This window comes from Rana temporaria, chromosome 3, assembly GCF_905171775.1.
Source record: "Rana temporaria chromosome 3, aRanTem1.1, whole genome shotgun sequence".
Lineage (NCBI taxonomy): Eukaryota > Metazoa > Chordata > Amphibia > Anura > Ranidae > Rana > Rana temporaria.
The window spans coordinates 470,927,796-471,071,974 of NC_053491.1; the positions used below are offsets into that span (position 1 = coordinate 470,927,796).

Here is a 144,179-nt window from a genome sequence, read left to right on the forward strand (position 1 = left end):
CGCGACGGAGCGGCTATAAACGAATAGCCGCGCCATCGTCCCGGATCGCTCCCCGAGGGAACCCGACCGCCGCATGTAGCGGGGGGGGGGTCCCGATCGGACCCCCCACCCGCTAGAAGGCAAGGACGTACATGTACGCCCATTTGCCTGTATGTGCCATTCTGTGGACGTACATATACATGCGGCGGTCGGAAAGTGGTTAAAAAGAAATTTGATTAATAAAAAGAACTAATAATAATTCGAGATTTTCCTAGCTTGTGACGGAAAATATTAATTATATGAAGACAGGAGGCGAGTATCTTATGCATTATCTTTCTTTAATAATGCCCATAGCAGAAATACAGTAAACATTTATTGTAACTTAAAAAATTCAAAGAACTACCCTTCCCAGCAGTCCCTGGGCCAGTGTAGCCCCTCCCAGACCGTAGCCTATATAAGGGACTGTCTGAGGTAACCTATTCCTCTTTCTTCATGCGAATTAGTGTAAACAGGAACCGAAAGTCCAATTAGACATCTCCGCGGCTGCCGGGAACCTTCCGACCGGAACACAACATCCGAATCTGGAGGAAACGAAAGGACAAGGCCAACGCGGACCAACTTCATCCGGACCAACTTCATCCCAACGGGGACTATAGGAAACCCAAACCATTCGGAGCCGACCGGTCAGTTGTCCTCAGGAACATGGACCAACGGATTCAGTCAACGGCATCCCGACTCCGGATCTGGAACGCAGTAGGAACCTCCATCTGCGGTGAACTAAACCCATGGATCGAAACGGACAGCAATCCCAACGGGGATAGTGAAAACGAACTCCCGGGGCGTACCAGCCTCCGACTTGCAGGGTGCGTGGTTCATCAGTCTAGAACGAGAGAGAGACAACCTCGTGACAGGGTTGGGTTGGGAGGGAAGATACTCGCCTCCTGTCTTCATATAATTAATATTTTCCGTCACAAGCTAGGAAAATCTCGAATTATACATCAGACAGGAGGCTCATATCTTATGCAAGTTCAAAGCTATAACAATGCATATGACCAATAACAATCAAAATAATCCACAACACTGACATAGATATGTGTACCTCCTGTTCAAAGCGGGATTGGCGGAAAAGCGGTCGCTGACAACAGTCCGCCGCTATAGTAAGTCACAGAGGAAACCGGGAAGAGAGGATTAACGTAGGAAACGAGGAGTTGAAAGACTTGCGAAGATCGCAGCGAGGCTGTCAAGGACATATAAGTCTGTAGACAGCGGACCACATACAGTTGTGGATGTGCGGGGAAGAACGGGTAGAAAACCGATCGAAGTACCGTCTGGTCCAACGCACGACGGAAAAAGACTTGAGTCTCTGAGGCGAGGAATGACGCCTGGATATGTCCAAAGCCTTGATGTCTGACCCACGATGATGGAAATCGGACACAAGAAGACAGTAAGCTCGAAAGACAGGAACCTCAAAACAGAGTGTCAACGTCCCCCAGCCCGAGAACATGATCATGACCTTGGAAAAATCCCAAGTGTGCTGGTACATTGGGCGATTTAAACTTAACGCCTTCAAAATTGACACACCAACGGATCCAAAGAGTCCGCCAGATAATTGGCTATTACAGACCCTGGCGCTTGAACGGGGTCGACCCGTCGTTGATCACACCAAGTAACCCAGAGTCCCCAGGTAGATCGAGCTGCCGATCTAGTCCCGGGGCCCAGTCCAAGGCAGGGAATCCCTAGCTGTTCCCGAAAGGTCGTAGTCTGCGACCGGAACCCCGATACTAACCATGTGAGGAGAGGTAGGATGTGCTTCGTGAGTAGAGGGTGCAGATCCCCGTTCGGACCAGCGAGGAGGTGGGGGGAATGAGGAAACAACCTGGGGAGTTCCACCGTCATCCTCAGAAGGAGGGGAAACCATGGCTGCGTCGGCCACCACGGAGTGAACCGCACGACTGATGCCCTCCGGCTCGCTAAGTGGAGGACCCTGAGGGTCACCGGGAACAGGGGAACGCGTAATGTGTCCCCTGTGACCACGTTTGGTGGAGGGCGTCCACATGGTGCGCCTCCGGATCCGGCCTCCGGTTGTAAGAGCGCGGAAACTGGTGGTTGATACGGGGAACGAACAGGTCCATAGAGAAGGATCCGCGAAGTGAGCGAGGATCAGGGACCCTGACCGGTGCGGTCGCCAATCGTTGGAATCGGTCAGGTAACGAGAATCCAATCTGCCACCCTATAGGGATAGTCTGTGGCATATCCCGCAATCGGGACGATGTTGCATTCCAGGCAGAAGTGCCCGAAGCCCTACTAGATCCGCTAGGATTCTGGATCAGGGGCCCACCAAGCGATCGACGTACCGGACTGCGGGTACGTTGTCCGAACGCAATAGCACACAGCAGATGGACGTGCGTGGCAACAGACTTCCGATGGCAAAAAAGGCCGTCAGGGGTGTACGTGTTGATGTGCAGCCGAGGGTTCTCTGCGGACCACGTCCTACCGGAGGACGAGGGACTGCACCGAGCACCCCAGCCGAGGCGGCTGGTATCCGACCCTATGACGAAATCCGGTGAGGAGTTGAAAATGTCTCGCCATTCCGTTTGACGGCATGACGTAACCACTACCGTAGGTCCACCATGGCTTCACTTAGTTTGTATAGCGAAGCCCCTAGCGAAGATGTAGAGTCTCGAGTCTCTGGAGGGTTCGACAGTGAAGAGGGGCTGGAGAGTGGCCTGGATTGACACCGGGAACAGGCCGACTAAGCGAGTCAGTCCGCGTAAGGACACCCGCTGCTGCCCAGCATGATACTATGTCTTTGCGGATGGCGGCTAATTGGGTATGGGTAGCCGAAGGATCGCTCGGTTGGTGTCCACCAAGACCCCCAAAAACTCTATCTCCTGAAATGGGGAGATAATAGGTGTTCATGATCTATGAGGAGTCCCAGATCGCGAAGCGATCCGACCATCCAGGAGGCGTGTTCGCTCGCTAGGCGAGGGGAACCAGCCATTAGAAGTAGGTCGTTCAAGTAGATGTTCAACCTCACCCTTGTTCCACAGGGCAGTAAGTTGGTGAGATTTCTCAAGCTCCCACCGGACGAAAAACCGCCTTTCTTCTTCCTGATCGGGAAGATGTTGTTGAGGAAGTTCAAAGAGAGCGGGTCCATCTCTACTATCGGCTGTTTGGTCCAAGGTCTAGCAACCTGTTGTCCATTAGGACGGTGTTTAGGTTTGAAAAACCGAATGGGATGGTGAACCAGGTATACGCCTGGTAATATAACTCCATTTGTCCTACCGTCTTAAAGATATCATCAATTAGCGTGATCCCATTGTGCTAGGTCAACCGGCTTACAGAGGCGGTAGCCTGCTCACTAAGGCGTAGGGTTAGGTGATAGGTCCAGAGATCTAAGACCCAGTACTGTGAGGTCCCAAAGGCCCTCTCTATTCCCTTCCTGGAATACTGAATGATTATGGGATCCACCTCTGGAGTGAGCACCACCGTATTTGGTAATGGAAGGGTGAGTATTCCACCCTCAACTTGTCCGGTTAGCGTACCGATCGATCTCCGGGTCCAGCATTCGATCTATTGGATCACCTCAGGTAGAGGTGCCCAGTCACCGGAGTGTGGGTGGCCAATCACCTCCTGATCGAAAAATGGTACTCCACAAGAGTCCAATAAGGTTTTACCCTGGGACCTAGGGTTGGCGTCGTCATGGAGCGCCATGTGCCCACTGCTCACATAATCATCATCATTATCATCATCATTTTCATCCTCAGACTCAAAGGTGTTAGCCGCCTCGTACTCCGCAGACGACTCTGGAAGAGTCCACGAGGAGTCTGGCTCAGTCCGTCTAGCGGATCGCTGCCTCTGCATGTGCATCTCCCCGAGGCTCGGGGGTCGATTGGAGTCTGGGAAGGCAGTGGGTCGGCAGGCCCGGGAGGGTACTGCCTGGGGCATGTTATTTACTTCCCCTGCCGGGGAGTCCGTGGGTCGGCAGTCCTGGGAAGGTACTGCCTGGGGCATGTTATGTACTTCCCCTGCCGGGGAGTCAGAGGGTCGGCAGTCCTGGGAGGGTACTGCCTGGGGCATGTTATTTACTTCCCCTGTCGGGGAGTCAATGGGTCGGCAGTCCTGGGAGGGTACTGCCTGGGGCATGTTAATTACTTCCCCTGCCGGGGAGACGGAGGCCACATTAATGTGACGGCGCATACGGGACGCCATGCCCTACTCAGGGGCGTTATATCCTTGCCGGGAGATCCGGACATAGGGGTGCATGTGGGTTGGAACAACCGATGCCCTGGTAGTCTGGACGGACCTACCGACCAGCTCAGGAACCAGTGCAGCACTGAGGTAGGTAGGGCCTTCCCGGGCTGCGTCCACCACTTCAGTGGCACCAGTAGGGAGTAAAGGATCTGTCGCCAGCCACAGGAGAATAGTCAGCTGTCTGCGGACAGCACGGCCGTGCAGCACAGGAAGATACGGAAGTTATGTACTATAACTTGTATAGTAATTTCTATAATTCATTCAATTATTGTTATAATTTGTTTATTTATTTATATATATATATGTATTTATTCAATTATATATAAAGTATAGTTTAATAGTTTATATTTAAAATTTGTTTATTATATATATTTATATATTTATTTATTTATTCAATCATATAGATTGTATAAATTATTTATTTATAGACATTTATGTTCATTGATTTATTTATATTTATTTAATAAGTCAATAATTTATTCATTCGTATAATTATTTAAATGTATTATTTATTTACATGTATTAATATATTCATTATATGTAGAATAGACTACAGGGGAATAAATTCCCAGAACAAGAACTGATGTTTAATGTAACTGAAGGTGAAGGAGTGACAGAAGCAGGGGAGGGGAGGAATTCCCCACCAGCTAGGTGTGAGTGACAGAAGTTAGATGAGGGGAGATATTCCCCACCACAAGGGGAGCTAGACGTGAGGCTCGGGGCCGTAGTCTCGCGAGACTACGGCCTAACGTGATTCGCATAGATCAGTGAGATCTACACAGAGTTCCAACCATACAGCCGCCCGCACCCTGGCGTGGCGGCGATGGGGAGAGACGGCCTAGCACACAGAGGATGGGGTCCCCAGGACAGGTCCGCAGCAATGGCGCCGTCGATTCGCGACAATAGCGCGATTGGTGCAGGGAGATCCTCACCGCCACACCCCCCTCAGAGATGAGACGCTCTGAGGAGAAGAAGGGAGGTAGGAAAAAAAAAAAAAAAAAAAGGCGCCGAGATGTTAAAATGGCGCCGTCCTACCTCCAGTCAGAAAACGAGCAGTGTGCAGAGAGCACCGGGGGGGAAACAAAAGAAGCAAAGCAGCGGTATATTGTAAAATAAACAAATAAAGAAGCCCAATGACTGTAAGATGTACACATCAGAGGAAACCGCGTTCTCTACAAAACGGGTGGCACAGATAGCAAAGTGGGAAAAGCATACAGCAAAACTAAACGTTTATCATTTTCAGAAATATCAGTTGTGCTTCATAAGACAGAAGGTTGATAGAACAACACACAGATGAAGGTCTGTGGGGATCAGAGGGTATATACAGATACAGGTGGAAGTTGAAGGGAATAGCGGAGGAGGGAAAAACCTCCGTAGCTGTAATAAAAGCCGGGGTGGGAGGGGGGGGGGATCCCCAGCACCCTGTGGAAAGACGATGTGACATTAGGATCTGCACAAATTAAAAAGGCTGCTGATAACCAAATAACAAGCAAGCCTACATAAAAGTTATAAACATAGAGTAATGTACTTATCTGAGTTCTGGCTATGAGCAGAAAGAAAGAGGAATAGGTTACCTCAGACAGTCCCTTATATAGGCTACGGTCTGGGAGGGGCTACACTGGCCCAGGGACTGCTGGGAAGGGTAGTTCTTTGAATTTTTTAAGTTACAATAAATGTTTACTGTATTTCTGCTATGGGCATTATTAAAGAAAGATAATGCATAAGATATGAGCCTCCTGTCTGATGTATAATTAATAATTATCATTCCGTAAATTATTCTTATACGCACAACAACAATTTTAGCGGTTTACCGGTCTCACTTTCATATGATATGTAACATGGGTAGCGCAATTAACATTTTTATATGTATATGCACGTGTGTGTTTGTTTATGTTCCTAGGCACCAACATTTTTTGTTGGTGATTTAGGTGCTTGGATTAGCGGCAAGGATGGATATCATAATGGGGAATTTTATTTATCCAGACAGACTGAGCGGAAGGAACCACACATTCATCTAAGGCTTGCCAGTTCCTAAATGTCTTGCAGGACAATTTCATGGGTCAGATAGTAGACGCAAGAATAAGGGAAATGGGGAAGGAAAGTGCAAGTTAGACCACTAATGTTGGAATATCTATAGATCATCAATAATCTATAATTGATCACTCATCAAATGATGGTTAGTTGCTGTAACCATAATATCATGTAAAAACAAGTATAGAGGAAAAGATGTGGGGATAGGGAAATGATCTAAGCGGAGATCGAAATTTGAGGTAGGGGTTACTTGTAGCAACAATAAATGATCAAAAGTGTATTGATACAAAAATTTTAATTGTGGTATCAAAAATAGAATATATTTATATATACAGTCTCAGATGGAAAGTATAAGTGTAAAATTCCTATAGCTACAAAAAGGGCTATTTGGATACAAAAAATGACTGACAAAAACTCACAAAAGACAACATGTAACAACAACAACACCTGTCCGGACGTTTGTAAATGTATCAGGCACCAGTGACATGCACCGTATATATAAGAAATAATGTAGGTGATTTCATATCTGTTAATACAGAAAGAAATGGGTTGTTGGGTGATGATAGTCGAATAATCAGCTATACCACACCAATTAACATAGCCCTGTTAGATCCAATGGTGCAATAACTGATGACTGAGTCTGGTGTGTGGGAAAAGGGAAAGGGGAGGAGGGGAGGGGAGGGAAGGAAGGCAAAATAATAATATAATGATTCAATGTGATCGTAATGATCGGAGTGACTTAGATCATTAGGGATGCTGCATGTTTGGAATTCCTCGTGGATAATTGAAAGCAAAAAGATAAAATGTTCAAAATATTGCAATATCCGTTGTTATTGAGGGCGTCAAGGGGTTAAATAATACTGTGCAAGTAAGCAGCTGAGTGTCCTCCAAGTAAATCAAAGAAGGTGCTTCGCAGACAAATGCACTATGTATGGTGAATAACCATATACAAGTGAGCCCAAGACGGCGTCAAGATGATCGCATAAAGTTCATTGAATTGGTGACACTAGGTTGGCGCATATTGGACTTGTTATGACAAATTCAATTTGAGCAGTGCTGGTATTATCGATAACAGATCATTGGTACGTTACCGAGCTGCTGATGAACATCAGGGTATATGTGTCAAGCCATCCAGGTATATTGCATAACATTGACCTTAGATATAGGATGCTAGCATAGCCGCATAGATGCAGCATGGATGGCAGTGGTGTAGCGGATGTTCGATCGTTCCATGCGAGTTTGCTTGTGCGTGTCTGTGTAATCCTCTAATGCGCCCGTTTGTTCCGAGTGTCCGGTTCGACTTAAGATAGTGTCGGCCTTCTATGGCTGCCCCCGAAGATGGCAGCGTCTCCTTCTCCGACGCACCAACTAGAAACAAAGCGTTACTAGACCTACTGATTACCAACAATACAGACCTGATCACGCATATGGAAATACGGGGCAATTTAGGAAACAGAGGGCCAGATTCACAAAGCACTTACGCCGACGTATCTAGAGATGCGCGGCGTAATTGAAAAATGCGCCGCACGTATTTTTGCGCCTGATCCTCAAAACGAAATACGCCTGAAAACCATTTTTTTCCGTCCTACCTAAAATGATTACACTGGCGCATCTTAGAGCGCAAAATACGTTAGACACACCATTGTTTTGATAGGCAAAGATGCAAATGAGGGAGATAAGGCTATCCACAAAATTAAGTGTGTGCGGCGTAGGCTACGCCCTGTGCGCATCTGTTAGTTTCCCGGCGGGACTTTATAAAAGGTGCCTTAACTTTGCTCCAGCCATGTAAAGGTCAGCTAAAGCAACACCATTAAGGAAGAGCTGAGCACACACACTTGCCGGACTACAATCTGTATGCCAACATGCCAGGGGCATCCATGCTCATAACTATACTAGTGACTTTAGAGGTGCAAAGAAGGAGGAGGGAACGGAGGAGGAACGGAGGAGGAGGGCACAGGAGAGGGTATACCGCAGACGCCTAGATGTCTTTGGCATGACTGCTTCTGAGGTGTATCGCACCTTCAGATTCAGCCGTGAAGCCATCATGGAATTAACCACAATCCTGCAGCCCAACACACCGCTCACATGCAGTGGAGCCACTGATCAAGGTACTGGCAACACTCCATTTTCATTGCCACTGGCTCTTTTCAGCACACAAGTGGAGGTGTGGCTGGGATGTCACAATCCTCTATTAGCAGATGTGTGCACCAGGTTGTCCATGCAATCCTGAGACGCATGGCCAACCAAATCATCAAACCCACCCAGGAGGTCCAGCGAATGAACATAATGACAGATTTTTACAAAATTGCCAGATTCCCACGCACCATCGGGGCCATTGATTGCACACATGTGGCACTACAGCTCCCCCGTGAGACAGAGCACATGTACCGCAATAGGAAGCATTGGCATTCAATCAATGTCCAGGTGATAGTGGATGCCCAATGCCTCATATGGCACGTCCGTGCCAAACACCCAGGATCCAGCCATGACAGCTTCATATACCATCAGAGCAACATCTCCAGAAAATTTGAACAGAACGTGTATGGGGACAGCTGGCTGGTTGGTGAGTGACATGGGTGTCAGGTATGACTGTCCCCCAATATGATGCAGACATCACAAGGGGCACATGCATGACTAACATCCTCCTGTCTTTTCCCTTCCAGGTGACTCTGCATATGCACTGGGACCCCATCTCATGACTCCATTCCGGAACCCCCAAACCCCAGGAGAGGAAAGATACAATGCTGCACACATACTTACCCGTGCAGTGGTGGAACGCACCTTTGGTCTCCTGAAGTCACGTTTCCGATGCCTGGATAAGTCTGGGGGTACCCTGTTGTATTCCCCAGACTTTGTGTGCCAGATCATCAGAGCATGTTGCATGCTGCACAACTTCGCAGTGAGAAGGGGCCTGCAGATTGACATACATGATGACCTGACCCCTGAACCAGACATTCCCCCCCTAACCCAGGGTACCCCCTCCTCTGAGGGAAGAGCAGCCAGGAGACGCCTCACAGAAGGCATCTTTGCACGTTAAACACACACATTAATCATGGCACAATGAGAATGCATGCATGCACACCCACTGTGGTCCCTAGCACACACACCCCACATGCACATAGAATTGGATTAGACCCAAGTAAACCAAATGGTATTAGGGAGCAGCAACGCCACGCCACGGCTCCAATTATGTCACTGTGCATTCATACACCATTTACATGGACCTGGGATCACTTCTCCCTGGTCCTGGGGATCCCTACTCCACCAAAACTGAGGGTGACACCCTTTTTCACCAGGAATGTCACCCCCACATTCATACATCATTCACACACATAAAACAAATCATAATCACACTAGAAAATCATATAAAAAAAAAAATACCAAAAGAACATCCCAACATATCAATGTCGGCATGAGCTACGCCTGGGCCGGCCACGGCCACGGGCCCTTAAGGGAGACTCATGGGGGGGAAGCAGGGGAAGGAGGAGCCTCATGGGGGGGAAGCAGGGGAAGGATGAGCCACCCCGGGTGGCTGCCCACCTGCTGGACTGCCCTCCAAGGACACGGCGATCCTGGTCAGGCCCAGAGTGAGGGCTGCCGTATTGGCCTGGAGAGCCTGGGTGTTGTCCTGGATAGCCTGGGTCAGGGCAGTCACCTCAAGGGCCACGCCTGTTGTGGCAAACTGCAGCTCACAAAAACAATTTATAAGTGCGACAGTATTTGTGCCCACGTCACTGACTGACTGACTCCTTGATGGGCCAAAGTCCGGCTGACCTGACCCAGATGTTGTGTCTGATGGGCCTGGTCCCTCTGCAGATTTGCAGGCAGGAACTCGGCCACCCCCTGGTCTTCTGGGTGGCCTTCCTGCCTGCAGTTGAGTCTTGTGGCTTGGGAGCAGGGGAGCCCCCTGGGGGGGGCCTGTTAGGGGAGGAGTGGGAGGGACTACCTCTGATGGTGGCCTGACTGCCTCCAGATGAGGCTTGTGGCCTGGGAGGAGGGGAGCCCCCTGGGGGGCAGCCCTGTTGGGGGAGGAGTGGGAGGGACTCCCCCTGATGGTGGCCTGACTGCTGTCAGCTACAAGGGAATCCTGATCCCAACACAACATCACTTCTCGGGCAATCTCCATCCGGTCATCCACATCCTCCCCCCCTCATCCTCCTCCCCCTGAACCTCCTCATGAGGGGAGTTGTGGCCACTCCCCTGCCCTGGGGACTCCGGCCTTTATGGTGGCTCCTCAGCAGCCTGTTGTCCTGGGGGTGGTGCAGCCTGGCCTGATGGCCCAGCAACCTCCTGGCCATCTGTGGAGGACACAAAACATACACAAGTTGGAGGATCCACACACTTGGCACATATTCCCTTCCCCCACCCACACATGCTACTCACCAGATGGAAATAAAAAAAAAAACTTACCTGTCCTCACAGGATCATCAGATTCAAAGCCAGGCAGGCCCACCACTTGCTGGCTGTGGAAGCAACGGGCCACCGCAAGTTCCTCCTCAGTCCACCTTACGGTGCAGGGTGGGCCTCCTCCAGTGCCCCTGGCATGGTCTGCTTGCTTGGCCAGCTTCTCACGGACCAGGCTCCTAAGATCGTTGATCTTCTTGGAAATCCCACTGGGGGTCCTTGTCTCCCCCCCCATCCGCATTGATCCGATCAGTAATCTGCTGTATGATCTTCCTCTTCCTGGCCGGGGTGATGTCCCGGCTGTCAGGGCCATGCAAAAATTGCCCAAATTGGGTGATAGCCCTGGCCAGTAAGTGCTTCTCACGCACCGAGAAGTTGAGCTTCCTTCTCTAAGGTGCCATCTCACCAAACAGCACTCAGTAACAGACACTAAATTCAAACAGAACAAACAAACACAGAAACACACAGAACAAACCAACAAAAAGACACAGAACAAACACAAAAAGACACAAAACAAACACACACAAAAATCAGACAGCAAAAACCAAACACCAAAAAAGAAAAAACACAAGCAGACAGCCAATACAAATTCAGACAAAAAACACAGAAGAAACAGACACAAAAAACACTCAGAAAATACACACATCTACTACAACCTCCTACTACAATAAATCTTTATTCCAACAATACTACACTAACCAACAAACAGCCACAAACAACAAAACAAAAGCACCTTACTTTAGGAAGGGAAACACAGGGATGTACTTTTGCAATGGAAGTGCGTTTGTCTGGGGCTATTTAAGCACAGGGCGATTCTCACACTAAGTATGCTTGGCCTTTTTCCTATCTCACTGATTGCGCCGAGCCGAGTTTTGCACATGCCCAGTGAGGTGCAGATTCGTGCGCGCATGCGCAGTACGGCCGGCCCTTCATTTGCATGGGGTCACGGCTCATTTCAATGGAGCATGCCCACTTCCTTCCCACTTGCAATAACCCCGCCTTACGCCTCGGTATTTACATTACGCAGGCGCAAATTTGGGCGCAAATGCGCTGTGGATACGGCACTTACGTCACAAAATTGAGGCGCCGTAACTTAAATGGCATACGTTAGGACAAACAAAATGTGCGCCGCTCTACGTGAATCTGCCCCTTACTTCTTTGTAAAAAAAAAAAAAAAAAATAAGTTTAAAAAATGTCAAATTAATTAAATCAGCACTATTACTGTATATTCTTGTAGTAATGGCGGATACGTAATTCCACGGTGGGCAAATCCTCCCCTACGTTGTGTGAAACTACACAGCACTCACAGGTATTTAATCTATACAACTAGCACTAACCAATATAATATATAGTGTCAACTAAGAAATATGTATATATATATATATATATATATATATATATATATATATATATATATATATATATATATATATATATATATATATATATATATATATACACACACACATCATTTAAGAAAGTATACTTGTACACAATCATCCTCCTTTTTTTTTTTGATAATTACAGGGTCGTTTGCTATATTTTGGCCCCAGTGGGTTCCCTGGCTCAGCCTTTCCGGGATTTTTGTGGTCTGTGGTTTATTATTATACTTTGGGCCTGTGGGTCTTATACCATCACCCTCCTGAGGTTGGGCACACCACCTCCCGGACCTCTGGTGGAGAAGTGAGAGCATTCTTTGCCTCTACATGTTTTTATCTAAGAGCGCTACATCAATTCAACACATGTAAGTGAAGGAATCTTGTCAAATGTAATGTATATCTATGAATGATATTGGAATGTTATACTTTACTCTATGTATTTTCTTAAATATTTCACTTTTAAAATACACAGGGCCAGATTCTCAAAGGCGTTACGACGGCGCAACACCATTAGCGCCGTCGTAACACCTCATCTGGCCCCGGGTATCTATGCGACTGATTCTCAGAATCAGTTGCGCATAGGTACCCATTAGATCTGACATGCGTAAGGCTGTTACGCTGTCAGATCTTAAATGTATTTTTTTTTCCCGCCGCTAGGTGTCGCATCGTCGCTTTTCCCCGTCATCTATGCAAATGAGGTAAGTACGGCGATTCCCGAACATACGCGAGGTCGACGCAGCGAATTAACGTCGTTTGCGTAGCGTACCCGACGCGTAAGGTTGCCCCTGCTAATTAGCAGGCGCAACCAATGTTAACGATGGCCGTCGTTCCCGCGTCGAATTCAATAAAAATTACGTTGTTTGCGTAAGATGTCCGTGAATGGCGCTGGACGCCATTTACGTATACATCTAGGCAAATGACGTCGGGGCGACGTCATTTAGCGCAATGCACGTCGGGTAATTTACCCGACGGAGCATGCGCAGTACGCTCGGCGCGGGAGCGCGCCTAATTTAAATGGTGCCCGCCCCATTTGAATTGGGCGGGCTTGCGACGAGCAATCTAACGCTACACCGCCGCAAGTTTACAGGTAAGTGTTCTGAGAATCAGGATGTAAACCTGTAGACCTGCGGCGGTGTAACGTAGATCTCATATATTCCGCTGCCCAGGAGCAGCGCGAATGTATGAGAATCTGGCCCACAATATTCTTGCTCAATCATAACCCTGAAGAAGGAGATACAGATACACTCCAAAACGCGTTGGTGGCAAGAATTTATTCAAATTAACATCCAATCAATATGATGATGTTGATAATACTGTAAATATGTTTGAACATGCTATGTATGTACAAACACATGTGTTTTATACATATCTAATTTTATAAGAAAATATTTAATAATAAACAATTCATTACTTTATATATGTTTCAAGAAATCTGTGCGTTTAAAGTCCATCACTGTACAAAGTAAGGTCCGTTGGCATGGACCATAGGGTGAGTACATGAGTTAAACACTGGCTACAAGGGCGAGTTCAGAGGGTGGTGATAAATGGGGAATATTCGGAATAGTCAGGGGTGGGTAGTGGGGTCCCCCAGGGTTCTGTCCTGGAACCAAACCTATTTGATTTGTTCATAAACAACCTGGAGGATGGGGTAAACAGTTCAAACTCTGTATTTGTGGACAATACTAAGCTAAGGAGGGCAATAACTTTCCTGCAGGATGTGGAAACCTTGCAAGTAGACCTGAACAAATAAATGGGGTGGGCAACTACATAGCAAATGAGGTTTAAAAATTAAAATAATGCATTTGGGTGGCAAAAATATCAATGCAATCTATTTACTGGGGCGAGAACCTCTGGGGGAATCTAGGATGGAAAAGGACCTGGGGGTCCTAGTAGATGATAGTCTCAGCAATGGCATGCAATGCCAAGCTGCTGCAAACAAAGCAAACAAAATATTGACATGCTTTAAAAGGGTGATTAAGATAAGATAAAGCGATAATTCTCCCACTCTAAATAACTGTGGTCTAGCATCACCTAGAGCATGGGTGCTCAACCTGTGGCTCTCCAGCTGTTTCAGAACTACAATTCCCATGAGGCATTGCAAGCTACTGACTGTTACAAGCATGACTCCCAAAGGCAGAGGCATGATGGGACTTGAAGTTCTGCAACAGCTGGAGAGCCACAGGTTGAGCACCCATGACCTAGAGTATGCTGTCCAGTTCTGGACACCAGTCCTCAGGAAGGATGTACTGGAAATGGAGCGAGTACAGAGAAGGGCAACAAAACTAATTGTAGCGGCCTGCTTCTTTCTAGCTGACGCTGGTTAAAATTTAGAGGGTAGTCTGATAGTTAGTTGACTCAGACTGTATGATTTTTCCAAATTTTGGGCCTCTGTTCCAGTCATGGCTCTACTGTGAGTGACCACTATTGTTGTTTGGGGTGCCGTTACCACCCCAGGCCAAGGGTGGCAGCAGTCAGGTCAAGATGTTTTGGGTGTTCCCCTTCGGCAGCCAATCAGTGGGAGTTGATCGTCCCTCTGTGCATGCTGGGAGGAGTACTTAAGAGACAGATGCCATTGGTCCGGGGTCGTCGTCGATCCTGGGTCTGTCATCCCACCACCCCGTGTGTGGCCCTCCTGGACGGGGGTGCGTGTTTAAGTGTTCCTGGCCCCCGGGACCACTTTGTGCCAGGGTTGTGATCTACTAAGTAGGCCTGGTAGTCAGACTGGGTCTACGCTTGCAGAGTGGTCCTTTGCTGTTCGTCCTGAGGGAGGAAGCCACTCGATGAAGAACCTGTCTTGGAGAGCACCGAGCACAAGGCTGGTATCTCAGGAGAGGCCTTGAACTTCATCGAAGGACACACCATTACTAAAAGGGCTGAATGATGGTCGCCTGTCAGTTCTAAGTTTGCAAGTAGTTAATCAGGAGAGATCCGGGTGCTGAATCCTGTGTGAGAGGATTTTGGACCGAACATATCTCCATCTGAAGGAAGGTCTGTGGCAGAGACTTTACCAAAATGGTGAGAGAGGCCTATCCAGGTGCGCAATACCCACTCTGGCTAGAGTGGGGACGAGAGTTGTGTTGCTGTAAGCAACAGAAGTTGTACACCTGAACATATTACCTATTACCCTTCTACCTCTTCAACTACTTATTTTATTCGTTTAACAAGTTCAGCAAATAAAGCAAAGAAAAAGAAGTCTAAAGTGTGGACATTGAACTTTTTCTCAACTCTCATCTGATACTCCAGACGGCAAGGAAATGGAGGTAACATGCCACCCAAAACAAACCAGCAGCTCCTTTGGGGGTAGTGCTATGTAATAAAGAGACTGGAGGACATTAGTTATGAAGAAAGGTTATGAGCACTGAACTTATTCTCTCTGGAGAGGAGATGATTAAGAATATGATTTCAATTTACAAATACCGTACTGGTGACCCCACAATAGGGATAAAACTTTTCTGCGAAGGGAGTTTAATAAGACACGTGGCTACTCATTAAAATGAGAAGAAAATAGGTTTAACCTTAAACTCCGTAGAGGGTTCTTTACTGTAAGAATGGCAAGAATGTGGAATTCCCTTTGACAGGGGGTGGTTTCAGCGGGGGGCAGCGATAGTTTAAAAAAAGATTAGATGAGCACCTGAATGACCACAACATACAGGAATATACAATGTAATACTGACCTATAATCACACATATAGGTTGGACTTGATGGACTTGTGTCTTTTTTCAACCTCACCTACTATGTAACTATGTAACTTACATTTTTCACATTTTTCTTGATAGCATTTTGGTATGACATATTCTCTTTATTGAGACATCAGGGGTTTATTCAGCCCCTGATGTCTCTCCTGCCACTTACTGAAGCTAATGGAGTTTCCTGGCCACAGTGGCCAGGGAAAGTGAAAGCCAAATGCAGAATTGATGCTTTAATGTTCATTCCAGCTGGGGGCGATCAGTAAATGGAAGTTTACTGATTTCCCACCCCTCTACCCAACAATACCCACCATGTTACTGGGTGGGCTTGCAATGCCCCCACTCCTCGGTCATTCACAAAATTCACAGAATTCCGTAAATGGCTGAGGGGCCAGAAAAACAATGCCATCACTGCAGTCTATGAAACCTTGTATCCAAAGGACAAAATGATGGGACAGGTAGGTCAGACAGAGGCTAGAGAGTAATGGACAGTGACATGGAATAAATGCAATGAGGATTATGGCAGGTTAAAAAGTGATCCCTATATTACAAATAAACTTTGAGGTCTCAGGAATTCAAGAATCTGGCAAAGCTTTCTGGAAGGGATACCTGGTCACAAGACTGGCAGAGCTGAGCAAATTCTTTGTTAGGTGAAAATGGGGAGTTCAACTGTTTACCTGAAGTTCAGATTCAGTCAGACATGTACTGGCCATCGGGACTACGAGCTCAGTGGCTCGGTTTCAGTGACAGCAGACTGCTGCTCCCTCCGCCTCTCTGCCCCCCACCCCCCGCAGTGCTCACCTCCTCTTCCTGGCTAGTTGTGCAGTGCAGACTGAATAAAGACATGATCCTCAGGAGTCGGCACTGAGAAGCTCATCATATGAGGAGGGCAGCCACACACAGCTGTAACATAAGCTTCCTCAGCACTCATTCTCCTGGCCTTTGATTCCCAGGAATAGACCAGGAAAACAAGTGTAGAGGAAGCTTATGTTACAGCTGTTTGTGGCTGCCCTCCTTCCGGATCGTATGAGGAGTTTCTCAGTGCTGATTCCTGAGGATCATGTCTTTATTTAGCCTGCACTGCACAACTAGCCAGGGAGAGGAGGTGAGTGCTGCGGGGGGGGGGCAAAAGAAGTGAAGGGGGGACCAGAGGAGCATGGGGGGACCAGATGAGCATGTGGGGGACCAGAGAAGCATGCGGTGACCAGAGGAGCACTTGGGGAACCAGAGGAGCAGGAGGGGACCAGAGGAGCACTTGGGGGACCAGAGGAGCAGTGGGAACAGAGAAGCACAGGGGGACCAGAGGATCACAAGGGTACAGATGAGCATGGGGGGCAGAGGAGCAGAGAGGGAAATGCAGAAGCATGTTGGGGACCAGAGAAGCATGTGGGGACCAGAGGAGCACAGCAGGACCAGAGGAGAACAGGGCACCAGAGAAGTGGGGGGTACCAGAGATGCAGAGGGGGACCAGAGAAGCATGGGGCAGCAGAGGAGCATGGGGGACCAGAAGGAACACAGGGGAGGGAACAGATAGCTGACTCAACAACTATGGCCTGGGAGTTTCTCACTTTCCTGCCTAATCTTGTCCCATTAAGGGGAGCGCCAAACTGATTCTTTTCCCCCGGGGGTGGGGCGCGTTTGTCCAGTCGGCCTGTATGGGAGAGACCTCCCACTGTCAAAGTGAGCTGGTCTGGATGAATTCCAGGGCCACATTTTTGTCCCAGTCTAGCCCTGGGTTTAGTATATAACACAAACTAGTTGGATATACTTGGCATTGTGTAACTTGATCATGCTAGCTACATATTATTGCATTTATACTGCACTGACATTGTTTTGTTCTTGCTTGCCACTGAGACTGCTGATGGAAATCTTTACGTCATTACTTTCTCTTTTTAATCACTGTTAACAGGACAAAGTCCTACAAAGTTGTAAAAGATATGAATGTTATGGATTAATAACACTTGTAAACCTCACTTAGAGAAGATGAAGGAACTAGCTGTCTTCCTTGGTGTATTGTGCATCGCCTGTTTTGCAGGGGTGAGTTTAAATTTCACTATATATCTTCCATGCAAATACATCTCATTTCTTGGTGTCATCTTTGAAATCTCAGGCTTCAGTTAGTTCAGTCTAAAACAGAGATTTCATTGTTTGGTGGCTGCTGGAGAGTTAAGAACTCTGATGGTATCTTCTATCTTGCCAATGAGTATGAAATAGATAATACTTATACTCATTCACAAAAGAAAAAGCTGTGACCCTAGAAACAAATACACCCAAAACATTTGACAAGTCCTTTTAAAAAAAGGAAAAAAAGAAAAAGCCCCCAAAATTCCCTTGTTGTAATCTATTGTAGACATGTACACACTGACATATTTAGTTTCGGAATTTCGTTTTTGTTAGAAAAATAAAATGATTTAGTTACTTCAGAAATTTGTTTTTATTTATTTTGTTTCATAAAAAAATGCATTTGTCTGAAAATCCAAATTAATTAAGGTCCAATCTGTCAATTGAAGGCTTATGGTGTCTGTTGAACGTTCTAAGAAGATTCGACCAAGCAGCTAAACTGTACGATGCCGCAATTGTACATTTCCGGTCGAATGTTCCGCCCACAAGCTATAGTAGAATTCTAATCTTGTAGGACTAGTAATAATTATATTCATTAATTATTATTACTAGTCAACCAACATTAGAATTCTTCTATAGCCTATGGGCCGAGCATTTGACCAAAAATGTCCGCTCGTGGCGATCGTATATTTTTAGCTGCTTCGTTGAATCTTCATGTCTCTATAATGTTGAATCTTTTCTGTCTATGTCGACTCTTTTCTCTCTATGTCGAATCCTCATGTCTCTATAATGCCAAATCTTTTCTCTCTATGTCAAATAATCTTGGACCAATAGAGTTAGGTTAGGCACATTCAACCGCAGGTACGATGGACACAAATTGCTATTGTCACCGTCATGTTGAATATTCTATCTATATCGAACTGTTGTCGCAACAAAATGAAAATAAAGCATTTTTTATGTCGGATTTTTCGGATTTCTGACTCGGCACATTCGTTATCGTTTGTTAAAACGAATGTGAAAATCCCAGAAATTCGGACAAAAACTAATGTACATGTCTAATCTATTGAATTTGTCAATCATGTTGCCAGGGCCGATCTGCCCTATAGGCTCACTATGCAAGCCGCTTAGGGCTCTGCAAAGCTGTGGAGGGCCCCACAAATTACTAGAGGCCCCACCTGGTGAGGAGTAATTTTCGACCCCGCTTCTCAACTCGCTGGCTGCTTGGGAGAAGAGGTAAGAAGTCAGCACCCCCTGCTTCTCACTTTAATGTAAGATGTCGCAGGACACCCCCTCCCTCCGCTTATCAACTTTAATCTTTAATGTGACATGTCACTGTCGGCAGCACTTAGGGCCCCAGGGAGGTCAGGATCGGCACTGCATGTTGCCCAGCAATGCAGATCCATGTCAACACCAAAATAAAAATAAAAACCTTTAGCTCATTAGACATGTCCTGCTCGTTCACATATCATCCACTGAATGGAAATTTTGGTGGATGACAGCCATTATACACAATGGGGCGGGGTCTCCCTCATAGATGATGTTGCTGCATGACTGGGATTCCCATCAATTTAAGTCAGTGGGGTTGGTGACATCACTATTAGTGAAGGACTCAATGGTGCCTGCACAACCAGTGTCTATAATGACCATTAAAGTCACTGGCAACATTTTTTTATATGACTGGGGATTCTAGCTAGGTAAGTGTCTACACCCGCTGGCATCCTTAGCAACCATTGACAGCAGGAAGCTGGTTCTTTTTGCATATCAAGGTTTCCTTTTGCATATTAAGTAACCTGTCAGGCAAAATGGTACTTATACTTTATGAATAACTAGCACCAATTGTTATTAATATTATTTAACCAATGTTTATTACCAGATTATTTCCAATATGTTATGGAGAGACCATTTCAATATTGTGGGTAGTCATCCAGTTACATTGGAAGCCACATCTACACCAACATTTCCAGTAATCGGCCCTCAAAGTCAAGAACTTAACAATCTGCTGAAGATGATTGAATGGCCCCTGGCTCCAGCCAATGTATCCCTGGAATTTTCCACCCACTCAAAGACTTCTCAATATTTTATAATCAATCCTCGGGCTACTTATGTGATTGGTGAATCACTGGAGGTTCTAATTATTGCTAAGGACCACAAGGGTCGGACAAAGAACTATGGAGGGGATTTATTTCATGTGAAGCTTCACTCTTTGAGTCTAAAAGCCGGAGTGAGTGGCACTGTTACAGACCATAATAATGGTTCCTATACAGCAAGGTTTATTCTTCAGTGGTCTGGAGAAACTATGATCTCTGTTAGACTCATGCATTCCAGTGAAGCTATCGCAATTTTACATCAAAAGAGGGATACTCGACCAGACAAGGTAATGCAATGCATGGTTGGTAAGGATAATAATAAAAAGGTTCTCCAAGAAAGAGTAGCATTTACCTCTGCTTACAGTGATGAGCAGAGCGTTTTCATCCAAATACATTTTGATGCTGGAAAAAATGTGCTAAAGCAGATACTCCCATTTTTGTTTATTAAACCGGAGTTCCGACTCAGAAAAAATACAATACAAATACTGTAGCTGCTGACTTTTAACAAAGGGCACTTACCTGTCCAGAGAGCCCGGGTGCAGGCGCTTGCATCCTTACTAAGGGAAACAGGAAGTGAAGCCTCTTTCTGAATGGTCCCTGCTGTCTTCTGGGACCTGTGTGTCTCCCAGAAGGCAGCGGGGGAGGGGCCAGACATTGCGTAGTTCGCCCGCACAGAGTGCACTGATCTTTTACCGGAAGTGGGAGAAGATACCTGAATTTGACAAGTATCTGCTCCCACCTCCCCCTGAAAGGTGTCAAATGTGCCACCTGAGGGAGGGAGGAATCCAATCCGTGGAAGTTCCATTTCTGGGTGGAATTCTGCTTTAAGCTGTTTATCTGCTATATCTGCTCTGTGGTATATTCACCACAGGCCTTGCCTAATTCAATGTGCATATAAATGTACAATTCCTCATGTATCACAAACGTACTGAGCGACATACCAGAGGACTAGGGGCACTCTTTAAGTTTAGAGGAAAAAAGATTAAAGCCCTGTACACACGATCGGATATCTGATGGAATCTAATCCGATCGATTTTTCCGTCGAATATCAGATGAAGCTGACTTTCATCAGTCTTGCCTACACACCATCAGTCAAAAATCCAACCGTGCCAAAACACTCTGACGTACAACACTACGATGAGCTGAAAAAATGAAGTTCAATGCTTCCGAGCATGCGTCAACTTGATTCTGAGCATGCATGGATTTTTGACCGATGGACTACCACACAGACAATCGTTTTTTTCTATTGTTTTTTTATCCATAGGAAAATTTTAAAATATGTTCTATTTTTTTTCACCAATGGAAAACAAACCCATGGGGCCCACACACAATCGGTTTGTCCGATGAAAATGGTCCATCGGTCCGTTTTCATCAGATAAACCGATCGTGTGTACAGGGCTTTAATCTCCAAATCAGAAAGGTTTCTTCACAGTAAGAGGTGTGAAAATGTGGGACTCCCTGCAGATGTGGTTCTGGCCAGATCAGTTGATTGCTTTAAAAAATGCCTGGATTCTTTCCTAAATGTACATAATATAACTGAGTACTAAGATTTGTAGGTAAAGTTTATCCGGGGAAAATCCAATTGCCTCTCGGGGGATCAGGAAGGAATTTTTTCCCCTGCTGTAGCAAATTGGAGCATGATCTGATGGGGTTTTTGCCTTCCTCTAGATCAGGGGTCTGCAACCTTTAAGACATAAAGAGCCACTTGGACCCGTTTCCGAATGAAAAAAAAAACTGGGAGCCGCAAAACCATTGCGACATTTAAAACAAATATAACACTGCTAATTGATATTGTACAGTATTGCATTTGCTGGGCATGTGGAGGTGGAATCTTATCTGATATTGTCAAGATTCCACCTCCACATGCCCAATATCGGATAAGATTCCACCTCCACATGCCCAATATCGGATAAGATTCCACCTCCACATGCCCAATATCGGATAAGATTCCACCTCCACATGCCCAATATCGGATAAGATTCCACCTCCACATGCCCAATATCGGATAAGATTCCACCTCCACATGCCCAATATCGGATAAGATTCCACCTCCACATGCCCAATATCGGATAAGATTCCACCTCCACATGCCCAATATCGGATAAGATTCCACCTCCACATGCCCAATATCGGATAAGATTCCACCTCCACATGCCCAATATCGGATAAAATTCCACCTCCACATGCCCAGCAAATGCAATCATCATCATCATTACAAAATCATCAGCCCCCCTCACCATCATCATTACAAAATCATCAGCCCCCCCCCCTCACCATCATCAGCCCTCCACCATCATCATTACAAAATCATCAGCCCCACCATCATTAATTACATCACCATCACCCTCAGCCCCCCCCCCCCTCACCATCATCATCATCAGCCCCCCCCCCCACCATCATCATTACAAAATCATCATCCCCCATCATCATCATCAGCCCCCCCCCCCCACCATCATCATTACAAAATCATCAGCCGCCTCACCATCGCAAGCCAGCCGACACCATCATCATCATCAAAAAATCATGCCAGCCCCCACCATCATCATCAAAAAATCATGCCAGCCCCCACCATCATCATTAAAAAATCATGCCAGCCCCCACCATCATCATCATTAAAAAATCATGCCAGCCCCCACCATCATAAAAAAATCATGCCAGCCCCCACCATCATCATCATAAAAAAAATCATGCCAGCCCCCACCATCATCATCATCATAAAAAAATCATGCCAGCCCCCACCATCATCATAAAAAAATCATGCCAGCCCCCACCATCATCATTAAAAAATCATGCCAGCCCCCACCATCATCATCATAAAAAAATCATCAGCTCCCCTCACCATCGCAGGCCAGCCCCCGCCCCCCCCCCACCATCATCATCAATGATGATGGTGGGAGGGGGGGGGGCTGGCTTGCGATGGTGACGGGAGCTGATGACTTTTTAATGATGATGATGGTGGGAGGGGGGGGGGGCTGGCTTGCGATGGTGAGGGGAGCTGATTATTTCTTAATGATTCATCATTAAAAAATCATCAGCTCCCCTCACCATCGCAAGCCAGCCCCCCCCCCCCTCCCACCATCATCATCATTAAAAAAAATTAGCTCCCGTCACCATCGCAAGCCCGCCCCCCCCCCCTCCCACCATCATCATCATCATCAAAAAAAATTAGCTCCCGTCACCATCGCAAGGCAGCCTCCCCCCCCCCCCATCATTATCATTAAAAAATAAATAGCTCCCGTCACCATCGCAAGGCAGCCCCCTCATTGTAAGCCCCTCACAGCCTTACTGTTCTGTGCTGTGTCACGATGCTCCCCCACACTGGCGCGCTGATAAATGTCCCGCCCTCCTCCTCTAGACCAGCTTGTGTGACAGACAGCACACTGGCTCTATCACACAAGCTAGTCTTCTAGCAGGAGGAGGGCGGGACATTTGTCACAGTGCGCCCGAACTGTTAACTCCGGGATCGCTGTGTAAAGTCCTCCGCTGGCCGCAAAAGGTGTCCCGGAGCCGCGGCAAAGGTTTAAAAGAGCCGCATGCGGCTCCGGAGCCGCGGGTTGCCGACCCCTGCTCTAGATCAACTGTGGGTGTAGGTTTGTGTATATAAGATTGTATTTTTTTTTTGGTTGAACTTGATGGACTTGTGTCTTTTTTGAACTATGTAACTATACCAGTGTAGCACTTCCCCCGTAGGAGCTGCTGGTTTAGATTTGGGTTTTGCACGTTACCTCTAAGTTCGTTGTCAGCGGAAGAAAGTCTGTAGAAATTGCAATGTCCACACAAGATGTAAAACCTTCAACTGGTAGGTTTTATTTATGCTGCATAAAACATGTGAAGAGTATAGAGAGAAGGAGAAGGTTCAGGTACTCGGTACAGAATGCACAAAAATGTGTAAAGTTCCAATATTCACCACTCCCTCTTGAGTGGGTATTGCTCACCTGGATAGACCCCTCTCACATGGCCTAGCAGCCGGAATTATGCACGGACAGTATGAGAACAGTCTCTGCCACAGACCGTCTGAGAACGAGAATGGATAGTCAGGAATCCTCTGCTACATGATTTAAGTCCCGAACTTCCCGCCTTACAGTCAAAGAGCCTTTAAGCCAATCCGGTGGACTATAAGACAAGTAGAGTACTGGATCCCTGTAAAACAAAGTCACCCGGCCTAACCAGAGACATTAGCTTGCTTTGCTTGATCTCCAGGGCAGGTCCTCCCCCCGGTTTCCTACGTTAAGCACTTCCCTCACTTGGATGGACAGCTTGGGATCCCCTTTAGAATCATCTGCCCCTTAAGTACCCCTCACCGGCATGCACAGCGGGGCACCACTCCCACTGGGCTGCTGCCGAGAAGGGTCTGTATATACACACCTTCTTACCTTTGCCCTTGGACTATTGGGTACCACTACTTGAGGTACCTGTGCTTTGCGCCTTTTTTACTTGTTTAAGATATAGACACAAGATGGTATACAAATAGAAAAACATGAAAGGGACCAAAAACAGGATACAGCATGATATTTTAGACATAAAGTAAAATACCACAACCAAAATATATGGTTCTACAGTAGCATAACAGGGCGGAGGATCACACTTTCTATTCTCCCCTCCCCCCCCCTGAGCTCCCAGAGGGGGGGAGGGAGGAGTATTAGATCGATCTTGATCAGAGTCTACGTATCGTAACATAGCATGAAACCTAAAACCAAAGAAAGGCACCCTCATTAGAGAGAGAGAAGGATAGAAAGAAAGAGAGAAAGAGAGAAAGAAAGGAGAGAGAGAGAGAAAAAAACGGAGGGTTAGCCAAAATAGAGAAAAAGAGGGGCAAGTAGAAGCAGGAAAAATGGGGGAGAGACAAAGACATTTCTAGGGAGGGGGGTAGAGGCAGGGGGAAAAACAAAGAAGGGACAAGTGAGAGGGGAACATGAGTGCATCCACACCCGCCCCCCTTCCCCCACTAACCCAAGCACAACGGCGAAAGCAATGCCGCGGTCAAACGACAACCCTAAGAGACAAGCTGAAGGTATCTGACAGTGGTTAAAAAAATTATTTTTTTCCATTTCTACCGGAAATCCTCATGAATATTTTATTAGTCTGCATGAGATTTACTGAAATGGGTGCACACGGAATCTAGTGCAGCTGTGCATAGTAAGCAATCAGCTTCCAGGTTTTATTGCCAAAGCTTAATTGAACAAGTTGAAGTTAGAAGCTGATTGGCTACCATGCACATCTCCGCCAGATTCTGTGTGCCCCAGTTTTAGTAAATCTCCCCCTAATGTGTTTTCTTTTTGGCTTACAGCTGTTCTTTAATGGCTACTTTGAGAAAAATGGGACCCAGGAAGTGGTTGAATGCAATTTTGATCTGCCTGGGCAGGATGTCTGTGAATATTATGATCAGCACAATGGAGAAAAGTGGGTGTGTCAGCGGCCAAAGGCTCTCCCATGTGACTCCTATTATTACCACTCAATGGGAGGAATTCGCAATGTCCTAAGCAAAGAAGAGAAACCATTCTTCTCAATGTAACTTTTTTTTTTCTATTTTCACCTTGTTCCGTAATACTGTTTGTAAACCATTGAGTGGTTTTAGCCATGATATAGTAATGTTTAGTTATAACCCAACTCCAGTCCCCATGTTTTTAATTGTATGTGTTTCACATTTAAAAAAAAATAAATAAAAAAAATACTCCCTGCAATACTCACCCTGCGCTGTCTCCTGTTGACTTGCTGTTTTGCAATCCAGGGCTTGCCATTCTCCAGATCAAACAAAAGTTACATTAAAGCGGATCTCCACTCTAAAGTGGAGTCCCGCTGATCGGAACCCTCCCCCCCTCCGGTGTCACATTTGACACCTTTCAGGGGAGAGGGGGGTGCAGATACCTGTCTACAGACAGGTATCTGCACCCACTTCCGGCCCTACGATACGGGCAAAGGACGGGTTTTTTCCTTCCTTCCTGTCCGTCCCCCCGTTGTATGCTGGGAACACTCGGCTCCCAGCACACAGCGGGAGCCAATCGGCGGGCGCAGCGCGACTCGCGCATGCGCCGTAGGGAACCGGGCAGTGAAGCCGGAGCGCTTCACTTCCTGGTTCCCTCACCGAGGATGGAGGGGGGAGCAGCAGGGTGACGAGCGATCGGCTCGTCATCTGCTGCGATCACCGCTGGACTCCAGGACAGGTAAGTGTCCTTATATTAAAAGTCAGCAGCTGCAGTATTTGTAGCTGCTGGCTTTTAATATATTTTTCCCGTGGCACATCCGCTTTAACGTTTTCTGCAACTAACGACTGCAGCTAATTGCATTGTAACATTTTTTGTTCGCATATTACCAAGAAACTATACAATAAAATGCTGTTATAGCAGTTGGTGAAAAAAGACAGTGGCTCTGCTACTCAATGGAAGGGCCATCTAAAAATGGATCAACCACAATTCTAATGCCGTGTACACACGACCGTTATTCATGTCATGGAAAAAAACAAAGTTTTTCTCGACGTGATTCTTCTCAAACCTGCCTTGCCTACACACGATCGAGATAAAAAATGCTTGAGCAAAGCGTGCTGACGTACAACGGCACTATAAAGGGGAAGTTCCATTTGAATGGCGCCACCCTAAGGGCTGCTTATGCTAATTTCCCCATCTCATAACTTGCTTTCCCCCTCATTAAAGCATGCACGCGACTTTTTTTCAAGACGTGAAAAACATCGACATGAAAAACGGCGAGAAAAAATAGAGCAGGTTCTACATTTTTTTTTTTTTTTTTTCTTTTTTTTTTTTTTTTTTTTTATTTTTACCACCTCAGCTTTTGTCCAATCCTAGAGACCAGCTCATGATTTGATGCTTCTTACGTCTCAGTTAGTGGGTTGCATCATATGTGGTATATATTCTATGTTCCTTGTGTTTTTTTTTTTTTTTTTTAAATCATTCAGGCCAACTCGCAAATGAAGAAAGAGAAAAATAGCTTATTACATTTGCTTGCTATTATGGCACTAAATTATTTACACCCCCCCCCACCCCTTGGCTCCCAGGAATCTCAAACTTATCCCTCAGGATACTAGAGCACTCTCTAGCATTTATCAATCATAAATAGTATGTGATTTCCTCGAGGAAATGACCATATAAGAAGAAGCTATTGTTGTCATGCTATTGCGTATGGCTTGTTAGTAGCTTAACCTTACTCTCTCTGCGTAACTCCAAGTTTTTTTATAGTCTCTCCATTTTTCCCATTTCTCCCTATGTTCCCCGATCATCTCTAGATGACTGACCTTTAACTCTTCCAGCCTATACGTTTCCTCCACTTCGTCTATCCAGTTCCAGACGTGTGGACTTTCCGTCTCCTGCCACATTTTGGGTATAAGTTTCTTAGCGGCATTTAGAAGATGAGGAAGTAAAGACTGCTTATATTTTTTTTTTCCCTCTTGGCTGCAATGAAAGAGCACGACCCAAGGGTCTCTCTTTAACTCTTCGCCCGTAATAACCTTGATTTGACTCAAGATTATGTCCCAGTAGGTTTGTATTTTTGGGCATAACCACCAAAGGTGGGCCATCGTGCCTCTTTCTGTACAGCCCCGCCCACACTCTGCGGTCTGATCCGCTTTGTATTTATTTGCTTTTTCCGGGGTGATATACCACCCTGAGATACACTTGTAATTTGTTTCAGCAGTTCGTATATCGATAGCGGATGCATGGGTAAGGTGCATAATTCTCTTAAAACAATTTGTCCCTCTTGTGATTCCTAATTCTCTTTCCCATTTACCTATAAAGGGTGTTTCGCTCCGTGAACCTATCTTTACCAATAACTCATATAGTTTAGTGATGGTGCCCTTTGAATTCTTAGTTTTGCAAATTTTTTCAAGTGGAGTTAGCTCCGCCTCCGTCCGTAATGGGCGGGGGAGGTGCCGCACAAAGTGGTGCAACTGTGAATAATGCCACCTATCTAGATTCCAGAATTCCGTTTTGACTCTCAAATCTTCATAGGTCATTATTTCTCCGTCTTTAATGATATCCCCTAAGTGAACAGTGTCTACTTTAATCCAATTCCCTCCAATTTTATTTTCGCCTGGTGCAAAATAAGAGTTTTCTTTTAAGTTCATTAATGGGGAATTAAATTTTCCCTCTAATTGTGTCAGGGTCCTATCCCACATTCTTAAAGTGTCCCGTGTTAAATCTTGTGTTTTGTGATCTAGTGCTCTGTGTTGTGCAGGGATCCAAATAATATTATTCAAATATTTACTTGTTGATGCTTTCTCAATTTGGACCCACCTTTTGTCCCTCCTATCCCGTGCCCATTCTATGGCCCGTGATAAGACCGCTGCCTTATAATAGCTTTTAATATCCGGAACTGCCAGACCGCCGAGTGGCTTTCCCTGTTTTAAGATGGAGAGGGATATTCTGTGCTTCTTATTTTTCCAGACATAGTTTAGTAACAGAGCATTGAGAATTCTCAAATATTGCTGAGGGAGGGCTATGGGAACTAATAAAAATTTATAAAGAATTTTTGGGACAACAACCATCTTCAGCATATTAATACGTCCTATCCATGATATGGGTTTATTTACCGTTCTTTTTAATTCGCTCTTAATCTCATTTAATAAGGGAACGTAGTTTATTTTATACATCTTCTGGGCTGTGTTGGCCAATTTAATACCTAGGTACTTAAGTTCCTTGGTCCAGGGAAACGCACAGATCTCCTTGACACGTCCCACCTCCTTTTTGTTTAAGTTGATATTCAGAATCTCAGATTTAGTTGCATTAATTTTGAAGTTAGAAAAGGCACCGTATTGTTGCAACACTTCAGAGAGCTTAGGAATAGAGTTAACCGGATTGGTCAGGTAGAACAAAATATCATCGGCAAAAGCCGATAATTTATGTTCCTCTCCTTCTACTCTAACTCCATTGATGTCGGGGTCGTTACGAATTGTAGACAGCAGAGGCTCTAACGAAAGAATGAAAAGAAGAGGGGACAGGGGACATCCCTGCCTTGTCCCGTTTTTCATCTCAAAGGAATCAGATAATGTTCCATTGATTTTTATTTTTGCAGTGGGATGGTGATAAAGTGTTTTAATCCAACGGGACATCCTGTTTCCTAATCCCATAACCTTTAGAGTCTCCATCATGAGCCCCCAGTCTACCCTGTCAAAAGCTTTTTCAGCATCGACCGACAGAAATAGACCTGGGGGCACATTCTGCCTTATGGACTGCTGCAAGAGGATTGCCCTTAGGCTGTTATCTTTGCCCTCTCTGTTGGGCACAAAGCCTACCTGATCGGGGTGGACCAAGACGTGCATAGCCCCTTTCAGTCGCCCCGCAAGAATCTTAGCAAAAAGCTTGGTATCTATATTTAGGAGAGAGATAGGTCTGTATGCCGAACAGAGAGAGCTATCTTTCCCTTCCTTCAAAATTATTGCGACCACTGCCGCCGTGGCTTCCCTACTGATTTCGAATTCAGACCCGAGCCCATTGAAATATTTGCACATCCACGGTATCAAGATGTTGCTATATCTCTTATAATACAGGGAGGAAAACCCATCCGGTCCCGGACTTTTTCCGCCAACAGTGGTGTTTATAGCTACTTTTATTTCTTCTTCGGTTATGGGGCGGTCCATATTTAAGCTATCCATCTCCTCTAATCTGGGAAGTCCTGCCCTGTCTAGGAAGTCCCGGATCTTCCCCTCTTTTTCCCCTGCCTGGCACCTTTGGTTTTTTAATGTATAAAGTTCCTCGTAATAATTTTTGAAGGAATCCGCAATTTCTCTGGTTGCATAAACCATTTTCCCGTCTTTCCTTTTGATTTTTTCGATGTAGTTTCTAGCTTTCTTTTTTTGAGCCATTTTGGCTAGGAGCCTGCTTGGTTTGTTGCCCCATAGGTATCTCTCTTTGGAGATACAGTTAAGTTTATTTCTCGCTTCCTGTTCCATAATCTCCTTGAGGGCATCTCTCTTAATAATTAAATTTAGATATGTTTCTTTTAATCCCTGCTCTTTGTGTTCACGTTCTAGAATCTCTATATCTTTAATCAGGGTGTTTGCATTACTTTTCATCTCTTTTTTTTTTTTGGTGGCCTCCGCAATTAGAATTCCTCTAATGTACGCTTTGTGTGTCTCCCAAAGGGTTGCACTATTTATCCCTTCTGTATCGTTGATATGAAAAAATTGTTTCAATTCCGCCTCTACCCTACTTGCCCCTCCTTCATCTCGTATCAGACTATCATCTAGACACCACACCGGCCTCTGTCTCTTTTGTGTAAAGAGTTTGATTTTCATAGAAATTGGTGCATGATCTGACACCGTCATAATTCCTATGTCCGTCTCTGTTATAGAGTCCAGCAACCTATGGTCCACCAAGATGTAGTCGATTCTGGAGTATGTTCCGTGGGGGGTAGAGTAAAACGTGAAATCGTGAGCTTTTGGATGAAAAATCCGCCAAACATCAACTAGTTGGTGGTCATGAATCTTCTGTTTAATTCTTTGTAGAAGCCCGTTTCTTGTCTCCCTCCCACGGAACGTACTGTCTTCTTTCGGATCCAAAACAAAATTAAAGTCGCCCATCAGAATAGTGTATCCCTTTGCGAAATCATTCAACTTTCCCAGAATTTTCCCTAGGTATTGGGTTTGGTGAACATTTGGGGCGTATATATTTGCTAAGGTATAGACAATGTTGTCAATCCTTACCCTTAGGAATAAAAATCTCCCTTCTGGGTCTGTCATCCTTGCCTCTAAAGTGAAACCAAACCCCCTTGTGAACCCGATTGCCACGCCCCTAGCACGTTTCGAGATAGAATCACCGTAGAACCAGGTGGGGTATGCTGGGGAAAAAAGCTTGATATTCGCGTCAATGGTTAAATGAGATTCCTGAACAAATACTACATCCGCTCTTAGTTGTTCGATCTCTGCAAGGACCTTAAGTCTTTTAACGGCGGAATTTAATCCCTTAACATTGTAGGATAAAAATTTTACTTCTGTCATTATTTTATAACTAGATCATTTCGTGCTAAACTGTCCCTGAGATTCCTTGGGAGCCAAAATCCCTATTCCCTTCACCCTTACCCCCCCCCCGCACCCTCCTCCCCCCTCCCTCCGTGGCCAATACATTCCTCCTCTCCTTCCCCCTCCCCCCCCTTGCCCAGGCCTATGCATCGCCTCTGAACCGTAGGGATCCTTGGTACCCCCTACCCGTCGGTTCTTATGGATGAGGTGGAGCACCCCTGCGACCCTCCCATCCATCTTCCCCAGGACTTTCCAGGGGATTTGATCTTATATGGTTGGGGTAACAGATCCGCCCTCCCCGTTCCCTTCCCTAGTCATCCCCTCCCCCCCCTAGCCCCCCCCAGCGCCCGGGAGCACCTCCAGATTTCACCCCGAGGGCCAGGCAATTATCCGCTAACTATTCAACCCATCCGGGTAAGTCCACTGCAGGCATATCCAATTTGCGGCAGAACCCTGCCAGGTCCTCGGGAAATATTAATTTTGCTGACACCCCTTCTTTCTGGCCTATCAGACAAGCCGGGAAGCCCCATTTGTAATTTATGTTATGCAGACGCATCTGCTCTAATAAGGGTTTTTGGAGTCTTCTTCTGGCCAGAGTTTCCCATGCCAAATCCGTGAAGATCTGAATCTCCGTGCCTGCATAGGATAAGGGAGGTTTTCTTCTCAGTTTTAACCAGATCTCCTCTTTATGTTCGAAATATCTGAACCTAGCAATGATGTCCCTGTGCCAATTTCCTCCTCCCTCTCTAATCTTCCCCACACGGTGGACCCGTTCCAATTTAAGGGGGCCTTCTGTGCCGTTATCCAGGAGGGGGAGAAACAGATCATTGAGGATTTTTCTCAAGTCTTCACCCTTCTCCTCCTTAATTGATCGTATTCTTAAGTTTTGCCTTCTATTACGGTTCTCTTGATCTTCTAATCGGTATTGCAGCCATCTCTGGTTTTGTTTCATAGTCAAGTGTTGGTTTTTTAATTCGCTAAGATCAAGATCTTGCTTTTCTATTCTTTTCTCAACTTCCTCTACTCGTTCTAACATATGGAATAGGTCGGTTCTTAATGTACTAATTTCCTCTCTTATTACATTCTCCACCCTTTTTAACATTACGTCCATTTCACCCATGGTGGGGACATGGGAGCCCAGGCTGGGGTCATCCATTTGGTTAGATACGTGTTCTGAATCTGTTGAAATATCGGCAATTGGGGATGGCAATCCCCCCACTCCCTTTTTAGTAATCCCAGTTTTTTCAATTTTTTTTGTCGGGCCTGGGCTCTTTGAGCTCCCGTCCGGGGTCATGTAGTGTCTGATCGTACTCACGGAGGAAGTCTCTTTGGGGATTTTCGGGGCAGCCCCCCTTGTTGACTTGTTCATATTGTATTTCTTTGTCGTTCTGATACGTTTCCCCAGTTTGAGCAGAGAGGGGCAGGCCTCCACCCCCCCTTCTCTCTTTTTTTTATTTTTTCTTTATTTTCTTTTTTTTCCCTCCTTTTGACGCTGTATATATTTTTTTTTTTTCAAAACCTGCTGAGACGGAAGTTGAGAGTACTAGGGGGAGATATTGGTTGTTTCTGAAAAACGGCAAGAATACTGACTCCCAGTATTTCCAGAGCTCTTTAAAAGTTTCCGTGAACTACCCAGAACGTTAGGGTGGGTGGACAGGAAGAGTTGCGTACCCACTGATTTGAGGGAATTTTCACCCTCGAAACCTTTAGAGACCGTCTTGGGGTACAGAAAGCTTTTAGGTAAAGTGGGCCTGCTGCACGCTATGCCCTCTATCGACCTCTGCTCGCCCAGCAAAAAAAAAAACTAGGTTAGACCAGTGGTGTTGGCTGCAACTCCAGTGTTCCCCTGGTGCTCCGGTCCGGCCTTCCTGTGATTTAACCTAGCCCTGCGGAGGTGGGAATAGTGTCTCTTATGTGACTGGTACCTAAGCTCCTGATGTGATACCTTAGCACTATTTCCCCTTTAAATATATATATATATATATATATATTTTATCTTTTTTTTTTTTATTCTTTTCCCCTTCCCTTCCAATTGCCGGTCGGGGTAGGTAAGGCCCCTAGAGAGCGGCTGTCCAATATTTTTCGCCAGTAGACCCAAGCAATGCCCCCTAGAGACCCATAAACAAACAACAATTGATAGAGGCAAGTATGGTGGAGCGGGGGTATCTCATGCTTTTCCACCCCTCCCCCTCCAGTCGGTATCAGTGTATGTATCCACCAGGTATGAGACTAGAATCAAGAAGACCATAGGTGCTTAAGCAAATTAGGAGCATATAGGGAGTGAAGAAAAAATAAAACTTTCACATGTCCACTTATGACACATAGAGTATTGCACATAAGGTATAAGAACTCCACTTTCTTACCCAGTCTTCATTTTTCACAAGGTCCACATACTGTTTTTGACATGGAGAAAAGGGTTAATATTACCTCATGCCGTTTCTCTGGATGTGCTTCTCTGTGTTTTTTTTTTTTTTTCCACCTGGTGCTGTGATGGGCTGGAATCTATGCGAGAAAAGCGGGGGGGGGGGGGGGGGGGGGCAGCCAGCCCGCTCGCCGCAGCTGGAAGCTTCCCAGCTGATCCACCGCACTTGTCACCTGCCGCCGGGTGCGTACGAGGGGGGGTCGGAGGACGAAGGGCTCTCGGAGATCAACGGGGGGTGATGTTGACTGCGGGGTGAGCAGACTAACTGCACGGCGGACTCCCTCGCCACATCTCGTCCGTCTTCCCTGGAGCTCCGCCGGGTCTAGATCCCTCCATCACCCGCAGCCGTGTCCAGGTCGAATCCGTCTCACGGGCAGCTCCTCCCTCCGACGTGCGTGCTTCACGTGCACCACGTCATGACCCAATGCAAGCAGGTTCTACATTTTTAACATCTAAAATTTATAGTAAATTTTCAAATAAGAAATAAAACGTATCAATTACTACAGCAGCGCTAGTTGTCACTTTAAACCGTGACCCCTCTTTCCTATGACCATGCATAGAAGGAAATGGTATTTAAGATGAAGGGACATAAGTCAGAGTCCAGTGAATGAAGTGCTTTGTGAAGAATGGTAAGCTCTCCGCTGCAGGTGACATCAAACGTGCACACTCCACCTTTCAAGCTTCTCCCGTGTCAATCTCCCCTCATGGGTATCTACTCACCAAAAGGTAGAGTTCAACAAGCCCTGAACCTTTGCATCGTCCAACTTTCCTCCAATTCCAAAGCCTGTAGTCAATCAGCACGCTCTGCTCCTGATAACCACCGGTTGTGAGAGCAAAAAAAGACTGGAGATGGTGTATTACCAATTTAAGTCTTTATTCCGCAAACTGCATCAATCAGCTTTTTGACTTATTAGCAGCATTCGTTTAAAAGATCGTTAGACAATGATATAGCTCTCAATGGGATAGCCGGCGTGTGTCAGTCCCGTCCACCGCAGATAGACAACGCTCTGCTTCCGCACAATGGAGCGCAGCTGGAACACAGCGCACAGCACGTTACTTCCTGTATGTCATGAGGTCACGCCCTGATGTTTCGTCCTTTCGACTTCCTCTGAGGGCGTCAAAAGGACGAAACTTCAGGGCGTGACCTCACGACATACAGGAAGTAACGTGCTGTGCGCTGTGTTCCAGCTGTGCTCCATTGTGCGGAAGCAGAGTGTTGTCTATCTGCGGTGGACGGGACTGACACACGCCAGCTATCCCACTGAGAGCCAGGAAACAACCTGGTCATTATATTGTTGTCTAACGATCTTTTAAACGAATGGTGCTAATTATGTCAAAAAGCTGATTGATGCAGTTTGCGGAATAAAGACTTAAATTGGTATTACACCATCTCCAGTCTTTTTCTGCTCTCACAACCGGTGGTTATCAGGAGCAGAGCGTGCTCATTGACTACAGGCTTTGGAATTGGAGGAAAGTTGGACGATACAAAGGTTCAGGGCTTGTTGAACTCTACCTTTCGGTGAGTAGATACCCATGAGGGGAGATTGACACGGGAGAAGCTTGAAAGGTGGAGTGTGCACGTTTGATGTCATCTGTAGCGGAGAGCTTACCATTCTTCACAAAGCACTTCTTTCACTGGACTCTGACTTATGTCACTTCATCTTAAATACCATTTCCTTCTATGCATGGTCATAGGAAAGAGGGGTCACGTTTAAAGTGACAACTAGCGCTGCTGTAGTAATTGATACGTTTTATTTCTTATTTGAAATCTACTATAAATTTTTGATGTTTTAGTTTTTTTAAGCGGCTGCTGATATTGAATGATAAATGGTAACATTGAGTCATTAGTTATCTGTTACATATTTCCTTTAGCCCATAGCGCCTACATGGTGAGAGAAGGCCTTGATCTTCAATATATTTACTTCTAAATTTTTAACAGCCATTTTTCTCGTTGAGAAAAATGCTCTGGAGCCTACACACAACCATTTTTAACAACCAATTAAAAAAATGGCATTTTCTCATCATGAAAAACGGTCGTGTGTACGCGGCATTAGTTTGAAAGTCAGCATTCTCAGATTAAAAGACAGAGGGCCAGATTCACAAAAGAGATACGATGGCGTATCTCCTGATACGCCGTCGTATCTCCATATACGCCGTCGTATCTCTGTGATTCGCCCGTCATAACTATGCGGCTGATTCATAGAATCAGTTACGCATAAATAGCCCTAAGATCCGACAGGTGTAATTGACTTACACCGTCGGATCATAGGATGCAATTCTAGGCCGGCCGCTAGGTGGCGATTCCATTGCGGTCGGCGTAGAATATGCAAATGACTACTTACGCCGATTCACGAACGTCCGCTTTGCCCGTCGCTCTAAATTTGCGTTGTTTCCGTAGAGATATGCGGCGCAAAACTTAGGCTGCCCTCTAGGTGGCCTAGCCAATGTTAAAGGGTCACTAAAGGAATTTTTTTTTTCAGCTAAATAGCTTCCTTTACCTTGCTGCAGTCCTGGTTTCATGTTCTCATTGTTCGTTTTTGCTTTCATGTTGCTGTAAATCTCTCTCTGTTTTGGACACTTCCTGGTTGCCTGTTTCCTGATAACCACAGTACTGGGAGATTTCTCACGGTGGTCACTAATCAAGGAGGTGTGTGTAAAACGAAACTGGATTGGTGCTGAGGAGTTTTAGACAAAGTATCACTGCTCTCTATTGGCTGACTGCCCTCTAGTGGCTCTCTGTACATCAGAGAACCAGCAAACAACAGCAAAAACGAAACTACACTGCAGGCACATTATATGATTGTTTTTTTATCTATTTTTAATCATTTTTAAAAGGAATCAGTTAACTATTATGTCTCTATGCCCTGTAAACAGTCATTTCAGCTAAAAATTTTTTTTCCTTTAGTGACCCTTTAAGTATGGCCGTTGTTCCCGCGTCGAAATTTGAAATTTCACGTCGTTTGCGTAAGTCATCCGTGAATGGCGCTGGACGCCATTTACGTTAACGTCGAAACCAATGACGTCCTTGCGACGTCATTTAGCGCAATGCACGTCGGGTAATTTGACGGACGGAGCATGCGCATTACGTTCGGCGCGGGAACGCGCCTAATTTAAATGGTGCCCGCCCCATTTGAATTAGGCGGGCTTGTGCCCAGCGGATTTACGTTTAACCGCCGCAAGTTTACAGGTAAGTGCTTTGTGAATCAGGCACTTACGCTGTAAACCTGCGGCGGTGTAACGTAAATGGGATACGTTACGCCGCAGCGTAACGTATTTGTACCTGAATCTGGTCCAGAATTATGAGTTTGAAAGTCAGACTTCTGACTTTCGATGTCAGAATTGTGACTTTTTAATCTCAGAAGTCTGACCTTCAAACTCAAAATTGTGTTTAATACATTTTTGTACAGCCCAAAGTTTTAATCTCAGAATTCTGACTTTTAAACTCAGAATTGTATTTAAAAATGTCTTATGCCGCGTACACACGATCGGACATTCCAACATCAAAACCGTGGATAAATTTCCAACGGATGTTGGCTCAAACTTGTCTTGCATACACACGGTCACACAAATGTTGTCAGAAATTCCGAACGCCAAGAACACGGTCATGTACAACGGCACTATTAAAGGGAAGTTCAATACCAGTCGTGTTTTGCAGAAGTTTGGTAAGAGACAAATCGTGTTTTTCAGCTTCGTGCTTTTCAGTCCGTTACAGCGTGACAAATGTGCTATTTCCATTACAAACGCTAGTTTTATCAGACCGAGCGCTTCCGTTTTTTCAGAGCATACATGGAATTTTGTGCGTCGGAATTGTCTACACACAATGGAAATTTACGAGAAAGGATTTTATTGTCAGAAAATTTAAGAACCAGTTTTTTAATTTTTGTTGTCGGAAATTCCGACAGCTAATGTCCAATGGAGCCTACACAACAAGCTCCCATCGAACATTTGTTCGGAAATTCCGAGCACCATAGGGGTGGTCCCAGGGCTCTTACATAGCTAATCAGATCTAGACCTTGCATGTCAAGCTGACAGGGGATCCTGGCATTTTCCACCCAGTGTGGAACCATAGTAGATGTACAAGGTAAATCCTAGACCATGAATTAGTTAAGAGTCCACAAAACTTTTATAGGCTGGTACACACGATCTGACTTTGTCAAAAAAACTCAGATAGATCTGTTTTTGCAGACAATCCAACCATGTGTACGCTCCATCGGACAAACTTTTTCGCTTTTTCATCGGACAAATGTTCACTGTGAGAACAGACAAACTTTCCCTGTCCTACGTCGACTAATCCGATCGTGTATACAGAAGTCCATTGGACTAAAGTCCAAAGTACAAACTCATATGCTCAGAACCAATGCTAAAGATCAGACAACAATAGCAGAAGTTGCCCAAAGGGCAGCGGTAAAGAGCAGAAAAACCAGGTAGTATGTCTATTACGTCACTACGTTCGTGTTTGTTGGCTAAAAAAACATACCATGTGTATGCATACAAAGTTCACGGTCAACGCCTTCTTCGGACCAAAATCTACGGAAAAGTCAGTTGGAAGTCTGATCGTGTGTATGAGGCTTTACAGTAACCTTTCCCCCCCAAACAAAAACTGAAAAAAGGAGGTTCCCCATTGGGACTTTGAGTGAGGTGGAATAGAGTGGGCACATGTTCACACATATTGCAAAGAAAAACAGTTTAATGGTAACAAATGAAATATGACAGAAACGGAGACGTTCATATACATAGTACAAAATAAGTGTAGATACATTGCAAATATAGTACATCCATAAAACAACAATACAGATGGTTAAAAATGACTCTAAAAAGAATCAATAAAGGTTGTAAACAGTTCAGCCAATAACAACATGCACACAGTACAAAATTAATATATATACAAAAATAGTTGATATAGGGACAAGGTGTGAGCATACAGCCGACAACAAGAGTCCTTAAATAAAACAGGTATACAAACGCATCGTATATGCCCTACGCGTTTCGCGAGCTCCGCTCGCTTCCTCAGGGGCAGATGCATGTAGATTGTATCTGTTATAAAAATAAGAGAAAATAAATATATAGACCAGGTGATTTAAGGCACAAAAAATGGTGAGAGGGGTCAAACCATAAGGGAGACCACATACTCACCACTTTTCTGTTCCCCCCAAAAAAGGTGATTGGCAAATCTCAGGTTACAGCTCTTTGGCTTCCCTGGAAATCTCAAAATTCTGACTTTCAAATTCACAATTGTGTTTAATAATTTTTTGTATGGCCCAAAGTTTTATTCCCAGAATTCTGATTTTCAAACTAAGAATTCTGGCTTTTAATTCTCAGAATTCTGACTTTGAAACTCAGAATAGTGTTTAAAAGACGTTTAGGGTGGCCCCCAGGGCTGTTCCATAGCTGCTCAGATCTAAACCCTGGGTGTCAAGCTGATAGGGTACCCTGGCATTTTGCACCCAGTGTGGAAAAATTGTAGATGTAGAAGGTAAATCCTAGAACATGAATTAGTTAAGAACCCACAAAACTTTCAACAGTAACCTTTCCAAAATGTTGATTGGTTAAGGTTGCTTGGCCTCTCAGGTCACATCTCTTTGGCTTTCCTGGGAACAAATGACAAATAGACAGCAAGCCAGGAAAGTGCCAAAATAAAACAGAGATGTGGTTGGGTTCAGACCAGGGCTGTCTTAATAGCATCATGGGCCCCTGGGCAATGTAATGCTCTGGGGCCCCTACAATGGAGACAGCACAGGTAAACAGACCAGATACCCCCCAGCACTCTGATCCCTCTACACCCCAGATATCCCCCCAGCACTCTGACCCCTTTTCACCCCAGATATCCCCGCAGCACTCTGACCCCTCTACACCCCAGATATCCCCCAGCACTCTGACCCCTTTTCACCCCAGATATCCCCCCAGCACTCTGACCCCTCTACACCCCAGATATCCCCCAGCACTCTGACCCCTCTACACCCCAGATATCCCCCCAGCACTCTGACCCCTCTACACCCTAGATATCCCCGCAGCACTCTGACCCCTCTACACCCCAGATATCCCCCAGCACTCTGACCCCTTTTCACCCCAGATATCCCCCCAGCACTCTGACCCCTTTTCACCCCAGATATCCTCCCAGCACTCTGACCCCTCTACACCCCTTTCCCCCCCAGCACTCTGACCCCTCTACACCCTAGATATCCCCCAGCACTCTGACCCCTCTACACCCCAGATATCCCCCCAGCACTCTGACCCCTCTACACCCCTTTTCCCCCCCAGCACTCTGACCCCTCTACACCCTAGATATCCCCCCAGCACTCTGACCCCTCTACACCCCAGATATCCCCCCAGAACTCTGACCCTTCTACACCCCAGATATCCCCCCAGCACTCTGACCCCTTTTCACCCCAGATATCCCCCCAGCACTCTAAACCCCTTTTCACCCCAGATATCCCCCCAGCACTCTGACCCTTCTACACCCAAGATAACCCCCCAGCACTCTGACCCCTTATCACCCAAGATATCCCCCAGCACTCTGACCCCTCTAAACCCCAGATATCCCCCCAGAACTCTGACCCCCTCTACACCCCAGATATTCCCCCAGCACTCTGACCTTTCTACACCCCAGATATCCCCCCAGCACTCTGACCCCTTTTTACCCCAGATATCCCCCCCCCAGCACTCTGAATTCTCTACACCCCAGATATCCCCCCAGTACTCTGACCCCTTTATACCCTGCTTTGGGGATAGTGCAGAGGCCCCCCATGCAGCTGGGGCCCCTGGGCAGTGCCCAGGTGTGCCCTCTCATTAAGACAGCCCTGGTGCAGACTAGAGATAAGGCTGGAGAGCAGACAAGTCTACTTTAAAACCAGACAGAAGAATGGGACAATTAGCTCACAAAATCTGCCATAGGCTGTTTGCTCTTGAAGTGATGAAAGGCACTGAAGTAACATCCCAGATATGTCTGCAATGAATATCACATTGAGCAAGCAGAGGCACCCATTGAGAAGCAGAGGATACTGGGCAAAACGCTGAAACATAGTTAAGAGAAGCAGATCAATAAAGCAGGTTCATTTTTTTTCTCACGCAAACTAGAAAAAAATTAAATCTTTACAGGGAACAAAGTACTCAACCAGACATAAAGTACTAGTTTTATGTCCAACATTTTTTTTGTGTTATTGACGCCATATAATTTATTTGAATGATAAATTCCACAGTTTCAACTTTTAAGAACCTTATTTCTTCAACCCCGTCAGATCACTCATTGACCAAGAAATCCCATCAAAACTTGGGTCGCTTAACGTCCTTCCTCAGAAGAATGTCACAAAAGGTATGTTTTTAAATTTCAAAAACATGTTTCTTACTAAATGCAACTGAATCCAACTTGCTTGAACCATGTGCCAAACTATTATCAAACCTTCAGTTTTTTTTTTTTAAAGATAATGGCCCGGATTTTTAAAGCACTTACGCCGACGTATCTTTCTATACGCCGCGTAAGTGCACAGATGCGCCGTCGTATCTATGCGCCAGATTCTCAATGCTAGATACGCCTGAAATCTGGCTTCATCCGACCGACGTAAGTCTCCTACGCCGTCGGAGCCTGGGCGCATATTTACGCTGGACGCAAGGGGCGCTTCCATTGATTTACGCGTCGAATATGCAAATGACCGAGATACAGACGTACTTGCGCCCGTCGCAGTAGTATACGCCGTTTACGTAAGGCATGCGTCCGGCATAAAGTTATTCCACATAAAGCAGGGGTAAGTCATGTTAGGGTATGGACGTCGGAACATCCGTCGTATTTTACGTTGTTTATGCAAGTCGTACATGACTGGGCTGGGCGTAGGTTACGTTCACGTCGTAGGCATTGCGCCGTCGTATCTTAGGGAGTAAATTTGACGCGATTCTGAGCATGCGCGCGCATGCGCCGTTTGTTCGGCCCTTCATTTGCATGGGGTCACAGTTAATTTAAATGTATCACGCCCACTACCTTCCTACTTTGAATTAGGCGGGCTTACGCCGGCCAATTTACGTTACGCTGGCGCAACGTAGGAAGCTAGTGCTTTGTGAATACTGCTCTTGCCTCTCAGAGTTACGTCAGCATAGCGCATATGAGATGTGCTACGCCGGCACAAATATACGCCGCTCTACCTGAATCCGGGCCACTGTATTTGCCAATTCACGTGCATAAATGCATAAAGGGGCTTTCATAATTAAAGCATGTTTCCATGCTCAAAGATAAGATTGATATTTTTTTCTGTTTTTATTAACCACTTGAGCCGCGGACCATTTTGTTGGCCAAAGACCAGGCCACTTTTTGCGATTCGGCACTGCATCATTATAACTGACAATTGCGCGGTCGTGCGACGTGGCTTCCAAACGAAATTGGCGTCCTTTTTTCCCCACAAATAGAGCTTTCTTTTGGTGGTATTTGATCACCTCTGCGGTTTTATTTTTTGCGCTATAAACAAAAATAGAGCACCAATTTTGAAAAAAAATTGCAATATTTTTTACTATAATAAATATCACCAATAAATATATAAAACTAAGTGTTTTTCCTTAGTTTAGGCCGATACGTATTCTTCTACATATTTTTGGTAAACAAAATTGCAATAAGCGTATATATTGATTGGTTTGCGCAAAAGTTATAACGTCTACAAAATAGGGGATAGAATTATGGAATTTTTATTATTCATTAATTTTTTTTACTAGTAATGGCGGCGATCTGCGATTTTTATCGTGACTGCTTCTTTATGGCGGACACATCAGACACTTTTGACACATTTTTGGGACCATTGTCATTTTTACAGCGATTAGTGCTATAAAAATGCACTGATTACTGTGAAAATGTCACTGGCAGTGAAGGGGTTAACCACTAGGTGGCGCTGAAAGGGTTAAGTGTGCCCTAAGGGAGCGCTTCTAACTGTAGGGGGATGGGCTGTGTGTGACACAACAGTGATCACTGCTTCCGATTACAGGAAGCTCACTGTGGTCAGTGTCCTGTCATTAGGAAGACTGGGGAAATGCTTGTTTTCATCAGCATTTCCCCCTTCTTCCTCACAATGACACGATCGTGGGTATGCCTACGGACATCGAGTGCGCGGGACCCGCACTCGGGCTCGCGGTGGGTGCGTGTCCACAATGCTGCTTCTTAAAGGGGACGTACCGTATTTATCAGGGTATAACGCGCACTTTTTTGCCCTGAAATTCAGGGCAAAATCGTGGGTGCGCGATATACGCCGATACCCGCTTCCCGCGCCGAGTTTAAACTACTGCGCCGGCATATACCGAGCGCAGTACACTCGTGTATAGTCGGGCAGGCTTGGGTCCTCTCGCAGTCACGTCCTGGACGTACAGGACGCACAGGACGTGACCGTGAGAGGAGCCGAGCCTGCCCGACTATACACGAGTGTACTGCGCTCGGTATATGCCGGCGCAGTAGTTCAAACTCAGCGCGGGAAGCGGGGATCGAGCGGGGAGGACACCGCAGAAGGACGCCGGACCCAACGAGGAGGACACCACCGAAGCCGCAGACGGACGCCGATGGACGCCGCGCAAGACACCAAAACTGTAAGTACTTAAATTTTTTTTTTACAGGAATGCAGGTCCACTTTAGGGGTGCACGCTATACGCCGGAGCGCGCAATACCCCGATAAATACGGTATATAGACGTCCTTTTGCCTGCCTGTGCCATGCTGCAGACATATATCTGCGTGTGGCGGGCGGCAAGCGGTTAAATAGGTTATGGTAAAAACCATTGTTAGACTTGGGATTCGACTTGTGAGACCCAAAGTTGAATGACATGTCAAATTCAATGTTAGCCAATGAAAACAGCCTTAATTAGCACTACTGAAGTCGTTCCTGTACTACTTCAAGGCAATTTCTTTTATCAAAGTAGTACCTGGCCAAGTCACACCGGAAGTTGCACGGCTTTCAGGTCATGGCAGTGTGAACCGAGCCTTAGGCCTGGTACACACGATAGGATTGATCCGCGGATACGGTCCTCCGGACCGTATCCGCGGATAAATCCTCTGGCGGATTTGGATCCGTTGGCATGTACTCACCATTGGATCCAAATCTGCGCGGAATTCAAACGCGGCGACGTGCACGACGCTGTCATATAAGGAAATCCACGCATGCGTCGAATCATTACGACGCATGCGAGGGACGGGTTCGGACGGATCGATCCGGTGAGTCTGTACAGACCACCGGATCGATCTGCTGGAGCCGATTCCAGCGGATAGATTTGTTAGCATGCTAACAAATTTTTATCTGCTGGAAATCGGAAATATCCGCGGATAAATATCCGCTGGAACGTACACACCAGGGGATCTATCCGCTGAAACCGATCCGCTGAGATTTTTCAGCGGATGGATCCTCTCGTGTGTACGGGGCCTTAGCCACATTTACAGTAGTATGTTGATGGTATCTATGACAATAGTGATTGTTATTATTTTTCTCTAGGTACAAAAGTTGTATGTAATCCTGGACTAAAGAATCCAAACCCCTCAGGATTTTATTACCAAGATGTCTGGAAATCTCTGGTCTGCTCCAATAAACAGTTTGATAATCATACTGAAGCAGCAAAATGCCTTGCTGGGAAGATGGTCTACATGTTCGGAGACTCTACAATGCGACAGTGGTGGGAATACCTTGTGGCTTTCATACCAAGTATGTTATAAAAAAAGAAAACGAGTAGATCCCCTGTCAGGTTTTCGCGCTCTTTGTGTCCTGCTGGGTAGATTTCACTTTGCTTCCTGACCTAGTAACAAAGGGCACATCTTCGATAGAGAAACATACAGCAATGACAATATACCACTGCTTCCAACCTACTCCCACACACTACATATATATCTCAATGCATTCATGGTGTGCTGCAAAAGAGTAGTGGAGAAATGTGCCTAAATAAAATGCAAGACACTCCAGCTCTCACCTATCAAAAAAAGTATAACAATCACAAAGACCAAAGTACTCGCATATCAAAGCGAGTTTTCCCATTGAAGTCAATGGGAATGAAAATTATTTGTTCCGCATTGACTTCAATGGGATGCAATACCGAATGCGGCCAGAGGTGGGGCGCCAGAGAGCGCAGAAAACGGCCGAAAAGGCCCGAGGACACTTTGGCTCGTTTCCTGCGCCCCCGTACCTCAGGCCAAATGAGGTACTGCAGGCCAATGTTTGGCTTTTCTCGGCTCCTCGGTATCTCAGGCCAAATGGGTTATGCAGGTCTATTTTCGAGCTGCAGGCATCATCCAGATACCTTTTTTTTTAGCTGGAAAAAACATCCGATGCTTACAGGCCCCCCCAGCCCCTCCCCCTTTACTTACCCGAGCCCTCGAAAGTCCTGCGTCGTGAACGTGCTGGCTTCTCGGCCCGGGCTTCTCGGCTCTTCATTGGATGATTGATAGCAGCGCAGCCATTGCCTATGGTCGCCGACTGTATCACAGGAGCACGCCTGCAAGCTAACCCCCTTGGGAGAGCGCTTCCCAGAAGGGGGTTAGCTCTTGCCGGAAGGAGCCGAGACAGCCGCAGAGGGACGCCAGAAGATGAGGATCGGGGCCACTCTGTGCAAAATAAGCTGGACAGTGGAGGTGAGTATGACATGTTTGTTATTTAAAAAAAAATCCTTTACAACCCCTTTAAAGCTATCTTAATGGCTGTTTAGCCGCTTGATTGTTTTTACAAGCGGTGGGAGAGGACGCTCCCCCTCTCGCCACCCTCCAGTGCGTCTCAGGTTTCTTTCATGCAATTGGGGAGCTGGCCATGGACTAGATGGTCCCCAGCCATCTCTATGACTCTAGGAGGCTGAAAGCGAAGCCTGAGATCAATTTATTTTTTATCTCAGACTTTTCAGCAACAGGACTTGTCATACCCTATTCCTATCACAAGGGATATTTACATTCCTTGTAAAAGGAATAGAAGTGATAAATAAAAAAAAAGAAAGGGAAAAAAATATAAAAATAATAATTAAAAAAAAAAAAAAAGTAAAGCGCCCCCATACCCTCGTGCTCGCACACAGAAGCAAATGCATACAAAGGTCACGCCCGCACATGTAAATGGCGTTCAAAACCACACATGTGAGGTATTGCCGCAAATGTTGTGAGAGCGAGAGCAAAATTCTAGCACAAGACCACCTCTGTATCGCTAAACTGTTAACCAGTAAACATTTTTTAAATGTGTCTCCATTGGAGATTTTTAAAGTGGGGGTCCACCCGAAAAAAAAAATTGACATTAGATTGAGGCTAATTACGGGAAGCACAATCGGATGTTTTTTTTTTTTTTAAATCAATGCAGTACTTACCGTTTTAGAGATAGATGTTCTTCGCCGCTTCCGGGTATGGTTTTCGGGACTGGGCGTTCCTATTTGATTGACAGCCTTCTGACCGTCGCATACAGCGCGTCACGAGTTGCCCAAAGAAGCCGAACGTCGGTGCGGCTCTATACGGCGCCTAAGCACCGACTTCGGCTACTTTCGGCAACTCGTGACGCGATGTATGCGACGGTCAGAAGGCTGTCAATCAAATAGGAACGCCCAGTCCCGCAGCCCATACCCGGAAGCAGCGGAGAACATCTATCTCTAAAACGGTAAGTACTGCATTGATTTAAAAAAAAAACACCCAATTGTGCTTCCCGTAATTAGCCTCAATCTAATGTTAAAAATGTGTTTTTCTGGTGAACCCTCGCTTTAAGTACCAAAGTTTGGTGCAATTTTAAAGTTTAACATGTTAGGTATCTATTTACTCGGCATAACATAATCTGTCACATCATACAAAAACTGGGGTAAAAATTGTGTTTAATTTTTATTTATGATAAAATAAAAAAATCTAGTTTGAAAAACTGCTGCACAAATACCATGTGACATAAAAAATTGCAACAACCGTCATTTTATTCGCTAGGATCTCTGCTAATGAGTGGTGAAAACTTTCCAAACAGGACAATGGATAGAAAAAAATGCAATTGAATCAGTGGCTCGGATTCAAATAGGAGATACGACGGCGTATCTCCTGATACGCTGTCGTATCTCTGAGTGCGGGCCGTCGTATCTATGCGCCTGATTCAGAGAATCAGTTACGCATAGATTTCCCTAAGATTTGACCGGCGTAAGTGTCTTACACCGTCGTATCTTAGGCTGCATATTTACGCTGGCCGCTGATGGCACTTATGTATAGTTACGTGAGGAATATGCTAATTAGGTATTTACGCCGATTCAGAAACGTACGGTCCGCCGGCGCATTTTTCTACGTCGTTTACGTTAGCCTTTTTTCGGCGTATAGTTACCCCTGCTATATGAGGCGTAGCTAATGTTAAGTATGGACGTCGTTCCTGCGCCGAGTTTTGTAAATTTTACGTTGTTTGCGTAAATCGTTCGCAAATAGGGCTGGACGTCATTTACGTTCACGTCGAATCCAATACGTCCTTGTGGCGTACTTTGGAGCAATGCACACTGGGATATTTCATGGACGGCGTAAGCGCCGTTAAAAAAAAACGTCAAAAACGCGGGGTCATCTTAAATTTAGATAAAACACGCCCACAACATCCCCATTTGAATCAGGCGGGCTTACGCCGCCACACATATGTTACGCCGCCGTAACTAAGGGCGCAAGTTCTTTGTGCATATGGAACTTGTTCCCAAAGTTACAGCGGTGTAACGTATCTAAGATACGTTACGCCCGCAGATAGATAGAGCATTCTATCTGAATCCGGGCCATTATCTTCATTTTGATTAATTTGTTAACGATGCCTTTCATTTTATTTTCAAATTCTTAGCTCTGAAGGTGATTAGTCTTCATGCGCCTCAAGCGATAGGTCCAATTCTGGCCACAGATGCAGAACTCAATTATTTGGTGCAGTGGAGAGCCCACCAGAAACCTTTACGCATGGCACGTATTGGAGTACGTGACATACACTACATTGCTTCAGAGTTGAATGACTTGGGAATCCGGAGAGGGATGGTCATTGTGATAACATGCTGGAGTCACTTCGTTACTTACCCTGTTGGACTGTATATCCGACGGCTATATCACATTCGAGAAGCGGCAGCTCGGCTGTTAGAGCGAAGCCCTGAAACGAAGATCATCATCAAATCGGCCAACACTGGCTACCGATTTCACCACGGAAGTGACTGGTTATCTTTGCAGCTGGACACATTGATGAGGGCTATGTTCTCTAATCTACCAGTCACCATTCTTGACGTTTGGCAGATGACCTCTTGCCACAGAGAACCTGAAAATATTCATCCTCCAAAGATAATTATTAAAAATGAGGTAGACTTAATGCTTTCATTTATATGCCCTCGGTAAGAATCATAAGCCAAATTCAGAAAGAATTACGTTGCGCAGCGGCGGCGTAACGTATCCCATTTACGTTACACCGCCGCAGGTTTACAGCGTAAGTTCCTGATTCACAAAGCACTTACCTGTAAACTTGCGGCGGTGTAACGTAAATCCGCTCGGCGCAAGCCCGCCTAATTCAAATGGGGCGGGCACCATTTAAATTAGGCGCGTTCCCGCGCCGAGCGTACTGCACATGCTCTGTCCGTCAAATTACCCGACCTGCATTGCGCTAAATGACGTCGCAAGGACGTCATTGGTTTGACGTTAACGTAAATGGCGTCCAGCACCATTCACGGACGACTTACGCAAACGACGTGAAATTTTAAATTTTGACGCGGGAACGACAGCCATACTTAATATTGCTTAGACCACCTAGGAGGCAGCCTTAACTTTATGACACGTATCGCTACGGAAACAACGTAAATTTAGATCGACGGGTATCGCGGACGTTCGTGAATCGCCGTAACTAGTCATTTGCATATTCTACGCCGACCGCAATGGCCTCGCCACCTAGCGGTCGGCCTAGAATTGCAGCCTTAAATCCGACGGTATAACACAAGTTACACCTGTCGGATCTTAGGGCTATCTATGCGTAACTGATTCTATGAATCAGTCGCATAGATACGACAATCCGAGATACGACGGCGTTTCAGGAGATACGCCGTCGTATCTCTTCTCTGAATCTGGCCCCATGTTTTTAACAGTGTTTGGAGCACATTCTTGCAGATCTTAGTAGCACCTGCTATAGAAAGAACAGAGCAAATGTTATGAAGTGCTCTGGTTGCCGATGGACACATTTTCTGCGCAAATAGCAAACATATTCAAATGTAGACCAGCCCACTGTGGCTTGATCGGACTGCAGATTTTATTCATATGTAAACTTGATTGTTAAATTAAAATGTAATGTGTTCTATTATTTGGTCTATTTAAAGTGAATTTCATTAGGATCAAGCAATTAGGATAATGCAGAAGTAGACCTTTTTTTCTAGGACAACCTGTACTGTAGTAGAGTTCTATTTCCCCCACCTCCCTAAGTGCAACCCACCTAGGATAATATTAATTGTCCTTCCTGATCCAGTGATCTTTTCTCTGGCCAGACAGATTTTTTTTCCTATTCACTTACGTAAAGGGACTGCTGGATGCACCTGTGAGTAATTTATCCCATAAAAATGAATAGGGCCTCCATGTGCATGTGCAGTATGATGTGGAACTGGCCGAGATCTTGTTAGCTGCCCGATGTGTGTATAATAGCGCTGGACTGTTAGAAGTGAAAAGTGCTCTTTACCTCAAAGAAGCAGATCCATGATTAAAATCAGTGGCATCACTGCTTAGTCTTAAAGGGTCACTAAAGGACATTTTTTTTTTAGCTAAATAGCTTCCTTTACCTTACTGCAAAGGAAAAATCGAATCGGGAACGACGTCCATACTTAACATTGCGTGCGCCTCATAGAAGCAGGAGCAACGTTACGCCGAAAAAGCCTTACACAAACGACGTAAAAAAATACCGTCGGGCGCACGTACGTTTCTGAATCGGCGTATCTAGGTCATTTGCCAGCCGCTCGTTTCTCAGTAAGACCGGTCTTCCTGAGAAACGAGCGGCTGGCGGTGGAACACACGCTGGATTTCCAGGATACGACTGCATCTCTCTCCACACTTCCTTATCTCTCACAACCATACAGCCTCAGTGCCGGGACACGGGCACCAGCAATAGTAAGCAGCCACTTGGCACTGTGCTTATAATTTTAATGATTTAATAAACGTTTTACACTATGGAGGCATTTCCTCTCTTTTTTTGGGATCTGGTCTGCTGCTGACATCGGAACCTGTATGAGATTTTGCTGACCCATATTTAACCACAAGCTAGCATTGACCATATTTTAATTAATTTGGTCAACAACATTTGGTAAGGAGGCATCTATCTTTATACTTGGTGAACTTTGGTGAAGGTGGACCACTTTTTTCTGGCATATCATATTTGGAAGACACAAGAGCACTCTGCACTTTGATTATCTCCAATTTGTTTTGGGACTGTATCACTTGCATCCATTTGCACATGGATTATTCCAGTCACCAGATTGTGTATTAACACCTGTTAATAATTTATTGGTCACTCACATTGTATGGTATATATTTTACACATGGACACCATTTAAACATCCGTTGGTCATAATAGTTTATTATCACCCAGTTCTGTGTATGCAGTATAACTGTAATACACTGGAATTTATATTGTATATTTAATTTTCACTATTTAAGCGTGCCTCACGTATTACTTCATTCTATAAAATCCTTCCACTCCTTCCCTGCAAGCTTGACACAACAATCCTAAGTGTTCAAGTGACAGCTTCCATACTTCTCAGCTAGTTAATATACATGGCAATGTTCTACAGCAGGGGTCTCAAACTCAAATTACCTGAGGGCCACAAGACAAGTTTTCATATCCCATGGGGGGCCGCATGCAAACTTTCAAACTTCAAAAACAACAGTACTGGTGTCAGCAAACACATTATTAACCCCCAGCACTGGTGTCAGCGAGCGCATTATTACCACCAGCACTGGTGTAAGTCAGGGTTTGACAAATTTGCTTGGAATCTAGGAGCCAGCTAAAAAAGTTAGGAGCCAGAAAACGCACCCCGTCCCGACGAGCTTGCGCGCAGAAGCGAACACATACGTGAGCAGCGCCCGCATATGTAAACGGTGTTCAAACCACACATGTGAGGTATAGCCGCGATTGGTAGAGTGAGAGCAATAATTCTAGCTCCTCTGTAACTTAAAACATGCAACATGTAGATTTTTTTAAACGTCGCCTATGAAGATTTTAAAGGGTAAAAAAGTTTGTCAGCATTCCACAAGCGGACACAATTTTGAAACGTGACATGTTGGGTATGAATTTACTCGGCGCAACATTATCTTTCATGATATTAAAAAAAAATGGGGGTAACTTTACTGTTGTCTTATTTTTTAATTAAAAAAAGTGTAATTTTTTCCCAAAAAAGTGCGCTTGTAAGACCGCTGCGCAAATACGGCGTAACAGAAAGTATTGCAATGATCGCTATTTTATTCTCTAGGGTGTTAGGATAAAAAATATATATAATGTTTGGGGGTTCTAATTGAAAAAAGGGGTGAGTATGGTCTCTTTTATGATGAAAGTATACGAGATAAACAGGTGCCTACATCCCATTTAGTATGTAAAACAAAAAGACCCAAATAATTAGGACAACATTGGCTGCTTGAGGCCGAACGTCTGTCACTGATTAGGTCAGGGAAAAGGGGAAGGGATTTTGGTGGGGACTTTTCACGGCACTGGTTAAACCAGTTAACCAGTTAACCAGTGCCGTGAAAAGTCCCCACCAAAATCCCTTCCCCTTTTCCCTGACCTAATCAGTGACAGACGTTCGGCCTCAAGCAGCCAATGTTGTCCTAATTATTTGGGTCTTTTTGTTTTACATTTGGGGGTTCTAATTAGAGGGAAGAATATGGCAGTGAAAATAGTGTAAAATGACATTAGAATTGCTGTTTAACTTGTAATGCTTAACTTGTAATACCAACGGCCACCACCAGATGGCGCCAACCCACATCTGGTGGTAATAACTTGTAATACCAACGGCTCACCACCAGATGGCACCAGCTCAAAAAAAAAAAATGTATTTTTTTTTTTCTCCCCTCACTTCCACCCTGCCTGAGGGCCATTTATAACTGGTCCGCGGGCCGCAAATGGCCCACGGGCCGGTACTTTGAGACCACTGTTCTACAGCCATTTACATTTCTACAAGATAATCCAGACCCTTTTAATCATTCCTACTTTGAGTTCTATACACTGGATTGACTTTGCAATTATGCGGTTTATCTTTTGAATAAGAGCATTACCACTATCACTGGAATTGATGGACTGATCTATTGATTAACCTTTACAGTGATCTCTGTGCTCTCATTCTGCCTGCTGCTATATTGGCCCATTGGAACATTGTTTGCAGGTTATTTATACTCCCTAGTGGAAGCATTTAATACATAGCCCCAGTATAAGATCTGCATTTCCAGTGCTCACTCTCAGGGTCATTGTCATCACTGTTACTTTTGATATTATATGTCCAGATATCTAGGGGTTAATAATTATACTTTGGTCAAGTGGGATTTCATCATACCCCCACTTTTAGAATACACCGTTGTAATTTTTTACAGTGTATTTATTATGTGGTGGTCAGGTCAGTGTATGCAGTTCAGGTCATTGTAGTCAGAACAGGTGAGTGTATGCAGGTGAGTGTATGCAGGTGAGTGTGAGGCCCCGTACTCACGACCAAACATGTCTGCTGAAACTGGTCCGCGGACCAGTTTCAGCAGACATGTTTGGCCGTGTGTAGGCCCGAGCGGACCATTTTCGGGCGGATCGGACAGGTTTCCAGCGGACAACTGTTTCCTGGACTTGCTTTAAAACAGTCCGCTGGAAACCTGTCTGCCCGGACATGTACGGTCGTCTGTACAGACCTACCGTACATGTCCTGCCGCCCGCCATCCCTCGCATGCGTCGAATGACTTCGACGCATGCGTGGAAGCATTTTAAAGGCAGGCCGCCCACGTCGCCGCGTCATTGTCGCGGCGACACCGCGTCATCGACGTGGCGACACCGCGTCATCGATGCGGCGACACCGCGGACACGCCCCGCGTATTGTTTACGCGTGGACCTCTGTTCGATGGTGTGTACAGCCATCGAACAGAAGTCCCCGGGCAGTCATGTCCGATGAAAACGGTCCACGGACCGGTTTCATCGGACATGTCTGCTCGTGAGTACTCAGCCTTAGTGTATGCAGGTTATGTCAGTGTGTGTGTGTGTGTGTGTGTGTCTCTGTACTAACACACACACTCACGTAGGTCAGGGTATGTGTATCAGGTAGGTCCACCTGTGCCACTCCACCGAATGCGACCGCACCCCCCCGTGCCGGCTTGGCTTCGGGCTGAAGCCCCTGGTCTTTTTGGCACCTAGCAACGCCCCTGGGAGTAGGTATGAAATACCTCAACCCTTAGCATAGAAAAGTTGGGCGAACATGTTCAGTAACTTAAGACATAGGCCCATAAACAAGTTATAACTCATGTCAAGCACTTAGCAATTAAGCAAGGTGTAGGCAACTGGTAGTTGCGTAAGACAGACGAATATAGCACAGGTAATTTGAGAGCGTATGTTCCTTTAAGATATTGCGCAGCAAACAGCCAAAACACCACAGTCAGTCCCAAGTAATAAGATGATAGGAAATAAGCCAGCGCCAAGTATATATGACTTGTATAACAGGAATATGTGTCGCACATCTTCTTAAGGCACTACAAGTAACGCAATGTCTACTTATCGGGTAACTGGAGAAAGTGCAGAGAAGGGCAACCAAACTGATAAGAGGCATGGAGGAGCTCAGCTATGAGAAAAGATTAGAGGAACTACATTTATTCCCTCCTGAGAAGAGGAGAATAAGGGGGGATATGATCAACATGTACAGATATATAAGGGGTCCATATAGTGAACATAGTGTTGAGTTATTTACTTTACAGTCAACACAAAGGACAAGGGGGCCCTCTTTACATCTAGAGGAAAATAGATTTCATCTCCAAATACGGAAAGGTTTCTTCACAGTAAGAGCTGTGAAAATGTGGAATAGACTCTCTCCAGAGGTGGTTCTGGCCAGCTCAGTAGATTCCTTTAAGAAAGGCCTGGATTCTTAAATGTACATAATATAACTCGGTACTAACATTTATAGGTAAAGTTGATCCGGGGAAAATCCGATTGCCTCTTGGGGGATCAGGAAGGAATTTTTTCCCCTGCTGTAGCAAATTGGATCATGCTCTGCTGGTTTTTTTTTGCCTTCCTCTGGATCAACTGTGGGTATGGAGTTGGGTGTATGGGATTGTACAATATTTTTTTATGGTTGAACTGGATGGACTTTTTCAACCTGACGAACTATGTAACTATGTAACCACCCTGTTGAGTCACATCTTGGAAAGTTGCTCTTGAGTTAAGATAAGGATAATTCTTCCGCAGAGAATATTTTTTTTTATTTGCTGTAGTCTAAACAACTCTGAGAAAGGCATTTCACTGCACAAAGTAAGAAAAGGAGTGTATACCCTTGTGGTCCAAGAAGTGTCCTATGCGATATAGTCCTTTGTTAATCCACCACCAAAAAAGGTTGGACTATAGGCCTGGTATAAACATTGGATTGTTGAATAATGTGGCCACGGGTGTATGAGGGGATTGAAGGGACCACTGTCGGCAGGAAGACTCCTACTATCATGACTACTCTTCCATAAAAAGAAACATAAAATAACAAAAAAATATGACACGTGGGGTATAAAAAGATTTAGGCCTCGTACACACGACCGAACATGTCCGCTGAAACTGGTCCGCGGACATGTTCGGTCGTGTGTAGGGCCGACCGGACAATTTTCCAGCCGACCAGGCGGGTTTCCAGCGGACAAATGTTTCTTAGAAACATGTCCGCTGAAAGCCTGTCCGTCGGACATGTCCGACGGTCAGTACGATTTATCGGACATGTCCGCTGGCCCGAGAACCCGCGCATGGCGTCGAAGTGATTCGACGCATGCGTGGAAGCATTGAACTTCCGGGTTTGCGCACGTCGCCGCGTCATCATCGCCACCACGTCACTGCCACATCACCACGATGTCATCGCGTCGTCACCGCATATTCTCTCTGGGGGGAATTTGGTCTGATGGTGTGTACAGCCGTTTTCATCGGACATGTCCGCTCGTCTGTACGAGGCCTAACACATTTCATGTTCCTTAGCCCTTAATTATAACCAATAAATGATCACTGAAATATTAATCCTTGTATTTGAAATCCTACAGAATCTCAAGAACTGAATAGAGCTTGGAAATACTCATAATTTTATTGGTATCAGTACCACTAATCATCAGCTATAACCAATTTTCTTCTTCATTGGCAACTTTTTCAAATGCATTACTAATTTAAAACCTTGTTACTCCTGTGCGCCAGGAGTAACAAGGTTTCTTGTTACTCTTGGTGGTTGTACTACTCAGTGGGCCAGATTCAGATAGGTCAGCGGATCTTTAGATCCGCGTAACCTATCTGAGTTACGTTACGCCGCCGCAAGTTTTAGAGGCAAGTGCTTAATTCAGAAAGCACTTGCCTGTAAAGTTGCGGCGGCGTATCGTAAATCCCCCGGCGGAATTCAAATCAGGCGCGTCCCCGCGCCAAACGAACTGCGCATGCGCCGTCCGCTAAATTTCCCAGCGTGCATTGCTCCAAATGACGTTGCTAGGACGTAATTGGTTTCAGCGTGAACGTAAATTACGTCCATCCATATTCGCGAACAACTAACGCAAACGACGTAAAAAAAAATTCTAAATTCGACCCGGGAACGACGGCCATACTTAACATTAGCTACGCCTCATACAGGCTAACTATCCGCCGGAAAAAGACGAAAGCAAACAACGTAAAAAAAAAGCGCCAGGCCGTCGTTCGTTTCTGAATCGGTGTAACTCCTCATTTGCATATTCCTTGCGTATACAAACGTAAGCGCCACCTAGCGGACAGCGTGAGATTGCAGCCTAAGATCCGACGGTGTAAGTCACTTACACCGTCGGATCTTAGGGAGATCTATGCGGAACCTGATTTCTATGAATCAGCTGCATAGATCCGACCGACGGAACTCAGAGATACGACGGCGTATCAGGAGATACGCCGTCGTATCTCTATCTGAATCTGGCCCAGTATTTATTCTGCGGGGACTAGTAGCTAGGGAGTCTCTCTGCTTACAAATACTGTATGTCCTACAATCGCTTCCTTGCCATAAGTAATGTATTACAGTATGCCATGATTATAAACTTTAGCAGCAGAGGGTGCAGGAGAGCGGCGGGCCCTGTCCCGCCATCAATAACGGTGATCTCGCGGGGCAGAGACCACCATTATAAACCGGACCGCCCACTTAAAAGATGGATACCTCGGTTATAGCAGCAGCTGCTGCCATTACCGAGATATCTATCTTTAAAATGCAGACGTAGATATACAGTGGGAGGTTGTTAAGTGGCTAGAGTGGAGAAGGTGGGTTACAGATAAATCTGATACTCAGGGCCGGATTAAAGGAGTTGTAAAAGTTTTTTTTTTTTTCTAAATAGGTTCTTTTAAGCTAGTGCATTGTTGGTTCACTTACCTTTTCCTTCGATTTCCCTTCTAAATTCGTTTTTTCTTTGTTTTCTTTGTCTGAATTTCTCACTTCCTGTTCCTCCTCAATAAGCTGTTCTGGCTGACTATCCACAGCTCGTATGATCGTGGCAAGCTTACTGAGGAGAAACAGGAAGTGAGAAATTCAGACAAAGAAAAAAAACAATTAGAAGGGAAATGGAAGGAAAAGGTAAGTGAACCAACAATGCACTAGCTTAAAGGAACCTATTTAGAAAATAAAAAACTAACCTTTACAACCCCCTTAAGAGCATCATGGGCCTGGTGCTGAGGATTTTCGGTAGGCAACTTACGTGTCTTTTCTCGCACAAATAGAGATTTATTTTGCTGACATTTGATCACCCCTGCGGTTTTTATTTGTTGTGTTATAAACAAAAAAAAATCGAAAATTAAAAAAAAAAAAAAATGTGTTTTTTTATTTTTGCTATAATAAATATCCCCCAAAAAAATGTTAACCACTTCAGCCCTGGAAAGGATTTACCCCCTTCCTGACCAGAATTTTTTTTTGCGATTCGGCACTGCATCGCTTTAGCTGATGCAGATTTCCAAATACTTGTAAGAAAAAAAAAAACACACACTGTAGAATAAAGTCCTTTATTAATACAAATAAAAAAAATAAAAAACCTCCAGCAGGGAATAATCCACTCGTTACTTATATAGAGGAGGCAGGGCCACCCGTCACGTGACCCCCGCACCCTCTGACGTACCCTCTGCTACGTCACTGGGGAAGCCCAGGAAGAGGGAAGACTCTGGGCTTCCCCAGTGACGTAGCAGAGGGTACGCCAGAGGGTGCGGGGTCACGTGACGGGTGGCCCTGCCTCCCCTATATAAGTAATGTCACAGCTCCAGCGCGCCATTCGCTGGGCTGTGTCCAGCGATGAGAGGAGGTCGGTGATGCTGTGCTCCGGATGAATGGATCTTCTCATCGCTGGAGCGGAGATCACCCATCGCTCGATCTTCTCATCGCTGGAGATCACCCGCACTCATCGCTGGATTGGGACAACGTGGGATCAGGAAGCCGGGAACGAGTTTTTTCTTTTTTTTTTTTAATAAAGGACTTTATTCTACGGTGTGTGTGTTTTTTTTTTTACAAGAATTTACACTTCCTTTGTGAAATGGTAGGGGTACAGGGCAAGGGTTGTGGGGATGAGACCCTTGTCCCCATCAACATGGGGACATCCTCCCCATGTTGAGGGCATGTGGCCTGGTGCGGTTCAGGAGAGGGGGGGCCGCACTCTGTCCCCCCCTCTTTTCTGCGGCCGGCCAGGTCAACGTGCTCGGATAACGGGTCTGGTTATGGATATTTAGGGGGAAATGCACGTTTAATTGACGGCGGGGTTCCCCTTAATATCCATACCAGACCTGAAGGGTCTGGTTATTGAATTTGCGGGGACCTCCGTGCATTTTTTTTTCTAAAAGTCCGTGTCCCATTGACTACAATGGGGTTCGGAGTTCGGGTTCGGGTTCCCGAACCCAAACTTTTTTTTTAAAGATTTTTTTTAAACATCCAGGTGTCCACTCAACTCTACTAGAGAGAGATCAGAGAGGAGTTGGCAGATCTCGATGCAAGAGGTCCCTCTTGCAGGCTCAGGCATGGCTGTCTGAAACTGACACGTACCTTGGGAGTGAGCCTGACGTGCAGAGGGCGACCTCTCATACCGCCCTGGTTCCGGGATCACTGGGGTTGAGACATTGACCGTAGGAGCACAGTGGGGTATGAGTGCCTGCAGAGTCTCTGGGATTGGAGATGAAGTCTAATGAGAAGTGCTGGAGCACTGTAGGTGCAGGTCAGCTGGATGCAGATCAGCGGACGCAGGTCACCGGACGCAGGTCAGCGGATGCAGGTCAGCGGATGCCGATTAACTGGTTAGCAGGATGCTGGTCAGCGGGATGCAGGTCAGCGGATGCAGGTCTGCAGAGGCAGGTCACCAGATGCAGGTCAGCGGACGCAGGTCACCGGATGCAGGTGCGCCTCAGAGCAACATGCACATGCAGGTGCAGGCGACAGCAGGAGAGGAGTCAGACAGGCCAGGTCATACACGGAGGATCAGTACAGACAAAAGCAGCAGGCAAGGAATGGTCAGATTTCAGGCTGGATTCGGCAACAAAGGATCTTGCAGACAGGTAAACAGAGCAGGTCAGGACTGGAGATGGCAGCGGAGTCAGAAAGCCAAGTCAGAATGATGCAGGTTCAGGATCAGGTCTCCGGATAAGATGCAGATCAGACAGCAAGGACACAGTGCTGCTGAGGGGTTTAAAAAAGGCAGCCTGTTGCCAATCATTGGAATCAGTCTGCACTGTTAACCCTTAGGTGGCAGATCCCTGACAATGGGTAAGGAAAACACGTTTTTATTAGGGGAAGGGTAATGGAATGCATGTTTATGAAGGTGTTTGACATATATTTGCAAGAGGAATGTTTTTTGTAATGTATTGAAATGAAAACTAATTAAAAGAGAATTAAAAAAAATATATATATACGTGTATGATGTTTGGCTCAAATATGTTATTTAACCACTTCCCATCCGCCCATTGACTATTGACGGCCACAAGGTGGATCTACGATGCCGGGAGGCCGTCAATATACGGCCTCTGTCCTCCCAGCGATGGGGGGTGCGTGTGCGCGCATGCCGTGTCACTCAGGTGCTGATGCGCGTACCTGGTGGCCGCGATGGCCGCCAGGCACCCGCGAGCGGCAGTCACAGAGCCAGGGACGTGGATCTCTGTGTGTAAACACAGAGATCCACGTCCTGTCAGGGAGAGGAGACCGATGGTGTGTCCCTTGTACATAGGGACAACCTTAAGTCACCTCCCTTAGTCAGTCCCCTCCCCCAACAGTAAGAATCACCTAGCAGGGAACACATTTAACCCCTTGATCGCCCCCTAGTGTTAACCCCTTTCCTGCCAGTCACATTTATACAATTATACAGTTATACATATTTATTGCACTGTTCGCTGTATAAATGTGAATGGTCCCAAAAATGGGTCAAAAGTGTCCGATGTGTCTGCCGTAATATCGCAGTCCTGCCAAAAATTGCAGATCGCTGCCATTACTAGTAAAAAAAAAGAATTAAAAAAATGTCATAATTCTATCCCCTACTTTGTAGGCACTATGGGCCAGATTCACAGAAGAGATACGCCGGAGTATCTACTGATACTCCGGCGTATTTTCAAATTTGCCGCGTCATATCTTAATTTGTGATTCACAAACAAGATACAACGGCTTTTGGCTAAGATCCGAAAGGCTTACGGCTTCGTACGCCTTCGGATCTTAGGCTGCAATACTTCGGCCACCGCTGGGTGGAATTCGCGTCGTTTTCCAGCGTCGGGTATGCAAATGAGCTTTTACGGCGATCCACGAAGGTTTTCGCGTTCGTTACGTTGTCGCTAGTAATTTTTCCCGTCGCAAAGTTAAGCATGCTTTTACATGGCTTAACTTTAGACGAGCCATGTTAAAGTATGGCCGTCGTTCCCGTGTCGAATTTTAAATTGTTTTTTTGCGTAAGACATCCGGGAATACGAAAGTATGTTACGCACGTCACCGTTCAAAAAAATTACGTCACTTCGCGCAAAGAACCGCGGGAATTTCAAAACGGAGCATGCGCAGTACGTCCGGCGCGGGAGCGCGCCTAATTTAAATGGTACAGGCCCCATTTGAATTAGGCGGCCTTGCGCCGGACGCCTTTATGTTACACCGCCGTAAGTTTACAGGTAAGTGCTTTGTGAATCAAGCACTTACGCTGAAAACTTGCGGCGGTGTAACGTAAACGGGATACGTTACGCCGCGGCGCAGGTATCTGAATCTGGCCCTAAAACGTTTGCGAAAACCAAATCACTATACGCTTATTGTGATTTTTTTTACCAAAAATATGTAGAAGAATACGTACCAGCCGAAACTGAGAAAAAAATAGGGATATTTATTATAGCAAAAAGTAACAAATATTGGCCAAGATTCTGTAAAAATAACGCCTATCTTTAGGCGGGCGTAGCGTATCTCAGATACACTACGTCACCGTAACTTAGAGCGGCAGGTCCCATATTCAGAAACATTTTCCGCTCTAAGTTACGGCGGCGTAGTTTATCTGATACGGCTTAAGCCCGCGTAATTCAAACTAGGTGTGGGCGTGTTTTATGTTAATGTATCGTAACCCAACGTGATTGATGTTTTTAACGAACGGCGCATGCGCGCGCATGCTCAGTATCACGAAGATTTTTCAAATTAAATTGCGCCTGCTCAATGCCTAGTCGACGTGAACTTAACTTACTTCCAGCCCCATTCACGGACGACTTACGCAAACGACGTAAAACGTGAAAAATTGGACGCTGTTCTGACGTCCATACCTAACATTGGTACGCCTCATCTACGCCTCATAGAGCAGGGGTAACTTTACGCCCAAAAAAGCCTTACGTAAACAACGTAAAAAAATGCGACGGGTGCAGGTACGTTTGAGAATCGGCGTATTTAGCTCATTACCATATTCAACGCGTAAATCGACGGATACGACGGCGTAAGAGACTTACTTAGATACGACGGCGTAAGAGACTTACGCTGGTCGGATCTAAGACAAATCTATGCGTAACTGATTCTAAGAATCAGGCGCATAGATACGACACCTCACACTCAGAGTTACGACGGCGTATCTGGAGATACGCCGGCGTAACTCCTACAAGAATCTGGGCCATTGTGTTTTTTTTTTCAAATTTGTTGCTGTTTTTTTGTTTATAGCGTAAAAAATAAAAACTGCAGAGGTGATCAAATACCACCAAAAGAAAGCTATATTCGTGGGGGGGAAAAGGACGTACATTTTGTTTGGGAGCCACGTCGCACGACCGTGCAATTGTCAGTTAAAGCGACGCAGTGCCGATTCGCAAAAAGTACTCTGGTCATTGGGCAGCCAAATGATCCAGGGCTGAAGTGGTTAAACTTGTAAACAAAAAGTGCCAGAAAAGGCCTTTTTGGCAAGTGGTTAAAGGGGACCTTTACTGTGTAAACAATTATTCAAAGTCCAATTAAAGTTTGGAGCTGGTCCTAGACCAGTTTGTATTGCTGAAATACAGAGTAGACTGAGAGGTCTCCGGGGGTGGAGTGAAACACATTGGGGGTGTGGCCTGGTTGGTTGGAGTCCAGGCTGAGGTTGCCACTCTATCCATCTCTCCAGGACATTTAGATGTGTGGCTTCTAGTGGCTACCCCATTGTTCTTTGAAGCTCTACAGGAACCAGGACGGGTTCCAACCCCTGTTAGCACTCTGTAACTGGATTATGCTAGCTACACGTTATTGTTAGTGTTGCTCACGAATATTCGTATTGCGAATATTCGGCTCGAATATGGCATATTCGAGTATTCGCGAATATCTCGAATTTCGCTATTCCGAATATAAAAAAAAAATGCGAAATTTCGCTAATGCGAATTTATTGCGAACATTTGGCAATTTTTTTTTTTTTTCTGATTGGCTCTGATGCAAAAGAAGGGCGGAGAAAGTATTCTCGAATATTCGGAAATCGAATATTCTGAATATTTTATCAAAAAAAAAATGTTGTGAAATATTTTGACAACTGTGGTAGGAGAACTCTGATTGGCTCTGATGCAAAAGAAGGGCGGAGAAAGTATTCGCGAATATTCGATTTCCGAATATTCGCAAATACTTTCTCCACCCTTCTTTTGCATCAGAGCCAATCAGAGTTCTCCTACCACAGTTGTCAAAATATTTCACAACATTTTTTTTTTTTGATAAAATATTCCGAATATTCGATTTCCGAATATTCGAGAATACTTTCTCCGCCCTTCTTTTGCATCAGAGCCAATCAGAAAAAAAAAAAAAAAAATCGCAAAATGTTCGCAATAAATTCACATTAGCGAAATTTCGCAATTTTTTTTTAAATATCACGAATATTCGATTTTAGCGAATATTTCACGAATATTCGGCTATATATTCGTGATATATCGCGAAATCGAATATGGCGTATTCCGCTCAACACTAGTTATTGTATACATTATATACTGCACTGACATTTTTTCTTGTTCTGGTTTGCCAGTGAGATTGCTGATAACATTAACTTCTTTGCATTCTCTCATTTATTACTATGTCAATAGGACAAAGTCCTACAAAGCTTTCATAGACATGCATGTTATGCACTAATAACACTTGTAAAACTCACTTGAAGAAGATGAAGAAACTAGCTGTCTTTCTCTGTGTATTGGGCGTTGTCTGTTTTACAGAGGTGAGTCTACATTTTACTATACATCTCCCAGTCAAATATAACTCTTTTATTGGTGTCATCTTTAAAATCTCAGGCTTCGGTTAGTTCAGTCTAATGCCGCGCACACACGATCGGAAATTCCGGCAAACAAAACCGTGGATTTTTTTCGGACGGAATTTTGCCTCAAACTTGTCTTGCATACACACAGTCACACAAATGTTGTTGTCGGAAATTCTGAACGTCAAGAGCGCGATGACGTACAACACTAAGACGAGCCAAGAAAAATAGAACTTTTGCTGTTGGAAAATTTGAGAACCAGCTCTCAAATTTTTCTTGTCGGAAATTCCGACAGCAAATGTCTGACTGGAGCCTACACGGTCTGAATATCCGACCAAAAGCTCCCATCGAACAATTGTTGTCGGAAATTCCGACCGTGTGTACGCGGCATAAAACAGAGATTTCCTTGTTTGGTGGCTGCTGGAGAGTTAAGACCACTGATGGTATCCTTCATCTTCCCGATGAGTATGAAATACATAATACGCATACTCATTCACAAAAGAAAAAGCAGTGACCCTAAAAACAAAGACGCCTAAACATTTGAAATGTTTTTTTATTAAAAAAAAAGAAAAATCACAAAAAAAATTCCTTATTGTAAATCTATTGTCAATCATGTCATCCAGCAATGCATATCCATGTGAACAGCTGCCGTTACATGTCCTATTCATTCACATATCATCCACCGAGTGGAAAATTTGGTGGATCATAGCCATTATACACAATGGGTTAGGGTCTCCCTCATGTATGGTCAATGACGTCACTGGAATACCACCTATTTGCTTACATGGCTAAAAAATTCCCAGCCATTTTTAGCGCTATAAACAAAAAAAGAGCAACAATTTTGAAAAAAAGCAGTATTTTTTACTTTTTGCTCTAATATATATCCCCAAAAAATATATAAAAAACGAATTTCTTTCTCAGTTTAGGCCGATATGTATTCTTTTACATATTTTTGGTAAAAAACCGCAATAAGCGTATATTGATTGGTTTGCGTAAAAGTTATAGCGTCTACAAAATAGGGGATAGTTTTATGACAATTTTCTAATCATTTTTTTTTATTAGTAATGGTGGTGATCAGCGATTTTTATCGTGACTGCGACATTATGGCAGACACATCGGACACTTTTGACACTATTTTGGGACCATTGTCATTTATACAGTGACCAGTGCTATAAAAATGCACTGATTACCGTGTAAATTACACTGGCAGGGAAGGGGTTAACCACTAGGGGGCGAGGAAGGGGTTAAATGTGTCCTAGGGAGTGATTCTAACTGTGGGGGGGGGGCTGGGGTACTAGTGACATGACACTGATCACTGCTCCCGATGACAGGGAGCAGTAGACCAGTGTCCTGTCACTAGGCAGAACAGGGAAATGCCTTGTTTACATAGGAATCTCCCCATTCTGCAACCCCGTGACACGATTGCGGTCACCCGGCAGATATAGAATCCATGGGTCCTGCGGGCACGGTCATGGAGCAGGCAGTGCACACGCGCGCGCCTGCACGGCTGCAAATTCAAAGCGACCTACATGTATGTTGCCATTCTTCCGATGTATATCAATATTAGCCGGTTGGCAAGTGGTTAAAGTGGGAGTAAAGTCCCATCTCTGACTTTTACCTACAGGTAAGCCTATAATAAGGCTTACCTATAGGTAGTGTAAAAATCTCCTAAAAGTGCACCGTTTAGGAGATATTTACTGTACATGCAGACAGTGACATCACTGACGCATTTGTTCTGAAAAGGACAGCCACCCGAGCTGTTCCTTCAGAGCCCTGTGCCGCAAACTGTGGCTCCCACGTATATGCTCAGAAGTGATGTCATCACTGCTCTGGCCAGTCACACAACTGGAGCCCACAAACCTAGAAGGAAGATGGGTGGAAATGGGAGCGCCTGCAGCTCTGAAATCTCCGCGCTGGAAGAGCTTTGTTTTAAGGTAAGTTCTACATAATGTCAATAAATCCAAAACAGAAACAACACAAAAACAAAGAAAAATATAACAGCTGTATCCCACCAGTAGGAAGTAGGATCCCAACAACTGAACATAGCAGCAGAAGGAGACCAACCACCACAACACCCCCCACTTACTACCTCCAGCAACAATCAAAGTACATTACCCGCCCTGCACGCTCTCATAGGGAACATATCACATCTGCAGTAATCTGTCTCTTACTAACTGTATAGGACCTTATCCCGGGGGGTCTAACCATGGTTGCCACATTGAATAAAATTTCTTCAGAACATTATAGTGTTGTTATGTAAGCTTCTCACGTATTAACAGACTATTAACCTGAGTCACCCATTGTCTGCCCATCGGTACTCTCTGAGTAATCCAGAGCCTCACAATTACCTTGCGGGCAACATAGAGTAAACGTAGTATAGCAATATGACCATTCGGTGATAGTGAGGGTAACTCCAAGGCACCAAGTAAACACACAACCGGATCCTGCAGGCCTGGTAACTGGAATACTTGTGAGATAGTGTTGAGGACATATTGCCAATACCTGAAAAGTTTTGGGCACTTCCACATTATATGCAAGAGATCCCCAGTGTGAGCATTACATTTTGGGCATAGCGGTGAATCTCTAAGTCCCCATTTGTGTAGGCGGGCCGGGGTTTTATACACTCTATGTAGAAGATAGAGATGAGACAGCCTCTGCGATGCGGACGCTGACACTAGAGGAGCAGAAGTCAGACATAGCTCCCAAGTGTCACCATCTATGGGCCCCAGGTCACCATCTATGGGCCCCAGGTCACGTTCCCATCCTCTCCTACAGGGGAGCTTACTTGCGTCATGCGTGAAATTAAGTAGTCTAGCATATACCCTTGAGATCATACCCTACTTATCATCCGTTGACAATACATCCTTCATCAAAGGGTGCACAATCTGCGCAAACAAAGACACTCTGCCCTCACATTGTATTGCATGCCTTAATTGGAGATATTTATAAAATTGGGAATTATGTAGGGAAAATTCCTCTTTAATGTCCGCGTAAGATTTAAACACTGTACCAGAGTATAATTGTGCTATGTAATGAACCCCCGCTTCCTCCCAGGGGCCAAAACCCTTAAGTTTGAAAAGCTCCTTAAAATATTTATTCCTCCATATTGGAGTAAATAAACATACCCCATTAATTTTAACCACTTAAAGACCTCAGGTGTTTTTCAGATTTGGTGTTTGCAAGACTAAAACAGTTTTTTCTGCTATAAAATTACTTAAAACCCCCAAACATTATATATTTTTTTTTTCTAACACCCTAGAGAATAAAATGGCGGTCATCGCAATACTTTTTGTCACACCGTATTTGCGCAGCAGTCTTACAAGCGCACTTTTTTGGGAAAAAAATCACTTTTTTGAATTAAAAAATAAGACAACAATAAATTTGGCCAAATTTTTTTATATATTGTGAAAGATAATGTTACGCCGAGTAAAATGATACCCAACATGTCACGCTTTAAAATTGCGCCCGCTCGTGGCATGGCGTCAAACTTTTACCCTTAAAAATCTAGATAGGCGACGTTTAAAAAATTCTATAAGTTGCATTTTTTGAGCTACAGAGTAGCTCTAGGGCTATAATTATTGCTCTCGCTCTAACGATCGCGGCGATACCTCACTTGTGTGATTTGAACACCGTTTTCATATGCGGGCGCTACTCGCGTATGCGTTCGCTTCTGCGCGCGAGCTCGTCAGGACAGGGCGCTTTAAAAAAAAAATTTTTTGTTTTCTTATTTAATTTTATTGATTTTATTATTTTTTACACTAAAATATAAAAAAAAAAAATTATCACTTTTATTCCTATTACAAGGAATGTAAACATCCCTTGTAATAGAAAAAAGCATGACAGGTCCTCTTAAATATGAGATCTGGGGTCAAAAAGACCTCAGATCTCATATTTAGGCTTAAATGCAAAAAAAAAAAAAAAAAAGGTAAATTTGTCATTTAAAAAAATGACAGAAAAAAAATTGTCTCTTTAAGAGGCTGGGCGGGACTGACGTTTTGACGTCACTTCCGCCCAGCAGAGCTATGAGGACGGGTGGGGGCCATCTTGCCCTCACTCAAGTCCTCACTCTCCAGGCGGCAGCATCGGATCTCCTCCGCCGCTACCGACGGCTCCGGTAAGCGGCGGAGGGCGCGGAAAAGCGGCGGGAGGGGGGGGGCCCTCTCCCGCCACCGATAACGGCGATCTCGCGGCGAATCCGCCGCGGAGACCGCCGTTATCGTTTACACGGCCGCCCGCTGAAAACATGGATATCTCAGTTGTGGCAGCAGCTGCTGCCGTTACTGAGATATCCATGTTTAAAAAGAGGACGTATATATACAGTGGAGGGTCCTTAAGTGGTTAAGGAGGGATCAGATGTATTTCCATAAGGTGTTCAGTAGTCCAATAGTAGAGAGGGTATTCGGAAGGTGCGTAAAGCCTGCTTCCAAATGTGTCAAAACTGGAAGATTAGAGTTTGCAGGGACCAGCAGGGACCTAATTGGGTCAGACTCGTCCACCATCCCCCAATTACCTAACTGTTGAAGCTGAGAGGCTATAAAATAATATCTGGTGTTAGGTACCGCCATACCACCCTGGTCCTTCGCCAATTGCAGAGAATGCAGACTGATACGTCCCGGGTTGCTACCCCAAATTAAGTCCCTGAACTGGGCATCTATTCGGGAGAACCATCTGGGCATTATCCAAATTGGAGCATTGTGAAAAATGTAAAGCAGTTGAGGGGCCCAAACCATCTTAATTACCCTCCCAGTAATTGAAAGTGTCAGTTTTCTCCAGGCAGAGCATTTCAGCCAAAATTTTGTATTGAGTGGGGTCCGGGGTCACCTGTATGCCTAAGTAACGGAATTCATCAACCACAGCAATATCTTTTGCACAGTCAGGCAAAGGATCTAGGGGCATAAGCACCGATTTGTTCCAATTAATGTGTCATCTGCGTATAGGGATACAACATCCTTCCGCGAACCCCTTTGAAATCCCGTAATGTCCTGTGACTCTCTAATATGTACGGCCAAGGGCTCCAATGCGAGGGCAAACAACTGGGGCGACAACGGGCATGCCTGACGCGTGCCCCTAGCGAGTCAGAAGGATTCCGACACGTCACCGTTAATGTGTAGTCTCGCCGATGGGAAACTATATAGCAGCTGAACCCTTTTTTAAAAAGGAGGGACCCACCCCAAATCTAGTCAGTACTTCCCACAGATAGGGTCATTCCACACTATCGAACGCTTTGGCTGCGTCCAAAGAGAGGACCGCCCTATTACCCGAGTTGTCAGTAGGGACCTGCAGATTTAGAAATGGCCTACGTAAGTTTTGGGATGTAGATATCGTGGAAATGAACCCGGATTGATCCTTATGTATCACTTTTTGGATACAGCCGACCAACCTATTCGCCAGAATCCTGGCTAGCAACTTAACATCGAATGTGAGAAGCGAAATTGGTCTGTACGAGTCAGGTGACAGAGCGTCCTTACCGGGTTTCAACAGTACCACTATAAGGGCCTCATTCATAGAGGAAGGGAGAGTCTCACTCTCAAAAGCTTGATTATAAACTTTTAGGAGGATCGGGATAAGTTGCGTTGCATAACGCTTGTACACCTCTGACGGTAATCCATCAGCCCCAGGAGCCCGCCCATTTTTTGCATGAGCCAATGCCTCCCTTAATTCCTCCTCCGTCAGGGGGGCAGCAAGCAGGGCAGAGTCCAAAGTGGACAAGCATGGCATGGGGTATCTATCCAAGAACGTACAGATATCATCTCGGGTAGACCTGACCTTAGATGAGTAAACATCCTGAAAAAACTGTTTAAATACATCAGTGATGGCTTTAGTAGAGTAACAAGTTGCCCTACGGGCATCAGTCACAGACACTATATGTGAAGACGACTGCTGTGATCTAGCTAGTAGTGCTAACATATGTCCCGTGTTTTCCCTTTCCTCAAAGTGACTTTGTTGTAGAAAAAAACAGTTGTTCTCAGCTAATCGCAAGGATATGTCCCTAAGCATGGATTGAGCCGCAAGCCACGACCATTTTGTGTCATCAGAGTGGTCAGTGACATATCTGGCCTCTGAAGAATGTGCCTCCTCTAAAACTGACATCTCCCATTCTTTAGTAGAAGTTTTAATCTGGGAAATCACTCTAATAAACTGTCCCCTCAGGTACGCCTTAGCAGTCTCCCAAACCACATCTATAGTCGTGGAATCTATATTATGTCTAAAAAAAGTCGCAAGGAGTTCCGGTATCGGGTCAGGGTTCGGGATAAGTGACAGCCAAAAAGGATTAAGTTCCCAAAGTGTATTGCCCCTTGATGCCCAAAATCGAATATCTATCGACAATGGGGAGTGATCCGTGACCTGTCGGGGATGATATTGTGATGAGTCCAACAATGGTAGGAGAAGCTCGTTCCCCAACCCCAAATCAATTCTGGACAATCCCCCCACCGAAGCAGACTGACCTGAATACATATCTGGGTTACGTATCCTCCAAAAATCTGTGAGGCCCAGTTCTAATAACAAGCGGGCAAATGGGGTAGGCCCACCACGTCTCTGCGCACCATCCCCCGTTCTGACAGAGAGCCTGTCCTTAGTGTGGTCAAGATAATTGTTGAAATCCCCAAAGGCCAAGACCTGTATGCCCGGGAAACGGGCAATAAAGTCTGCTAATATTTTCAGGAGACTAGCCGAGAAGGGTGGAGGAATGTACAGCCCTGCCAGAATACATTTAGTCCCGTAAAGGGAACACAAAATAAAGACATAGCGACCCTCTTGATCAATTTTTACTTTTATTGCAGAAAACTGCACACCGTGTCTAACAAGAAAGCTCACCCCCCTCGAGTACACCGAGAAAGTAGCATGGTATTGATGACAAAACTGTCTCACAGCAAATTGAGGTGTAGAAGTCGGGGGAAGATGAGTCTCTTGCAGACATATGACATCCGCGTTCACCCGCTCGATCGCGCGGAGCACCGCCAAGCGTTTCACAGGATTGTTCAAACCCCGGACATTCCAGGACATAATGAGTGAGTGAGTGAGTGAAAAACTTATATAGCGCTACACATGCTAACTGAATCGCCTCTGGGCGCTTGTTTGACCATTTCTCCTTTGACCTCAAAAGAGATGGGTTTTGATCTTTCTCCTAAAGGCCAAGTGGTTTTCCTCCAACCGCATGGAGGTTGGTAAAGTGTTCCAAAGTCGAGGGCCTTGGACTTGTATCTGGTTTTGGGGATTTGGAGTAGATTTTGGTTGGAGGATCGCAGAACGCGATTGGGGTTGTAAGCTTTTATTTTTTCGCATAGATAATTGGGGGCATTTCCCCAAATACATTTATGCGTTAGACAGAGTGCTTTGAAAGTGATTCTGTCTTTCACTGGCAGCCAGTGAAGGCTTCTCAGTGAGGGTAAGATTGATTCCCACGTTTTTTTCCCAGTCACAAGTCGCGTGGCCGTATTCTGAACGACCTGTAGGCGAGTGATTTGGTACTTTGGGAGTCCAAGGTAGAGGGCATTTTCATAGTCCAGTCTGGAGTTAACAATTGTTCCCACCACGACTGCTATGTCTTCTTTAGGAATAAATGGAATAAGTCTGCGTAGTAGGCGTAGCAGATGGTGCGATCCGCTGACTACTGACCCTATTTGTGCATCCATTGTCATGTAGGTGTCGAAGATGACTCCGAGACTTTTGACTTTGGTGCTAGGGGTGATGATTTTTTCCAGAATGAGCGGAGGTGACCAGGTTGTTGCCAGTTGATTATTCCGATTGGCGTGAAACAGCAGAAGTTCTGTTTTCGAACCGTTGAGTTTGAGATAACTCTTTGTCATCCAGTTCTCTATCAGAGAGGCATTTCTCTAGACCGAGATGATGATCCTTTGTGTTGCAGATGCGAAAAAATTATTGTGTGTCATCCGCATAAGAGTGGTAGAGCAGCTTTTGGTTATCTTAGACATTTTATCATATGAGAAACCAAAACAAGGATAATAGTAATAGACCCAAAGTGCTGTGAGTTAATAAAACAGAGCAGGCCTAGAGAAAAATGTTTCACCATTTCTATAGAAAAACATAAATAAAAGCACAGCAAAATAAAGTGACGTGAAGTGAGTAGTGGCGGCAGTCCCAATAAAAGACATGACATGAAATAGGCAGGTCACGAGAGAGCCAGTGGCTCTAAGCAGCATTTGGGGCATCAGTAGTGGTGATCCAATGATGGGGTATACAAAAAGGTAAGAAAACAAAATAAATACAAAAAGTAACAGGCCAACATGGCCAAACTAGTATGCCACAAGGCACTGTGAGGTCTGGACCAGACCATCTTGGGGGCAACAGTGGAAGCGCACATAAGCGTCTTAACTTCTCAACAGCTAGAACAAGTAGCCCTGGTGTTAGAAAGAGGTCCATACATCAACAGCTTCTCCGCCTTGACAAGTAGAAATAGAGGAGCCATAGTATAGCGAATGTAGCAGTACATTACCCATCAGGAGGGGCATGGCGCCGGTTGCGAGACTCCCGGAGTGACTGTTCTTCCCGATCCAGCCACTGTGCGGCCGAAGAAGGTAAATCAAAAAAGTGAACTGAGCCCAGCTCCTCCACCCTGAGGCGGTATAGCATGGCGCATTTCAAATCCAGAGCTCTAAGACTACGTTTAACATCTAGGAATTTTGCACGTTGTTTCTGCAGCTCAGCAGAGAAGTCAGGGAATAAAGATATCTTGGTATTATCAACTTTCAATGCTTCTGGCTTGATCCGGGCATTGTGTAGTATAGCATCCCTGTCCTTATAGTGAAGTAACTTAAAAAGAAAAGGTCTTGGAGGAGCTCCGGGTAGTGGAGGCCTAGAAGGGACTCTGTGTGCCCTCTCCACAGAGAACATTGGAGTGAACACCTCCTTGCCAAACACAGCCACCAGCCAATTCTCAATGTATTCTACAGGATTCTTCCCCTCTGCTCTCTCAGGCAGCCCAACCAGTCTTATGTTGTTCCTTCTCATTCTATTTTCTAATTCCTCTAAACGAGAGGAGTTCTGTGTGATGAGATGGTTATTGTATGTGAGATCCCTCTGCATGGGCGCAATGTCATCTTCTACAGAGCTCACTCTCCCTTCCACTGCAGAGGTTCTCTCCCTCAACTTCTGGGCATCCTGCCTCATAAAGGAGATTTCTGCTTTTACCACTTTAATGTTGGCAGTGAGGGCTGTGAGGGAAACGTTACACGTGTTTATTGCTGCCAATATGTCTCTCAGTGAGGATTCACTGTCAGCGTTAGGGCTGGAGGGGGCATGAGGCCTAGTGGAGCTACCTACAGGAGTACTCACTGCGCTCCATGGGAACCCCGATCCGCCTGCATCCTCCAGGGGGACTGTGTCATCGGCATCAGACGTGCCTCCGAATCGGTCTCCAGGCACTCCAGACTGAGCATTGAGGTCCGCGGCCAGCGACATGGCAAAAAGTTAATCCGCTCCCTCCCTGTGTCTCTTCTTAGAGAGACACAGGGCCAGGGCGCCATTTTGGGCCATGCTGTCTGTGGTCCGGGCTGCAGACTGCTTCTTTGCGGTGGACATCTGGTGAGTATCGGGCCGTGGGAGGTAGTGGGACACTCGGGGGACCTTCCAGCAGCCAGTGGGTAGTGAGAGCAGGTAAACCGGGCTGTAGCTCAGGATAAGTTAGCAGAGTTTCGACGGAGAGAGCTGAAGGTGCGTCCAGCTACATCCGCTGCCTGGCCACGCCCCCCACTGTGAATGTTTACATGGTGTGCTCAATAAAAACATGGTAACATTTAATTATTTGTGTGTTATTAGTTTAAGCAGACTCTGATTGTCTATTGTTGTGACTTAGATGAAGATCAGACCAATTTGTCCACCCAAACACTTCTCAATATTTTATAATCAATCCTCGGACTGCTTATGTAATTGGTGAATCACTGGAGGTTCTAATTATTGCTAAGGACCACAAGGGTCGGACAAAGAACTATGGAGGGGATTTATTTCATGTGAAGCTTCACTCTTTGAGTCTATAAGCCGGAGTGAGTGGCTCTGTTACAGACCATAATAATGGTTCCTATACAGCAAGGTTTATTTTTCAGTCGTCTGGAGAAACTATGATCTCTGTTAGACTCATGCATTCCAGTGAAGCTGTCGCAATTTTACATCAGAAGAGGGATACTCGACCAGACAAGGTAATACAATTGATCAGATAAATGCAATGCAACATGGTTGGTTAAGATAATAATGAAAATGTTCTCCAAGAAAGCTGTGCTACTTATAGTGATGAGCAGAGATTTTTTATCTAAATACATTTTGATGTTGGAGAAATTGTTCTAAAGCAGATACCCCCATTTGTGTTCATTAATTTGCTTAGGTATCTGCTCTGTGGTGTATTCACTGCAGTTTGAAGGCCTTGCCTACATCAACAAACAATTAAAATATACGAAACAGTAATGCCACAACCGTTGGCAGGGCTGTCTTAATGAGAGGGCACACCCGGGCACTGCCCAGGGGCCCCAGCTGCATGGGGGGCCCTGCACTTTCCCCAAAGCAGCTGGTCCTTGAGCACACACTGCCCTGAACTTGGGAGCCCCATGATGGCACTGAGAGTGATAGATGCAAAGGGGAGGCAGTCTGCCTCCTACCTACTTAATGTCTGTTTACCTGCACTGTCATCATTGTAGGGGCCCCAGAGCATTACTTTGCCCATTGGTCCACACTTGCCCACATCCAAGTGCCCGTCCAGCTCTTCACTGAGGAGTATACTTCAGTCAAGCCAATCGACAGAGACGAGCTGAACTGGTTCAAGCAGGGTTCAGCAAAGTAGTTTGGATGCTGAACCCTATTGAAATTAAAGGGAGATAAATCTATCAAAAATGTTCTGGGCTAAAAATCTAAGGATTGATCCCAGTTCCTTTTATATAACTATTAATAAAGGTAATACTTCACAAACAGCTACTTTACCATAATAACAGTTTAAACTGTCAACACAAATGATAGTTGTCACGGAACCCCGTTGCACTCCGCTTGAGTACACTGTTTCCTCCGGTCTGGACCTGCAGATATCAGATATTACAACCACATGTTGCATCCTATGCATTAAAGTGGAGCTCCACCCTAAAGTGGAACTTATTAGTTAGTCAGGTTGAAAAAAGACACAGGTCCATCAAGTTCAACCACAAAAAATAAAACAATAATAATATCGTACAATGACAAATACCCAATTCAATACCCACAGTTGATCCAGAGGAAGGCAAAAAACCCCAGCAGAGCATGATCCAATTTGCTACAGCAGGGGAAAAAATTCCTTCCTGATCCCCCATGAGGCAATTGGATATTCCCCGGATCAACTTTACCTATAAATGTTAGTACCCAGTTATATTATGTACATTTAGGAAAGTATCCAGGCCTTTCTTAAAGCACTTTACTGAGCTGGCCAGAACCACCTCTGGAGGGAGTCTATTCCACATGTTCACAGCTCTTACTGTGAAGAAACCTTTCCATATTTGGAGATGAAATCTCTTTTCCTCTAGACGTAAAGAGTGCCCCCTTGTCCTCAGTGTTGACTGTAAAGTGAATAACTCAACACCAACTTCACTATATGGACCCCTTCTATATTTGTACATGTTGATCATATCTCCCCTTATTCTCCTCTTCACCATGGCGGCGGCAGTGTAGCCTTTTGGCTTCACGCCAGGAACCCTACTGCCAACATCTCTGGACTCCAGGACAGATAAGTGTCCATTTATTAAAAACCAGCAGCTGCAATATGTGTAGCTGCTGGCTTTCAATTGTTTTTTTCCTGGACCTCCTCCTTAAGGTGAAAAAAAATCCGATGCTTACAGGCCCCCCCAGCCCCCCCCCCTGTTTACTTACCTGAGCCCTCGAAAGTCCTGCATCAAGAACGCGCTGGCTTCTCGGCCCGGGCTTCTCGGCTCTTCATTGGATAGATTGATAGCAGCGCAGCCATTGGCTCATGCTGCTGTCAATCAACTCCAATGACACGAGGGTCGGGCCGAGTCCTGTAGTTGGCGGCTATGGATGCCGAATGCAGGACTCTGGAGCGCGCCCGCAAGGTAACCCCCTTGGGAGAGCGCTTCTCAGAGGGGGTTATCAGAAGTGGGGAGGAGCTAAGACAGCCACTGAGGGACCCCAGAAGATGAGGATCAGGGCCACTCTGTGCAAAACGAGCTGCACAGTGGAGGTAAGTATAACATGTTTGCTATTTTTTTTAAATGTGAAGGTTAAGTATCAATTTAAGTGGTTAAAGGTCACTTTAGAGGTACAATTTGCACGTTTACTTACTATATCCCATGCAAAATCCGTTACTGACATCTAGTGGTTGTTTAATATATTTCAATTTTTTTTTTCCATTTTATGCAGTTAATGTTTTAAAACAGTATGGTGCGCCGTTTGTTATAAATCTTCAAACCGATATCTCATTGCAAAATATATAAAAGGTTGCCGCTAACTCAAATGTGAATATCACTTGATATCTTAGTGCACAAATAGTAACCACACAAATAAAAAATATGAAATAGACATATGTCCTCAAGCAGGAGATCAAACACCAAAGAAAAAAAGTCTGTGTATTAGCAGATACTCTTAATTAGCTGTGTTTCACCTTTACTCGTGCGGGAGAAATGCTCACTCACCAAATGGCTAAATCATGGGAGACTTCATATGCTCAGATCTTTTGAAAGTTATGATTTATCCCTTGATGTATCCTATGCTCATAGGGCAATGTGCAAAAACATTTTAACGTAGCGTAATATGCTTCAATAAATGAGCCAATTGCTTTGTGTACTAAGAGATACACAGATCAACCATTAAGCATTAAGACCAATATGCAACAACGTTCTGGGAGTTTTACTTATGTTACATTTGGAGTCCTAATGGGTGTGGAAAGTTCTATTTTACTACAAGGATTAATTGCCAGTAATATAGTTATTTTTTAATTTTTGCTGGAAATCTTTATGCACATTTTGTTAAACTGAATGTGTTTACTTTTGGCTTACAGATGTTCTTTAATGGCTACTTTGGGAAAAATGGGACTCAGGAAGTGGTCGAGTGCAATTTTGATCTGCCTGGGCAGGATGTCTGTGAATATTATGATCAACGTAATGGAGAAAAGTGGGTGTGTCAGAGGCCAAAGGCTCTCCCATGTGACTCCTATTTTTACTTTCAAAAGTTTTTTTTTTCAAAGGAGAAAAAAAAAAACAAGAATCAGGGTGTAAAGGGTACAGAACAATCATTCGTACAATCACAGAGACAAGAAACAAATGAAAAACAGAACACAAATATTGGGGAAGATATGATGTCATGGAAGAGTATAGGGCCTGCCCCATTTAACAACCAAAATGAAGCAATAGCTATAAAAAAGACAGGGATACTTAGACATATAGCATGAAAATTAGGAGAAACCCCAAAATTAACCCTGTAAATACCCAAATAATGTATACAATCTTCCTCCACTTTGAAACAAATAAACCTGTAAGTGGCCCCAACCCAAACCCAAGAGACCCAAATCAAAAGGGCATCTGGAAAAACCCTCCACCCATCAGCACCCCGTAAGGGAACTCACTGTGCCAATGGGGGGGAAGTCCCCCAGACCGCCCAGACCCAGACATTAGTCCCCACATAAACAAACTATTCCCTGGATCAACGTCAAGGGGAATAATAGCGGCACAAAAAAAAAACATTTGTTCAAAAGAGATAAAGGGAAAGCACAAAAGGAAAAAAAGAAGAAAAAACGGATGAGTAGAAAAAAAAAGGGGAAAATAGCAGGGGAGAACAGAGAAGAAGAAGAAGAAAAAGAAGAAAAAAAGGGAAAAAAGGGGGGAGAGAAGGGTAAGAGGGGACAATACCAATACGATCAGCAAAGTTAAACTAAACTCTAATTATTTAAGCACCCGGTATGAGGGAGATATCCATAAACTGAGCCCAGGGACCCCAGACCAACTCAAAATTAGGCATTGAATCATTTAACATAGCATTCACCTTTTCCTGAGACATTATCCATGAGATCTTCCTGAACGCCACCTTACTAGAGACACTTGGCATTTTCCAGGCTTTGGCCAGTGTAATTTTCGCCCCCCGTAAAATAAAGTGAATTAATCTACGGGTTGGTTTAGAGATTCCAGAAAAATGAGCGTTCAGTAAGACGAATTCCGGATGCCTCGTGATCTCATAATCAGTGACTTTCTTTACAGTCAAAAGGACCTTCCTCCAAAAAGGCCTGATCCTAGGACATTCCCACCAAATGTGAGCGAAAGAACCCAACAGCTGACACCCTCGAAAACATAGAGGATCAGCCGAAGGGAAAATTTTCGCCAATCTAGTGGGTGTAAGGTACCACCTAGTCAGGACCTTCAGGCTAGCTTCCATGAGGGATATATTGATGATACCTTTAAATGCAGAAAAGACAGCTAACTGCCAGGTCTCTAAGCTCCACTTAAACTGAAAGTCCTCCTCCCAAGCCTGCATAAATGAGGACTTATCAGCAGGGGAGGAAAGTGACACATAGATAACAGAGATACCCCCTCTCCTCTCGATGGACTAGCTACACCATAATTCAAAATCAGTGAATTTGGGAGGGGACGGTTTAGAGGACCAAATGCTATGGAGATAATGGCTAATTTGATTAAAGCGAAATCTCTCCGATTGCGGAAGTTCATAATTACTCACACAATAAGCAAGGGAAATAGGACCACTAGAGGTGAAAAACTGCCCCAGGCGGTACAGCCCCTTGTCCAGCCACCATCTAAAAGCTTTTATATCTAGTCCAGGGGGGAAGTAAGGATTACGAAAGATATGAGACAATGGTTTAACTGGGGAGGTCAGATTGGAATTCAATTTCAATTTATCCCATAATGCATAGGAGTGGGAAAGCGTAGGGGCTAGGATAGGGGGTCTACTCTTAGGGAGCGTCCAGGAAAGAAAATCTAGAGTATGAAGGGGGACTGCCTGTCTCTCAATCTGTACCCAATCCGGTTTATCCCACCTAGTAAAAATTATGGAGAATTGAGCTAATCTGGAAGCTAAGTAATATTTAAAGAAGTGGGGTAAACCTAAGCCCCCGTGTTTCCTTGAGTGAAAAAGGGTTTGTTGTTTAATCCTATATCCTGAGCCACCCCATATAAATTTAAAAATTTTACTCTGGAAGGACATCAAATGATCCTTTTTCACAGGGATCGGGAGGGCTCGAAAAAGATAGAGTAACCTAGGGAGTAGAGTCATCTTCACGGCATTTATTCTGCCAAGCCAAGATAAATTAAGTTTAGACCACGACTTTAGATCCTGTTCCAATTTTTGATACATGGGAGGATAATTTTGGACATAAAGAGTTTCAAATTTCGGTGTAAGGAATATGCCCAAATATTTAATGGCAGAGTCGCTCCACTCAAACCGGAAGTTCTGTTTCAGTAGGGACACCGTCTCGGGGTCACGTGAGACATTGCGCGCCAGAGATTTAGAGAAGTTAACTTGTAAACCCGAAACGGCTCCAAAGTCAGCCAAAATCTTATTTAAATTGGGAATAGAAATCAAAGGGGACGTAATAAAGAGAATTAAATCATCGGCAAATAAGCCGCATTTGTGCATTTTAGAGCCACAGGTAACCCCCCTAACGTCGGGATGTTCTCGAATCGCGATGGCAAGCGTTTCCATAGCCATAGCAAATATTATCGGGGATAGAGGGCACCCCTGCCTCGTACCTCTAGCTATTTGAACCGGGGAAGAGTGAAATCCTTGAAGACGAATTTGCGCCGTAGGGGAGGAGTATAGAGCTTTCAAAGCGCCGATAAAACGACTACCGTAACCCCACTTATCAAGAAGCGCAAAAATATATGGCCAGGAGACAGTGTCGAATGCTTTTTGTATATCCAGGGAAAGAAGCATACCCCGTTGCTTTGGGCCACCTGGCCAGTTGGATTGAAGGATCGACACAATATCGATGGCTCTCCTAGTTTGGTCGGGACCCTGCCTCCCCGGTATAAATCCCACTTGATCCTTATGGATGTATAAGTTAATAAAGGAGTTCAATCTATTAGCAAAAATTTTGGTGAGGATTTTAACGTCATTATTTATTAGAGAGATTGGCCTATAGTTCCCTACCTCTTCCGGGTTCTTATCGGGTTTGGGTATGACGGTGATGAAGGCTGCATTAAGCTCGGGGATAAGGGGCTTACCGGACACCTTTTCATTGAAAAATTTTGTCATGAAGGGGGCTAACAACTCAGAAAACGTTTTATAATATGGAACTGAAAAGCCGTCTGGACCAGGCGCCGAACCCCTTTTCAAACTTTTAATGACGTCCAAGGTTTCCTCCACAGAAATTGGGTCTTCCATGATGGTTTTATGCTCTAACGACAATTTAACGATAGGAAGGGTATCAAGGAATTGTGAGACAACCGACCCAGGGGTCTGTTGACCTGCATCATATAATTTACCATAGAAGTCTTTGAAAGCTAAAAGAATTTTAGAAGGATCGGAAGTCGTGGTCTGTTGATGAGTCCTAATCCTGGGGAGAGTGAAAAACTTTGACCTAGGGGAAAGTTTATTAGCAAGCATTCCGCCCAACTTATCCCTCTGAGAATAAAACTTAGCCCCGCTCCACCTAATCAGTTTTTCCGCTCGAGTAGTGAGGGCAAGATTAAGTTCCAATCTAGTGGCATCTAATTGGGCTATATAAGCACCAGAGGGATTCGCTTTATGTTGGGCTCTAAGGGATGTGTATAATTTTTCAAGTCTGTCAATGTCCGCCTTCCTTTCCCTCTTCAATTTAGAAGCCAACTGAATAAATTTCCCTCTAATGGTAGCTTTATGAGCTGCCCAGAGAACCTCAGCCGATACGTCCCCAGTGTTATTTAAGGAAAAATATTCAGAAAGGGCCTTAGTAATTTCAACCACATTGATAGAATTAGACAAAAGAGATTCATTGAGTCTCCACTGGAAAGGTTTAGGATTGTGCGAAGGATTATAAATAGAAGCTGTAACAATGGAGTGATCTGAGATAGAAGAATCTAAAATTTTGGATCCGGTAACATTAGGCAAGTGGCACGTTGATATAAGTATATGGTCAATCCTAGCATAGGATTGATGAGGGTAGGAAAAGTGGGTATAGTCCCTAGTCGTAGGGTTTTGCTCCCGCCAAACATCTGCTAAACCTTGCGAGTGAACAAGTCGGGCAAATTTTAAGCTAGCTCTAGTGGGACGAGTCAAAATAATTTTAGTTTTGTTAGATTTATCTAACCCTTGATCTAACGCCAGATTGGAGTCACCCCCAAAAATGGGAGTCCCTTCAATCAGAAGAGCTAAGATGGAAAACATGGAACGAAAGAATTTTAGTTGACCTTTGTTCGGGGCGTAATATGAGATAAATGAAAACAAATGACCGTCAATAAGCCCCTTAACCAGAAGGAACCTACCATCAGGGTCCTTATAGTCAGCCAAGTGACTCCTATTTTTACCACTCAACGGGAGGAAGACGCAATGTCCTAAGCAAAGAAGATAAACCATTCTTCTCAATGTATTTTTTTTTTAACATTAGATTTTTATTGAATTTCACAGTGTACACTAAATATCAAACATTGTTCACAGCGTAAAAATAGTACAAAATGGGTAACCATAATAGAACTTAGTATAGTAACATTACTACAAATGCTCGAGCAACTAGTAAAGATACGGAGTCTGACCTCAACAGTAGGTGTGGCCTTTCACCTCATTTGGGTTCACACGGTGAGCAGGCTCTTTGTAAGACTAAAGCCCTGTACACACAATCAGATATCTGATGGAATCTAATCCGATGGATTTTTTCGTCGGATATCCGATGAAGCTGACTTTCATCAGTCTTGCCTACACACCATCGGTCAAAAATCCAACCGTGTCCAATGCGGTGACGTCTAAAGCACTACGATGTGCTGAGAAAAAAATGAAGTTCAATGCTTCCGAGCATGCGTCGACTTGATTCTGAGCATGCGTGGGTTTTTGACCGGTGGACTTCTACACAGACGATCATTTTTTTCTATCGGTTTTTTTATCCATAGGAAAATTTTAAAACATGTTCTATTTTTTTACACCGATGGAAAACAAACCGATGGGGCCCACACATGATCAGTTTGTCTGATAAAAATGGTCCATTGGCCTGTTTTCATCAGACAAACCAATCGTGTGTACAGGGCTTAATTGGGAGTAGCCCGCCTTGGACCTTGTTGAGGGTCTCTGGAGATAAGATGTACAGAAAGTTCTCCTAGTGCAGTATTATCAACCATTAAACAAACAATAAACTTCTCTTTTAGTACAGAGTAGTACACTTATGAATATTATGCTGAGGTTATGTGCTCATGTTGTCATATTCGGTTCTATGGCAAGGACCACACCTAATATTAGAAAAGAGCCTGTAGTGTTGAAGATTTCCACTAGCTTCGGAGCAAGGAAAGAGGTAAATGCCTTATAATATTCAGTGGAAAAAACATCCGCTCCAGGGGATTTGTGCATGGGAAAGGAATTTTATAGCTGTCTCGACTCCTGCACTGGTGATAGGAGCATTCCGTTTTTGAAGTGTGATTACATCTATGGAGGGCAGATGAATCCCTTGGAGGAAGTCATTGATCTCTGTTTCTGTGGGTTGATGGGTGAGTGGGTCTTTGTTGAGGTTGTAGAGGTATTCGTAAAAATCCATGAAAGCGTTGGCTATGTCTTTAGGGTTGTGAAATTTGGTATTAGAATGGTGGTGTTTAACCACTTGGGATCCGCGCTATGGACGAAAGACATCCACAGCACGGCTCTCAAGTGCCGGGTGGATGTCCCTGGACATCCTGTTGTTGTCATTCCCTGTGCGCACCGCTGGAGGTGCGGAGCGGGGATACAACGTGCCCGGCGCATTGCTGGGAAGCCGATGCGTGTGCCTGGCGGCCGCGATGTCCGCCAGGTACCCGCGATCGGCGGGACAGCAGGGACGTGGAGCTCTGTGTGTAAACACAGAGCTCCACGTCCTGTCAGGGAGAGAGGAGACCGATCTGTGTCCCTTGTACATAGGAACACAGCATCGGTCACCTCCCCAGTCAGTCCCCTCCCCCCACACAGTTAGAACACACCCAGGATACACATTTAACCCCTTCCTCACCCCCTAGTGTTAACCCCTTCCCTGCCAGTCACGTTTATACAGTAATTAGTGCCTTTTTATAGCAATGATCGCTGTATAAATGTGAATGGTTCCAAAATTGTGTCAAAAGTGTCCGATACGTCTGCCGCAATATCGCAGGCCTGACAAAAAAATTGCAGATCGCCGCCATTACTAGTAAAAAAAAAAAAAATCATAAATCTATCCCCTATTTTGTAGGCGCTATAAATTTTGCGCAAACCAATTAATATACGCTTATTGCGATTTTTTTTAACAAAAATATGTAGAACAATACGCATCAGCCTAAACTGAGGGAAATTTTTTTTTTATTGGGATATTATTATAACAAAAAGTAAAAAATATTGTGTTTTTTTTCAAAATTTTCTGTCTTTTTATGTTTATAGTGCAAAAAAAAAAAAAACAGAGATGATCAAATACCACCAAAAGAAAGCTCTATTTGTGGGAAAAAAATGATAAAAATATAATTTGGGTACAGAGTTGTATGACCGCGCAATTGTCATTCAAAATGTGCCAGCGCTGAAAGCTGAAAATTGGTCTGGGCACGAAGGGGGTTTAAGTGCCCAGTAATTAAGTGGTTAATGTACGTGAGGTTAGATCCTGCCTGTTTTTTCTTGAGTTGGGAAGCTAAGAGTTTGCCCGCTCTGTTATTTTGGGAGTAGAAAGACAGTTTCATTCTCTTGAAGTATGTGTCATAGTCTGCCCAAAATTTCTTCCGTAATTCCTCATGGCAGGAGGAGAGGCGCTTTAGTATGTCGGGGGACGCAGTGTTAGAGTTCTTGTGTTGTGCTTCTAATTCTGCAATAGACATGTGCAGCTGTGACATGTGCTGTGCTTTTTTCCTTTTTCTAGAGGCGATTTGGATAAAGGTTCCTCTAGTGAATGCTTTATGTCCACACCATGTCATTATTATTCCCCCGTTATCATTGAATTGGAAATACTCTCTGAGTTTCAATTCTACCTCATCCCTGATTTTGGAGTGCAATAGGAGGAAGGTGTTGTTGTGCCACAGAGGCTTGTGGGAAGTTTTTCTGGCATCTACAACCTCAACAGTCACAGGCGCATGGTCCGACCATGTGATATTGTAGATATCTGGCATAGCGCATGAGTCTGTCTTTTACATGGTAAAAGTGGATTCTTGCTATGACATCCCTGGGGATCTGGTCATGGAGGAATGACAGTTTTGGCAGTCTATGAGCTCTGTCTATTATTATATCTGCAGACCCCAGGGATGGGAGAGTGGTTGTCATGAGCTTTTGAAGGTACGCAGTGAGCTCTGCTGGTTTAATTAACTTCTAAATTTTATCTTATTCCTGCGGGTCCTGTCTTCAATATCTGCCATTTTAAGACACATGACATCCCTGGGGATCTGGTCATGGAGGAATGACAGTTTTGGCAGTCTATGAGCTCTGTCTATTATTATATCTGCAGACCCCAGGGATGGGAGAGTGGTTGTCATGAGCTTTTGAAGGTACGCAGTGAGCTCTGCTGGTTTAATTAACCTCTAAATTTTATGTTATTCCTGCGGGTCCTGTCTTCAATATCTGCCATTTAAGACACATTTAAGACACATGGCTGCGGGTCCTGTCTTCAATATCTGCCATTTAAGACACATGGCTTAAAATGGATGCACATCAAAGTGTGCATCCATTAGTGAATTCCTTCATTTTCTGTTCCACATATTCTACCCTGTTGCTGACCGCTGATATTTCTAGCTTTGTGGTGTGCATTAACACAGAGTTTGCAGAATCTCTTTCATAGTGGTGTCAATGATGAGCTGCCCTGAGGTGGGGAATGCATTAAACTGCTGGCCATATGAGGAGGATTCCTCCAATTCTTCCCCCTCTGTCCGTACATCACCCCTGGTCTCCCCCTTCTCCCCAATCCTCGTTTTTTTTGCTTTACTGGGCTGCTGAAGGGGGAGGATGGTAGTGGATGGTTGGTGGATTGTGACTCACCCATGGATGCCAATGGATGGCTGATTTTGCCTGCAGGGGGTGCGAACGAATGGCTCCCAGCGCCATCTTGGAATTCTCAGCCCATCAGGGGGGGGGGCTGTTCATTTCCTCGGTCCTTCTCTCTCTTTTCTTTTGTACATTGTGCTTGTTGTGTACCCCACAGTCTCCGCGTGCTGATGATGTGCTTTTTAGCTGTTTTAGATTGATGTGAGCCATGTTAAGTCACCCGTTGTGGTAGAGCTCTCCTCTCACATCTCCATGTGCTTTGGCCACCGGCTCAACCACTGTATTTTTGTGATGCTATAGTAAAGTTCCAATGTTTGTAATTGCATGTGGCTCATATAAAAACTAAAAAGAAAAAAACTCACTCCTTGCAATACTCGCCCTGTGCTGTTTTCTGCTGATTTGCTGTTCTGCGGTCCAGGGCTGGACAACTGCCAGATCAAATAAAACTTACATTCAAGTTTTCTGCAACTGACTACTGCAGCATATTACAATGTAAAATGTTTCATTTACATACAGTAATAACAAGAAATTATACAATACAATTTGACATGTGCACTCGTTATGATCGCAATTCGTAAATTAGAAAATTCATAGATTCAAAAATTCGTAAATACGAGAATTCAAAAATAAGAAAAAAAATCCGAAAATTCTAATTAATAACTAGCTATTAATAACTATTAAATTTGTTTCATTCCAAATTATTTTAACAAATTTTGACTAATTCATCAATTTGGAAATATTTGAATTAACAAAAACCTTTCAGGCCGCGTACACACGACGGGTCAAAACCAATGAGAGTGGACCGAGGTTCAGTTTTATCGGTCCAAACCGACCGTGTGTACGGCCCATCAGTCTTTTGTCCTTCGGACCAAAATTGTAAAACTTGCTTTAAAATCGAACCGATGGACCGCTGACCGATCGGGCCAAACCGATGGTTAGTACACAAAAGCATCGGTTCAAAACACGCGCATGCTCAGAATCAAGTCGATGCATGCTTGGAAGCATTGAACTTAGTTTTTTTAAGCACGTCGTGTGTTTTACGTCACCGCGTTCTGACCTGATCGGTTTTTGAACTGATGGTGTGTATACCAGACATCAGACCATCAGGCCACTTCAGCGGTGGACCGATGAAAACCATTCTCATCGGATGAACCGGTCGTGTGTACAGGGCCTAACGTTAAATTTGAATATTTAAAATTCGCAAATTCGTAAATTTGAACTCTGAAAATCTGAAAAATTTGAAAATCTGAAATAATAACTAACTAATAATATCCTATTACTAACTATTAAATTATAGGTTTTGGAATTGCCTTTCAAATTTGGCTGTTAGTGAATGTAATGAATACAAATTTATTCAAAGTTACGAATTATCCAAAATAACAAATGGAATGGAACGGAACAAATTAATAATACATAATAATAATGATAATAATAAGTTGTTATTATTATTATTATTGTTATTTATTATACTCAATTGGGCATACACATTTTCTGTCCAATATTTTTTTATTTTTTAATGACACAATATGATTTATTAAAGAATAAATGCCACAGTTTCAACTTATAAGAACCTTATTTCTTTGACCCTGTCAGGTCACTCATTAACCAAGAAATCCCATCAAAACTTGGGTCGCTTAACGTCCATCCTCAGAAGAATGTCATACATGGTAGGTTTTTACATTTCAAAAACATAATTCTTATCAAATGTAACTGAATAACGCTTGAACCAAGTGCCAAACTATTATCAAACTATTATTATTATTTTATGTATAGATATTTGTCAGTTCATGTGTATAAAGGATCTTTCCTAATTAAATCAAGTCTTCATGCTGAAAGATAGATTTTTTTTGTAATTAAATATGGAATGGTAAAAACCCTTGTTAGGTTTTTTGTTTTTGATTTTGTTGTTACCAATTTTTCTATTGGATTGGATTTCTCCATACTCCCTGCCCAAAAAGCATGATAGAAAATGAGAGCAAATGTCTCTGAAGTGAGGAAAAGTACCCTCTTAGATAGCTAAAACTAGAACTGGTGTCTCCACTGTTCCAATAACTATAACATTTTGGATCAACTGTCATTTTGTATTCAGGTGACAATGGTCACGTGGATATAAAAGAGGATATGCATCTGTCCATCAAAGAAATAAACAACTTTTAAAACCTGACAGAAGATTTTAGTCTTCCACTCTATTGAAAGTAAAAAAGTATGCAATTTAAATAAATATCGTAAAGATAAAGCCTAAAGGCTCCCTAATTGTACTTTTTATTGCCATTTCTAATTGAAGTGTGAAAATGTATGTTATGATTCATGATTCATTTGTGAGTCTGAAATTGAGTCAGAGTTTACTGCAGGTCAGGCTGGATGACTTACAGGGGCAGGTCTATGGTACCTCACCCTGGGAGGAATGGAAGTTTGTAGAAACTTCTAGAAGTTAGTGGGCTGAGGCCAGGAGGACTGATCTGGATACTTAAGGGTATTTGGCCAATCCCCAGGCAGAATGTCCTGGCAGGGTAGTTAAATATGGAAGGTCTTAAATATGGGAGAACCATGCTAGCAGGGGAGTCGGGTGGAAGACGGAGTGCTAAGGAGTCTGTTGGTGACCTAGAACTTTTCCAGTCAGAAATCCAATACGTGTGTACGAGGCATTATTGTTGGAAGAGAAGTGTGTGTGTGTGTGTAATCTGCATAAAGAGTTTCGGTAATTATTTTATGCAGGTAAGAAAAAACCCCACCGGCACAACATACATTGTAGTTGTGTCTAAGATTTGGTTCTGAGATTGGAAGGAGAAAAGTGATGAGAAAATGTTCAATTAGAGCAAAAGTAAGAGAAGCAAGAGTTCAAGTTGGATGAGAGAGTGGGAACTTAGGGAGGGAGGTAGTTTAGGATTAGGGTAATGGCTCATGTACTGTTGAGTGACAGGCCCTAGGAAATTAACTAGTATATATACTGTATATGCTTGATAAGCCTATATGTTTATCAGAGATTTGTATGTGCACTGCCTAAAGTCCTGTACACACGATCGGATATCTGATGGAATCTAATCCAATGGATTTTTTCATTGGATATCCAATGAAGCTGACTTTCATCAGTCTTGCCTACACAACATCGGTCAAAAATCCGATAGTGTCCAACACGGTGACGTAAAACACTACGACGTGCTGAGAAAAATGAAGTTCAATGCTTCCAAGCATGTGTCGACTTGATTCTGAGCATGTGTGGATTTTTGACCGATGGACTTCCACACAGACTATCGTTTTTTTCTATCGTTTTTTTATCCATAGGAAAACTATAAAACATGTTCTATTTTTTTTCACTGATGGAAAACAAACCGATAGGGCCCACACGATTGGTTCGTCCGATAAAAACAGTCCATCGGTCTGTTTTCATCGGACAAACCAATCGTGTGTTCAGGGCTTTACTGAAATTAACCCATTGTGCTGAAGTGAGGTGTAAGTGAGTCGCGTTGTCAATGAAGATGTTGTCTACTTTAAGTATTCAGTCTCAGAGAGAGGGTATGAAAATCGATTTGTGAAAGGTGAAACTCCTGCGCTGTCTGTGAATACAAAGGGGGGGGGTGTGGGGGGGAGGGAGAGTGAAAGGGGCACTGCTGCAAAACCTAGGAAGGTCTACCTTGATAGACAAAGTGATAATGGAACAAGTGAAAGATGTCTGCGCTGTGAAAACACACTATCAATAATATATTGCAAATGTGTGAAAGGGGAGGGAAAGGGGGAAAGGGGGGGAGGGACACAAGTGACAGTGAATACGTGGGTATGCCATGGTAATAACTATAGATAGCAAAATATTGAACAATAACTCTAAATATAAAAGATACACATATGCAACTAAAAAAAAAAAAGTCCAAGAAACGAAAGAAACCCCAGGTCTCCAAAAGTCTGGTAAGTCTGATGGTTGAAAAATGAGGACAGATATTCAAGGAAGGGGAACCCCACAGCCAACTCTGGTGAAGAAAGGATAGACCGTCACCTTAAAAATCTCCACACACACCTCTGGTGGTCCCAGCAGCTCACCTTACATCAAGCAAAAAGAGCCTGATAGGAAAACCCTTTGGTCTGGTCTTGATGGTATAGATTGCTCTCACATTCCAAGACAGTACATGCAAATATAAGGAACATAGAACAGGATGGTGTAATATTGATAGAGCTGGGGGGGGGGGGGTCTTGCACATAACACACTCAGATGCACTCACATGGAATATAAAATATGAGGCTTATCTCCACGAGCAGCGAGCTCGTCAGTGTCCTGCTTCTCCTCTCTCACCAGTTTCCATGCATGTCAGGCAGTTTCCATATATGTCAGGCTGGGATGTCAGGCTGGGATGTCAGGCTGGAAACACTATACAGCTCATGCAGCAGTGGAACAATCAAAGCAAGAGGGAAGCAAAACACATTGCATAATCCAGTGAAAATGATCAAATTTAATTGAAATCAGCACATGTATGACGATACGCGTCGGGATTGGAGCGCTGGACAACCCCTAGCATCCGACGGATGTAGTACGAGTTCGCTACTCGTGGATTTATGCCATTCATACCGACTTAAATATGAGTTTTATTTGCTGTTTTGATATTAAATTTTCACTGGATTATGCGATGTGTTTTGCTTCCCTCTTGCTTTGATTGTTCCACTGCTGCATGAGCTGTATAGTGTTTCCAGCCTGACATCCCGGCCTGACATATATGGAAACTGCCTGACATGCATGGAAACTGGTGAGAGAGGAGAAGCAGGACACTGACGAGCTCGCTGCTCGTGGAGATAAGGCTCATATGTTCCTTATATTTGCATGTACTGCCTTGGAATGTGAGAGCAATCTATACCATCAAGACCAGACCAAAAGGGTTTTCCTATCAGGCTCTTTTTGCTTGATGTAAGGTGAGCTGCTGGGACCACCAGAGGTGTGTGTGGAGATTTTTAAGGTGACGGTCTATCCTTTCTTCACCAGAGTTGGCTGTGGGGTCTCCCTTCGTTGAATATCTGTCCTCATTTTTCAACCATCAGACTTATAAGACTTTTGGAGACCTGGGGTTCCTTTCGTTTCTTGGACTTTTTTTTTTTTAGTTGCATATGTGTATCTTTTATATTTACTGAGTTATTGTAAAATTTTTTGCTATCTATAGTTATTACCACGGCATACCCACGTATTCACTGTCACTTGTGTCCCTCCCCCCCTTTCCCCCTTCCCCTCCCCTTTCACACATTTGCAATATATTATTGATAGTGTGTTTTCACAGCGCAGACATCTTTCACTTATGAAAATTGATTGCCAGTGTATTAAGACTAAGGCTTAAGCCACATTCAATAGCAAGTATTAATATTTGATATTGATTGCATCAATGAGAAAGGTAATTGTTATTATTCTTCTCTAGGTACAAAAGTTGCCTGTAATCCTGGACTCAAGAACCCAAACCCCTCTGGATTTTATTACCAAGATGTCTGGCAGTCTCTGGTCTGCTCCAATAAACACTTTGATAATCATACTATGGCAGCAAAATGCCTTGCTGGGAAGAATGTCTACATGTTTGGTGACTCTACATTGCGACAGTGGTGGGAATACCTTGTGGATTTCATACCAAGTATGTAACATAACAGGGAACAAGTAGAACCTCTGTCAGGTTGTCTTGCTCTTTGTGTCCTGTTGAGTAGATTTCTGCTTGCTTTCTTCCTAGTAACAAACTTCTCACTGTAAAATGAAGTAAGGGCAAATCTCCAATAGGGACACATACAGCAATGAAAATGTAACACGAGTTCCAGCCTTCCCCCACACTACACATAAAGGCCCAGATTCACAAAGCACTTACGCCGACGTATAACAAGTTACGCTGACGTAAGTGCAAATGTGCGCTGTCGTATCTGTGCGCCAGACCCACAAACAGATATGCGCCTAAAACCAGGCTACACCCCGCCGACGTAGCTTGCGTAGGGTGGGCGCACATTTAGGCTGGGAGCATGGTGCCGCTCCCATTGATTAGTCATTCAAATATGTAAATGAGGGAAATAGAGCGATTCACGAACCTGAATGCGCCCAACGCAGGCTACGCGAGGTGCGCGCAAGTTGTACGTCCGGCGTAAAGTTATTCCCCATAAAGGAGGTGCAACCCAGCAGCAGACATGCAAAGGTCTGCACCAGGGAACACAAGCTAGCGTATTTTACGTTGGACGTGTGTCTGGCTGGGCGTAGGTTACGTTCACGCCGTAGGTTAGGCAGTTGTTCCGACTTGGTTGTGAGCAGGCGGATGCGTCCATGTCACAGCCCAATGCGCAGTTCGTGATACGTATCTGTCTGGTGCTTGGCCCATCATTTTTATGGGGTCACGCCTCATTTGCATGGGCCACACCCACTTCCACCTACGCCGGCATACGCCTTCGAATCCCACGCCACGCTGGCACAGCGTTGGGAGCACTGGCTTGCTGAATGCATTGCTTGCCTCTCTGCGCTTCGTTGGCGTAGCGTTCATTGGTTACTCTACGGCGGCGTAATGTGCGCCTTGCTCTCTGTGAATCTGGGCAAAAGTGTTTTTATTTCACTTGTGTGCCTGTTAGAGAGATTATATCTAGAAAAAGCCTAGAGATGCACTTTAAACATTATTTTAACTTCAAATAATTTGTTAATGTTACCTTGCATTTTATTTCCAAAATCTTAGCTCTGAAGGTGATCAGTCTTCATGTGCCTCAAAGGACAGGTCCACTTCTAGCCACAGATGCAGAACTCAATTATTTGGTGCAGTGGAGAGCCCACCAGAAACCTTTACGCATGGGACGTACTGGAGTACATGACCTACATTACATTGCTTCGGAGTTGAATGACTTGGGAATCCGGAAAGGGATGACCATTGTAATAACATGCTGGAGCCACTTCCTTACTTACCCTGTTGGACTGTATATCCGACGGCTATATCACATTCGAGAAGCGGCAGCTCGGCTGTTAGAGCGAAGCCCTGAAACGAAGATCATCTTCAAATCGGCCAACACTGGCTACCGGTTTCCCCATGGAAGTGACTGGTTATCATTGCAGCTGGACACATTGATGAGGGCTATGTTCTCTAAGCTACCAGTCACCATTCTTGATGTTTGGCAGATGACCTCTTGCCACAGAGAACCTGAAGATCTTCATCCTCCAAAGATAATTATTAAACATGAGGTAGACTTGATGCTTTCATTTATATGTCCTCGGTAGGAATCATAATTTACTTTTACTTTTCCAATAGTTTTTATTGATATTTTAAGAAAAAGTACAAAATCCAACGTTAGGACAAATGGCAGAAAGTGTACTCCAAATGCACACAAATATCCAAGATGGTGGAGAAAATTATTTTTTACACAATATATCTCTCTCTGCTTCGGCCTTGAAATCATTTCACTGCCAGGTCCTGAAACTCCCCCTTCTCTCCTCTTGTGATTGGCAGTGTTATCTTGCAAAGAAGAAAGATTGAGGAGGGAAGAAGTTCTCTGCCTACTCCTCCTGAGTCCTGAGCTCTGCCTTCCTGACCTCCACACCATGCTCTGTGTGCATTGTGGCTGTAGGGTTTGAATGTTGTAGTGCTTCTGCTGGAAATGGGTGAGTGGGGAAAGGGGGGGAGCTGCGGAAAGTTCAGAATTCCAGCTGACAAACATCTCCACCAGCCACAATGCACCAGCTATTTCTATATGCCACTCTTGAGGCCCCATTCACACTTAGCATAGTGAGAACACATGTTCCTGCTCGTTTTATTATAATTTTTTAGTTTGTTTATACAAAGGGCAGTCCATTCACTTGAATGGGCTGCCCTGCATTTGACAAACACACCATAGAAGTGATAGAACATTTTCAGGCGTGCAGCTTTGCATGTTTGTCACATGACAAAATGCAAGTCTGCTGTTTTTGGGGTGCCAGTTACAATTAACGGCACCACAAGTGCTATGCAAGATTGCAGTGCATTTCTAAAATGCATGCAATGTCCTTTGTCACACGTTCAGGAAATACAAAATGTGAATGCAGCCTAAGGATTCTTTCATATGGGTTGCTGAGCTGTGGATTTATCGTCACCTCTGGCTGCGCACCTAAATCCTAACAATACAGTCAGACAGGGCTTTATACATGCTGTGGCTGCAATGTTTACTACATAGCTGCAGCATTTTAACGCAGGCTGCAGAGTTTGACATGTAGCACCACCTATCAAACTCCCCTTCGAGTTCAATGGGGCTGCTCTGCAGCTGCAAGCCAAACACTTGGCTCACAGTGTCAGCCAAGAGTATCCCACAGTTGCAGCCAGTCTCTCTGCAACTACTATTCAGCCATTTAAAAAAAAGTATAACAAAATACCTGTGTCAGGAGGCAGCGGTAGCAAGAGTATAATTTCTGCCATGACTGCAATACAGCATTGCGACCATCGCATTTTTGGGTGGTGGGAGGTGGCCCTGTCAGGTAGGCTGTATGGGGCCCAGTAATTTCCAACAGCAACCCTGCCATTATGTCGTGTCCTTGCAGACCCCCTATATAGGACCAGCTCCTCAGACAGACACATGGAGACTCAATGACTCCCTACTAACAAACCCAGAAATAGTTTCACAACTTTCAGATAGATTAGAGGAATATTTTGAACAGAATGTTCTTGAAGAAACCTCTCTCTCAATTTTATGGGCAGCCCATAAGACGGTTATGGGAGGTCATATAAAAGAATTGCCTACAACCAGGAAAAGGCAAAGGACAGCAGAAATTAGCTCCCCAACAAAAGAACTGAATAAGCTATATTACATTCACTACCAATCTCACCCCTGCAGAGGTATTGAGACAAATGAATCAGAAACAAGTGTCATTAGACACAATATGGTTGGAACAGATGAAAAAGTCCCTTTGTTGGTCCAAGGCTCAGTTCCTTCTCCATAGTAACTCAGCCTCAGCTATGTTTACCCGTAAACTGCACCAGTTTCTCCAGCCGACGCATGTGTATAAATTAAAAAATAGACAAGGACAAGTGGTCTTACACCCTAAAGAGGTCTTGGATATCTTTACTTCCTATTACCAGGACCTATTGTTATCCTCAGGTTCTGATCCGTCACACCCAAGGCGGATCCCTGGCTGGACTCATTGTCCTTTCCAACCCTATCGGAAATGCAGCTAGAAAGGTTGAATTCCCCATGTTCAGAGCACGAGATTTTGCCTATAATTAAGTCCCTAAAAACCGCTCCGGGCCCTGACGCATATGCCCCTTCATATTATAAAAAAATTGCCTGACTCTTCGTCCCTAAACCTTCTAGTCTATTTAACTATATTCTCAAAGAGAATAAACTCTTATGCCCTGTACACACGATCGGTTTGTCTGATGAAAACAGACCGATGGACCGTTTTCATCGGACGAACCAATCGTGTGTGGGCCCATCAGTTTTTTTCCCACCAATGAAAAAAATAGCACCTGTTTTATTTTTTTCTTATGGTTAAAAAATCGATAGAAAAAAAAATTGTCTGTGGGGAAATCCATCAGTCAAAAATCCACGCATGCTCAGAATCAAGTCGACACATGCTCGGAAGCATTGAACTTCATTTTTCTCAGCGCGTCATTGTGTTTTACGTCACCGCGTTGGACACTATCGGATTTTTAACCGATGGTGTGTAGGCAAGACTGATGAAAGTCAGCTTCATCGGATATCTGATGAAAAAATCCATCCGTTCATTTTCATCAGACGAACCGATCGTGTGTACAGGGCATCAGAGGAGATGCCGTATGCAAATATAGCTCTTATACTGAAACCAAATAAAGACCACACTACCCCACAAAACTACAGGCCGCTATAAGTCCTTAATAATAATCTTAAAATTTTGGGTCAGCTTTTAGCAGACCGCCTCGCTCTTATTATCTATTTGCTTCTATCCCCAGAACAAACAGGCTTTATCCCCTTCAGACAGATTACCGATAACATTCACCTAGTTTCCAACATTGTGCAAGATGCTGATCTCTTCTCCCGTAGAGTACACATTTTAGGCCTTGATATACACAAGGCGTTCAATAGCATAGTATTGTCATATATGGATAGTATTCTGACCAAATTTGCTTTTGCAGTGAATTTGTGCATGGGTTTAACCTCTTGACCACTGGGCACTTAAACCCCCTTCCTAACCAGACCAATTTTCAGCTTTCGGTGCTCTCACAATTTGAATGACCATAACTCAGTCATACAACATTGTACCCATTTGAAATTGTTGTCCTTTTTTTCACACAAATAGAGCTTTCTTTTGGTGGTATTTGATCACCTCTGGGTTTTTTATTTTTTGCGCTATAAAAGAAAAACGACAGAAAATTCTGTAAAAAAATAAAAAAAAAACTTGTTTCTGTCATATTCGCAGGTTATTTCTCACACACAGCATATGATTACCACAAATTACACCCCAAAACACATTCTGCTATTCCTCCCGAGTATGGCGATACCCCATGTGTGCGACTTTTACACGGCGTGGCCACATAGAGAGGCCCAACATGCAGGGAGTGCCATCAGGCGTTCTGGAACACCCAGACCAATTCTTACAATTACATAGAACCCCAAAACATTATATATGCAGAGTATTGGGGTATTGCGGAGTATTGGGGTATTGCGTAGTATTGGGGTATTGCGGAGTATTGGGGTATTGCGGAGTATTGGGGTATTGCAGAGTATCGCGCAGGGTATTGGGGTATTGCAGAGTATTGCGCAGGGTATTGCAGAGTATTGCGCAGGGTATTGCAGAGTATTGAGGTATTGCAGAGTATGGGGTATTGCAGAGTATGGGGTATTGCCAGAGTATGGGGTATTGCCAGAGTATGGGGTATTGCCAGAGTATGGGGTATTGCCAGAGCATGGGGTATTGCAGAGTATGGGGTATTGCAGAGTATGGGGTATTGCCAGAGTATGGGGTATTGCCAGAGTATGGGGTATTGCCAGAGTATGGGGTATTGCCAGAGCATGGGGTATTGCCAGAGCATGGGGTATTGCAAGAGCATGGGGTATTTGCAGAGTATTGCGCAGGGATAGCTGAGCTGGGATGGATCCGTGACTGCAGTTGTCCAGCCACAGCACTGCTGACACCCCGCGCCCCCCCCCCTCTCCTCTCGCACTGTACCGAACGGTACAGAGAGGGGAGGGAGGAACCGGCGTCATCAAATGACGCCGGTTTGTTTACAAGTGATCGCTCCATCATTTGACGGAGCGATCACGTGGTAAACGGCCGCTATCAGCGGCAATTTACTGTGATCCGTGATGCGCCGGGTCTTCTAGACCCGGCGAGCACGGACACTTCCGTGAGCGCGCCCCAGGGGACGCGCAAACGCGGAAGTGCACGAGGACGTCCCAGGGACGTCCTGTCACAGTAACTCGACCGCGCTGTAGCAGTATTTTTGCTATAGCGCGGTCGGCAAGAGGTTAAAGAACTCTATCATAAGCCCCATACACGTATCAGACTTCCTGGCTGCCCCTCTGATTACTTCCCAATGGTTAGAGGTACAAGACAAGGTTGCCCTTTGTTGCCATTGATGTTTGCCTTGGCCATAGAGCCCTTGGTTAGAGCAATTAAGGCCAACCATAATATTAAGGGATAGCAGAAGGGATAGGAGGAATTCAAAATAAGCATGTACTCTGAATATGTACTTATGTTTTTACCTGACCCAGTGGTATCTATTCCAAACCTGATTTCGGTTTTGAATGAATTTCATGTTATTTCAGGTCTGGGAGTTTGTCTCACCAAATGTTCTGCCCTACAAATTAATATATAGCGTATAGTAATAGATAGTATCAAAGAATCCTTTGGTTTTTCTATATCAGAGGGAGCTCTGCAGTATCTGGGGGTGCACCTAGATCCCTCGCTGCAGGCATTATATAATGCCAACTACCCACTCTTTCCCGAGGGTTAAACAATGGTTGAGATTATGGTCCTCCTTCCCTATTTCCGAGTTACAGCAATACAAATGTCCATCTTGCCAAAGCTTCATTATTATTTTAGAGCCTTGCCTGTTTATGTTTCACGCCAGACTGATACAAAGGGAAATTTATCTGGAAAGGAAAGAAACCTAGATTTGGAAAACTGATGACACATAGACCCCTCTCTCAAGGTCTACTTAATTTATGGCTAGACAAACAGCCCAATGGCATATCTCACTGAACCAGATCCCGTGGCTTCAATTTGAGAATGTATCCATTTGCCAATTCTACTTGCGAGGCCTCTTATGGCATATCATGGTCCAACCTAGAGAGACTGGCACATTGAACAGCATTGTTTCCTAAACACTACATCTATGGTCACTATATCACCAAACGTTTTAACTATTTTCCCCTAGATCTCCCCTATTCTCATTTCTGGGAGACAGAAGGTTCCCTTTAGTTTTTGGGTCACCCAAGTATTTCCTGTGGTGGGAGGCGAAGAGCCTTACTACTTTAAATTCACTAACACAAGGTACACAATTTTGCTCCAACTCCTATCTAAAACAACAATTTGACATTCCGAGGATAGAATGTTTAAATATCTCCAGGTCAGGCATTTTTATGAATCATTATATTCTTTCAACGCTAGACCTAGGTCAGGGGTGCCCAACCTTTTGAAGAGCGAGGGCCACTGAAGCAACTTGGTAACCGGTCGCGGGCCAAAATGAGTGGAATGGGCAAATGATAGGTCTGTGTACACAGTGCACATGCTGAACGGACATGGACACAGCCCACTCTAGGTGGTGCTATACAGGAAGCATCAGATTATGTGGCTCTGCTCTGCAGCTGCTTGCTTTCTCTATCGCCGGCTTCATTCACAACACTGATGCTCTAGGACAGGGGTCTCAAACTGACGGTGATCCAGCTGTTACAAAACTACAAGTCCCATGAGGAATTGCAAGGCTGACATGTTACAAGCATGACTCCCACAGGCAGAGGCATCATGGGACTTGAAGTTTCGCAACAGCTGGAGGGCCGCCAGTTTGAGACCCCTGCTCTAGGATGACGGGTTGGCAACCTGCGATCTGGGCTTGCCAAACCACCATCCCAGAGCAGGAGGTCGCGGGCCACATCAGAGGGCTCCACGGGCCACATGTGGCCCCTGGGCCACTGGTTGGGCACCCCTGACCTAGATTCACAAAGTTTGAATCTATTTGCTATAATTCCTCTAGGGACAGGGGGGTCATTTCAAGGATATACAGTTTTTTTTCAATGGAATAAACCTACCTGAAAAATCTACAGCTATTGGAAACAGAAATAGGGCAAGAGTTCACCACAGAGGAATGGTCGGATGAGATTTTGAACATGCATAAATGTACACACTCCTAGCCGGATTCACGTACAGGGGCGCATCTTTAGACCGGCGTAGCGCATCTCATATGCGCTACACCGACGTAAATCAGTGAGGCAAGAACTGTATTCACAAAGCACTTGCTCCCAAACTTGCGCCGGTGTAGCGTAAATTGGCCGGCGTAAGCCCGCCTAATTCAAAGTAGGAAGGTAGTTGGCGTGATCTATTATAATGAAGCGTAACCCCATGTGAATGAAGGGCCGAATGAACGGCGCATGCGCACGCATGCTCAGAATCACGTCCTTACTTCCTAAGATATGACGGCTCAATGCCTATGATGTGAACGTAACCTACGCCCAGCCCCATTCACGTACAACTTACATAAACGACGTAAAATACGACCGCTGTTCCGACATCCATACCCTAACATGACTTACACCTGCTATTGTGTGGAATAACTTTATGCCGGACGTACGCCTAACGTAAACGGCGTAGATTACTGGGACGGGCGTGAGTACGTTCGTGAATCGGCATATGTCGCTCATTTACATATTCGACGCGTAAATTAATGGAAGCGCCCCTTGCGGCCAGCGTAAATATTCGCCCAAGATACGACGACGTAGGAGACTTGCGTCGGTCGTATGAAGCCAAAATTCAGGCGTATCTTATTTGCTGAATAAGGCGCATAGATACGGCGGCGCATCCGTGGACTTACGCGCCATATCAGTGGATACGTCACCGTAAGTCATTCTGAATCCGGCTATCCATGTCCATTAAAGAGACTATGGTGAAACTACACACTAGATGGTACCTGACGCCTAATAAGGTACATTTGTTTTACCCAAGTGTCTCGGAAAATGTAGGGTACATTCCTACATATATTTTGGAGCTGCCCCAGCCTCCAGCTAATCTGGCATCAGGCAGATTCAAGGGTATCCCAGATCACAGGTTCTATTATCACACCGACCATGCCAGTATGCCTGCTGTTTGCACCACTCCCAGAGGTCCCAACCCCAACCCAAAAACTGGCACGTACAATTTTTTGTGCTATTGTTTGGGCTATTAGTTTAAACTGGCACTCTCCCACTGTGCCCTGGTCCCAGGTGCATCAGAGAATAGAAAATATAAGATTAATGGAACTTATACACTATACTATTCATGATACAATACATAACTTTGACCACAAATAGGCAAGCTGGGAATCTTGTGGTATTTACATAGGACTAAATAAGATATCACTTAATAACATCCCAGATGACACCAGATGAAGAATTTTCACAGGCAATTGCACATTCCTTCTTTGCTTACTTTTTACATTTCTTTGTTTCTATCATAGTTTGTTTTTTCTATAGGAAAACTATTCAGAGTATTTCTAGTTAATGTTATTATTATAGTGTAGGCTAGGATCCAGGAAACAGAGCTGTAACAATATTAGGCACAGTTACCCTCTCTAAATAAGTTGGACTGTATAGTCAGCTGGATACTTATACCCCTGGACTGATTTTCTGCATATTATATAGTCCCTATTGACTATATATACAGATAATTGTGCCTTGACTATATAATTAACCTTTATTTGTGTATGCAAATTACTTCTTGGGTACTGATGTTCACTGTTATGCTTGTAAAGTCTCAATAAAAATTTTGGTATTAAAAAAAAAAACACATTGACATTTTTTTAAAGATCGTGTGCTTTTTATAACCCATTGTGATGTTATAAATGTGCTCTCTTATTCTTTCATACTGAGGTCCAAAAGGGCACTGCAGTACATACACTACTTCCACGGTATGACACAATATAATAACACACCAGACAGGTCAGGGATAAAGCTGTGGAGACATTTACAGCAGGGTTAGGTTATAAAACAATATACTTTAAAGCGGTGTTCCAGCCGCAAAAAATATATTATGCCTGTCCAGGGAGCCCGCGATGTTGGCCCCCTCAAGGTCAATCCATCGGATCAGGTGCAGGCGCCGCCATTCTAACTAAGGAAAACAGGCAATGGAGCCTTGCAGCTTCACTGCCGGTTTCCTACAGCGTATGCGTGAGTCTCATGGCGCTTTGTGAATGGCCAGGTTGATTTCTGGGACACACACAGGTCCCAGAAGACAGCAGGGGTATCTCACTGCACAAGGGGATATGACGTCCTTTGCAACAGCCTGGATGGATCTGTAGTACACTATGTACTTCATAAAAAGGTAGAAAGGAAAAAAAATATTATCCAAAAATGAGGTGTGGAGGGGTGGTCTTTTGTTTAAGACCACCTCTCAAAATTGGGTGGAACTTCGCTTTAAGACCCAACTTTATTTACTTTTCCTGCTTTTAGGACAGCCTAGATTTAGAAATAATTACTGAGACAATAAAGACCCATACACAAGATCAGACTTTTTGACAACAAATGTCCGATGGACCTGTTTTAACGGACAATTCGACCGTGGGTACACTCCATCGGGCAAACATTTTCGCTTTTTCATCGGACAAATGTTCACTGTGAGAACAGACAAACTTTCCGGCAACAAATGTCTGATGGAGGCTAATCCAATCGTGTGTACACAAGACCATCGGACTAAAGTCCAAAGTACAAACACGCATGCTCAGAACCAATGCTAAAGATCAGACAACAATAGCAGAAGTTGCCCAAAGGGTGGCGGTAAAGAGCAGATGGCTGAAAAAATCTGCCGTGTGTATGCATACCAAGTTTACGGCCAATGGCCATTCGGAGAAAAATCCATGGTAAAGTGCGTTGGAAGTGCGATCGTGTGTATGAGGCTTTAGTGATACTTACTGTTGCTAGTAGTCTCTACATTCTAATTTAAATGCAAAATTGTCATGTTTTTGCTGTTATTATTATTATTATTATTATTATTATTATTATTATTATTATCTTTATTATTCAGATTTAATTTTCTATATTTCCTTTACCATTGTTTTTATTTCTGAGATTGCCAACATAAAGGTATTTATGGATTACACACCAGAGAGCTAGGAGGAGTTAAAAAAAAAAATATGTTTTCACTGACACACTATTTTCTGGAGACCACTTAACAATTCCATCGAGAATTCTCATAGGTATATATATGGTCCCAGGAATACATAATCAGTGCATGGCAAGTCTCTGTCTGTGAAAACATAGCTTTACTGACAAGGAGTGGTAAGGTAATCTACATCATACATCGGTTAGTCTGTCTGTCTATCCATCTATCTATTTATCTTAATTTTTATCTTTTTTTTCTTCATTTTTTCTTATTTATTTTTTCATTTTCTAATTTATATTCTCTCTCTCTCTCTCTCTCTCTCTCTCTCTCTCTCTCTCTCTCTCTCTCTCTCTCTCTCTCTCTCTCTCTCTCTCTCTCTCTCTCTTTCTCTCTATCTTTCCTTCCCTCCCTTTTGTTTTTAGTCTTGCTCTCTCCATGCTTCGTTCTTTTTTCCTTTCACGCTTTATTCCTCTTTTCTGTATTTCTCAATCTCTTTCCAGATCTCTCTGTCTTTGCTGTTTTAGCCATTTCCTTTACATAATTGTTCTTATACACTCATTCCTACCTTTTAACTCTTATGCTTGTGCCTTTCATCCCTTGGTCTTCCTACCTCCCACTCTCTCACTTTCTTCCTTCCTTCTTTCTTTCCTTCCTTCTTTCTTTCCTTCCTTCCTTCCTTCCTTCCTTCCTTCCTTCCTTCCTTCCTTCCTTCCTTCCTTCCTTCCTTCCTTCCTTCCTTCCTTCCTTCCTTTCTTGACATTTCATGACAAGTCTTAAGCCCTGTACACACGGGCCAGAATCTTGCCAGGAAGAAACTTGTTTTTCGTGACGAGATTCTTGGCAAGAATCTCTTGGTGCCCGAGTGTACAGACACACCTTTCAAAAGTACCGCGGTTCTTTTGGAAGGCAAGAACGCGGTGATGTTGTCACGTACGACGAGCATGCGCTCGTCACATTCGATGCCGTCGCCACCATCTTGCTGCACCCTACCTATGCCTAGGAAGCTACCGCACATGCGGCAAAGTCATTTTGAGCATGTGCGGGGTTCCACGGCGACAGGTAAGTATACACACTCTCGGGTTTCTCGGCAGGAAAACACAGCCGAGAATCACAACGAGAAAATAGAGAGCAGGTTCTCTATTTTTCTCATCGAGATTTTAGGCAGTTTCTTGACAAGAAACCTGAAAGCCTCGTACACACGCACGGTGTACTCAGCAAGAAAGCTCTGCCAGCAGTTTTCTTGCTGGTTCTTGCCGAGTAAACCGAGCGTGTGTACGAGGCTTCAGTCTCTGAAAGTGTAGTGCTACCGACAATTACCGTATTTATCGGCGTATATCGCGCACTTTTTCCCCCTTAAAATAAGGGGAAAATTGTGGGTGCGCGATATATACGCCGATAGCCGCTTCCCGCGCTCAGTTTGAATTCCTGCGCCGACATATACCGAGTGCAGTACACTCGGGTACATTCGGCTAGGCTAGGCTTCGCTCGTGCTCACGCATAAACGTCACAGAGCGTGAGCACGAGCGAAGCCGAGCCTTGCCGAATGTACCCGAGTGTACTGCACTCGGTATATGTCGGCGGAGGCGTTCGAACTGAGCGCGGGAAGCGGGGACTCGACTTGAGGCGCGCGCTGGAGAAGCCGGGAGGACACCACCGAGGCCGCAGACGGACGCCGGACCGGACGATGGACGCTGGGAAGACACCAAAACTGTAAGTAATAAAATCATATAACATTTTCTTTTACAGGAATTTCGGGGGCAACTTTAGGGGTGCGCGGTATACGCGTGAGCGTGCTATACCGCGATAAATACGGTAGTGGTAATCTACAGCAGTATCTATCTATCTATCTATCTATCTATCTATCTATCTGTCTTATTATTAATGTATTTTTCTTATTACGTTTTTCATTTTTATTTAATTTTCTAATTTATATTCTCTCTCTCTCTCTCTCTCTTTCTTTTTCTTTCATTCCAAAATTAATTCCTACAGTTTTGCGTTTAGTCTTGATTTCTCCATTCCTTGTTCTTCTTTCCTTTCACTCTTTATTCCTCTTTCCTGTATTTCTCAATCTTTCTTTTCTAATCTCTCTGTCTTTGTTGTTTTTCGCCATTATCTTTACAGTATTGTTGTTATACACTCATTCCTACCTTTTAACTCATATGCCGTGTACACACGTTTGGACATTCCGACAACAAAACCGTGGATTTTTTTCCGACGGATGTTCGCTCAAACTTGTCTTGCATACACACAGTCCCACAAGTGTTGTTTGGAAATTCTGAATGTCAAGAACAAGGTGACGTACAACACTACAACGAGCCGAGAAAAACGAAGCTCAATGATTCTGAGCATGCGTCTAATTGATTCCAAACATGCGTAGGATTTTTGTGCGTCGGAATTGGATACACACAGTCGGAGTTTACAACAAGAACCTTTGTTGTCAGAAAAATTGAGAACCAGCTCTCAATCATTTGTTGTCGGAACTTCCGACAGCAAATGTCCGATGGAGCATACACGCGGTCGGAATATTAGACCCAAAGCTCACATCAAACATTTGTTGTTGGAAATTCCGATCGCGTCTACGTGGCATAAGTCTTGTGTCTTTCATCCATCGGTCTTCCTACCTCCCACTCTCTATTCCTCTCTCCCCTGGGTATCATTTGTATCTAATCTTTCTTTCTTTATTTCTTTCTTTCTTTCTTCCTTCCTTCCTTCCTTCCTTTCTTGGCATTTCATGGCAAGTCTCAGTCTGTGAAAATGTAGTGCTACAGACAAGTAGTGGTAATCTACATCTCTAATTCTTTATCTATCTAAATTTCTTTTTTTTTTTTTTATTATTATTATTTTAATAATTATTGCATTTTCTAATTTATATTCTCTCTTCCTTTCTCTCCTCTCCCTTTCTTTTTCTTTCAATCTAAAAAAGGTGTTACTTTTAGTCTTGCTCTCTCCATCCCTCGTTCTTCTTTCCTTTAACTCTTTATTTCTCTCTTTTCTGTATTTCTCAATCTCTCTTTTCTAATCTGTCTGTCTTTGTTGTTTTAGCTTTACACAATTGTTCTTATACACTCATTCCTACCTTTTTAACTATTATTCTTGTGCCCTTCATCCATCGGTCTTCCTACCTCCCACTCTCTATTTCTCTCTCCCTGTGTATCCCTTTTATCTTTCTTTCTTATTTTTTTTTATTTCTTATTTTTTCTTTCTTTCTTTCTTATTTTTTCTTTCTTTCTTTCTTATTTTTTTCTTTTTTTCTTTCTTTCTTTCTTATTTTTTTCTTTTTTTCTTTCTTTCTTTCTTTCTTTCTTTCTTTCTTTCTTTCTTTCTTTCTTTCTTTCTTTGTTTTCTTTCTTTCTTTCTTATTATTATTTCCTTTTTTCTTTCTTCCTTACTTTCTTTCTTTCTTTCTTTCTTTCTTTTTTCTCCCTTTCTGTCTCCCCTTCTTTCTCCCTTTCTTTCTTTCTTTCTTTCTTTCTTTCTTTCTTTCTTTCTTTCTTTCTTTCTTTCTTTCCTTTTTTTTTCTCCCTTTCTTTCTCCCTTTCGTTCTCCCTTTCTTTCTTTCTTTCTTTCTTTCTTTCTTTCTTTCTTTCTTTCTTTCTTTCTTTCTTTCTTTGTTTTCTTTCTTTCTTTCTTATTATTATTTCCTTTTTTCTTTCTTCCTTACTTTCTTTCTTTCTTTCTTTCTTTCTTTCTTTTTTCTCCCTTTCTGTCTCCCCTTCTTTCTCCCTTTCTTTCTTTCTTTCTTTCTTTCTTTCTTTCTTTCCTTTTTTTTTCTCCCTTTCTTTCTTTCTTTCTTTCTTTCTTTCTTTCTTTCTTTCTTTCTTTCTTTCTTTCTTTCTTTCTTTCTTTCTTTCTTTTTTTCTTTCTTTCTTTCTCTCTTCAGTGCCATTATAGAAACCTTCAGCTCACTATAGCCACAAAGGAGTAACATGTGATGAGGAAACCTGACAATATATATTGGTAAGTAAATAAGGAAGAAATTAACACACATATAACAATTCACTTTCAGTAGGAAACATTAAAGCAGGGATCCTCAAACTACGGCCCTCCAGCTGTTGCAGAACTACACATCCCATGAGGCATTGCAAAACTCTGACATTCACAGACATGACTAGGCATGATGGGAATTGTAGTTCCTGAACAACTGGAGGGCCGTATTTTGAAGACCCCTGCATTAAAGAAATCATATCTGTATTTCTCCAAAACTTTAAAGGGGTAACTCCACTTTTGTGGGAATAAAATAACAATATATATATATATATATATATATATATATATATATATATATATATATATATATATATATATATATATATATATATACCATATAGAATTGCGACACAAGTAAAAAAAATATTGAATGTTATTAAAAAATGACCTTTCCTTTTTAATCTGCACCACTGTAATGTTCTTGTGCTCTTCATCCATCAGTATTTCTTTCTTTCTTTCTTTCTTTCTTTCTTTCTTTCTTTCTTTCTTTCTTTCTTTCTTTCTTTCTTTCTTTCTTTCTTTCTTTCTTTCTTTCTTTCTTTCCTCATTGACAATTTAGAATCCTTGAATACAGCTCATTTTAGCCACAAAAGAAGTAACATGTGATGAATATAAATACCATTCATTTTCAATCTGCAGGCACTGTAATCTTCTGTAAAATGCAATGAAGGTGTTCTGTACACAGAAGCCCCCCCCAGAAATGTAATTTCCTGCTTGTGTGTTTGGCTACAAGTCAGATTTTAGGCATCTCCTGCAACAAAAATGTCATATTTGGTGAGATACTCCCAAAGTTACATCACTTTTTGAAGACCCAACCAATTTTCTCATTAGAATCCTGCAAGTGCATCAGCTGATTGATAATTATAAACTTGCTCCCATTCATTTTGTACATGGACACAGACAGACAAACAAACAGCTTTTTCTTCCGAATAACAAAAGGTAGGAATCTGCAACAAAGTTTGTTGAAATCCTTGCTATGTACATTGCTCACCCAGAGGGTAATGTTTTTTTTTTTCTCAGCAAAAGTGGAGTTACACTTTAAATGCTCAGGAGATACATGTGCCCCTAGTTTACTAGTCACTCAGTGCTGTTTGTGTATAATTATTTCCCACACCCTGCATGTTGTCTGCTGTATCTTTGATATCCTATTTGTTTTCTTTTAGTTGGGTTAAAAGCAAAATAAAAAATAAAGTACACAACTCACGGTGCCAAGGATCTTTCAGCCAGGCTGGCAGCACAGTGAGGTAAATTTGCCAGGATACGTCCTTCAATTGAATCCCACTGGTTCAGCTTCCTCCCGCAGGTAGGATAGCGAAGGACCATCCCTGGATTAGTAGACCCCAGAAACTCCTGGGCCTACTCTCAGTTGCGAGGCCTCGGACCAGCCGACCCCGAGGCTATGAAACAGCTTACACATCCCTGAGGCCAGGAGGGCCATCAGGTCAGGATCGGAAGACCCTGCCAAAACGATGTCTGTCCCTTAAGTACCCCTCCCCAGAATGCACAGCGGGTTGACCACGCCCCCCTGAGCTGCTTCTGGGAAAGAGATACCCAATGCATCCAGCCTGCTGCCTTTCCAACCTTGACATGTGGTAACAGCGACACCCACCGTCAAGGGGAAAATTGTGCAACCCAGCTGAACTGAAACAGAACCAACAATTTAGCATAATCCTTCTGGGCTAAACTAGAGATCAGACAACTAAAATGTAACACATAGTGCCTACTCAATGGGAGCAGGGCGCTAAATTTATGTTAATTATAGTTCCATTGTGCTGCTTAAAACAATGTTTTTTTCCACAATAAATCTACAACAAAGTTTGTAGCTGCATAAAAGCACACATGAATTGGGATATTGGCACACATGAATTGTAGTTGTTTGAACTGTAAAAAATATGTTCTATTATCATTTTCTGTAGTGTGAACAATGAATGGGACTCACATTACTGAAATAATACTTCTCGGATTTGAAAACCTACAAGATTTCAAGTATTTTGTTTTCTTTTGGTTCCTGGTGATCTACATTGTGACTATAACTGGTAATGTTCTCATTATTCTATTGGTGTTGACCAGTTATCGTCTTCGATCTCCTATGTTCTTCTTTCTTGGTCACTTGTCCTTTTCAGACATTTTGCTGACTTCAAACATTGTTCCAAACATGCTCCATGTAATATTATCAGAGGGTGGCATTGTGCTTCTTGGAGGTTGTATTACTCAGTTCTTCTTGTATGGTTCTTCAGCAACCACAGAGTGTCTTCTCCTCTCAGCCATGTCCTATGATCGATACCTTGCCATATGTAAGCCATTGCATTACACAGCGATTATGAACTTAAAACTCTGTTTCTATCTGGTTATAATTTGTTGGTCACTAGGATTTGCCATAACGCTCATTCCAGTTTTCTTAATGCAGACTTTGTGGTTCTGTGGCCCCAATGTAATTGACCACTTTTTCTGTGACCTTGGACCCTACTTGAATTGTCTTGTTCAGATGCTTCCATAGTAAAATATGAGGGGTATTTGTATTTTCTAGCCTTTGACAGGTTATACCATTTGTGTTAATCACCGTCACCTATGTGTATATTTTTTCTGACAATCTTGAGGATAACCTCATCCACCGGGAGACAGAAGACTTTCTCCACCTGTAGCTCCCATCTTGCTGTTGTATGTACTTATTATGGGGCACTGTTTGTCATGTATGTGGTTCCCTCAAGAGGACACTCTTTGAACATAACAAGGTGGTATCTCTGATGTACACAGTGGTCACCCCATTGTGTTACCCCATCATATACAGCTTGAGGAACCAAGAAATAAAATCGGTAATGAAAAAATACATATCGGTGTGCAAGAAAAAAATATAAAAAAGGAATTTGTAAAGATTGCTTTCTTATTGAGAACGATTTGTTTGTAACTAATTTTATTGTTGGTTACATATATAGGGAAGCAAATTATTTTTGCCTAAACTTGTGCAGTCCTGGCTGCATTACCAAGTTATTCTGTGTTACCTTAAAAAGACTGCAGCTCAGAAGTTCAAACTGTTTATCCTATACTGGATGCATGCATTCTCCAAGTCAGTATAACTTTTCAGGCCCAGGAAAACTCTGATAATAATTTAGTATATTAAAATTTCACGGTACATTGCTCCTTACATTTGTGGCCATTGGGATTCCCCCTCCCTTTACAGATAGCCAAGCAGATCATTGCCGATTGTGGATACTCATCTGAGGCCTCGTACACACGACCGAGGAACTTGTCCTAAATGAAACATCGTTTTCATCGACGAGTTCCTTGTCAGGCTTGTCAAGAAACTTGACAAGCTTTCTTTGCGTACACACTGTCTAGACAAAATCTCGTCGTTCTCAAACGTCGTAGACGTAAAACACAATACGACGGGCACTATAAAGGGGAAGTTTGATTCCACTGGCGCCACCCTTCTGAGCATGTGCGGGTTTCTAAGCATACACGAGAACGTGTTTCTCGTCGAAAACCAGCCTGACGAGGAACACGACAAGGAAATTGAGACTCCCGACGAGGAAAAAGAGAACTTTTTCTCTTTTTTTCTCATCGAGTTCCACAACAGATTTTCTCAATGAAAAACATACACACAACCGTTTTCCTCTGCAAAAAAGCTCTGCCACCAAGTTACTTGATGGTATCTGGCGAGGAAAACGGTCGTGTGTACGAGGCCTGAGGCCTCGTACATGCGACCGAGGAATTCCTCAGAAAAGACACATCGTTTTCCGCGACAAGTTCCTTGTTAGGCTTGTCGAAGAACTTGACAAGCTTGCTTTGCGTACACACTGTCAAGACCAAATCTCCTCGATCTCAAACGCGGGGTGACGTACAACACATACAAATGGCAGGGAAGTTCGATTCCACTGGCTAAACTCTTGGGGCTGCTTTTGCTAATCTCATGTTACTGCGTGTTAAGTAAAAGTTTGGTAAGAGACGATTTGCACTATTAGACTGTTACAGCGTGAAAAATGTGTTATCGTCGAGGAAAACGATGTGTCTTTTCTGACGAGTTCCTCGGTCGTGTGTACGAGGCCTAACAGCGTGACAAATAAGCTATCTCCATTACAAACCCTACTTTTACGGAAGGTGCACTCCCGTCTCATACTTTATTCTGAGCATGTGCGGGTTCTTAGCATACCACACGATCGTGGTTCTCGACGAAAACCAGCCTGAAAAGGTACACGACGAAGAACCTTGAGACTCCCATCGAGGAAAAAGAGAACTTGTTTCTTTTTTCCTCGTTGAGTTCCTTGACAGTTTCCTCGATAGAAAAACATACACACGATCGGTTTCCTCGGCAGAAAAGCCCTGCCACCAAGTTTCTTAATAGGATTCTGTCGAGGAAAACGGTCGTGTGTATGAGGCCAGAAATTGCTAATTTCACAAGGAACTCCTAGAAACTTCCAAGAGGAATCCTTGGGTCCCACAGAACCCTCCTTGAGAATTAGACCGAGAAAACAACAGTGTGACAGCTCAAAAACATTTACCTTTAAAATTATTTATTTTTAAAAAAAACAAGAACAACCTCATGTCCCCCCCTGGATCATGTCTCAGAATATTTTAATTTATGTACCTTGTTCCCATAGCAAGAAACAACCTTTATTACTCGGTTGTGGATGTTATCACCTGGCTTTTAAAAGTCTGGTTGGAACAATTGCTAGTAGGTCAGCTCCTATTGAGGAAAATAAAACCTCAAAATTACAACTCCCAAGAACCCCTTTCCTACAAAAGTAAATAGGCAGGCACTGGATGTACAGTATAAGCAGAAGAATTGCTTTGATGTTTAGCACCTTCTAGGTAGATAGGTGCTTGAGTAGGATTTTTTGTCTTAGGGTAGGCAAATTTAGGCAGGCTTGGCTGGCAGCCAGGCCTGTTTGTTTTGATTTGAGCTAGGGTGGTGCTCAGGATAGCAGATGGTGACTCACAAGCAGCATTACTAAGACCTCCCTCATCCTTCTAGAGCTTTTAGAAAGTACAGGAAGGAGATGAGGAGAGGAGAGGTGGAGCTGCCTGGGTTTGTTTAGGATTGGCAGGGGGCAGGCCTCCTTAAATACCCTGGGTCAGCCAAGCTGGGGGGGAGTTGGCGTTGTTCAGAGCTTGAAGGTGGAATGCTAGGCTGTCAGGGCCTTTAAAGGAGCTCCCTAATCTGGGGGGTGACCTCTGGTGTGGATGAGGTCCTTCAAGAAACCATGAAGGCGTCTTGGACAAGAGGCACAGGAGGAGCAAAGAGGACAGCAGGAGAGACCATTACCCGGCAAGTCATCAAGGAAGGGGACAACTGGTCACAGCCAGGAGGGCTGGTGAATGACAAGCCCTGTCAGAAAGACTTGGGAGGCACACCTGAGAGGACTGGGTGTATGCAGTCTGGGATGGGTTCAGAGCCACTGGAGTGGACTGTGTTGTCAAGGGCAGTGGAGAAGGGCAGCTGCAGACAGGAGGGCTGGCAGGGCCTGAAGATGGGTTACTGGGCTTAGTAACCAAAGATAGGACAGCTAGCACCACAAACTTTCTATCTGCTACATTGTAGGGGCCCACAGTCCCTGCCTACAAATGGCTGTTGCTAAAGGCCTGGCTGAGTGATATCTGTGAGAGGAAGCGATGTGCAGGAGGAAAAATGGACCAAACCTACTAAACTGTATATAGTTGTCCCAAGCAAATTGGTATTATTTCCATTGGGCATCCCATATTTCCCCTACTCCATCCAAGTTCAATTCCCTCAATAAAATACAAAAACAAAGCTGATGGACTGTTAATTGTCTTGGAGTGTTTTGAAAGTGAATGCCGGGCTAGGCAGGCTGACAGGTGGGCCACAACACTTAGCAGCCCCTACGGGGGACCGTTACAGATTGGAAATAAATCAGGTTATGTGGAGAGGAACAGAGAGGGTGGGGAATTAGTAACATTTGGTAGCTGAATAGGCCAAGTTAACAACGCTGCAGGGGCTTTCAAAGCGACAAAAGCGCTGTGTTGTCAACTGAAACAACTGACATAAGGAACACACTCGATTTATGTCCGATCAACATGTATGTTTCTGTGCTTGCCACATTTTAAAGAAATAAAACATGAAAAATTAAAAAAAAAGTTATTTCACTAATTACACTGATTGTAACATGATCTGTGAATGGGGAGATAATCATGTGACTGTTCTTCACCACTCGCATATTATTTTACAAGCAGCGTAATCAATAGTTAACCTCCCTGGCGGTATGATTCTGTCTGGAATTACGTACCAAAAGCGGTACAATTATTTTGCAAGGAAATTTGGCGTTTTATACTGTAGGCCTGCAATTCTTAGGAATAACTGATTTAAATCTGACCAAACAAGAGTGTAGTAGGCATCCCGGGTATGATTTAAAAACAAAAAAAAAAATATAAATTATAATATAATAAATAATTATAAATAATTATAACAAGTAATAATATAATTATAATAAAAATGATTCAATAATGTAATCAACTCAAAATCACAGAAATTTGCTCAGTTGCAGAATTGTCGCTGTCATTACTTTTATTTTTTTATGACGAATTTCCCCACAAATCGCTATCGCACAATTCTGCAAGTGATTATAATTTATTATCGCTGTTTTCTAGCTGCTCTAAAACCATTTTTGACATAAAGGGACACTTTTGGACAATCTACAGTTTTCAGGCAGAAAGAACAGTTTTTATTATACAAAAGAACATGTAGGGCACTGGACAGACCACTAGGGACAAGGGGTGTGTGTATTTTTTACATACAGTACTGTAATCTATAAGATTACAGTATACTGTATGTAATGTGTTTGTTTACTTTTTTGAATTTGGCGCCGATCTCCGCCCCCGTGCGTCGTAACGTCGCAGGGAGCAGAGATCGGTGGCACACAGGGACACTGTGAATCGAGCGAGGACCCGCTCGCTCACACAGCGGGGATGCATCGCAGGATCCAGGGACAAGGTAAGTAACTTGTCTGTGGATTCAGCGAGCAGGTAAGCCGCGCCACTGCACACTCTGCACATCTACCCCGAGTGTGACTCGGGGATACCGATCCTGGCATGGAAAAACCACCCCGAGTCACGCTCGGGGATACCGCCTGGGAGGTTAAAGAACTTTTCTGAAGAAGGAGGACGTGATGTGTTCCCGTTGGACCATCTGTAGTGCTGAAGACCTGAAGCAGTTACCTATTTCAGCACCAGATGTTCCAAGGCAGGAAGAGGAAAGGGTATCCTTGTAGTGAAGATTTTTCCAGGATACAGCAAGTAATGTTACTAAAGAAAATTACACATGGATCTAAATTTTTCCGGTTCATCAGGGACTGGCCGAATCTCAGTCTGTGTGTATACCCTCCCTGTTTGACAGAAGACAATCATTAAATGTGGTACTGTCTAATTTATAAGCATAATGGCAGGAGTGTAAGAACTGTGCACCACATCTGGGTACAATATGTTACAATACATGTCCAATCCCTGCCTCTTGGCCCCTTAGAGTTTGTCAATCTAAGTAAATAACTGATAGGGTGGTGCTACTTTCTGATTGGCCTGCCTGCCCTGCCATTCCCTTTTTTACTACATCCAAGAGGGCGAAATGCTATGCCTGACGAAGGAGCATGCATGTTCCCGAAAGCATGCACGTTACTTAACATCATCCGACCGCGACCAGGGACTCTTGGACTGACGATCCCCCCCCACCCCCTGCCTTGTTTGCTCTAACCTGGGACACTGGAAGCCACCGGCGCCGCCATAAAAGAACTTACAGTGCTAGAAGATTGCCCTATGGAGCCCTGCTGTCCATCCTGCTGTCCATTGGACATTATCATGATGTGCCTGCTTTTATTCTACTCAGAGTGAGTGCATTTCTACTAAAATTTAAAAACTTGGCTGTTATCACAAGCAGCAGGATGGAATATCCCCCCTCCCGCTGCTTTCTGACACTCATCTGGGCTCTCTCGTCCAACCGGGGGGCCAGAGCGACCAGCCTGCACATCCGCCGGCTCGGCGGAGACCCTAACAAAGCCAGAATCGGATTTGATCAGATAATGGATCGAGTATGTGTAAAGTTAAATATCTGTGCTGACTAAGGATGAGCCGAACACCCCCCCATTCGGTTCGCACCAGAACCTTCGAACGGACCGAACGTTCGCGCGAACATTTAGAACCCCATCAAAGTCAATGGGACTCGAACGTTCAAATTCAAAAGTGCTCATTTTAAAGCCTAATATGCAAGTTATTGTCGTAAAACAGGTTTGAGAACCCGGGTCTTCCCCAATGGAACATGTATCAATGTTAAAAAAAGTTTTAAAAACTGTCATTTTTTCTGGAGCAGTGATTTTAATGATGCTTAAAGTGAAAAAAAATGTTTTGAAAAATTCCTTTAAATATCGTACCTGCTGGGTGTCTATAGTATACCTGTGAAGTGGCACGTGTTTAGAACTGTCCCTGCACAAAATGAAATTACTATAAGAAAAAATTAATTTAAAACTGCTTGCGGCTTTAATGTAATGTCTGGTCCCTGCCATATGGATGAAAATCATTGAGAATAATCACACCACGTAGCTTTAGGTGCACACTTCAGAGGACACAGACAGTACACACACCACGTAGCTTTAGGTGCACACTGCAGAGGACACAGACAGTACACCACGTGAAAGTACTTGCAGCAATATCCTCTTCCTGTAGTATTAATATGAGCAGATCCCTGACTCTAGGAATAAATATGAGAAACACCAGCTTTACGTTAGGTGCACACTGCAGAGGACACAGACAGTACACACACCACGTAGCTTTAGGTGCACACTGCAGAGGACACAGGCAGTACACCAAATGAGAATACTGCAGCTGGCACAATCACAATGTCAGTAAATTAGGAAGAGCAGATCTAGTTAAACTCAATACAGTGTATAAATATATATATAACACCTGGGATGCAAATATATCCTCTACACCAGTGTTTCTCAACTCCAGTCCTCAAGGCGCCCAACAGGTCATGTTTTCAGGCTTTCCATTATTTTTAACAGGGGATTTGATCAGTTTCACTGCATTAGTAATTACCACAGCCATTTCATCTGAGGGAAATCCTGAAAACATGACCTGTTGGGGTGCCTTGAGGACCGGAGTTGAGAAACACTGCTCTACACACTGTAACTCTAACTGACTAGCCTGCCTGCTCTATCTACCTGCAATAAATGACACTCTCTCTGTCTCTCTCTATCTCTCTCTGTCTTAACCACCGCAACACACTACACAAGGCCGACTTGCAGGCCTTTTATAGTGTGGGTCGTGTACTAAACCCCCTGAGCCATAATTGGCCAAAGCCACCCTGGCTTTGGCCAATTATGGCTCTCCGTTTTTTGCAAGCTGTGATTGGCCAAGCATGCGGGTCATAGTGCATGCTTGGCCAATCATCAGCCAGCAATGCACTGCAATGCCGCAGTGAATTATGGGCCATGACACGCCACTCGAATTTGGCGCAAACGGCCCATAACGTTCGTAATTCGACGAACGGTCGAACATACGATGTTCGAGTCGAATATGAGTTCGACTCGAACGCGAAGCTCATCCCTAGTGCTGACCCAATGGTAACAAATGATATTGAAAAACAGGTCCTGCAACCTAAAATAGCCTGAATATTAGCTAAACGGTAAATGCGTATAAAGTAAGATGAGCATCCAAAAAATAATATATAGAAAGAGCACACTGCGCAAAGGAACATACAATTAACAAAGCAGCTGAACACTGAAGGTCAATAAAATCCTTAAACAGAGTACATAAAAAAAGCAGTGCAGCGCTACAAACAAAAAACACAAAAAATAAAATAAAATGGCAAGTCCAAAAAAATGATCATTCGAAGTGAAGAAAGGGTTAAACTGACTCCTGGAACCTCACTGAGGTGTTCAGATGTAAAACACAGCAAACGGGTATCCTTAAATAGAAGTACAAGCCGCTCACCTGAACGAATGGACCTGTGTGTGAGCAGCACTTTAAAAGCGCTGTCCCTCAAAGAGGGGGGGTTGGGATTTTAGCGGTGCCTCCTCGAATGATCCCTTTCTCCAAAAGACTCCAGATGATAGATGGTCATCCGATACACTCTCACGTGGAATGGTGTCATGGAAAAGTATAAAGCAGACACATAGTGCTCTCCGTATGATCACAATAACAATAAAATGTATTAAAAAGATGGGGTACTCACAAATAAAGCACTATGTCCTAGTGCATGGAAAATGAGCGTGGAACAATAAAAAGACCAGGTAGGTGGCTGTCCTGACATCAAATGAAAGCCCCCTGCACGAGTATCGTCCAAAGGTACAGGACTTCTTCAGCGGATAAGGGGCTACTGTGTCAGGATTCAATATATAACAGCAGGACCCAATTAGGCCAATTAGGGGAAAAAATTGCCCCCCCAAGGTAAAGAAACACCCATCTCAGAATGTTTAAAAGCAAAAACAAAACCATCACAGCTGTGATGGAGAACTACATAGTACAAACAAACAGATTGACCACAAAAATATCATACAACCAGTGCTTTAAGTGGGCCAAAAGAGGTGCCGGTACTCTATTAGGCGCTGGTGTGCCCCCCCCCCGCCCTTCCCCCCCCCCCCCTTCCCCGCGCCGGCCCCCCCCCCCCACCATCATTAAAAAAATAGCAGGTTCCCTCACCATTGCAAGCCAGCACCCCCCCCCATCAAAAAAAAATAGCAGGTCCCACTACCATTGCAAGACAGACCTCCCCCCATCATCATTAAAAAAAATAGCAGGTTCCTGCACCATCGCATGCCAGCCCCCCCACCATCATTATCATCAAAAAAACATCAGGTCCCCCTCACTCAGCTGTGACTCACGCTCACGGCGGTCATCTGTCACAATGCTCCCCCACTGGGTTCTGGCGCGCTGATACATGTCCCGCCCTCCTCCTCTAGACCAGCTAGTGTGACAGACAGCGCACTGGCTCTATCACACGTCACAAGCTAGTCTTCTCTAGGAGGAGGAGGGCGGGACATGTATCACAGCGCGGCGTGCTCTTTTTTAAATCCTCCGCGGCCCGAAGCCGCAGCAAAGGTACAAAAAGAGCCGCCATGCAGGCTCCGGAGCCACGGTTTGCCGATACCCGCCACTAGACACTCGGGCGGGCGGCGGCGAGAAAAAAAAAAAAAAACATTGGTCATCCTGGGGCTGCGTTCCGGTACGGGAAACCCACGTACTGGGCGCAAGGAGAGGTGCTGGTACTCTGAAGGGCCATTTTTGGAAGTGGCGGTACTGAGTACCGCCGCGTTCCGGCCCAGTTAATGCACTGCATACAACTGTAAGCAGAGAACAATGTTCTGATGTACACAGGCAGCCCTCAAATAGTTAAATATCGCAGCAGCTCTAAAGAACAGTATCCATACAGTACATAGAAGGGACTGATAAGATAAAATAAAAAAAAGATAAAAAAAACATAGTTTACTTTTTATCTTATCAGTCCCTTCTATGCAGGGCTGGACTGGGACAAAAATTTGGCCCTGGACTTCATCCAGACTGGCCCACTTTGACAGGTCTCTCCTATGGTGGCTGGACAATTCCTGCACCCCCCCCGGCCACCCAAGCCCCCTCTCCCCCTTCACTAGCCACTAGCTGTTCTACTTTATTAGAGTAGAACAGCTGGAACTGGTACTCTTATAGGCAGTACCAGTGGGGAAGCTAGACATTATTTCACCCGAGGCAAGGATCAGTTCGGTGCCCCCCCTTATGGGACAAGATTAGGCAGAAGTGAGAAACTCCCAGGCCATGGCTGTTGAGTGAGCTGTCTGTCCCCTCCCCCATGCTCCTCCGTCCTCCCCCTGCTCCTCTGGTCCTCCCCCTGATTCTCTGTTCCCCCCAGGTGAGCGCTGCGGGAAGGGACCTGCGGGAAGGGACCTTTCGGGAACATGCATGCTCCTTCGTCAGGCATAGCATGCTCGTCGTATATGCCATACATGTGAGGTGGATGGCTTACCTCGGCAAAGGAGAAGTGCTCACTAACACAGATTTAGGCAAATTTGTGAACACTATTTGAGAGAAATAGGCCTTTTGTGTACATAGAAAAAGTCATAGATCTTTAAGTAAATCAGTAAAACTGCACATTTTAGAGTGGCTTTTTATTGTGGCCAGCCTAAGACACACCTGTGCAATAATTATGCTGTCCATAGGTGTGCACAGCCTATTGCATTAGGGTGTGCACCCCAAAGCTCAAACACACATGTGTGTGAGCATGTGTATGTATATATAATGACAGTGTCGGTAGGGCAGTGGACTGGTGTCAGTAGGGCAGTGGACTGGTGTCGGTAGGGCAGTGGACGGACAGTGTTTTTTTTTAGGAGACCCTTTAGGGTTGTAGTGAAATATCAGGGGGCCAAACAGGAGTAATCTGCGCCACATGGGGTGATTAGGGTGTGCCCAGGCACACCTGGCACACCCTGTGTGCACGCCCATGATGCTGTCTAATCAGCATCTGGAGATGCCACACCTGTGAGGTTGAGGGATTATCTCGGCAAAGGAGAAGTGCTCACTAACACAGATTTAGACAGATTTGTGAACAATATTTGAGAGAAAGGCCTCGTACACACGACCGAGGAACTCGTCGGAAAAGACACATCATTTTCATCGACAAGTTCCTTGTTAGGCTTGTCAAGGAACTCGACAAGCTTGCTTTGCGTACACACGCTCAAGACAAAATCTCCTCGTTCTCAAACGCGGTGACGTACAACACATACAATGGCAGGGGAAGTTTGATTCCACTGGCACAACCCTTGGGGCTGCTTTTGCTAATCTCATGTTACTGCGTGTTAAGTAAAAGTTTGGTAAGAGACGATTTGCACTTTTCAGACTGTTAAAGCGTGACAAATGTGTTATCTCCATTATAAACGCTACTTTTACCGAAGGTGCGCTCCCGTCTCATACTTTATTCTGAGCATGCGCGGGTTTCTTAGCATACACACGATCGTGTTTCTCGTCAAAAACCAGTTCGACGAGGAACACGACGAGGAAATTGAGACTCCCGTCGAGGAAAAAGAGTACTTGTTCTCTTTTTTCCTCGTCAAGTTCCTCAACAGTTTCCTCGATGAAAAACATACACACGACCGTTTTCCTCGGCAAAAAAGCTCTGCCACCAAGTTTATTGATGGATTCTGTCGAGGAAACCGGCCGTGTGTATGAGGCCAAATAGGCCTTTTGTGTAAATAGAAAAAGTCGTAGATCTTTGAGTTCAGCTCATGATAAACAGGGGCAAACACAAATGTGTTGTGTTTCTAATTTTGCTCAGTGTAATTAGAGATCACAGACTGGGAAGCCAGGAAGTGTTAAATAATTCATATTTTTACTGATACACTGTTTTCTGGGGATTACTTATTATAGCAAGATTTTCTTCCGTAGAGAATTCTCAATTGTATATATAAGGCTCCAATGAATATGGAAATTAGTGCATGAAAGTGTAAGGTTACCCACAAATAGTGTTACTATCTATCTATCTATCTATCTATCTATCTATCTATCTATCTATCTATCTATCTATCTATCTATCTATCTATCTATCTATCTATCTATCTATCTATCTATCTATCTATCTATTTATCTATCGTTTCAGCCTACTTGATTATTTTTCTTTATCCCACTCTGTATTTTTTTTTGCCTTCCCATAGTAAATGCTACTGTATATGTATATGTATATGCTTTGTAGATTCCTTGAATGCAGCTTCATTATATGTAACAAGGAAACCTGAAAATATAATATTGGTAAGTTATAAAAAAAATATCCCATGTTATTACATTCAATGTCAAAATGTTAGTATTTTCGTTGCCCGTGGTTGGTCATTCAAAGTGAACACAGCTTTATTCTAATTCCCTGAGCTAAGCGAACATTAACCTTTGTAAGTTACCATTCTCTACCCGTTAGTAGGTCAACAATGATTTATTAAGTAGGTCAATAGTTATTTATTATATTCTAAACCTTAGCAAAATTAAATTTAGGGGTCTATCTATGAATGTTTTTACCCAACATTTCACACCTTTCTGGTACAATATAATCTTATGTGGAAAATGTGTGAATCTTAGATGAAAGTTATGTTAATCCTGAATAAAAATATTCATAGATAATTATCTTTTTTTTCCTTAAGACACACATGGGGTTTACTAAAGGCAAATAGACTGTGTACTTTACAAGTTCAGTTGTCCCAGAGCATAAAGTGATTGTAAAGTCCCCCCTTTTTTTTTTATTAACAAACATGTCATACTTTCTTCCTCTGTGCATTGGATCCTCCTCTTCTCGGGTCCTTCTTTGCTGCTCTTGGCAGCTTGATATGGGAGCACTCACAGCGAGCTGCAGCTCTGTGTGTCCTTTTAGCCATGGAACTGCGGTTCGACCCCCCTTCTGATTGGCTAACTGACTTTGATTAACAGCAGTGGAAGCCAATGGCACCACGACCGAGGGACTCATGGACATCAATCACTAGAGTGGTCACTTGCGCTTTGTGGGCAATATAGACCTCTAGATGGTTTAGTCCAAGGTCAACTGTACTTAGAATGATCCTCCGTGTATGGGAAGAAAAAATTACAGAAGGGGGTCTCCCATAGTGTAAAACCGTAATTTATTAAAAGAATTCAAAGTAAAACATATAAGATGCACTCACATGATTTGGTGCCTGTGCCTGGCACCCGGTGTGATCAGCACATGTTTTAATAAAGGGTGATCCGGCCAGTCTCCATTGGACGCTGCTCAGTTGCGGTAAGGCTCAGTCCCCTGTACTTGTTTTTCGGGCGGATTTAGTGTCACGATGAGGCGATCAAGCCTCAATGCATTTCAGCCAATATGAAAGACCATCATCAGGAAGCTGGAAGCTGAAACACGTTGAGGCTTGATCGCATCATCGCGACACCAGATCCTCCCTAAAAACACGTATAGGGGACTGAGCCTTACCGCAACTGAGCAGCGTCCAATGGAGACTGGCCGGATCACCCTTTATTAAAACACATGCTGATCACACCGGGTGCCAGGCACAGGCACCAAATCATGTGAGCGCATCTTATATGTTTTACTTTGAATTATTTTAATCAATTACGGTTTTACACTATGGGAGCCCCCCTTCTGTAATTTTTTTTCCCATCCATTAAGGATCATCCTAAGTACAGCTGACCTTGGAATAAACCATCTAGGGGTCTATATACCCCACAAAGCGCAAGTGACCACTCTAGCGATAGGTGGTCAACGTTTAGGGGTGAGTGTGTCCATGTGAGGCACCTCTGTCTGAACACTGAGGATCGGAGCACCGATTATTTATCTACACACAAGCACTTTATTTCACAAAGTGTGACATTTATAACAATTGTTATGTTTGATTCACCCATTTTTGAACTTTTTATCAGCTAAGCGCGGTATCACTTCATTTCATAGTCACTCTAGTCAGCTCACATTTACACTGCTTCTGGCAATTGCTAGTTTATTTGATTATTTTTTATTTTCTTTGGCACAATGTTTTTCTTGTTTATATTCATCGCTGAATGGAGTTGGGACTTCACACAGAAGTTTTTTTTATCTAACCACATAGAATGCATTGAGATAAAAAAAAAAAAAAAACGACTGACCACTTTAATAAAAGAGGTGAAGATTTACTTTGCAAAGAATACCAAATCACATGCAAAAAAATAAAGCTTGCACATGATTGGATGTCAGCAGAGCTTTTCCTCATTTACTAAGCTCTGGAGAAACTGCAATTCCAAAGTGCGCAATCTATTTGTTTTTAGTAAATCATCCCCACTGTTTGCTTATCCTCTTTTGCATCTTTCAGACTCTTCCTTCCTGCATGAACATGCTCTCTTGCAGTGCTGGCTGCCCATCACTACCCCAGACTGACTTACTAGACATTGATGGACCGTCCCCTGTGCAATGTGTGTTTTCTTGACCACTTTTAGTCCTAAACATGTGATAGGGTGACAACACAGGAGCACAACTGGAAGACCATTGTCACCCTAAAGCCTCATACACATGACCGGACTTCCATCTGACTTTTCCGTGGATTTTGCTCTGAATGGGCGTTGGCCGTAAACTTGGTATACACACGGCAGGACTTTTTCAGCCAACTTTCACCAACTCACATGTTTTTTCAGCTCTTTACTGCCACCCTGTGGGCAACTTCTGCTATTGTTGTCTGATCTTTAGCATTGGTTCTGAGCATGTGTGTTTGTACTTTGGACTTTATTACAATGGACTTGTGTACACATGATAGGATTAGCCTCCATCGGACATTTGTTGCCAGAAAGTTTGTTTGCACAGCAAACATTTGTCCGATGAGAAACACAAAAAGTTGGTCGAATGGAGCTTACACACGGTCGGATTGTCGGATAAAATGTCCGTCAGACAATTGTTGTCCAAAAGTCTGATCGTGTGTATGGGCCTTATGAAAGAAAGTGCAGTGAGAGGAGGATTACAAGAATTTTTTTTAACCCCCCTGGCGGTATTCCCGAGTCTGGCTCGGGGTAAGATTTCAGTACCAAAAGCGGCAACCCCGAGCCAGACTCGGGATCGCCTCGCAGCATCCACAGGTATGGTTCACTTACCTTGTCCCTGGATCCTGCGATGCCTCCCCGCTGTGTGAGCAAGTGGCGTCCTCGCTCGATTCACACAGTGCCTGTGTGCCACTGATCTCCATTCCCTGCGACGTTATGACGCACGGGGGCGGAGAACGGCGCCAAATTCAAAAAAGTAAATAAACACATTACATACAGTATACTGTATTCTTACAGATTACTGTACTGTATGTAAAAAATACACATCCCATTTGTCCCTAGTGGTCTGCCCAGTGTCCTACATGTACGTTTATATAATAAAAACTGTTCTTTCTGCCTGCAAACTGTAGATTGTCCATAGCAACCAAAAAGTGTCCCTTTATGTCAAAAGTGGTTTTAGAGCAGCTAGAAAACAGCGATAATAAATTATAATCACTTGCAGAATTAAGCGATAACGATTTGTGGGAAAATTTGTCATAAAAAAATAAAAGTAATGACAGCGACAATTCTGCAACTGAGCACATTTTTTAGTGTTTTTGATTTGATTACATTATTGAATAATTTTTATTATAATTATATTATTATTTGTTATAATTATTTATAGTTATTTATTATATTATAATTTATGATTTTGTTTTTCAAACTTTATCATACCCGGGATGTCTACTAGACTTTTGTTCGGACAGATTTAAGTGAGTTATTCCTAAGAATTACAGGCCTACAATATGAAACGCCAAATATCCATGCAAAATAATGGTATCACTTTCAGCACCTAAAACCAGAAAGAATCATACCGCCAGGGAGGTTAATGAAAGCTGCAGATGTAAAAAATGTAGTTTGTAATAAATAAAATAGTTTGTAAAATAGTTTGTAATAATAAAATTAAGATAAAATTAAGATGTAAAAAACAAGTTGAAATACCATAAACACATTGAAGCTTATCTGATATTTTGATAATAGGGTGTCACTAAACCACACACTGTTAGTGAATAACTTGTATAGCGCTACAAATGCGAACTAAATCGCCTCAAGGTGCTTTTTCCATCCGGTGCTGTCCTTATCCTTCAATAGAGGTATGTCTTAAGTTTTTTCCTGAAGGCCCGATGGTTTTCTTCCATGCAAATGTTCGTTGGTAGAGCGATCCATAGCCGTGGTGCTTGGACTGAAAATCTTCGTTCTGCCTTCGATTTGGAGTTGGATTTAGGGATGTAGAGGAGGTTTTGGTTAGACGATCGGAGAGTGTGATTGGGGGTGTAGTGTTTTATTTTCTCGCATAAGTATTGAGCAGCCTTTCCTTGTGTGCATTTATGGGTGAGGCAGAGGGTCTTGAATGTGACCTGATCCTTTACTGTTAACCAATGAAGGGTCCTCAGGGATGGGGTGATGGATTCCCAGTTTTTTTCCCCATTACCAGCCTGGCTGCCATGTTCTGGACGACTTGTAGGCGCAAAATCTGGTATTTTGGTAGTCCTAAGTAGAGGGAGTTTGCGTAGTCAAGTCGAGAATTGATGATTGTTCCGACTACTACCGCTGTATCCTCTTCTGGGATGAAGGGGATGAGTCTACGCAGTAGGCGGAGAAGGTAATGGGATCCGCTGACTACTGATCCTATTTGCGCATCCATCGACATCTCTGAGTCAAAGGTTACTACTCCGAGGCTTCTGACCTTGGTACTTGGGGTGATGATCTGTCAAAGAATGGTGGGTGGTGTCCATGAGGTCCTAGCTTTGGTCTTTCGGTTTGCGTGGAGGAGAAGAAGTTCTGTTTTGGATCTGTTGAGTTTGAGGGAGCTCTCAGTCATCCACTCGTCGATCAATGCCAGGTATTTTTCTAATCCGTGATATCGGACGTTTTTTCCAGTGATCCGAAAGTTAAGTTGATTGTCATCCGCATAGGAGTGGTCGCACAAATCCTGTTCGCTGATGATTTTGAGGAGAGGGCGGAGGTAGATTTTGAAAAGCACGGGTTACAGGGGTGATCCTTGAGGGACTCCGCAAGAAATGGTGCGCGTTTCCGAGGTGAAAACTCCTAGTTTCACTGTTTGAGAACGATTTCCTAGGAAGGATGCAAACCAGGGTAGGTCTGAGGCCTCGTACGCACGTCAGAGAAACTCGACAGAATCCATCAAGAAACTTGGTGGGAGAGCTTTTTTGCAGAGGAAACCGGCCGTGTGTACGTTTTTCATCGAGGAAACCGTTGAGGAACTCGACGAGGAAAAAAGAGAACAAGTTCTCTTTTTACTTGACGGGAGTCTCAATTTCCTCGTCGTGTTCCTCGTCTGGCTGGTTTTCAACGAGAAACACGATGGTGTGTATTAGGGTTGTCCCGATACCGATACCAGTATCGGTATCGGGACCGATACCGAGTATTTGCGGGAGTACTCGTACTCGCGCAAATACCCCCGATACTAAATATAATACTTCCCCCCCCCGCCGCTGCCGCCGCTGCACCGAAAGCCGCCGCATCGCACCGCCGCATGGGTTAAACACCGTGCGGGAACATCACAGCTTTCATTTGAATAGCTGTAGTGTTCCCGCGCGTATAGACACTCCCCCTTGCCCGGGATTGGATGGGTGATCGTGATCTGTCCAATCCCGAGCAAGGGGGAGTGTCTATACGCGCGGGCAAAACAGCTATTCAAATGAATGCTGTGATCTTCTCCATGCGGCGGCGGCAAAGGTATGGGGGACATGGCTGGAGGGACATGGCTGGAGGGACATGGCTAGAGGGACATGGCTAGAGGGACATGGCTGGAGGGACATGGCTGAAGGGACATGGCTGGAGGGACATGGCTGGATGGCTGGAGGGACATGGCTGGAGGGACATGGCTGGATGGCTGGAGGGACATGGCTGGAGGGACATGACTGGATGGCTGGAGGGACATGGCTGGATGTCTGGAGGGACATGGCTGGAGGGACATGGCTGGAGGGACATGGCTGGATGGCTGGAGGGACATGGCTGGAGGGACATGGCTGGATGGCTGGAGGGACATGGCTGGATGTCTGGAGGTAAATGGCTGGAGGGACATGGCTGGAGGGACATGGCTGGAGGGACATGGCTGGAGGGACATGGCTGGAGTGCTGGAGGGACATGGCTGGAGGGAAATGGCTGGAGGGACATGGCTGCATATGTGAGGGACATGGCTGCATATGTGAGGGACATGGCTAGAGGGACATGGCTGCATATGTGAGGGACATGGCTGCATATGTGAGGGACATGGATAGAGGGACATGGCTGCATATGTGAGGGACATGGCTAGAGGGACATGGCTGCATATGTGAGGGACATGGCTAGAGGGACATGGCTGGAGGGACATGGCTAGAGGGACATGGCTAAAGGGACATGGCTAGAGGGACATGGCTGCATATGTGAGGGACATGGCTAGAGGGACATGGCTGCATATGTGAGGGACATGGCTAGAGGGACATGGCTGCATTTGTGAGGGACATGGCTAGAGGGACATGGCTGCATATGTGAGGGACATGGCTGCATATGTGAGGGACATGGCTAGAGGGACATGGCTGCATATGTGAGGGACATGGCTAGAGGGACATGGCTGCATATGTGGGGGACATGGCTGCATTTGGGGACACATTTAAAAAAAGTATCGGTATTCGGTATCGGCGACTACTTGAAAAAAGTATCGGTACTTGTACTCAGTCCTAAAAAAGTGGTATCGGGACAACCCTAGTGTGTATGCTAAGAAACTCTTGCATGCTCAGAATAAAGTATGAGACGGGAGTAAAAGTAGCATTTGTAATGGAGATAACACATTTTTTTCACGCTGTAACAGACTGAAAAGTGCAAATCATCTCCAACCAAACTTTTACTTAACACGCAGTAACATGAGATTAGCAAAAGCAGCCCCAAGGGTTGTGCCAGTGGAATCGAACTTCCCCTGCCATTGTATGTGTTGTACGTCACCGCGTTTGAGAACAAGGAGAATTTGTCTTGACAGTGTGTACGCAAAGCAAGCTTGTCGAGTTCCTCGACAAGCCTAACAAGGAACTCGTTGAGGAAAACGATGTGTCTTTTCCGATGAGTTCCTCGGTTGGGTGTACGAGGCCTTAGTCTGTAACTCCGGCTGACATACTTCTTCCTAAAATAAAGTGTGTTCCTAAAGTAAAACTGAATTAGTTCCGAAAGATTACACATATGCAGTGAGTTTTAGAAATAATGCAATTCTGTTATATATTTTTTTGTAGTGTAAACAATGAACGGGACACACATAAATGAAATATTGCTCCTTGGCTTTGAAAACATTCATAGTTTCAAGCATTTAATTTTCTTTTGGTTCCTCCTAATTTACATAGTGACTATAACTGGAAATGTGGTCATTATTCTATTGGTGTTGACCAGTAATCATCTTCGATCTCCTATGTTCTTCTTTCTTGGTCACTTGTCCTTTTCAGATGTTTTGCTGACTTCAAACATTGTTCCAAACATGCTCCATATAATATTATCAGAGGGCGGTATTGTACGTCTTGGAAGCTGTATTGCTCAGTTTTACTTGTATGGTTCTGTGATCATCACGGAGTGTCTTCTCCTCTCAGCCATGTCCTATGACCACTACCTTGCCATATGTAAGCCATTGCATTACACAATGATTATGGATCTTAATCTCTGTTTTTACTTGGTTGTAGTTTGCTGGTCACTAGGATTTGTTATAACACTCGTCACAGTTTTCCTATTGCAAACATTGTGGTTCTGTGGCCCCAATGTAATCGATCACTTTTTCTGTGACCTTGGCCCCCTACTTGAATTATCTTGTTCAGACGTTTCCATAATTACATTTGATGTGTTCTTCTTTTCTATTCTTTTGACATTTATACCATTTGTGTTCATCACTGTTACCTATGTGTATATTTTTCTAACCATCTTAAAGATAACCTCAGCCGCCGGGAGGCAGAAGACCTTCTCCACCTGTAGCTCTCATCTGGCCGTTGTATGTACCTACTTTGGGGCACTGTTTGTCATGTATGTGGTTCCCTCAAGAGGACATTCTTTGAACATGAACAAGGTGGTATCTCTGATGTACACTGTGGTCACCCCATTGTTGAACCCCATCATATACAGCTTGAGGAACCAAGTAATTAAATCAGTCATAAGTAAATACATATCTGTGTGCAAGAAAAGCTGTACATACTGACATTGTGAAAATTATTTTCTCCTTTTGAAAGAATGCAAGCTGATTTATTGTTGCCCCAGTGGCGTATCTTGGGTATAGCAGCCATGGCAAGTGCCATGGGCGTCATATGAAGGGGGCGCTGTTGAGTGGCTGGGCAGCAAGGCACTTACCAGGGTCTGAGGGTCTCTTCTTCCCTCCTCCCGAGCATAGGCAGGATCTCCTTTTCAGCAGCTTTGCTAATGGACAATGGCAGCGCTATCCCTGCTGCATTCAGCCACAGCCCTCCCCTGTTCTTCAAGGCTCTCCCATTCAATCTGGTCGGATTGGCAGTGCACAAAGAAGAAGGAGGAACAAACTGAGGCCTTAAGTGATGAAGATTTCATCACTTCCAGTATTGGTTCTGCATTTACCTGGCCTTGGAGGGCAGAGGAGGGATCAGGGGTCTAATAAACCCCAGATTTCTCCATAAAGAGGATATGTCACTACCCAAGGCATCACAAGGGATGATAATTATCACTAATTTTGTTAGCTGTTTTTTTTGTTAAGGTTATCTGAAAGATGGGCTTCAAATTTTTCGACAGGGCCACAGTTTTAGTGCTTGCCATAGGCGCTATTTTCACTAGATACGCCTCTGTGTTGCCCGCATATGTTAGATCAATGTTGGTCATCCTGGCAAATGTAGCCATACTAGATGTAGCATCTAGACCTTAGATGCTGTATGGTGATTGTCGTTTAAACATTTGACTTAGACATTTAGCGCTACACTTTTTATATGTACAATTTTTCTGCTTATAGTTATCATCTGTTTGCTGTGTTAGCTGCCAGTTGCATAGAGGCAGCGCGGGGTTACTTTTTACACTATTTAGACCTTAGATGCTGTATGGTGTATGCCCTAAAGTATCCTGATTGAAATACTTAAGGTATACTCTATATTTGGGTCCTTCTACACCCCTGTTGTTAATCACTGCACTGCTTTATATGTTAGGAACAGCTACAACCACATATGCATTGGATCGGATGAGCAGCTGCTGAAAATACAGATTTTGTAGCAATCTCTAAATACTGTAAAAGTCGAATGCCCAGTTACTCTTGTACAAGCTATTGGAATCTTATAACACAGGCCTTTTATTGATTGCAGTTATTAATTCCTTACAGCACAAATGTTAACAAGTCATTGGTATCCTATGTAGCACTACCCCTGAAGAAGCTGCTGAGTATTTTGGGCGGCATGTTGCCTCTATTTCCTCACCGTCCAGGGTAGTAGAAGAGAGTTGAAAAAGTTCAATGTCCACACTCTAGACTTCTTTTTCTAAGATTTATTTGCACAACTTGGTAAGAAAGAAGACATGGTTGAAGGAGGTGGAAGGGTAATAGGTAGATAGGTTCAGGTGCATGATCTCAATTAGGAAACACTCCTGCTTTCAGCAAACAGTTCTCGTCGCCACTCTAGCCAGAGTGGGCATTGCTCACCAGGATAGGTCCCTCTCACTGTCCTAGCAGCCGGAATGGCGCACGGAATAAAGTACAGTCTCTGCCACAGACCTTCATTTATGAGGAGACACTTTCGGTCCAGAATCCCCTAACACAGGATTCAGCACCCGGATCTCTCCAGATTAACTTCTGTAATCAGTCTCTCAGTGTATGTGCATCCTTCAATGACGTTTCCAGGCCTTCTCCCCCAGATACCAGCCTCTTGCCTGGTCCTCTCCAGGATAGGTCCTCCCCTGGTTTCCTTCATCAAGCGGCTTCTTCCCTCCAGGACAGACAGCACAGGATGAAAATGCAGGCCCCAGTCTGACTACTGGGCCTACTTAAATAAACCACAACCCCGGACCAACGTGGTCCCGGAGCCAGGATTCAGGAGTACGCACCCCCTGCCAGGTGGGCCACAAGGTGGTGGGATGACAGACCGACGACCCCGGTTCAATGGCGTCTGTCCCTTAAGTACCCCTCCCCAGCATGCACAGCAGGACGACCACTCCCCTGATTCGCTGCTGAGGGGGACACCCAATACACCCTGACTCTGCTGCTGCCACTTTTGACCTGGGATGGTAATGACACCCCCAGGCGAACAACGGTGGTTACTCACAGCACAGCCATGGCTGGAACAGAGGCTTCATTGCCCACAATCATATTCGAGTCAATTAACAACTCAGACCCCCTCTTAATTTAAAGCAGCACCCACCCAACAGGAGCAGGCCACTACACCTATAACACAAGCCTTTCATTGACTCTAATTATTAATTCCTTACAGCACAAATGCTAGGGGGGGGGGGGGGGGGATTGTATAGTTTCTACAAATCACTGCATCATATCTATGGGGATTTTTTGTTTTGGGATTTCAAAAACTCTGTAGCTTCAGGATTACCCCTCTTAACTATTACTAACTATTAAATTATAGGTATTGGAATTTCCTTTCAAATTTGGCTGTATGTAAAGCCTCGTACACACGACCGAGGAACTCGACGGGCGAAACGCATCGTTTTCCTCGTCGAGTTCCTTGTTAGGCTGTCGAGGAACTCGACAAGGCAAGTTTCTCCATTCCCATCAAAGAAAAAGTGAACATGCTCTCTTTTTGGCTCGTCGAGTTCCTCGACAGTTTCCTCGTCGAAAAATGTACACACGACCGGTTTCCTCGGCAAAAAAAAAAACTGCAAGTTTCTTGCTGGTTTTTGCCGAGAGACTCGGTCGTGTGTACGAGGCCTGAGATGAACGAGCTGCAATCCATGGAGGAAATGATTATGTTCGAGGAGAATTTAAATAAACAAACTAAAAAATATAGCAACAAAGGGAAGAGTCCTGGATCTCAGCAACTTTTAACCACTTAACCCCCGGACCATATTGCTGGTCAAAGACAAGAGCACTTTTTGCGATTCGGCACTGCGTCGCTTTAACTGACAATTGTGCGGTCGTGTGACGTGGCTCCCAAACAAAATTGGTGTCCTTTTTTCCCTACAAATAGAGCTTTCTTTTGGTGGTATTTGATCACCTCTGCGGTTTTTAGTATTGGGCTATAAACAAAAATAGAGCGACAATTTTGAAAAAAATTAATATTTTTTACTTTTTACCATAATAAATATCCCCCAAAAATATATAAAAAAAAACAATTTTTTTCCTCAGTTTAGGCCGATACGTATTCTTCTACATATTTTTCATTAAAAAAATCGCAATAAACGTTTATTAATTGGTTTGCGCAAAAGTTATAGCGTTTACAAAATAGGGGGTAGTTTTATGGCATTTTTATTAATATTTTTTTTTTATAGTAATGGCGGCGATCAGCGATTTTTTTTGGTACTGCGACATTATGGCGGACACTTCGGACACTTTTGACACATTTTTGGGACCATTGGCACTTTTATAGCGATCAGTGCTATAAAAATGCATTGGATTACTATAAAAATGCCACTGGCAGGGAAGGGGTTAACACTAGGGGGCAGGGAAGGGGTTAAGTATGTTCCCTGGGTGTGTTCTAACTGTAGGGGGGGTGGCCTCACTAGGGGAAATGACTGATCGCTGTTCATACATTGTATGAACAGACGGTCAGGCATTTCTCCCCTGACAGGGCCGGGAGCTGTGTGTTAACACCTGGCTACCTTTGGGTCCGTTCCAATCTGTCAAAAAAAAAAAACGGAAGGGGGTCTGTTCCCCTCTGGTCGGCTGGATCGGATCGGAATGCAGCTGGGTGTAAATGTACCTCTGGTCCATTTACATCCGGCTGCCCATAGAGCAGAACAGGCTGTATCTGTGTCTGTTCTGCATAAGTGGAGCGGGCACAGACCTGTCATCCACCCACTCGGCTCGACAGGGGATCAGCAGACAGATCCCCTGCTGAGCACAAATGTATCCTCCCCGTGTGAAAGGGACCTTAGAGACTGGACCAGGTAGCACCAGTAATGGGTCTGATTGGGTAAAGGTGGGTGATTACCATGAAGGAGAGAGACATTAGTTAGGCAGTGTACCTGGGTAAACCATTGCTGCTGGAGCAGCTGATAGTGAAGACCCTCTAATACAGTGATGGCGAACCTTGGCACCCCAAATGTTTTGGAACTACATTTCCCCTGATGCTCATGCACTCTGCAGTGTAGTGTAGCATCATGGAAAATGCAGTTCCAAAACATCTGGAGTGCCAATTTTTCCCATCACTGCTCTAAGATAACAATCAGGTAGATTCTTACTAGCATTCCTATCATTATTATGTGAAATATTTTGTTTTGGAATTTTGTTTTCATCCGAAAAATAAATTTATTTAGTTACTCCCGAAATTCGTTTTTATTTATTTTGTTTTTCGTTGGAAATTGCATTCGTCCGAAAATCCGAATTAATTAACCGGTTACCGACCGCCCACTGTATATGTACGTCCTCTTTTTAAAGATGGATATCTCGGTAACGGCAGCAGCTGCTGCCACAACCGAGGTATCCATCTTTTCAGTGGGCGATCCGGTAAACGATAACGGTGGTCTCCACGGCGGATTCACCGCGAGATCGCCGTTATCGGTGGCGGGAGAGGTCCCCCCCTCCCACCGCTCTCCCGTGCCCTCCGCCGCTTACCGGAGCCGTCGGTAGCGAAGGAGGCGATCGGGTGCTGCTTCCTAGTCAGTGAGGATGCGAGTGAGGGCAAGATGGCCCCCACCCATCCTCATAGCTTTGCTGGGCGGAAGTGACGTCAAAACGTCAGTCCCGCCCAGCGTCTTAAAGAGACAATTTTTTTAAATGACAAATTTTACATTTTTTTTCTTGCATTTAAGTCTGAATATGAGATCTGAGGTCTTTTTGACCCCAGATCTCATATTTAAGAGGACCTGTCATGCTTTTTTCTATTACAAGGGATGTTTACATTCCTTGTAATAGGAATAAAAGTGATACATTTTTTTTTATTTCAGTGTAAAAAAATATAAAATCAATAATAATAAACAAGAAAACAACATTTTTTTTTTTTAAAGCGCCCCGTCCCGACGAGCTCACGCGCAGAAGCGAACACATATGCAAGTAGCGCCCGCATATGAAAACGGTGTTCAAACCACACAAGTGGGGTATCGCCGCGATCGTTAGAGCGAGAGCAATAATTCTAGCCCTAGACCTACTCTGTAGCTCAAAAAATGCAACCTATAGAATTTTTTAAACAACGCCTATCGAGATTTTTATGGGTAAAAGTTTGACGCCATGCCACGAGCAGGCGCAATTTTTAAGCGTGACATGAGTGGGTATCATTTTACTCGCGAAACATTATCTTTCACAATATATAAAAAAATTGGGCCAAATTTATTGTATTCTTATTTTTTAATTAAAAAAAGTGAATTTTTTCCAAAAAAAGTGCGCTTGTAGAGACCGCTGCGCCAAATACCGTGTGACAAAAAGTATTGCAATGACCGCCATTTTATTCTCTAGGGTGATAGAAAAAAATATATATAATTTTTGGGGGATTTAAGGTAATCTTCTAGCAAAAAAAACTGTGTTTATCTTTTTAAAAATGCCGAATCTGAAAAACAGGCTCGGGGGTAAGTGGTTAAGGTTGAATCTGTCAATTGAAGGCTTATGGTGTCTGTCGAATGTTCAAAGAAGATTCGACAGAGCAGCGAAACTGTACGACGCTGCAATCATACTTTTCCGGTCAAACGTTCCCGCCTACAAGCTATAGAAGAATTCTAATGTTGTATGACTAGTAATAATTATATTTATAAATTATTATTACTAGTCAACCAACATTAGAATTTTTCTATAGCCTATGGGCCGAGCATTTCACCGGAAATGTACGATTGCGGCGTCGTACAGTTTAGCTGCTCCGTCAAATCTTCTTAGAATTATCAACAAACACCATAAGCCTTCAATGACAGATTCGACGTTTGTATGTTTGTATGTTTTTCGATGCTTTGTTGAATCTTTATCGTTCATGTTGTATTGTCAAGTTAGTTCTAGCTATGTTACTACTCCACCTGTCTGGTTACAATCAGCCAATAACATTCATCATCATCATTATTTTTATTTTATTTCCCCCACCCAATTCCAGCAGCGATCTTTTCTCTCTATAATGTTGAATCTTTTCTCTCTATAATGTCGAATATTTTCTCTCTATGTAGAATAATCTTGGACTAATAGTTAAGCTAGAGTTAAGGTTAGGCACATTCGACCAACGAAAACGAAAATAAAGCATTTGTTTATGTCGGATCTTTCGGTTTTCGTATTCTGTGCGTTCGTTTCGGTTTGTTAAACGAAAATACCTGAAATTCGGACGAAAATGCATTCGGATGAAAACGAATGCACATGTCTAATCATTATTATGATTATTATTATTATACAGGATTTATATAGCCTCAACAGTTTGCGCAGGGCTTTACAACATGAGGGCAGACAGTACAGTTACAATACAATTCAATACAGGAGGAATCAGAGGGCACTGCTCGTTAGAGCTTACAGTCTAGGAGAGAGTGTCAAGGGTTACAAAAGGTAATAACTGTGGGGAATGAGTTGATGGAGAAAACAAAAGTCCAGTTGTTAGGTGGAGCCAGGATAGGCTTCTCTGAAGATAAGGGTTTTCAGGGATTATCTAAAAGCAAACAGAGCAGGAGATAGCCGGACAGATTGGGAGAGGCTCGAAAAAAGTTCTGGAGGTGACCATGGGAGGGGGTGACGGGGGAACTAGAGAGCAGGCAGTCTTGGGAGGAATCAAGAGAATGATTAGGTTGGTATTTTGAGACTAAGGCCGCGTACACACGGTAGGTCCAAACCGATGAAAACGGACTGAAGGACCTTTTCATCGGTCCAAACCGATCGTGTGTCGGTCAGTTATCCTTCGGTCAAAAATTGTAGAACTTGCTTTAAAATTGAACCGATGGATGCCTAACCGATAGGTCAAAACTGATCGTTAGTATGCAAAAGCATCGGTTAAAAACATGTGCATGCTCAGAATCAAGTCGACGCATGCTTGGAAGCATTGAACTTAATTTTTCTCTGCACGGTGTTGTGTTTTACGTCACCGCGTTGGACTCGATCGTTTTTTTAACTGTAATGGTGTGTAGGCACATCAGACCATCAGTCAGCTTCATCGGTTAACCGATGACAACGGTCCTTCGGACCGTTCTCATCGGATGGACCGACCGTGTGTACGCGGCCTAACAGTTTGCACAGAACTTTACAACATGAGGGCAGACAGTACAGTTACAATACACTTCAATACAGGAGGAATCAGAGGGCCTTGCTTGTTAGAGCTTACAATCTAGGAGGGGGGTGAAGTGATACAATAGGTAATAACTGTGGGGATGATCTGATGGAGAAAGTAAAAGTACAGATGTTAGGTGAAGGCAGAATAGGCTTCTCTGAAGAGCAGGGTTTTCAGAGATCATTTAAAAAAAGGAGAATGGGAGATAGTTGGACAGAGTGGGGTAGGGAGTTCCATAGGATAGGAGAGGCTCGGGAAAAGTCCTGGAGGAGAGCATGGGAAGAGGTGATGAGGGAACTAGAGAGCAGGAGGTCTTGGGAGGAGCAAAGAGAGCGAGTAGGATGGTATTTTGAGACTAGGTTAGTGATGTAGCTGGGGGAAGAGTTAAGGATGGCTTTGTAAGTTATTGTCAGTATTTTGAATTTAGTTTGTTGGGTTAGCGGAAGCCAATGGAGGGATTGGCAGGGAGGGGTAGTAGATGCTGATCAGTTGGTAAGGTGAATGAGCCTGGCAGCAGCATTCATGATGGACTGAAGGGGGGATAGCCCATGTTAAGGTAATCCATTCTCACGTATACACGCACTACAGAATCACTTTCAAGGCACTCTGCCTAATACATAAGTGTATTCAAAGGCAACCGCTCCCCCAAAATCTATGCGAAAAAATAAAAGCCCATAACCCCAATCGCATTCTGCGATCCACCAATCAAAACCTCCATCCAGATAGCCCAAGGCCAGATACAAGTCCAAAGGAGATATCGAAGATTTGCAGTCCAGGGACCTCGCCTGTGGAATGCACTACCAACCACCATCTGACTGGAGTCGGACAACTTGGCCTTCAGTGAGAAAGATTAAAACCCATCTCTTCTGAGGTCAAGGGTTCCTTACCCATGAAATGTATACAGCGCCAGAGGCAATTCAGTTCGCATGTGTTGCGCTTTACAAGTCTCTCTCTCTCTCTCTCTCTCTCTTCTCTCTCTCACTACGCATCGCGCGAACCATCTATGTTGATTGTTGACAGAGTTTTTTTTAAAGATCCTTGCAAGGGAAACAATTTTAAATATTGGGACTCTGGTCCTACTTTTGCATTTTTAAATAAAAGACATCAAAGGAAGCTCTGCACTACTGGAGTCTTTTTTTCCCCCTTTTTCTTCTCTTTGAACGCTGAAGCCTCGTACACACGTCCGAGGAACTCGACGGGCGAAACACATCGTTTGCTCGTCGAGTTTCTTGTGAAGCCGCCGAGGATCTCGGCGAGCCAATATTTTCCCATTCCCATCAAGGAAATAGAGAACATGTTCTCTTTTTGGCCCGACGAGATCCTCAACGGTTTCCTCGTCGAAAAGTGTACACACGACCGGTTTCCTCAAAAAAAAAAAAAAAGCAGCAAGCTTCTTGCTGGTTTTTGACGAGAAACTTGGTCGTGTGTACGAGGCCTGAGATATTTACCAAATGTCTGCACTTTACCTGTGAAAGGGAGCATCTACAGATTTACTTTGACCGCATATAGAAAGTATAATTTGGAGGGGGCACTTTCAGATTCCAATCGGTTACCTGAAAAGGAAGTCTCCATTATCCTGATGGCGTTCCTGTCATTGAACCAAGCCTGTTTTGACCCCCCTGAATAAGTGTGATTGCTGGCTTTTAGTAAGCCTCCATTTTATTACAAGGTGACGGGCAGCACTTGCGTTGAAATTTACTTCTTTGGTTTCACATTGGATAATATTCACCGAATATCCACTGGATGTCTACAGTACACTTATGAACATTTGAGTTGTCTTTTTGTGTGTTTATACTGTATGCATATTCACTGCACATGTAGTAACTTTTTGTGGACTATATTAGCATGTGTTTTGTACATTGTGTGTTTATTAATATCTGTTGTGCACTTATCACTTTATTTATATATGTTTTTTAGGACTGTTACTGATTAAAATGTTCGTGTTCGATTAATCGATTTTTTTTAGATTAATTATAACGCACATACAGATCCAACTACTTTTAGCTGATCTCCTTGCAGGCTGATTCCCAGTGCAGCTACCAACCACTGAAAAATGGAAAGCAGGATCAAAAAACACACATAGGCAGCGCTCGATGGGAATAGCATTAAAACTTTAAGGCCTTGTACTCACGAGCAGACATGTTCGATGAAACCGGTCCGCGGACCGTTTTCATCGGACATGTCTGCCCGGGGACTTCTGTTCGATGGCTGTACACACCATCGAACAGAAGTCCGCGATGACGCGGTGTCGCCGCGACAATGACGCGGCGACGTGGGCGGGCCTGCCTTTTAAATGCTTCCACGCATGCGTCAAAGTCATTCGACGCATGCAGGGATGGCGGGCGGCCGGACATGTACGGTAGGTCTGTACAGACGACCGTACATGTCCGGGCGGACAGGTTTTCAGCGGACTGTTTTAAAGCAAGTCCAGGAAACAATTGTCCGCTGGAAACCTGTCCGATCCGCCCGAAAATGGTCCGCTCGGGCCTACACACGGCCAAACATGTCTGCTGAAACTGGTCCGCGGACCAGTTTCAGCAGACATGTTTGGTCGTGTGTACGGGGCCTTATAGTCTTCAAGTAGGTAACACATACATATTGCACTGGAGATATCACAATACACATCACAATAAGTAGATAAATAAATACACACATTTTTAAATCAATAAGGAGAGCACAATAACAATTTTTTTTCTCTCACAGTAAACACAAGGTATACAATATATAACTACTTGAGACCCGCGCTATAGACAAAAGACGTCCACAGCGCGACTCTCAAGTGCCGGGTGGACATCCCTGGATGTCCTGCTATCTACATTTCCTGCGTGTGCCGCTGGGGGCACGCAACGGGGAAACACTGTGCCTGGCGCATCTCTGAGAAGCCGATTTGTGTCTCTTGTACATAGGGACACCTCATCGGTCACCTCCCCCAGTCAGTCCCCCTCCACACACAGTTAGAACACACCCAGGGAATACATTTAACCCCTTCCTCACCCCCTAGTGTTAACCCCTTCCCTGCCAGTCACATTTATACAGTAATTAGTGCATTTTTATAGCACCGATCGCTGTATAAATGTGAATGGTCCCAAAATTGTGTCAAAGGTGTCCGATATGTCCGCCGCAAAATTGCAGGCCTGACAAAAAAATCGCAGGTCGCCGCCATTACTAGTAAAATATAAAAAAAAAAAATCATAAATCTATTAATTATAGTTTTATAATTTTTTCCCCTCAAATAGAGCTTTCTTTTGGTGGTATTTGATCACCTCTGTGGTTTTTATTTGTTGCGCTATATACAAAAAAAGACAGAAAATTTGGGGGGGAAAAAAAATGTTTTACTTTTTGTTATAATAATAATTATAAGGAAGGGGGGCCCAGTAATGAAGTGGTTAAGGAGTAAGGGTGTTTTTTTTTTTTTTTTATGTGTGTCAGGGCCAGAGGGGAGAAGATCAAAACAGCAAGGGGGGAGGTTTGTAATATGTATGTTATGAAAGTTAAATGATATGAATGTTAAATGTAAAGAACATTTCTAATAAAAGATGAATTAATAAAAAAAAGACTGAAAGTGCATCAGCTGATTAACCTCCCTGGCGGTATGATTATTTCAGATTTTTGGTGCTGAAAGCAGTACCATTATTTTGCAAGGAAATTTGGGGTTTTACATTGTAGGCCTGCAATTCTTAGGAATAACTCACTTAAATCTGTCCGAACAAGAGTCTAGTAGGCATCCCGGGTATGATAAAGTTTGAAAAACAAAATAAATAAATTATAATATAATAAATAAATATAAATAATTATAACAAATAATAATGTAATGATAATAATAATTTTTCAATAATGTAATCAAATCAAAATCACTGAAATTGACTCAGTTGCAGAATTGTCGCCGTCATTACTTTTATTGTTTGATGACGAATTTCCCCACAAATCGCTATCGCTCAATTCTGCAAGTGATTATAATTTATTATCGCTGTTTTCTAGCTGCTCTAAAGCCATTTTTGACATAAAGGGACACTTTTGGTTGCTATGGACAATCTACAGTTTGCAGGCAGGAAGAACAGTTTTTATTATATAAAAGTTCATGCAGAACACTGGGCAGACCACTAGGGACAAGGGGGGTGTGGTTTTTTTTTTTACATACAGTACTGTAATCTATAAGATTACAGTATACTGTATGTATAGTGTTTATTTACTTTTTTGAATCTGGCACCGATCTCCGCCCCCGTGCGTCGTAACATTGTAGGAAACTGAGATCGGCGACACACAGGCACTGTGTGAATCGAGCGAGGATGCCGCTCGCTCACACAGTGGGGAGGCATCGCAGGATCCAGGGGACAAGGTAAGTATACCATGCCTGTGGACACTGCGAGTCTGGCTCGGGGATATCGCTTTTGGTTCTGAAAACGTACCCCGAGTCAGACTCGGGAATACCACCAGGGGGGTTAAAGAGGTTGTAATACCCCCCCCCCCCCCCCCCAGGAAGGTACACCTACAGGTAAGCCTAGATTAAAGGGGTTGTAAAGGAAAAGGTTTTTTTCATAATAAGCATCTTTCTTCATTGTTCGTTTTTGCTCAGAAGTTGCTCTATTTCTTCTCTGTTCTGTTCACTTCCTGCATGTCTGATTTTACTGACCACCATGACGGGAGGCTTTACTGCGGTGGTGAGTAACATGCTCACCCCCTCCTGGGAACTACATCTGTGCGGCAGGACGCTCTCTACATGTTAGAGACCTCAAGGAGGTGTGAATTACTGGGCATGCCGCAATTCATACTGGGAAATGTAGTTCTTACATGAACGAACGATGCAAACCAGGAAGTGAATGAGAGAACAGAAACTAGAACGTCGGAGGTGATATAGATGATATAGAAGACGGAATTTAATAGGTATTTACTCGTTTTTTAACAGAATCATTACACTATTCTGTCTGTCAACCTTGCAGACATTAATTTTTTTTTTTTTTTTTGTCAAATTAGTTTATTGGGTTTAAAGTAAAGAGAAAACAGTAGATACTAGGGTTGTCCCGATACCACTTTTTTAGGACCGAGTACAAGTACCGATACTTTTTTTCAAGTACTCGCCGATACCGAATACCGATACTTTTTTTTCAATGTCATGTGACAGATGGGGACTGATAGGTGGCTGGTACTGATAGGTGGCACTTTTGGGCACCGACTAGTGGCTGGTGCTGATGGGCACTAACAGGTTAGCTGGCACTGATAGGTGGCAGAGAGTGAAGGGGAGTATATAGGGCAGGGTGCAAGTGGGTCCAGAGTACAGGTGGGTGCAGTGTGCAGGTGGGGACAGGGTGCAGGTGGGCAGTGGGTGCAGGTGGGTATAGCGTGCAGGTGGGTGGTGGGTGCAGATGGGTGGTGGGTGCAGGAAAGTACAGAGGGCAGGGTGCAGGTGGGCAGTGGGTACAGTGTGCAAGTGGGTGTAGGTGGGTGCAGTTGGGTACAGTGTGCAGGTGGGTGCAGAGTGCAGATCGGTGGTGGGTGCAGGTGGGTGGTGGGTGCAGGGTGCAGGTGGGCAGTGGGTGTAGGTTGGTGCAGTTGGGTACAGCGTGCAGGTGGGTGCAGAGTGCAGATCGGTGGTGGGTGCAGAGTGCAAGTAGGTGCAGGGGAGTACAGAGGGCAGGGTGCAGGTGGGCAGTGGGTGTAGTTGGGTACAGCATGCAGGTGGGTGCAGAGTGCAGATCGGTGGTGGGTGCAGAGTGCAAGTGGGTGCAGGGGAGTACAGAGGGCAGGGTGCAGGTGGGCAGTGGGTGTAGGTTGGTGCAGATCGGTGGTGGGTGCAGAGTGCAAGTGGGTGCAGGGGAGTACAGAGGGCAGGTGGGCAGTGGGTGTAGGTTGGTGCAGAGTGCAGATCGGTGGTGGGTGCAGAGTGCAAGTGGGTGCAGGGGAGTGCAGAGGGCAGGTGGGCAGTGGGTGTAGGTTGGTGCAGAGTGCAGATCGGTGGTGGGTGCAGAGTGCAAGTGGGTGCAGGGGAGTACAGAGGGCAGGTGGGCAGTGGGTGTAGGTTGGTGCAGTTGGGTACAGCATGTAGGTGAGTGCAGGTGGGTGGTGGATACAGGAATGTCTTCCCTCTCCCAGCACAGACACCCTGTGGCTAGAGAGGGTGGGCGGAAGCCAGGCTTCTATATTTAGATGTAACACAGCAATGTGCTTCTGTCCAGCTGGATTCTCGGCACCCGCGAGCACTCCTGCAGCATCGCTCCCTGACGTTTGTCACACTAGAGCTGGTGATGGAAAGCTTTTCCTGGGCAGATTTGGCACACTTAGCACACTTTAAAACTCACTCCTCCGAACACAGACCTCAGATACAGCGTGGCTCAATTCAGTGCGAGAGCTGCCCCTCCTCTCAGGCTCCTCCTCATGACCTGTGAGACATGTCAGAGCCGGGGAGGAACCGCCTAGGAAAAGCTTTCCATCCCCAGCTCTAATGTGACAAACGTCAGGGAGCGATGCTGCGGGAGTGCGGGCGGGTGCCGAGAATCAGGCTGGACAGAAGCACATTGCTGCGTTACGTCTAAATAGCTATAGTCACTTCACAGAATCTTTTACTTGCCTGCCTGCTACGATGTCCTTCCAGCTCGTCTGATCTCCACCTGCTCTCCGCCCCGTTCCGCCCACTCTCAGCTCAGCACTTAGCACGATCTTCGCCGCTAGGTCTCCGCCCCTTCTCAGTCCCGCTCTCCGCCGTTCTAAGCAATTCCAATGATCTCCGCTGTCTCCCCACCCATTCTCAGCCCCCTGCTCTCCACCCCCTCTCTGCACCCGCTCTCCGCCCCCTCTCGTCACTTGAGGAAAAAAAAAAATAGTATCGGCAGAAGCATCGGGAGCATTTGCGCGAGTACAAGTACTCGCGCAAATGCTCAGTATCGGTCCCGATACCGATACTAGTATCGGTATCGGGACAACCCTAGTAGATACAATTGACAATAAAAGATTACAGAAAAATAAAAATGGTATCATGTAATAAGAGAGTATTTGAAACATAGACAAACCCAATAAATATTTGTAGATCCTATGAAGAATATTAAAGGAATCATTAAAGCAGGTTATAGTCAAACCAATCATGTTAGTCTATTGCATTTGAACTCATATAAAATATTATAGAATATTGTGATATAAATGGAACCGGATATAATTATGATATGAACTATAGCTATGGAGCAATTGTAATTTTAGCAATGAATCGGTTCAAAAACTGGCCGAAATAGGGGGAAGAAGGATCTTATTCATGTTAAATATTAAAACAATAGGAGCAAAATTAGATATCGTATTTACATATTCACATTTACCATTTTATATAATGAGATAGCTTGAGCTATATATTTGAAGAAGTGAGAGATAAAAGAAAGAAAAGGGACAGAATGTGGAGTATAAAAAGTGGAAAGTGATGAAAACAATAGGATAGGAAAGGCAGTACAGGATAGAGGAAAGGCTCCGGGATTGTTACATAATAGAGATAGTAATATTATAGATAGACTGTATCCAGAATGTTACTGGCTTACAATATCCTACCAAGGTCTCAATAGAGAATCATCTGGGTTAGATGAGATAGTATAGGTCACCCATGGGTTCCATATTGTTTCATATATGTCTATGGAATCATTGGTTATGGCTTCTGATTTTGAGTGGAGCATGGCTTGATGTACTCTATTTCTGGTTTCAGAAACTAGAAGCGTAGCTGTTTTCCAAGCTTTGGAGATGGTTTGCTTTGCGGCTGTGGTGATTTGTAGGAACAGTTTAAATTGAGCATAGGAAATACAATCCGGTTTTAAATTTAGGAGTGCGGTAGTCGGATCAGGAGTAATGGATTTCTTGAAAACTGCTGAAATCATGAGGAATATTTCTTTCCAGTAATTTTTTGTAACAGGGCACTCCCAGAAAATATGTAAATGTGTTCCAGGATCACCACAGCCGCGAAAACAAAGCGGGGAATAATGGGGAGCAAATTTTGCTATTCTAACAGGAACCAAATACCAGTACATGAGAACTTTATAATTTGTTTCCATAGCAAGTATATTTTGGGAGGACGTTTTAGTATTTGACCATACTTTATTCCAGGTAGATATATCTATATTGAAACCAAGGTCGTTCATCCATTTTTCAGCATATGAAGGTAATTTTGCGGTAAGCTTAGTACTTAGTTGGCTATATATTATTGAAATGAGTCCTCTTGAATGAGGATCTCGTTTACATATTCGTTCAAACTGCGTCATGTCACTCAATTTATTTATACCTTGTAAATATGGTGCAAAGAAATTTTTAATTTGTAAATAGCGAAAAATTTCAGATGCCGGAAGTTTATGACTTTCACGTATTTCTGGAAATGTTTTAAATGAGGCAGGTTTTAAAAAGTCACAACATTGTGTTAGACCCGCTGAAATCCATCTTGTGAAGGTTCTAGGAAATGTGAGGGCTGGGTAAAACTTTGAGTTTCTCATAAAAGATATGAGGGGTACATGTGGGGATTGTAAACCCTGGGTCATTTTAAATCTTTCCCAAATAGTGATTATATGTTTAGCAATCTTATTGTTGATTATTTTGTGGTTAGAGGAGGTGGACCATATGAGATTTGGTATAGAGATTGGGTCGCTATCAATGGTTTCAATTACTACCCATAGTGGAATTTCGTGGCTTACATGGTATTTGGGAATGTTTGCTATTTGCGCAGCATGAAAATAAGTGGCAAAGTTTGGGAAACCTAAACCTCCTTTAAGTTTAGGGAGGTATAGGGTGTGTGGAGAGATTCGAGATTTTGAAGTGCTCCATATAAATGATTGTGTTTTTCGTTGTAGGTTTCTGAGGAAGTAGGCTGGAATAGGAATGGGTAAAACTCTAAAGAGATATAACATTTTGGGTAATATAGTCATTTTTATAACATTTATTTTACCTAACCAAGATAAGGGGAGAGTGGACCATTGCTTTAAATAATTTGAAATTTTCCCTAACAGTGGGGGGTAGTTGGCGGAGAAAATATCTTTTAGATCAGGGGTAAGTACAATACCTAGATATGAGAGATGTGTCGCGGACCATGTAAAAGGGAGGGATATCTTCGCTTGTTGAAGTATATCTGGGGGCAAAGAAACGTTTAAAGCTATAGATTTTTGCATGTTTATTTTTAATCCAGATATATGGGCAAAATGGTCAAGTTTGTTTATAACGTTGGGAGCTGTAATATGGGGGGAGGACATGAAAATTAAAATATCATCAGCAAATAAGCAGAGTTTATGATGGTGGACAGCCAGTTCTATACCTTTAATTGATGGATTTTTTCTAATAGCTTGTGCTAGGGGTTCAATGAGTAAGGCAAATAACAGTGGGGAGAGGGGGCACCCCTGGCGAGTGCCTCTGTTAATATTGAACATAGCTGATTTATACCCTGCATACTTGATGTATGCCTTTGGGTTATTATATAAAGATGTGACACAACTAAGGAAATGTGGGCCAAAGCCCCATCTTTGTAAAGTGAAATGTAGGTAGGGCCACGTTACCGTGTCAAAGGCTTTTTTGATGTCTAGTGACAGTAGACACATAGGGATTCTTCTTTTTTTGGCTGCTTGGATCAGCAACAAGGCCCTACGAACATTATCAGTTGCTTGGCGCATTGGGATAAAACCAACCTGGTCGTTACTTATTAAGGTACCTATTATGCTTTTCAATCGGGTTGCAATCACTTTTGCTAATAATTTTATATCTAGATTTAAGAGCGATATAGGTCTAAAATTAGCACAGGAAGAGTCATCAGATTGTGGCTTAGGAATCATAGATATAATTGCTGTTAGAGTTTCAGATCTGAATGATTGGTTATTAATGATGGAGTTGAATGCTTCTAACATCATGGGAGTTAATATATGTGAGAATTTTTTATAGTAAAGGGCTGAAAACCCATCTGGTCCCGGACGCTTATTAGGTTTGAGGCATTTGATTGCTTGTTCAATTTCAATGGGAGTGATGGGGCTTTCAAGGCTTTCATAATGACTTTGGGATAGAGTAGGGAGTTTTATTTGAGAAAAAAAAGTTTCTGCTGAGGATTGGTCGAAAGAGTCTTCTTTTTTATACAAGGAGGTGAGATGTTTGTGGAAGGTATGAAGGATATTGACTGGATTACTTGTATATTTATCATGGGATATTTTCAGTCGGATTGGTTTAGATGGGTTGTTTAGTTTTTTAAGTGCACGTGCAAGGAGAGTGCCAGGTTTATTGGCTTGGAAGTAGTATTTTTGTTTGGATTTCCGAAGAGTTTTATCTACAGATTCGGATAAAAATAGGTCTAGATTTAAGCTAGCTTTCTTGAGTTGTGCTTTATTCTGCGGTGTAGGGCTAGATTGGAATTTATTATGACAATTGTTAAATTCAGTTTCAAGTTTTTGTTGCAGTTTTTTCTTTTCTTTCTTTTGATGTGATGCTTGACGTAAGCAATACCCTCTAAGGACAGGCTTATGCGCTTCCCATAGTGTTAGTGGGGATATATCTGAGGATTTATTATTTTTTAAGTATTCTTTTAGGGCATTTTCTAGGTCTTGAGAGAGTGAAGGGTGTGATAAGAGAGAGTTGTTTATTTGCCACGTTGAGTCTTGTGCTTTTGGAAGTAATGAGTTAAAGGTGGAAATTATAGCGCAATGATCGTCCATGTATAGGGTTTGATATATGAGGTGAGCAATTCAGGGGACATACAAATAGAAATTAAAATGTGATCAATACGGGAAAAGGATTTGTGAGGGTGAGAATAGAAGGAGTATTGACGTTTGGATGGGTTAATTTCACGCCAAGAATCTGTTAATGAATGTTGTTGAAGGAGTCTCTGAAACGATCTAGATTGAGAATTAGATGTAGGGGGTAATGGTGATTTATCTAAATAGGGATAAATTGTTTGATTGGAATCTCCACAAATCAGGAGTTTGCCTACTTTATGTGTATCAATAACTTGAAGAAGGTGGGATAAAAATTATGTTGGTCTTTTGTTGGGTGCGTAATATGAGACTACTGTTATTGGGATATCGCATAGGTTGCCTATAAGTATGAGGTAGCGACCTTCTGGATCCTTGATTTCAGATTCTAGGGAAAAGGGTGTAGTTCGGTGAAATGCTATTAACACTCCTCTGTGTTTGGACTTGGCTGAGGCTGTATAAACCTGGGGGTAGCTTGCACCAAAATATTTAGGGGTGGAGGATTCAGTGAAATGAGTCTCCTGGAGGCAGACTATGTGTGCTTTTGATGCTGAAAGTGACCTGAAAACTTTAGTACGTTTATGAGGTATGTTTAGACCTTGTGTATTTAGGGTAAGTACATTCAATGGAGCCATATAAGATATTTTAGAAAAATATAACAGTACATATCAAATGTAAATTGTGGTATTAGACAAAACCCGGAGTAAGGGAGGAAAATGGAGAAAGAATAAGAAAAATAGGATAGAAGAAAAAAAAAGGAGATGATAGACAGTAATCTAATTAGATTGAGATGGTTGAAATCCATAGCAAGAAATAAAAAGTAGGCTTTCTGAGCTCAAAAATGACAGGAGCTCAGAGGCACAAAGTCTGTCTGAGGAGGCCCCCTACACTGTAACTACAGTGAGGGAGAGTCCTAGGACAGAAAAATGAGAGGAGCAGTGACCTCTTCTCGGCTTCTCAACGGTTAAAATGTATTCAAGAATACGGGGGGAAAAAAACATATTAAACTAAGACAACCAAACTTGGCAAGGTAACCAGCTACAAACATGTATTTAGCTAGTGACTAGTTATTCCACAATTAAGAACATAAGATAAACAATTAACCTTATACATTTTAAAACTAGAAATGGCATATTTCAATTCTATTATGATCATAGGATTGATACACCTCAGGGCTGCTGTAAGTGTGGAAAATAATTAAGTATTCACTCTGTAGGAAAGAAATAGGGTTAATAACAAGAATATTAGTATAAATACACAAAGCCTTGGAGATACAACTTCTGTCTCTGCATAGTGTATGAAGGGGAGGAAAGGAAAGGGGGAAGGAAGGGGGTGGGGGAGGGGGTAGAGGTAGTTATAGGAGAAGGGGGAGAGACAGGATGTTACAATGAAGAGAGACTTATGAGGGTATAACAAGGCGATTTGGCAGAATGATTTTAAG

General features: G+C 44.0%; 3 protein-coding genes and 1 pseudogene across 3 annotated transcripts; all 4 read left to right on the forward strand.

Annotated features, from left to right (window-relative positions):
• Positions 1 to 19,495: 19,495 nt before the first annotated feature.
• On the forward strand, positions 19,496 to 47,623 carry LOC120933628 (NXPE family member 3-like). Its single transcript, XM_040346938.1, has 5 exons — positions 19,496 to 20,169; positions 25,170 to 25,390; positions 40,503 to 40,576; positions 43,711 to 43,917; positions 47,014 to 47,623. The coding sequence occupies exons 1-5, from the start codon at positions 19,681 to 19,683 to the stop codon at positions 47,544 to 47,546; spliced, it is 1,524 nt and encodes a 507-aa protein (XP_040202872.1). The 5' UTR covers positions 19,496 to 19,680; the 3' UTR covers positions 47,547 to 47,623.
• Positions 47,624 to 71,868: 24,245 nt separating this feature from the next.
• On the forward strand, positions 71,869 to 92,144 carry LOC120933629 (NXPE family member 3-like). The gene is made up of 6 exons (XM_040346939.1): positions 71,869 to 72,181; positions 75,010 to 75,154; positions 79,443 to 79,518; positions 84,687 to 84,760; positions 88,481 to 88,687; positions 89,756 to 92,144. Exons 1-6 carry the CDS (start codon positions 72,104 to 72,106, stop codon positions 90,286 to 90,288), a joined length of 1,113 nt encoding a protein of 370 aa, XP_040202873.1. The 5' UTR covers positions 71,869 to 72,103; the 3' UTR covers positions 90,289 to 92,144.
• A 12,990-nt stretch (positions 92,145 to 105,134) lies between these two features.
• LOC120930643 lies at positions 105,135 to 106,145 on the forward strand (annotated as a pseudogene).
• Positions 106,146 to 123,994: 17,849 nt separating this feature from the next.
• Positions 123,995 to 124,933, forward strand: LOC120930644 (olfactory receptor 11L1-like). The gene has a single exon (XM_040341821.1). The coding sequence runs from the start codon at positions 123,998 to 124,000 to the stop codon at positions 124,931 to 124,933; it is 936 nt and encodes a 311-aa protein (XP_040197755.1). The 5' UTR covers positions 123,995 to 123,997.
• Positions 124,934 to 144,179: the final 19,246 nt, after the last annotated feature.

Excerpts from the sequence above, each read along its gene's own strand:
- LOC120933628 (XM_040346938.1), top strand. The coding sequence starts at position 19,681 with ATGTTATGGAGAGACCATTTCAATATTGTGGGTAGTCATCCAGTTACA. Across the intron at positions 40,577-43,710 it reads TCAGAAGAATGTCACAAAAG|GTACAAAAGTTGTATGTAAT; the intron begins GTATGTTTTTAA and ends ATTTTTCTCTAG. Across the intron at positions 43,918-47,013 it reads CCTTGTGGCTTTCATACCAA|CTCTGAAGGTGATTAGTCTT; the intron begins GTATGTTATAAA and ends TCAAATTCTTAG.
- LOC120933629 (XM_040346939.1), top strand. The coding sequence starts at position 72,104 with ATGATCTCTGTTAGACTCATGCATTCCAGTGAAGCTGTCGCAATTTTA. Across the intron at positions 79,519-84,686 it reads GATAAACCATTCTTCTCAAT|GTCACTCATTAACCAAGAAA; the intron begins GTATTTTTTTTT and ends TGACCCTGTCAG. Across the intron at positions 84,761-88,480 it reads TCAGAAGAATGTCATACATG|GTACAAAAGTTGCCTGTAAT; the intron begins GTAGGTTTTTAC and ends ATTCTTCTCTAG.
- LOC120930644 (XM_040341821.1), top strand. The coding sequence starts at position 123,998 with ATGAACGGGACACACATAAATGAAATATTGCTCCTTGGCTTTGAAAAC.